General features: G+C 44.6%; 1 protein-coding gene across 1 annotated transcript; it reads left to right on the top strand.

Annotated features, from left to right (window-relative positions):
* The first annotated feature begins 8,405 nt into the window (after positions 1–8,405).
* Positions 8,406–117,124, top strand: CMTM8 (CKLF like MARVEL transmembrane domain containing 8). Its single transcript, XM_019422846.2, has 4 exons — positions 8,406–9,046; positions 104,562–104,735; positions 114,961–115,077; positions 116,669–117,124. The coding sequence occupies exons 1-4, from the start codon at positions 8,900–8,902 to the stop codon at positions 116,750–116,752; spliced, it is 522 nt and encodes a 173-aa protein (XP_019278391.1). The 5' UTR covers positions 8,406–8,899; the 3' UTR covers positions 116,753–117,124.
* The last annotated feature ends 4,772 nt before the right edge of the window (positions 117,125–121,896 follow it).

A 121,896-nucleotide genomic window follows, 5' to 3' on the forward strand; every position in this document is an offset into this window, starting at 1 on the left:
ATTGCATATACATGCATAAACACCACACACATGTATATACCCCTGAACCTCTCCGAGTCTCAGATAGAGGTGGGTATGATGTGACCTCAAGCTACATAAATGCTCATTGATAGAATTTCTCCATCCTCTTCTCCACACGCGGTTTAATAGATGTTTATTGACCAAATGGAGAAGGAGCAGAAGGGTCCACTGTTTTCTGCCCTGGAAGGCCAGGAGGGCTCAAACCCCTTCTAGCCACCTCTCTCAGCAAACACACTGGTCCAGTGCTTCCTGATGGGGCTTAGGGGGAGGGGATGCATCCGTGCTCCTGGAACTGCCTTCTCTGTCCCTTTATTCTTCGCTTCGGGAACTTGGATGGGCCCTTAAAAAGAGTTAAAATGTCTGCTCCTTGAGGAAACTGTCCCCAGGCCCCAGACTGACCGTGCTGCCATCCCTCTGTGCTTGCTGCCCCTGGGCCCACCCCTGGGCCTGGCCAGGATCCCACCCTGCTCACTCCCCCACTCCTGTGACGTATTCACTGAGGGAAGGGACGGTGTCCTACTGAACCGCGCAGTGCAGTTATGCATGGCATATCACGGGCAGTAGATAAATGTTTCCTGAGCCAAGAACACAGCTAAGAACTCTGTGCAGTCCATCCTTCTCACTGGGATCAAGGCCCCTAAAAAGACTTCTTTTCATTGACCTCACAGAATTACTTAAGGAGCTGAGCCAGTGACTGAAACAAAATAGGCCAATGATAGGTTAGTTACTATTTAGATATTATCATTATCTTCCAGGAACCGACTTTTCAATGAGCTGATGCTTAACATCCCTCTCTGTTTCCCAATCTTAACCTTGCTTGCCTTCAGAAAACCTACTTCTGCCGTCTGCACCATTGCATTTATTTCACATTTCACTCACCACTCTCCTTAGAGTTCCCTCCAGCCACTCTGCTCTTAGAGTCACCCTCTCTGCCTAAACTCTGCAGGCCCCAGCCCTTTACAGGACCTCCCAGAGGAAGCCGGAGGCCCGAGGGGGCCGGAGAGGGAGAAGGCCTTCTCCCCTTGCCTCAATCAGATCGCACCAACTGATGGTTCTCAGGTATGTTTTGTTCAGCCCACAAAGGTGGCCCGTGCAGTTTTGAAATAATGTACCTTAGCTGCCAATATTTAAAAATCAGGATTTCTGGGGTGCCTGGGTGGCTCAGTTGTTTAAGTGTCTGACTTCAGCTTAGGTCATGATCTCATAGTTGGTGGGTTTGAGCCCTGTACTGGGCTCTCTGCTGTCAGTGTGGAGGCGGCTTTGAATCCTCTGTCCTCCCCGCCCCCCCTCTGTCCCTCCCCCATTTGCTCGCTCTCTCTCTCTCTCAAAAATAAATCAGCATTTAAAAAATATATTGAAAAATCAAGACTTCTAACAATACGAGGCCCAAATTCTTACATGGCAACAATCAGGTGGAACCAAAACCCAGCTGGGCCCTTCAGAGCATTAGTGCTCATTTCTACCACAGACCCCACTACTCCCTATTGCATCCTCCACAACTGAGTTTGAATGCTGGGTGCTGGTTTTCTTGCATTTCCCAGATTCCCAAGTGTTTCGTTATGGGTGCAAGGAAAGTGAAATAGTTCCTGTGTGTTTTCAGTACTAAAGCAAAAAAATGAAAGTATAACCCAAGAGGTCATATAGTTCCAGAGAAATGGGAGTGAATGTACTCCTTTGTATGATTGAAGAACTTTTTACAAAGTTAATATTTAAACCCTAGTGTGTGTGGTTCAGAAGAATACAATTTAAGAAGCCATTCTGAAACAAATCGAGCCTGATTCACTTGTCTTACCTTATCTGCCTAATCCCAGAGGATTTAAGACCTCTGCTGGTATTGATAGAGCCCCTTGGAACCCAAACAAAGCCCAGACCCAGAGGTTCACTGGCAAATGGAGTTGGGCCCTATCTCCACCTCTTTTCAAACTGAAGACAGACCAGACTGACTGGTAGCTTTCGGGACCGGAATGGAACGTACATTTTGACTCCTCAGCCAAGTTCCTGGATTCCCTACAGGATGCATTAATAAGAGGAGGGGAGGGGCGCCTGGGTGGCTCAGCTGGTTGAATACATGACTTTTGATTTTGGCCGAGGTCATGATCCCAGGGTCGTGGATGGAGCCCCATATCAGGTCCCCCCCTTCTCTCTCTCCCCCTCTCTCTCTCCCTCTGCCCCTCTCCCCAGCTTGCACACAGGCACTCTCTCTCTCTCTAATTTAAATAAATAAATAAATAAAAAATAAATAAATAAAAAAGAAGAGGAGGGGAGGCAGGAAGTTGTAGGGTGGATAAACCACAAAATCAAACGTGTTTGGCAAATGTGGACTACAGCTGGAATTAGATAACTCTATTATTGTTTTCTTCAAGTTTTAATTTAAATTAATATACAGTGAGATAACTGTATTCTTTGTTTTAAGTTTATTTATTTATTTTGAGAGAGTTAGAGAGTGGGGGAGGGGAAGAGAAAAAGAGAGGGGGAGAGAGGGAGAAAGAATCGCAAGCAGGCTCCCTGGTGACAGCAGGGAGTCCGACTACTCAGGGTCAAACCCATGATCCGTGAGCTCATGACCTGAGCCAAAATCAAGAGCTGGACACTTGACTGACTGAGCCACGCAGGCGCCCCGAGGAAACTATTCTTAATCAGCCATAAATTAAAAACCATTTTTATCTTCTTAAGTTTTCTTTTTGAAATAATTTCAGACTAACAGAAAGTAAAGCAAATAAATGAATGAAGATTTCCTGTAAACTTTCACTCAGAGTCCCCAAATATTAACATTTTACATAACAAGAGTACTAGAATTAAAACCAATGATACAATGATGTTATCTACTATACAAAGTTTACTCAGATTTTACCAAATGTCTCGCTGATGGTCTTCTTCTGACCCAGGATCTGACCTAGGACGGCACCTGGGTGGCTCAGCCGGTTGAGTGTCAGACTCTTGATTTCGGCTCAGGTCATGATCTCGCGGTTTGTGGGTTCAAGCCCCCCATCGGGCTCTGTGTTTGCAGTGCAAAGCCTGCTTGGGATTCTCTCTTTTCCTCTCTCTCTGCCCCTCCTCTGCTCTTGTGTGCATTCTCTCTCCCAAAAATAAATAAACTTAGAAAAAGAAAGGAAAAGATCTGACCTAGGATTTCACACTGCATTTAGTTGTCAGGTCTCCTTAGTTTCTATCAGTATGGAACAGCCCCTCAGTGTTTCTTTGTCTTTCACGACCCTGACACTTAATTGCAAAATGTCTTTTAATTTTGGTCTATTCTTTCCTTGTGGTTAAATTCGGGTCATTCATTTTGGTAAGAGTATCACGAAAGAAAACATAGGCAATAAACTCTTGGACATCAGCCTTAGCAACATATTTATGGATATGTCTCCTCAGACATGGTAAACAAAACCAAAAGTAAACTACTGAGACTGTATCAGAATAAAAGGCTTCTGCACAGCAAAGGAAACCATCAATAAAACAGAAAGGCAACCTACTGAATGAGAAAAGATATTTGCAAATAATATATCTGATAAGGGATTAATAGCCAAAATATATAAAGAACTTATACAATACACATGCAAACACACACACACACACACACCAAGTAATTCGAATAAAAAATGGGCATAGACATGTCTGAATAGACATTTTTCCAAACAGCCAAAAGACACATGAAAAGATGCTCTACATCACTAATCGTCAGGGAAATGCAAATCAAAACCTCAATGAAATATTACCTCACACCAGTCAGAATGGCTAGTATCGAAAAGGCAAGAAATAACAACTGTTGGCCAGGGTGTGGAGAAAAGAGAAGCTTCACGTACTGTTGGTGGGGATACAAGTTGGTGCAACCACTGTGGAAAACATTATGGAAGTTCCCCAAAAATTTAAAATTAGAATTACCATACGATCCCATAATTCCACTAGTGGACATTTACGTAAAGAAAACAAAAACACTAACGGAGGATACATGCACCCCTGTGTTTATTGCAGCACTATTTGCAAGAGCCAAGACAAGGAAACAGCCCAAGTATCCATCAACAGATGAATGGATATGGAATATTACTCAGCCATAACAAAGAACAAAAATTTTGCTATTTGCCACAACATGATGGACCTGAGGTATTATGCTAAGTAAAATAAGTCAGACAGAGAAAGACAAATACCACATGATTTCACTCATTATGTGGAATTTATTTTATTTTTAAAAAAAAATTTTTTTTTTTAACATTTATTTATTTTTGAGACAGAGAGAGACAGAGCATGAACGGGGGAGGGGCAGAGAGAGAGGGAGACACAGAATCGGAAGCAGGCTCCAGGCTCTGAGCCATCAGCCCAGAGCCCGATGCGGGGCTCGAACTCACGGACCGCGAGATCGTGACCTGAGCCGAAGTCGGACGCTTGACCAACTGAGCCACCCAGGCGCCCCTCATTATGTGGAATTTAAAGAACAAAACAAAAGAACAAACAAAAAAGACCAGACCGTTAAATACAGAGAGCAACTTGCCAGAGAGGAGAAGGGCGCGAGGATGGGTGAAATAAGAGAGGGGAATGAAGAGGTACAGACTTCTAGTTACAAAATAAATAAGTCAGGAACATGAAAGGTACAGTAATAATACTGTAATAACATTGTATGATGACAGATGGTAACTACACTTACTGTGGTGAGCACTGAGTCAACGTATAGGATTGTCATATCACTATGCGGTACACATCCAACTATTAAAACACTGTATGTCAACTATCCTTTAACAATAATAAAAAAAAAAATGTACTTTATAAATGAGAACGGCCTTTATTCCTCCCTCAGGGAGCAGGTAGAAACCACAAGCTAGCCACTTACTTCATTAAATTACTGATGGGCCCTGGGCCTGCATGGAATGGCCTGGGCTCCATGGGCCATTGAGAGTTGTATGTCTCATAACTTGCTCGTTGGGTGATATGGCCTTATGGAAACCGTATCTTATATTCTATGTAAACCCTCTACCCTACTGCACCTCATGCAACTCCTTTATTCCATGCAGAGGTTGTCTTAAGATTCCTCTGTGTCTATCTGCACATGGTCTGCTCCTCCTGGCATTTCCGATATCACTTGGGCTATTCCTGTAGGCTGGGATGATGTACCACCTGTTTACCTCCTCCTCTAGTTTTAAAAATTATACACTTCCCACAAGTGCCCACTCGAAGCTTTGTTCCGCATGAAGTCTTTTATGGGAGGGTAGGGCCTACCTTTTCTTTCCTTGGTATTTTTCTGCACTTAAGAACAAACTTGGGTTTCAGTATTCACTCAATACCTCCTATGGTGGGGGGGAGGCCAAAAAGATTAATTCCTAGACCCTCAAGAAGTAGAAAAGAGAAGTGCGTAAAATTAATGAATTCTAAAGCAAAGAAGAACAAGCTTTACCGAGATCCAGAGGAAATCACAGAAAAGGTAGCATTTGACATGGGTCTTGGAAGATGCAGATTTTGAGCTATGGGTGAAGGTTTAAGAAGCTTTCTAGGCCGAGAGCAAAGCTGGTTATGGGCATAAAGTGGTCGCACCTACAGAGACATATGAAAAGGTATTTGGGGCTGGAATGGGAAGCCTTCTGGACTGGTTGGAAAGAGACAGGTTGAGCCACTGTACAGAGGCCCTTACGATGTGCACAGTGGGACACTAGCCCAGCTTTGAGCCTGGGATTTCAGGATAATAATTTTTGCAGGAAGAAGAAGGGGAGATTGGATAAGGATGTTACTGGAGGCAGGAATACCAATCAAGAGAGTTCCAGGCAGAAGATGAGCACCTGAACTTAGGCAGCAGTTGGAAAGGCGCAGCCCCTCTGTCAGCAACCAGTATACAATTGCTTCTTTGCAATTCCAGAATCTGAAAAGCTAAAAACTAATAGTTTGTTCTCAAGTTTGCAGAAAATGTATTTTATAGAAAACCTGACCTCCACCGATGTGATGCTATTTATGGTTGTTATTTATCCTACTTCACGGATTAAAAGATGGCCACAGTTCTTTCCCGCTTCTCCCATCCCCAGGAGGTATGTATATCCCCACTGTTTGAATCCAGGCTGCTCTTGTCACTGGCCTTGACCGATAGAATGTTCTGGAAATGATTCTGTGTAGCTCTCAAGGCTGGGCCTTGAGACACCTACAGCTTCCGCTTTTGCCCCTTTTGGAGTATACTCTTCTGGAAGACAGCTGCCATGCAGAAGTCCAACTACTCTGCACCTACCATGCTGTGAGGACACTTAGGTCTCCTGAAGGGAGAGAGGCTAGAGGATCACTGAAACGCCAGAATGGGAGGCAACAGAATGTCAGTGAAGCCATCTTGGACTTTCGAAGGCTGCCCATCTTGGACTTTCTGAAGCTCATCTTGGACTATGAGCTGAAAGCAGCTGAGTGAATGGCTAAGCAACACCACACGAGGCAGAAGAAACTGCCAGCCAAACCCTGCCCAAATTCCTGACCCACAGATTCATGAGCAAATAAGACGGTTGTTATTTTAAACCACTAATGTTTGGGGAGTGTTTACTACGTTGCAATAACCCAAACACACACTTATGTCATGCATGTATTTTTATTGCAGAAAATTACTGCATTTGATTAAAGTGCCTCTCTAGACCTCACCGAGGGTGTTATGTAGTATATGGCTGTGTATATTTTACCTTTAAAAAAATTTTTTTTTAAATGTTAATTTATTTTTGAGAGAGAGACAGAGCATGAGCAGGGAAGGGGCAGAGAGAGGGGGAGGCACAGAATCCGAAGCAGGCTCCAGTCTCTGAGCTGTCAGCACAGAGCCCAACGCGGGGCTCGAACTCACCAGCCGCGAGATCATTACCTGAGCCAAAGTCGGAGGCTCAACCCACTGAGCCACCCAGGCGCCCCTATTTTACCTTTTTAAGTTTAAAAAAATCTGAAGTTTGAAATCCACCTGGCCCCAAGAGGTTTTTTTTTTTTTTTTTGAGAAGGAACTGTCCTTTGTATTACAGAAATAGAGTTGTCTAGACTTCCTTCCTGTCTTCCTGCATTCACTAAATGTCATGCGTGATGTCGTAGATTGTTTCCCAGCCATTTCAGTCATGTACCTGATTTCCCTCAGCTGCATTGCCAGTTTCTCTGAACCAGTAGCTATCCAACTAAAGTACGCATCCGTCTCTTAGAGGACCCATTCAAACCCAACTTCTTGGGTTTTGTCCTCAGAGTTTCTGACTCAATGGGTCTAGGGTGGGACTTGAGAACTTGCATTTCTCACAAATTCCTAGGTGAGAGAACCATTGTTCTAGGGGAGAGTGCCTTATTTTTTGTTGCATTTACCCACGAGCGCAAGGTGCTTAGTAAATGCCCATGGCTGGAAGTTCTCCAAAGCTTCGTCTTTATAACTTAGCTTTTGAGCCTTAGCTTTTACTCCCTGAGGTCTTCCTGACTAGGCCCTAGACTCAAAAGAAATTCCTTGTTTTGTTATTAGATTTAGTTTTTGCTTTCTTCTCACCTGATAGGACCTGGTGAATAAAATGTCCCTTCTGACCTCTTGTTTAACCTGTCTTGGAGCAGATCGGAAGGAATGCCTTTCCTGTGACCTGGAAGCAATCCTCTATTTGTGACCAAATTATTCTTCCTTTCTTTTTGGTGGTTTCTGAATAAAATACGTTTCTTGCCAGCCTTTCACAAAACAGGAGGAGGGACCACTCAGAAGATGTGTTTGGCAAACATCTATCAAAGCCTGCATTTTACAGATGGTACCACTGAGGCCCAGAGAGGTGCAGCCACTGGCTCGTGGTCATAGAGCCGAGAAATGCAGGTGCCACGTCGCAGCTCAGGTCTAGCTCGACCCTGTAAAGGGGGCGCTCGCATCCCCTCCCCCATCCCAGGAAAGCACGCCCGTTTATCCTACACTTCGCTTTGCACAACCCACACTTTCCAAGCTTTTTTTTTTTTTTTTTTTTTAGACATTTCCTTCCGAGGGTGACGGGATGGTCACGCTGATTGGTCTTGACCAGGGACCCCAAACAACTAGCCGTCACCTAGACTCCACGGATCCCCGTAGAGCTCCTGCGAGCGCCTGGAAGCGTCTCGCCCTGCCCTCGAAGCCCAGCGATTAAGTCGGTTCCTCAAATTGTTCCCGACCGGAGGAGCAGGAAATAACACCGGCCTTTGGTGGCGGCCACAGCGGGCGGGGGAAAAGTTCAGGCCTCTCCCGGGCAGTCGCACAGGCCTCCCATCAATCTCGGGTCTAAGGTCCGGCCGGGCCCGGGTTCCGGCCGCTCTTTCTGGCACTCGAGTCACCACCCGACCTCCGGCCTCGGTCGTCGCCAGGGGCCCGGCTTTCCCCGGGGCCGCTCGGCCCCCGCGCGGCCGCCAGGTGGAAGAAGACAGGTCAGCGGCGCGGCGCGCGCCAGGGGGCGGGGCGTGGCGGGGGCCGGGACCCCCGCGCCCTCTCCTCCGCGCCGCCCGCCCGGCTGCCCGCCTCGCGGCCCCGGCCGCGACCGGCGCCCATCCGGCCGCGCGGTCCCCAGCAACAGGTGAAGAGGCCGCCGACCCGCGGCGCCTCTGCGGGGCGGTCCTTCTCCCTCCCGCCTCGCGCCCGCCCCTCTCCACGCCCCCTCCCCTCCTCCCGGCCTCCGCCGCGGCGCTCGGCGGCCCGGCGGTCTCCCCTGGCGCCGTCTCCTTCTCCTCCCGGGCCCCAGCGCAGCCCGAGAGCCCCGCGCCGCGGAGCGAGGGGCGCCGAGCGCTCGCACGACACGCGCCGCGGCGCCACCGGCCCCGGGGGGCGCCCCCCGGCGCGCCTCCCTCCTCGCGCCCGCCGCGCTCCCCTCCCCCGCCGCCGGCGGCCCCCGGGCTCCGGGCCGCGCGTCCGGCCCCCGACGCGCTGGGGGTCTCCGGGGAGGGGCCGGCCCCGCCGAGAGGCGCGGCGATGGAGGAGCCGCAGCGCGCCCGCTCGCATACCGTCACCACCACTGCCAGCTCCTTCGCCGAGAACTTCTCCACGAGCAGCAGCAGCTTCGCCTACGACCGGGAGTTCCTCCGCACCCTGCCCGGGCTCCTCATCGTGGCGGAGATCGTGAGTGCCGCGCGCGCCCGGGGGGCGGGGGAGGCGCCGGGGGGCCCGCGCGCGGTGCGTCCGCCGACCGCCTGCCCGGGACGCCCTTCGCGCGGGCTCGCCTTCTCCCCGGCGTGCGAAACGCGGGGACCACCGCTCTGAGCGAGGTCGGACCACCTTGCGCGCCTGAGCCGCGGGATGTCTGCTTGCTGGGTCCCGTCGGGGGTCGTGCCGGGTCTCGGGAGCAGGGCGCTCGGTGGGCGTTCGTTCGGTTTGGGTTCACGAGTGTCACGGACACCTGATGCCTTCCTTACCTGATCTCCAGGTGGATGGCCTCCTCCCTGAAAGCAAAGCCTTCCAGAACTCAGGGAGAGGAGAGGACTTTTTTCTTCGCCTACTTCTCTCCCCGGTGTTAAAATTGAGGTGAATTAAGAAACTTGTACCGAGAAAAATAAGAGGGCCTCGACCCCGTTGGGGACCGGAAGGTCTCCTGCAGGGTGCTGTGCACCTCCTGGGCTCAGCGCAGTCCTGGGGAGGAGGGCTGGCGTGCGCATTCTCCTCTTGACCGGACATGGAGGCTGAGAGGTCTAGTGATTTCTTCTAAGTCCCGGCCACTCCTTCTTGGCTGGAGGGAGCCCTGTTACCAGCTGGTGGTGGCCACTGTTTCACCATGTGCCGGGGCCTCCTCAAGACCTTTAGTTGGCCTTGTGCCCTCATGCAGGCCACACAGCAGCCCTATCCTGTGTGCAATTATTATCCTATTTTGCATGAGAAGAAATTGAGGCACAGAGAGGGGAAGTCCAGGGTGGGGATGTGTGTGTGTGTGTGTGGGGGGGGTGTCTGGACTGTGATTCAACCCTGGGCCTGGCACACCCCAGGGCCCTGCGCTTAACTGCCAAGGAGCATCCTTCCCAGCCGCCTACCCTTTCCACCCGATCTCACACCCATTCATTGGAAATGTGTGGAGTTGAAATCTAGCTTGTGTGGGTTTGGAGAATGGGAGCCATGGTGGTACAGAAGTGGCTGAAGACCCAGATGGTTTCTCTGAGAAGCCCCCGACAGAACCTGGGTACATCAGGTAGCTGACTCGCTCCTCCGGCGTCTCAGGCCCCGCCCCAGACGGACGGAATCGATGCCAATGCACGTAAAGTTTGCACAGTGTTGTCTGGGCTCATCCCCCAGCCAGTTCCCTTCGCTGGTATTGAGGACATCAGGAGACCCAATTAAAAAAAAACAAACAAAACAACAACGAAGGTATTGGAATCACCTTGCAGGGCCTGGCTTATAGGAATTCGGCAAATATTTGCTGTGTGCGTTAAGTAGTTGGCAACTTCCTTGCTCCAGCAGAGCAAACAGAAACTGAAGCCGGAGATGGGGGCTTCTACCTGGGGGTGGATTTGGACCCGGCACGAAGTAAAATGCCTCTTGTTTTTGACTGGTGATCCATATGCTCTGTGTTCCACGCTTTTTCGGAAAATAGCAAAGCGAAGGACACAATGCAAATGGCCCGTAGTCCTGCCAGTAGAAATAACCACTGTTGATATTTTGACATGTGTCTTTTAAAATTTCAATAAATTAAAAAAAAATTAAGGTTTTATTTTCTTTTTAAATTAAAAAAATTGTTTTAATGTTTATTTTTGAGAGAGAGAGAGAGAGAGAGAGAGAGCGAGCACGAGCGGGGGAGGGGCAGAGAAAGCCTGGGAGACACAGAATCTGAAGCAAGCTCCAGGTTCTGAGCTGTCAGCACAGAGCCGGACAGGGGGCTCAAACCCACGAATGGTGGGATCATAACCTGAGCCCAAGTTGGACGCTCAGCCGACTGAGCCACCCAGGCGCCCCTCAGTAAATGTTTTTAAAGATGGAAACACATGTAAGAAAAATTTCCCTTATCACTCCACTAGTTCAATTTTGATTTTTGACAACTGTGCACGTTTTAAGGAATAAAACAGTCTTAGAATTAGAAGTTTGCCCCACTATCTTCATACCTAGAGGTGCTCACTTTCAAATCTCTTAGAGCCCTAAATAACATATTTATAATGCTGTTCCTTGATTCCCCCCCCCCCCCATTGTAGGTGTTGTCTTTGTCTTTCGACTTCCCCCTCTGAGAGATGTGGCTCTAACACTCTCAGACCACCTCCTAGATATCCCATCCCACCCCCCTATTATACATATACTCTTTCTGTCTCCTACTATATTTTGGGTTAGATCAATACCCATTGTTGACCTTAGGACACCATAAACACTGTTCACAGCCCAGCCACCGAGCAGTCTGTGAGCACTTTTCTTTTCCTGCCCAATCTGTTTCCTTCTATTTTTCCATTTCTTCTTTCTCTAACTGTTTAATCACTAATTTTACCTTCATTGTCTAAATCTCTTATCAGGAGACTGGGAGACATCGGGATTCTATCAAGGTCATCTCATGGCCAAATCCTCTCTGGGAACCTCTGACCTCCTCCCACCTGTCCTGCTCATCTGGGCACAGCTGACATCATGGGATTTCCTGCAGTATCACCATGGGGAGTCTTTGTCTCCACTTCTCTCCCACACTGGGTCCCCTGCTTCTCCTGACCGCTGTCCTTCTCTGTTTTGCCTCACTTCTGGGGGGGGGGGGACCACACAGACTTTAGTAGTTTCCTTAGAAAGGATGCATGTATGAATCGAGATTTACATCTTTCAAAATGTCTTGATTTGAGGGGCACCTGGGTGGCTCAGGCTTTAAGCATCTGACTTCGGCTCGGCTCATGATCTCATGGTTCGTGAGTTCGAGCCCCACATCGGGCTCCCTGCTGTCAGCGCAGAGCCTGCTTTGGATCTATTCCCCTCTCTGTCCCTCCCCCGATTGTGCTCTCTCTCTTAAAAAAAAAAAAAAAAAAGTCTTGATTTGACTGTTACACATAATTAATAGTTTGACTGGTAAAGAATGTAAGATTGTAAATTGTTTTCCTTCAAAATTTTGAGTGTTCCTCCATTATCATTTAACTACTCTGATTCCTGTTTTCATAAATTTCTATTCCTCATCCTTTTTTTTCTTTCCTTTCTGGAAGCCTGTAGGACCTTTCTCCCAAGAGATCTATAAGATCCCAGCAATGTGCCTTCATCTGAGTCCATTTTCTTCCATTATACTGAGGACCTACCTGGTGTGTTCTCTCAATCAGGAAAACTCGTGTATGTGTGAGGGGATTTTTTAAAATTGTTTTTTACCTTTCCGTTTTGTTTTTTTTTCTGAAACTCCTTGTACACTTTTTTTTTTTCTATGCATGTATTTTCTTATAATCTTTCTCATGGGTTCATGATATGCTGTGTTCACTTGCCATACTGTAAATGCTTCTCAGGAACTTGGATCTCTGTTATCACACTGTTCTGTTGCAAGGAAATGTCTTTGATTTCCTCTGTTTTCTATTTTAAAACTAACATGTTCCTGGGTTTCACCAGTATAGGTAGTGCCATAGCACTCTTCCTTCTTTGTTCCTCTTCCCACATTTATCCAGTGATTTTCTCAAGGGAAGGTTCCTTTAAGTAGAATTGTGTGTCAAAGAGTACTCACATTTAAGAGTTTTGTTACATATTCTGAAATTCTCTTTCTGCAAAGTTCTGCTGGTTTAAATTACTATCAGTAGTGTGAGCCTATTAAACTAAAAATACTTTTTTAATACTCTCTGAAATAAAAAAGGTGAAGAACCACTTAAATGATATATGCTGATCTAAGGTACTTTTTTTTTGTTCATGTTGTAACGTCTAACTCAGGATGTGGCTTACTGTGGATGGTTTCTTGGAGGTAATGCCATATGGTACCACCGATTCTTTATGGAGGTAGCGGGAAGCAGCTCTCAAACTATTGGCCTTCCCAGCCCTGAGACTAAGATAGACGTGCCCCCAGAAAAATGTTACTTTCTGCCACGGAAAAAAAACAAATACTGAAACAAATAATTACTAAGATTACTTAGTGATTACTTCAAATTACTAAGAATTACTTAGATTCTGACTTCCCGCTGGAACCTAGGAGAAATGAAATAATAGAGAACAAAACACAGTGTTTCCTCAAATCTGTTGTCAAAATCGCTAGCCCTCGTTTTCCCACAGGAGTGAGTGGTGGTAGCTAACCTACTCAAACACTTTGGGCAGTGCCTATGTAACCTTCTGTTGAAACCAAATTGTGGCTGTTTCCTTCCGTTTAAAGTTTTACAACAAGCTAGAAGCAATCCAGTACTTGACCTGTGACTTGTCGGATGCTCTGATCTTATAACAATTACAAGTACTTGAAGAATTAACTCAGAAGCTGAGTTAATTGTACCCTTCCTGTTATTGGTGACTTCAGAATGAATTATAGCATCCGTGGAATAATGTTAGGTCACCTGTCATATACTTACGGTCATGAGCAGACTTAGGTGGGGAAAGATGAATAGTTTACTGAGAGCTGGAATCAAATTATTCTATCCTGTTGAGTTCTTATTAAAAAAAAGTGAGGGGCGCCTGGGTGGCTCAGTCGGTTGAGCGTCCGACTTCAGCTCAGGTCATGATCTCCCGCTCCGTGAGTTCAAGCCCCGCATCAGGCTCTGTGCTGACAGCTGGGAGCCTGGAGCCTGCTTCGGATTCTGTGTCTCCCTCTCTCTCTCGCCCTCCCCCCGTTCATGCTCTGTCTCTCTCTGTCTCAAAAATAAATAAATGTTTAAAAAAATGAAAAAAAAAGTGAACATAGTTTCCTTTTCAGAAAACAATGCCTAGTCTTTGTAGAAAAAATAGAAAAATGTAGGTAAGTAAAGAAAACCCCATGTAATTTTTTGCCCCCATGGTGGTTCTTAACAGGCATGGTACTACCCCATGCCTAGGATTTTTTTTTTTAATTTTGGTTATTATAATATTTGAAGCTTCTACTGTTGTTTAGTTTCCTGGGGGGTCAGGGTTGCTAAATGTCCTGACGTTCATGGGACAGTCCCCTACGATGAAGAGTTGCTTTACCAGTTGCCAACAGCACCACTGTTAAGGAACTTTGAGTGAACTACTATTTAATTTTTTTTTTAATGTTTATTCATTTTCGAGAGACAGAGACGAGTGCGAGTGGGGGAGGAGCAGAGAGAGAGGGAGACACAGAATCTGAAGCAGGCTCCAGGCTCTGAGCTGTCAGCACAGAGCCCGATGCAAAGCTCGAACTCCTGAACCGTGAGATCATGACCTGAGCCGAAGTCAGACACTTAACTGACAGAGCCCCCCAGGCACCCCTGAGTGAACCACCATTTAGCACTGAATAAACCATTCCAGAATTTTTCAAGTCGTTCTGTATTACTATTTATCTGTAATTTTTTAAATGCAGTCACTTGTAAACTATTTTGTTTACTGCTGTGGCCACCTGTGCTGGCTACCTCCCATTTGTCCCTCAGAGCCACTCTCCACCCCTCTCTGTTCTCCACCCTAAAGGCTGATTTCCACGGACTGTCTCGAGGGGCTCCCCTCTGATGTTTCACTGCAGTCATCCAGGGGTGGTACCCGCAGGAGGCTGTGGGGTGAGAGGAGAGCAGGCTCCGGGTATTCAGTCCCTGGGATTCCTAAGTGCTGGCTCTTAGCAGGTTGACCGTGTCCCTCCATGGAAGGCGGGCTGTCTGGCCACCCTTGCCACACAGCTATTTTCCCTGGCTCTGATCGCTGTTCACTCCCAGCTGCTTACTATTGCCAGGCACTGCGCTATCACTGTGGTTTTCCGGCACCCTGCTTTATAAATAATGCCTTTACTAAACTCCATTCAGATTACCCAATCTGAAAGTGCCCAGTGCCCTGCTGAGACCTGATAAATTACCTTTTCCTCATTAATAATTAATTTCTTATGACATTCTCTTTTTTTATGGGTCTATCTTATGACATTCTTTTTTTCTTTTCTTAATTTTTTTTTAACGTTTATTTCTTTTTGAGACAGAGAGAGCATGAACGGGGGAGGGTCATAGAGAGAGGGAGACACAGAATCCGAAACAGGCTCCAGGCTCTGAGCTGTCAGCACAAAGCCCGACACGGGGCTTGAACTCACGGACCGTGATATCCTGACCTGATATCAGGACGCTGAAGTCAGACGCTTAACCAACTGAGCCACCCAGGCGCCCCTCTTATGACATTCTTAATGGCCACATAGTATTCCATAAATGTCCAACTCCTACTATTCAGTTTGTTTCTTTCCTTTAAAACTGTGACAAACTTCCTTTATACTAACTCCTCCTGGTTGTTCTTTAATATTTTCTAAGGATGAGTACTTAGAACTGAATTAAAAGGTCTATGCATTTTCTTTAAAGTCGAGTTTTTTGAGGTATACGGTAAAATTCACCCTTTTTAGTGTAGAGTTCTATGAGTTTTAGCATATGCCTTTTTAAGAAGTGGCTTTATGGAGATATATCATAAAACTGACCCTTTTAAAGTATACAATGCAAGGATTTGTAGGATACTTACAGAGTTGTACAACTATTTTAGAACACTTTTGTTACCTCAGAAAGAAACCTATTAGCAGTTACTTCCTATTCGTCCCTTCTCTCACCCCTCAGTAACCACTAGTCTGCTTTCTGTCTACACTTGTCAACATTCTGTCTACTAAGCTACATTTGTCTCTTCTGGACACTTCATAAAAATGGCCCTATAATATGTGGCCCTTTCTGTCTGGTTTCTTTTACTTAGCATAATGTTTCCAGTGGTCCTCCATGCTTATAGTATGTATCAGGACTTCATTCCTTTTACTAACACATAATATTCCATTGTAGTATATATATATATATATATACGCATATATATACGTATATATACGTGTATATATATATATGTGTATATATATATACACGTATATATACGTATATATATATACGTATATATATAAGTGTATATATATATACATATATATACATATATATATATATATATACGTATATATATATATGATTTTGTTTATGCATCAACTGATGAACATCTGGGCTGCTTCCACATTTTGACTATTGCACATAATGCCGCTATGAGCCTTCGTGTACAAGTTTTTTTGGAGACGTATGTTTTCACTTCTCTTGGGCACTTATGTAGGATTGGAATGGCTGGGTCATATGGTAACTCTTTGTTTAATATTTTGAGGCACTGCTAGACTATTTCCAAAGTGGCTGCACTGCACTGCAATCCCACCAGCAATCTGAGTTCCAATTTCTCTACATCCTCATTAAGATTTTTTATTTTCTGTCTTTAACTCTGGCCATCCTACAGGGTGTGAAGTGGTATCTCATTGTGATTTTTGTTTGTATTTCTTTTTTTTTTTAATGTTTATTTATTGGGGGGGGGTGTTGAGAGAGAGAGAGAGAAAGAATCACAAGAAGGCTCCATGCTTAGTGCCAATCCCAGTGCGGGGCTCAATCCCACAAACCATGAGATCATGACCTGAGCTGAAACTAAGAGTCAGAGGCTCAACTGACTGAGCCACCCAGGTGCCCCTGGTTTGTAATTCTGTAATGACTAATGATGTTGAGTAGCTCTTCATATGCTTATTGGTCATTTGTATGCCTCCTTTGGAGAGATGTTTATTCAAATCCTTTGCCATTTAAAAAAAAGTTATTTTATTATTGAGTTGTAAGAGCTCTTTACATATTCTGGATACAAGTCTCTTATCAGATATATTATTTGCAAATATTTTTCTTCCATTCTGTGGGTTGTCTTACCACTTTATGTGATGGTGTCCTTTGAACTACAAAGATTCTTAATTTGATAAAGTCATACACACACACACACACACACACACACACACACACACACACACACTATGGCTTATGCTTTGGATATTGTATCTAAGAAGACTTTGCTTAATCCAAGGTCATGAAGATTTACTTTTGTTTTCTCCTAAAAGTTGAATAGTTTTTTCTTACCTTTGAGTCTGTGATGCATTTTGAGTTAATTTTTTTTCTTTTAAAGTTTATTTTTATTTTTATTTTTGAGAGAGAGAGAGAAAGAGAGCAAGCAAGCAAGCAAGGGAGGGGTAAATAGAGAGGGAGACAGAGAATTCCCAATCAGGTCCTGCATCGTCAGCATAGAGCCTCCTGTAGGGCTCAAACCCATGAACTATATGATTATGGCCTGAGCTGAAATCAACAGTTGGATGCTCGGGGCACCTGGGTGCCTCAGTCAGTTGAGCATCTGACTTTGGCTCAGGTCATGATCTCTCAGTTTGTGAGTTCAAGCCCCGTGTTGAGCTCTGTGCTGACAGCTCAGAGCCTGGAGCCTGCTTCAGATTCTGTGTCTCCCTCTCTCTCTGCCCTTCCCATGCTCCTGCTCTGTCTCTCTCTCTCTCTCTCTCTCTCTCTCTCAAAAATAAATAAACATTGAAAAAAAAAAAGAGTTGGGTGCTCAACCAGTTGAGCCACCCAGGTGCCTGGAGTTAATTTTTGTATATAGTGTGAGGCAGGGGTCTAAGTTGATTCTTTTCCATATGGATATCTAATTGTCCCAACACCATTTGTTGAAAAGACAGTTTTTCTCCCATTGAATTGTCTTGGCACCCTTGTCAAAAATCAAATGTAATATAAGGGTTTATTTCTGGATACTCAGTTCTATTTCATTGATCTCCATGTCCTTACAGCAATACCACACTGTATTGATTACTCTATCTTTGTAGAACATTTTGAAATCAGAAGTTGTGAGGATACCAAGTTTTTTCTTTTCTCAAAATTGTTTTTTGGCTATGAGTTCCTTGCATTTCTGTATGGATTTTAGTATCAGTTTGTCAATGTTTGCAAAAAGGGGTAGCTGACGTTTCAACATGCATTGTGTCAAATCTGTAGATCAATTTGGGGGGTATTGCCGTCTTAACAAAATTAAATTTTCCAATTCGTGAATGTAGGATGTCTTTCCATTTAATTAGGTTTTCTCTCATTTCGTTCACAAATGTCTTGTAGTTTTCAGGACACGTGTCTTATATTTCTTTTAATTTTATTCATATATTCAAATATACATTCAAATATTTTCAATATATTTCCAATATATTCAAATATTATTCAAATATTTTCTTCTTTTTGATGCTCTTGCAATGGAATTACTTTCTTAATTTCACTTTCAGACTGTTCATTGTGAGATCACAGAAATGCAATTGAGTTCTGTGTCCTTGACCTTGTATCCTACAATTTTGATGACCTCCTCTATTAGTTCTAATAGTTTTTTGTGGCTTGACATATGTGTATTTAAGACTTTTGATACAGCTGCCAAGTGGTGCAGAAAAGTGTACACAAGTTTACATTTCTTCTAGTGGTGTTTTAGTGTGCAACAGGGTTTGTTCCTGCAAATACTCAAACCTTCTTTTAATGTTTGCCAATTTTGTTGGACTGGGAGATACTCAAAATGATAAAAACTAGTTTGGCATGGACATCCCTACTCAGAACATCAGCTGATATTTAGGGGAGCCTTGGACATGTGAAAAAGAACAAATTGGTTTTTTGTCTTTTGTTTTTTAAGTTTATTTATTTTGAGAGAGAGAGAGTGCCTGTGGGGGAGGGGCAGAGAGAGAGGAAGAAAGAGACTCCCAAGCAATCGCAGGTGCTGAGCTGGATGTGGGGCTCCATCTCATGAACTGTGAAATCATGACCTCAGCCAAAATCAAGAGTTGGATGCTGAAAGGACTGAGCCACCCGGGTACCCCAGAACGAATTGTTTTTATTTGCATTTCCGTGATTATCAAAGTTGAATATTTTCAATATGCTCATTAGCCATTTATTTCTTCTTTTGGCAACTGCTTGCTTTTTCTTCATTTAAAACATGGGGCTCTTTCTGTCTTTAAAAAATGTTGTGATGATATAAAAGAGAGAGAAAACTGAAATGAAAATTACCTCCCAGGAGAGAAATAAGATTGGTTTGGGGAATGTGTTTGAATGGGATGTTTGCTTTGACTGTTTTGTCTTTTTATAAGTTTACATTTTTTTAGAATGAGAATATATTTATAAGTTAATGGAATTAAAGAAGCTTGCAGCAAAGGAATAAGTGTTCATTGTAAAGATAAACTTCAGATCATTTATGTATAGAATGAAAACTTAAAGTCTCTGCTGCCCCACATCTTTGACTCCCTCCCTCATCCACCCACCTGCCTTGGTGTACTTACCATTCACATTTCTCCCAGACCTTTTTCTGTATATGTCAGATACATAGTATGACCCACATATGTGGATGAACATATTACATATATTCCGCAGCTATTTTTTATCTACTAATATCTTGGGGCACTTGGGTAGCTTGGTTGGTTGAGTGTCCAACTCTTGATTTCGACTCAGGCTATGATCCCAGGGTTGTGGGATTAAGCCCTACATCAGGCTCCACGTTCAGCTCAGATTCTCTCTCTCTCTTCCTCTGCCCCTCTCCCCCATTTGTGCTCTCTCTCTCTCTCTCTCTCTAAAATAAAGAAAATAATATCTTGATATTTTTCTATGTTTCGTCTTTGTCGATTTGTAATTTTCCTATATACTATGGGTATTAATTTTTTCTGTCACTTGTTACATATCAATCATGCCATTTGTATCAAAATAAGTTTCTAATTCTCATGAAATCTAAACTGTTATCTTTATTTCGCCTTCTGGGGTTCACCTTGCTTGAACATGGCTTCCCTACCCCCAGGATTATACAAATATTTGAAGAAATTATAGGATAATTTTTTTAAGTGTTAACTGTATTTACCATCTTAAGCTCTAAGTTCTTTTTGTGTGTATAAGGTAAGAATGTGATTTCACTCTTTTTCCCCAAATGGATATGTAGTTGTCTTACCATTAATCATATCATATTCCCATATATGTGTAACTGTTTCTTGACCCTATTCTCTTCTATTTCTGAGTCAACTCCAAACCTTTTTAATTACTGTAAGCTTCATCATGCATTTTAATATCCAGTAGAGTAAGTCCTACAGATTTTTATGTTTCTTTGCTATTTTTGTATATTTCAACTAACACAAGTGATTTTCAGAATCGGTGTTTCTTAAACCCCATTACAACTTTGATTGAGTTGCATTAAATTTATAAGTTAATTTGATAATATAATTATGTAAATTAATATAATTAATTATAATTAGTGCTATAAGTTAATATGATATTGACTCTTATCACCTAGGAATATTGTGTCTCTCTATTTATTTGGGTCAGTTTATGCTTTTGAAGTCCTAAGGTTTTTTCCAATGAATCTTATGTATTATTAGAATTAAGAATTCTCAATTTTTTAAATTTGTTTTTTTATTTATATCCAAGTTAGTTAGCATATATGGAATTCTCAATTTTTTTACAGCTTATTTGTATATTTTGAGAGAGAGAGAGAGTGCATGCGAGAACATGAGTGGGGGTGGGGCAGAGAGCGAGGGAGAGAATCCGAAGCAGGCTCCTCGCTGTTAGCACAGAGCGCAATGTGGGACTCTATCTTATGAACTGCAAGATCATGACCTGAGCTGAAATCAAGAATCGGATGCTTAACTGACTGAGCCCCCCAGGCACCCTCGAATTCTCAATTTGTCAAAATTGAGATTTGTCAAAATGAATTGGATTTATCAATTTCTGATTATTTGTGGTTTTATAAGGAAGCTCTTATTTTTCTTATTTTAATCTTGTGTGTAACCATCTTATTTGAGGTACTAGTTCTAATAGTTTTATTTATTTTATAAGTAAATTGTAGTGGTATCTGTAAATAAGGGTTGTTTTTCTTTTCCTTTTTATACATATGTATATATATATATATATATATATATATTTTTTTTTTTTTTTTTTCCCATTATTGCATAGGTTGGGACTACCAGTATCTTGCCGAGTGATTGGGATGATATGAGTATCCTTGGCTAGCTCAAAACTTTCAGTGGGATGTTTCCAATGTACTAATTGTAGTACAGATTTAACTATAGGTCCTGATAGATATTCTTTGTTGAGTTAAGGGAAGTTTACTTGTACCTATTTTAATCAAGAATGATTGTTGAATTTAGAAGATAGGATTTGGGGTGAGGAGCGTTTATTGATGTGATCATCCAGGGTTTTGTTTCCCTTAATTTGCTAATGGGGTGAAATATATTAGGAAAACTATTGTTGAAGTGTTCCTGTGATCTTGGAATACATCTCTACTTAGTTATAATGTATTCCTTTAATAGTCTAGTATATTTTAAGACTTTTTTTATTCTTGAATTTAATTTGTTAATATTATATCTGAGAAGCTGTTTCTATGCTCATATGTAAGACCAACCTTTTTGATTCTTTTGCTGTGATATTTTGTCTACTTTTTTGGCTAACATTTGTTATGTTCTGGTCTCTTTATTTTATTTTTTTAAATGTTTATTTATTTATTTATTTATTTTTTAAACGTTTATTTATTATTGAGAGACAAAGACAGACAGAGCACGAGCAGGGGAGGGGCAGAGAGAGAGGGAGGCACAGAATCCGAAACAGGCTCCAGGCTCTGAGCTGTCAGCACAGAGCCCGACGTGGGGCTCGAACTCACAAACCGCGAGATCGTGACCTGAGCTGAAGTCAGACGCTTAACCGACTGAACCACCCAGGTGCCCAATGTTTATTTATTTTTGAGAGAGAGAGAGAGAGCAGGGGAGGGGCAGGGAGGGAGGGAGACACAGAATCCAAAGCAGGCTCCAGGCTCCGAGCTGTCAGCATACACCCCAGTGCGGGGCTCGAACTCAAGAACCTTGAGATCGTGACCCGAGCCGAAGTCGGACACTCAACTGGCTGAGTCGCCCAGGCACCCCAGCATCCAGTGCTTTTAATAAGAGACCTGATGGTCTGGTAGACCCTAGGCAGACCTGTTAGGTTCCTTGTCCATTTCCTGATTGTACATTCCCAGACTCAGCTGCAGTCCGGCCTTGCATGAAGTGACTTGCATGTTGTATTACCCAATGTAGAAAGATGTGGAATGTAGAAAGATGGCATTGGTGGTGTAGCAAGAAATTGTAGATGGAATGTTGTTTTATTGGGGTGAAATAGTTTGTGAAAGGTAGTTTTTCAACCATACGCAGTAATTAAAGTGGAGCTTCAGGTTGTTGTGGGTGGGAGTAAAAGAAGATGGTTAAACCCTTCCTTGGAGTTTCCTGACTACTGGTGAGGTCTCTCCCTGGGCAGACAGGATGCTGGTCCCCCAATCTGGGATTGATTGAGAAGACCTGAAGTCCCTCTTTCAGGACAGCTCTAGCCTAATGTCCCCTGGTGTTCCTGCTGAGAATATGTCCTTTGCAAATCTACTGCAGAATATAACATTTATAATATTTAAGTCAGAGGGCTTGTTTGCTGTAGGCTATAAACCCACTGCTCTGTGGGAATAATGTTCTCATTTCCTCTGAGGAACCAAATGGTGTTTTAAATCTCCCTAGAAGCTTTTGGAATTTTCTATCTTTAGAGATCCGTAGAGGTCATGTACTTTAACACTATGTGTCTAGAAAGGCATTCTTTATTCGTCCTCAGCCTTCATTGGACCCTATGTAACTAATATCCAAATTGATCTTCAGCACAGAGAAATTTTTTTTTTGTATTTCCTGCATCTGTTCTGTTTTCTCCTTCCAAAAAATCTTTATTCAGTCTAGAAGTTGCAGGAGAGATTAAACTGTCTTTGGTATCTTTTCAGTTTTTTTTCCCCCCAAACTTTTCTTCTCTTTGTTCTTTTGTAGAATTTTAGAGAAATAACATTTCCAGCCCAAGTTCAGATTTTTTGTTGAGTATGGGTTTTTTTGGCATATATAAACATGCATCTATCTATATATACACGCATCTATCTACCTATTAACATTTATTCATTTTAGAGAGACAGAGCATGAGTGGGGGAGGGGCAGAGAGAAAGGAAAACACAGAATCTGAAGCAGGCTCCAGGCTCTGAGCCGTCAGCACAGAGCCCAGAGCCCCATGTGGGGCCCGAACTCACGAACCCCAAGACCATGACCTGAGCTGAAGTCGGATGCTTAACCAACTGAGCCACCCAGGCGCCTCTTGGCTTTGATATGTTTAATTCCCAACAGTTTGTCTTTCTTTTTACTTTGTAGCCTGATCGCTTCTTCTTTTTATTGAATCATTTTAAGAAACTTTAGTATATTTAAACTTTGCTTGCAGAGAGACCACTTCTGCTTGTTGACTCTGTTGGCCCCTTACATGGCTGATTTCCTCCATCATCTGGTGATTCATGATTGTCTGTCTGTAATTGTAGATGAGATGAGATGGCTGAGAGTGTTTGCTCAGTGTGAGTGACAATGCCTGAACCCCTGGCAGTGAACACAGGTTTTCATCACATGACCTGTATCTAGTGGGTTTGGTTTTGTGTCGTTACCAGAGGAGGAGAAACATTGATCGGGCAAAGAGAGGATATCAGGAAAGAGTGTAGCTGCGTGGACTTTTCTCTGAGGTGTGCATGTAGCCTGTTGAAGCATCTGGCAGTCTTGAAACTTTGTCTTGAGGGCTATTTCCAGAAGTAACTGCTGGAGGAAATAGGGGAGAGGATGATTAACTTGGCAGCTTTCTTATTCTTTAAACTCATCCTTGGCAAATGACTCTAGACCTATTCCTTCTCCCACTTCTCTTGTTACCTCTAGTCTGGACTTTTCGGAGGGTCTGTTTGGAAGGTCACCTTTTCGATGGGTCCTCTTTTCCTTTTCAGAGCCAAAGGCTAGAAACTCCATTGTTTATCATCAGTTTTCCCACGTCCCTCCCAGGAATCCTGCACTGCTCTATCTAGACTGCCCCACCGCTGCTCTATTTACCTTTTCAGCACTACTCTGTATTTTTAGACAGCATAGAGCCTGACACGGAGCTCCAACTCACAAACCGTGAGATCGTGACCTGAGCCAAAGTCAGGCGCTTAACCGACTGTGTTACCCAGGTGCCCCTATAGGTATTTTTAACATACAGACGGAATATTGACCTTCTTTCTGTATTACAAATATTTTTCCCGACTATCATGCTGTAGTTTTATTAATGATGATTTTATTTATAAGAACCAAAGTTTATCCTCAAATCTATTCATCTTATTTTTCCTCACATTTAACATGCTTAGAAGTTTGTACCTCACTAACAAACTAAATATAATTAAGACATTAGTATTTAACCTATCATTTTCTGTGCTCACTTTGATGGTACATACACTAGCCTGTTTTCTTCTTTTAGTAATTCTTAATATTTAACCTTCATACTGAAATTTATTGTAGCAGAAGGTATAAATTTGAGCTCTTTGTTTTCAAATATCTACTCAGTTGTCCCAACATGATATATTACCAACTATTTTTCATTCACTAATGTGGATTGCTTAATTTGTTTCATTTACTTAATTCTTGTATCTTTTTGGGTTCAACTCTGTACTTTCTAGTCTATTCCAGTCTTTGTTCTCATGTTTTAACATGTTTTAGTTCTAGGATATATCTTAACATCTGATCAAGTAAACCACCCCAGACATAACTTATAGAATTTTGTTAAGTCATACACTGCTGTGTCCCCTCTCTTCTGTCAAATGGTATTGGCTTTTGATTGGCTTTTGATTGCATGGATTAATTTTGAGGCAAGGGATTCACATTACTTGAGTTCCTAAGAAGAAAACTCCTCAACCATCAAATTTGTGTTGGATATTTATTGTGTGCCAGAATCTGTGTCTGCCATTTAGAATATAGCGGTAAATGGTACCTTTCTATTTTTATTCAAACAGCTCATCAATGACAGGATGTAAGATATACAAAGAAAAATATGCTTAGGGAGATGCCAAAAGGTAGTTTAAAATTTCAGATTTTCAAATTTGAGCTGGAATTCAAAAGGCATTTATTCCTTGTAGGCCTTGGTCTGTTACTCATTTCACAAATCTAAAATTTAACAGATGCAAAGTATAGTTTCTTTTTTTGGCCAAGATTTATGACTAGAACTATTCCCAGAAAGGTAGCAGCACTTCTCCCTAGACGAATATTTTACCTGTAACTTTCATTTAAAACTAAGTGAATTTTCACGTTTATTATCTCGGTTGGTATTAAGTCAGCCCAGGTTTTGGGGAATCCCTTCCTTTATTGACATTCCTAGTTGGTCTGAGAAAACAGTTCCTAAGTTACACGTGAGTGGGCCCACCACACTCGTGGAGTGCAAGATGAAACAAACCTCCCCTGATTGCTTCTCCCTCGTCTGTACCCAGCCATCAGGTTCATGGTAACCTGTCCAGTAGAATCTCCCTTCTGTGGGAAAGCAGGATATCCATTGTCTTGGCCACAGTTCAGTTGCAGATGACAACATCCACGCTGGCTGGTTGAAGCAGCAAGATTTAACTGGCTTCCAAAAATTTTGGTAGGGCTGGAAGAGCAGGCTCTAAGCTAAGCTTCCAGCAAAACCTTTCTGAATCACACTGAGGAACTCCCCTATCATGGGCAGAAAGGCCACGAAGTAGGGTTTACTCTCAGCACTGCTGGATCCTGGGCCTCCACTGCTTCCAGTGCGACACATGGCCCAGATGTCTGCTCCAAATGTCCGTCGGTCTCTCAACACTAGGAAGCAAGGGATGGGACCCTGGGATTTCAGCACAGATGCCACAGACAGTCCACTCCTTGGTTGACTTTGCAATGGGAATACAGAAGCAGCCAAGGCATGTGTAGCCCCGTGATGTTGTCTTTTGCTTTCTAAGCCTCGGATGAGTGCGTCTGCCAAAGCTACATCGTGTGTGGAACCTGGGCTGTAGACTGGTTTCCAGCCTCTGGTGAGCGGGAAGGCGTGTGCTGCAAGGGGCACGAAGTGGAGCTGAGTGGATCCACGTGCCGTGCTTATCACGGCCACTTTCGTTGGACTCTACTAGGCTCATTGTGTTGGAAGTGAAAGACCTGTGATTTTTCATACTTCTAGGACACTCTAAGGGCTTACCCTTTTTCAATTTAGACGTGCATTCCATTTCTGGCTGTGTGACCTTGCACAACTGGCCTGATAGTTCCTGAACTTCCATCTCTAATAATGAGAAGGGTGATGATGACTTCATAATTAGCAGAAGAGAAAATGAGCTAAAATACATGTAAGCCCTGTCCCAGAGGTAAACACTAGTTTATTTCTTGGCTACGTATCGATTTCTTTCTTTCCTCTTTTCTCAGTAGATGCAGAGTATGTAGATTAATCCCACTTGGACAGGGCTGCATTGAGAATGAATGGCCTTGTCTTAGCTTCTAGGATTTTTTTGTGCACCCAGTGATGAGCATGAACGTAGAATTTAGCTTCTGTGGTATGTACTGAGGTTAGGGATACGATGATACTTCTAACTAAAGAAAGCTTAAGGCTACAGTAAGAACCACAAAGCCCTGCTTATTTTAACTTTTAACATGGTCAGTTCACTTAGACTGTGAAAGATTAGGAGAATGGCCTAGGCACAATTATGAACGATGCCAGCTTCGTAGGTGCAGTGGAAACATTTCATCAATTTATGTTCCTGTGTAAACGCTATTCAAAGAAGGTCTCAAAAGCTATGGGGTAGGTCAGCTTTCCGGAGGTCTGGGTTTAATGGCCTGTTTTGGAAAAACATGCTAAGTTCTAACCTTCTTATCTGGCCTTACGCTTTCCTTCATCTTTCCAAAACCTAATTATAAGTGGTGCCACTTTCTGGAGGGAAAATAATTCAGAGGAGAAAGACCTCTTTGTTGTTGATTTATAACCCACCTTGTTTCCAGAAGGGGCTTGATGTGGGACAGACATCTTTAAATTGAGGGTACAACAAGAATCTATACAATCTTTATCAGTCAAGGATTGGCAAACATCAAAGATCACTTTAGAAAGAAAAACTTTGTCTTAAGTACTTAACTGAGAGCAGACGTGAAGGGGCATTCTCGAACAAGATTCTTTAGACAGAGGAGTTGTGTTGCCTGACATCGTGTGACAGTCAAGAGGAGAAAATATCTAGGACTTGTCAGCAACTCTGCCTTCAAGTTTAGGGGAAAAAAAGGTCCATGTGCTTTGAGGCTCTGGCCTCCTTCTGGTGTCACAGACCCAGAAATTTCCTTAGAGATGGAGATGTTTAAGAAGAACCATAATCGCTGTATTTAATATTCTTTTTTTTTTGTTTTGTTTTTTGTTTTTTGTTTTTTTGTTTTTTTTGTTTTTTTTTTTTAATTTTTATTTTTTATTTTTTAATATATGAAATTTACTGTCAAATTGGTTTCCATATAACACCCAGTGCTCATCCCAAAAGGTGCCCTCCGTACCCATCACCCACCCTGCCCTCCCTCCCACCCTCCCCTCCCTCCCACCCCCCATCAACCCTCAGTTTGTTCTCAGTTTTTAACAGTCTCTTATGCTTTGGCTCTCTCCCACTCTAACCTCTTTTTTTTCCCCCTCCCCCTCCCCCATGGGTTTCTGTTATGTTTCTCAGGATCCACATAAGAGTGAAACCATATGGTATCTGTCTTTCTCTGCTGTATTTAATATTCTACTAGCTCATACTTTGGAAATAATGTCTCAGGTTCCTTTAACTGTGACATGAATCCTGAGTGGTTTTCCTATTCATTCACATTTCAAATCACGAGCTTATGTTCGCGCTGCCCTGGGAAGCTAATGTTGGATTTTTTATTTTTATTTTTTAACTTCCCTTTATGTGATTAAGTTGATTAGTGAAAGGTGGAAGACCAAAGCTCAGTTCACTAGGTCACTGGTTAGTACCAGCCTGGCTTAGCTGCTAGCCTGTGGCAAGGGAGCTCAGATGGGAGGTAGTATTTGGGTTTCCTTTCTCTTGGGGTACTTGAAAAGGTTGAGCCACAGTCATTCTATTGCTGACTTGCATGATTAAGACGTAGGGAAGTGTCTTCTGCAGACTTGTACCATGCCCCTGGAACTAAGATTCCTTAAAATTTTTTGTACGTGGGGCGCCTGGGTGGCTCAGTCGGTTAAGCAATGGACTCTTGACTTTTGCTCAGGTCATGATCTCACATGGCTCATGGGTTTGAGCCCTGAGTCAGGCTCTGAGCTGACCGTGCTGAGCCTGCTTGGGATTCTCTCTTTTCCTCTCTCTCTGCCCCTGCGTCACTCACTTGCTCGCTCTCTCTCTCTCTCTCTCTCTCTCAAGGTAAGTAAACATTTAAAAAACAAAACAAAACTTTTTTGTATGTGCATATTGTACTAAACTCATATACTATTTAAAGAATAATAAAACAAGTAACCATATGCCCACCATTCAGTTTAAGAAATAGAACTCTGCCATATCTTAGAGGCATCTTGTGTGCCCTGTCCACTTTCCCAGAGGTAACCCCTGTCCTGGCTTTGTATTCTATAAAGTTCAAAGTGTTACAGCCATTGTTTAGCCTTGACTCATTTTGAACTTTGCAGAATATAGAATCACATGATGCTTTCTTCTGTTATTACTTTTCTTCTGTTGCTACTTTCATTCATCATTGAGTGTTTTCCACGTTGACACATGTAGCTGCTCATTAACTTAAAATTGTCTTCCGGTATAGGAATGAACCATAATTTGCCCCATCGACATAGAAGGATGTTGATGGCCGCCAGGATTGCCATGTTTTGCAATGATTCAGTTTTCCTTTTTGTATTTCTTATCCTTTCTTTTTTTCCTTCTGCTTGTTTAGAAGTCACGGTCTGTCTATTCTTTAGTGGATTCCTTAGCTATCTTAACATGAATATTTAGGGGCGCCTGGGTGGCTCAGTCGGTTGAGTGTCCAACTTTGGGTCAGGTCACGAACTCACAGTTTGTGAGTTCGAGCCACACATCGGACTCGCTGCTGTCAGTGCAGAGCCCGCATTGGATCCTCTGTCCCCCTCTCTCTCTCTGCCCCTCCCCTGTTCACACACTCTCTCTCTCAAAAATAAAAACAAAACAAAAAACATGCGTACTTAGTCTGCTATCCAGGTTAAAATTAATGCCTATTTTTAACCTGCTTCTAAGCAAAAACAAAGACCTCAGAACTCTAATTCAGATGACATCTCTCACAATTTGTAATATTTTCTAGTCATTTAGCGCTGTACTCTTTTCTACCTACATGTTAGGCATTATAATTTTTGTATACCGTCAACAGTTTTGTTTTACCCACAACCCACACGGTTGCCTGGTATCCTTGCTCATTGTTTTTTCTTATATTTCAGGCCTACCATCTGTTTTTATTTTTATGAAAATCTTTTTTCTTCCTCATTCTTGAAAGATAATTACACAGATTATAGAATTCTAAGGTGTCCATTTTGTCTCCATTCATTAAAGGTGTTATTCTTTTGTTTTATTGGTTTCCATGGCTGCTACTGAAGTTGGCAAATTACAATTTGCCTTTCCTTTTTTATTTGGCTTCTTTTTCTTTTAAAATTGTCTTTGCCTTTTTATACAACAATCTCATTATATGTCTAAGGATTTCTTTTTATTTATCCTTGTGTTTAATAGAGATTCTTGGACCCAATTATACATCTTTCAACAATATTGGAAAATTTTCAGTCATTATCTTTGAAATGTTGGAAATATTGTCTTTCTCATGTTATTTCATTTTCTTCTAAAACTCTAATTAAATATGTATTAGATCCTTAGATTCTATCTTCTATGGCTTTCAAATTGATAACTTCCAACTCTGTGTTCCTGGCCTGCATTTTATTAATTATTATTATTATTATTATTTCCTCTATTTTAATAATTATTTTTTAGCTGTTTAATCCATACATTCAAATTTTAATTTCAATCCTTTACATTTCTAGAAGCTTTTTAACTTTTCCAGATCTACTGTGCTCTTTATATCCTAACTAGACTTAGACCCAACCCAAATGAGAGACTGAGTGTGTCCAAATTGAAAAGGATATTTTTTGCTCTCTACCCTTTGCCAAGTCTGAGATAGCTGTTATCTTGCTGTTCCCTCTGGACAGTGAGTTAATTCTTATCTGAAGGGATGTCCTTTAAGATTCCAGCTTTACGTAGGGTGGGGGTGGGAGGTTGTTTCCTGTTAAAATTTTCACCTTGTGTGGGCCCTTGGCTTTAATCATCTTCTGCCATCTTGCACCAAGATGGAAGCTCTGCAAAGGGTTTGAATGGCAGTTTCTTAAAGAAAATATACAGAGAAAATATGCCAGTAGGCACGTGAAAAGATGCACTTTCTCCTCAGTCTTTGGGGAAATGCAGATCCAAAGCACAGTGAGATATCTCTTCACACTCCGTAAGATGGCTTTAATTAAAAACACAATAATAAGGCCCGGTGAAGATGTGGAGGAATTAGAACCCACAGGTACTGCTGTTAGGATTGATAAACGGTCTCTGTGCTGACAGCTCAGAGCCTGGAGCCTGCAGCCTGCTTCGGATTCTGTATCTCCCTTTCTCTTTACTGCTTCCCCGCTCGAGCTCTGTCTCTTTCTGCCTCTCAAAAATAAAGAAACTTAATTAAATTAAAAAAAATGACTGATAAATGGTGTGGCTACTTTTGGAAAAAAAATTGGCAACTCTTCAAAAGGAAAAACAGTTATTATATGACCCAACAATTCCATGTCTAGGCATATACTCAAAATAATCTAATAAAGCAAGCTTCCATAGAAAAAATTGAACATGAATGTTTACAACAGCTTTAATCACAATAGCCAAAAGGTGGAAACAACCCTCATGTCCATCAACTGATGAACACTACCTGATAAAACCTAATATATTCATAGAGTAGATTATACATTTAGCAATAAAAAGGAATGAAGTATTGATACATGCTACAGCATAGATGACCGTTGAAAACATTATGCTGAGTGACAGAAGCCAGACACAGAAGGCCACATGTTGTAGGATTCCATGTATGTGAAGTGTCTAGTGTAGATAACTCCATAGAAGTAGAAAGTAGGTGAATGCTAACAGGGCCCGGCTTTGGAGGGGCGGGGGAAGGAATGATTGAGAGAGTGACTGCTAATGGGTATGGAGGTTCTTTTGGGGATGATGAAATGTGCTGATCTTAGATACTGGTGATGGTTGCCCGGCTTGGTGAGTATACTGAAACCCACTGAACTGTACATTTTGAACAGGTGAATTCTATGATATATAAATTAGATCTCAAAAAAGCTGTTAAAAAAAAAAAGATGGAAGCTCAAGGTCCCCATGAGGTTCAACAAACTGTCAGCATGAAAACTCCCTTTGGCATTCAACTGTTCCCCGGGATTCCCACTTTATTTCATTTTTGGCCTCTTACGGTTCTTTCTTTTCATGCCAGCTCAGCAACATGTTTAAAAATATTTAATGTTTTATCTATACTTGTTTCATTTGGGAGGATAACCAGCGTGTCATATCACTAGAAATTGAAGGCAGAATCCTTTAATTTAAAATTCTTTTTAGTAAAGACATTGAGCACCATTTATTTTTTTATTTTTTTATATTTGGGGGGGGGAGGGGCAGAGGGAGACAGAGGGAGAGAATCTTAAACAAGCTCCACACTGAGCATGGAACCCGTTTTGGGGCTCAATCTCACAACCTTGAGATCATGACCTGAGCCAAAATCAAAAGTTGGCAGCTTAACCGACTGAGCCACCCAGGCACCCCATAATTTTTTAATTTTAAAAAAGTTAAAGTTGCTAAGGAAATTGTAAGAACAGTACAATGAATTTCCTCCTCCGTTCACGGTGATTTCTCAAATGTAAATATACTACTTCATCCTCCCTCGCTGTCTATTTAATATTTTTGTGGAACCATTTCAGAGTAGGTTGCAGAATTCATGACCACAGATACCCCAGATATTTTGGCTTGTGTCTCCCAAGGACAAGAATATTTACCTATGGAACCATAGTATAACTGTCAAGTTCAACAAATGTACCCTTGATACTAAGACAGTTCACACTTCAGTTTTACCATTTGTCCCAATAATGCCCTTTATATTTATTCACTTTTTCCCTATCCAAGATATATTCCAGGGTCATGCATTGCATTTAGTGTCATGTCTCTTTAGTGTCTTTTAACCTAGAACAGTTCCTCAGTCTTCCTATCTTTCATAACTTTGACACTTTTGAAGAATCCAGGGGAGTTGTTTTGTGGACTGCTCCTTGAAGTGGGCCTGTCTGATGTTCCCACGTGAGTAGATTCAGGGTACATTGTCAGAAATACCACTGTAGTGATATGTGCCCTTCCTGGTGCAGTGTATCATGAGGCACGGGTCACTGTGGAGTCTCCTGATATTGTGGAGTCTCATCATTAGTAAATCTAATCTCTAACCTGAAGCCTTTTCTTAATGCTAAACATGGCGTATTTCTGAGCAGAAATGGCAGAATTTGGAGTCCAACAGATCAAGCTTTCAGTCTTGGCCTAGCAGCTATTAGCTCTGTGATCATAAACAAAATACATGACATTTTGAAGCCATCTGTAAAACGTGTCAAATAATACCAACTTCTTGAGACTATTGAAAAATTAAATTCAAATTCATGTAAGTTGTTTAGCATAGTGACTGGCACAGGAAGAACTCATAACTGTTGTTTGGGGGGAACTGATGTTACCCAGGTGTGATAGGGGCCTCCTTTTCCCTCAAGGGCATTGGTGAAACTACTCAGAATCTCAGTAAAGGAGCCTGAAGGCCTCCCATAGGCTTCCCTAATTCACAAAGAGCCAGTGTGCTCTTTGTCTTCTCTGCCTTCTCACCCACATCCCCTGACCCTGGCTATTCCCATTTTCAGCGTCCATAGGAAGCCCACTTACCCGAGTGTTGGGCTAGTTTCAGGCATTGACCAGTGATGGGCAAGAGGCTCTTGGCAAATGCAAGTGGACCTCCCACTCCGTTCTCCTCTCCCTCTTGTTTTGTCACCTTCCCTCCTGGATTACTCATCCTCCTTACCTCCAAATCCTTCTCCCTCTATTATGCAGGGAAACTCTCCAGTTTCTACCTCCAAATTTGTGTATCTCTCCCAGTGGGAACACCACAGAACAGAGGCTCTTCTCCCAACTGGACACCAGCCCCCTAGAGGGCAGATGGTGTCATGAGTAGGAACCTCTTTTCCTGGAACGTGATCTTTTTTTAGTCTGTTCATTGTGCTGCTTCTGCAACAGTAACTCCATGGTATTTGTCTTATCTTTAAATCAGCTTGCGAGGACAGTGCGCAGTTTGAACCTGTATGGTGAGTACCTTCAAGGAGACGCTGCCCTGCTGGAAATTAGAGCAATCAATTGCCTGTGGCTAGCCTTGGACGCCATGGACGTTTGCATAGGCATTTAAGCCTGAATTCCAGGGGAAGATGGGCTCAGCTGAAGTTGTATCACACAGGATTTTACTTTGTAGAAGTGAGTGTGAGCGAGGGCCCTGCAGAGTGATGATGCCACCTAGTTTATTTCCTTATAACCTGTCTCATCGATGGGTCCCACAAAATGAGCATTGGATGTTGCATCTTCCGCGTCTTATGCCACCACCCACTCCTTCTCCAGGGAGTGGTTTGTCTGGGTGAACTTGTTTGGTGAGGCTACCAGACCTTCTGTATGAAACTGAGGGATGTCTTTTTCACCTTTGATATTTTTTGCATCAGTGGGTGATATTTGCATGGTACTGTTGTCCATCCCTATCTCATGAGAAATTCCTTAATCTTGAAAAGGAGGGGGAAGCGAGAGACAGAAAGGGGCAGTGTTCAGCCTGGTAAAGGCCACTGGTATCCCGGGAGGCTGTGCAGTAGGCCACGGGCAGGTAAGACCTATGGTTGTTGCTGCTGCTGACTCACAGGCTTGGGGAGTCCATGCTCTAAGGAATGGAGCCACCTTGGAGACTGTATTTGAGGGTAATGAGGATTTGTGAGAACTCTCTTGTTTTGCCCAAGCTTGCAGGACTCTGAATATCTTGTCGTTGTTATCACCCTAAATTGTGTTGTTTTTTTCTAATAAAAGTCTTCGTTTCAGAGAAGCCTGTGAAACAGAAATGAGAATGGCCCCCAGACTGGTTTTGTTGGCCTGAATAGTGTTGAAAATCAGAATTAGTTGCCAATATGAAAAAGATATTTTAAGAAAACCTACATTTCCATGTTCTCTTGGAAAATGGACAAATGTACAGCATTGGACTCACTGTCCCTCTTGGCAATAATTCTTTGGAGCCAAGAAATGGCTGCCACCTGCATGTAAGAGTGTTGGTCAAGATGCACGTTTGACTGTTGTGACAAAGACCAAAGTAAGTGGCTTAAACAAGATAGGAGCTTGTTTTTCTCTCATTTGACAGTCAAAGTGCTAGTTGTCCAGGGCAGATAGAGTGGCTCCATAGCTCCAGAGTTCCAGCAGTTTCTGTCTTATTTTCTCTCTGTCTTCCACAGTGGGTTCTATCTCGTGGCCCCCGATGCCGCTTTGTTTCCCACCATCACGTCTGCTCAGTAGGAAGGGGAAGGGGAGGGTGCACCATTCAAGCCCCAACCTGGAAATTGTGTGTATCATTTCTTCTCCCATCCTGTTGACCAGAATGTCCTGGTGTGACCGCATTTGGCTGCAGATAAGGCTGGAGAAGCGTGGTCTCCATCTCAATGGCCACGCGAATGGCTAAAATCCAGTTCTCACTAAAGTAGTGAGTAGGCGAGAGTGGGTGTGTGGACAACTAGCGTTCTGTGCCGCCACAGACCAAGAGTCATTGCCATTCACTGCTTTAATCCTGATGTGTTTCATTCAGGGATGTTACCTGTTTGGTCCCTGTAAACAGTTGAGGTTCCATTCTTAGCTCTGCCTTGATGTTCTCATGCAACACACTTCTGTGTTTTTATACTCTCTGCTGTTTAGAATTCCCTTCCTTCTCTTTTGGGCCTGGCTAACTCCTCCTCAGGGCAACTTGCCCCTTCCTTCCCTTCCCAAATTGAGTTTTCTCTTTGTCTCATCCTAATACATAAATGCTGATTTCTACATTATACCTTTTAGTTTACGTACCTTTATATATTCAGTATACCAAGTGCCTGGCAAAACGCTTGGCACATCACAGACTAATGATCCCTACCATTTACTGGACTTTGGGGTTACTGTCCTAAATTTGGTCTCTTGTATCTGACCGGATGTGCTTCTTATCTCCCCAGCTGTATGCACAGGAATGCCAGGGCTCAGGCCTTCCAACATTTCTATGCTCTGTCTACCCTCATTCCCTCAGTGCTTTCCAGAATCATGGCTTTACACTCTCTATGTCCAGGACTCCCAGTTTCTACTTCCAGCCTGGACCTTTCCCCCGAATCCCAGATTTATAATTGCCGACACACCATCTCTCCTTGCGTGTCTCACAGGCAACTCAACCCCAAGTACCAATTTTGGGGAGATGCAGGGGACAGAGAAAACTGTAAAAGAACCTCTGAGAATGCAGTCAGTAAAATCCAGACTGTGTCATTAGGACAGTTTCTCCAAAAAACAAATTTTAAACTAAAAAAACAGAAAAGAGTAATGGAGGAGAAATGTATAGATTAAGAGAGACTTAAGAGACAAATGTCAATCGGTTGCAATATAGAGACCTTACCTATTTGGATGCTAATCCAAAGAAACAAATGATAAAAAAAATTATGAGACAATCCAGGGCTATATGAATATTAATAAGTTTCGATATTCAATAATTATTAATTTTTTTTAGCCGTGACAGTGGTGATTTGGTTGTGTTAGAAAAAAAAGTTCTGAAAAAATCTACCCAGAGTGTTATCAGTACTCATCACTTCCAGAATTTCCACCCTCAGCCAAACTAACATCCTCTCTTATTTTGACAATTGCTCTCTTTTTTTTTCAAGCTTATTTATTTTGAGAGAGGGATGGGGAGGAGGGGCAGAGAGAGAAAATCCCAAGCAGCCTTCGCGCAGTCAGCACAGAGCCCAATGTGGGGCTTGAACCCATGAACCATGAGATCATGACCTGAGCCGGATGCTCAGGAGTCAGATACTTAACCAGCTGAGCCACCCAGGTGCCCCGACAGTTGCCTCTTCACCGGCCTTTGATCCCCCAGTCTTGTTCTCAGCAGAGCAGCCAGAGACCCTACTAAGATGTATCACATTATGCCACTTCCTGCCTCGTTTGGAGTCAGAACCCAAGATTATTCAATCTGCAAACTCCCCTCCTGGGTCAGCCCCTCCAGCCACTGTGGCCTCCTGCAGTCTGCTTTACTTTTCGTGACATTTATATCACCATTGGATGATCCTATCTTTTTTTCCTGATACTCCCTTTAGAACGTGAGCCATGTGAGGGTAGGATCTGTATTGTCATGACTGTATCTCGAGGGCTTAAAAGAGCTCCTTGCTCATAATGGGCACTAAGTAAATGTTCGTTTAAGGAAAAAAAATTTTTTTTTGATGGGAAGAGGAGTGGAGGGCATTAGGAAAGAAGTATTTTTTTTTAATGTTTTTATTTATTTTTGAGACAGAGAGAGACAGAGCATGAATGGGGGAGGGGCAGAGAGAGAGGGAGGCACAGAATCGAAAGCAGGCTCCAGGCTCTGAGCCATCAGCCCAGAGCCCGACTCGGGGCTCGAACTCACAGACTGTGAGATCGTGACCTGAGCCGAAGTCGGACGCCTAACCGACTGAGCCACCCAGGCGCCCCAGGAAAGAAGTATTTTTACAAAGGCTCCTTGGAGCGAAGAGGCAATAATGAAAAAACAAAGCTGTACGTAGCCCAAACTATGAGGAAGCACGTGGTCATCTAGAACCTACTCTTGTCACTGTATTTTTCTTTGCTCTTTTCCCACCGTGGGACAATCTGTGTTGTTTTATCTATGACATCTAGTTGTCAAACGGGAAAATTGCTAATCGGCTCTCAGTGGCGAAAGGCCATTTGAAATTCTTTTTGGGCTGAACCACTGTCCCTTGAGCTCTTCGTGTGTGGCTAATACTCCACTAGTTGCAATGGGGGCCCACAGGAGGCGGCGTGCTCTGCCCTCTGGAGAAGTCGCAGACTTGCAGAGACAAGGCTCCCGCCCATACTGGGCGTATGCCAAATGAGCAGCGCACGGTAGGGCAGTTAGCTTCCTTTCCCATATGTGAGCCAGGGCATGAAGTAACTGGGCGGGGTGCCATCTTCCATGGGACATTCAGCATTTCAGGCTGGGCAGTTGACTTTTGTGCGGGACTGTCCCTTCCGGGGCAGGATATTCACCATTTATGGCTCCAAGGATTTTATCTCGACAGCAAAAACATTTTCAATATGTTTCGCACATGGGCACACATCTCCCCAACTTTGAAAGCTGAGATAGCAGAGGAGGAATAAGGAAGATACGAAGGCAATCCTTTTCAGAGACTCAAATACACCATTAGTTTGTGGCCAGAAAATGATGCTCTAGATATGTTTAGGTGCCTCTGGGATCTTTTCTGAAATTGTTTGTAATAATTTGTAATTACAGCCCACTTCTTTCCAAAAAGGGTGTGAAGGGGTGCCTGGGTGGCTCAGTCAGTTAAGCATCCGACTCTTGATTTCAGCTCAGGTCATGATCTCATGGTTCATGAGATCCAGCCCCGCGTAGGGCTCTGTGCTGACAGCTCAGAGCCTGCTTGGGATTCTCTCTCTCCCACTTTCTCTCTCTGCCCCTCCCCCACTCATGCTTGTTCTCTCTCTTAAAATAAATAAACCTAAAAAAAAAAATTAAAAAGGGTTTGAAGTGCTTTATGAGTACATGTAAACCCCCATTTAAATATACACTGAAATTTAACAAAACAGAAGTGGAAAAATAATCTAATTTGAGAGAACAGGAGGAAGGAGGTAAGTGAGCCCAAGGGCTAGGACAGGGCCTCTGGTGGGGGACCACATGCTGCCTGTCACACACTCTCTGGTGCACAGGCTGGGGGGATCTGTCCTTCTGTGGCCGCCATACTTTTTCTTATCATGCCTATTATTTTTTCCCCTTTAGTCCTCACGTTGTATTATTTTTTTTTAATTACGTTCTACACCCAACTTGGGGCTTGAACTCACGACCCCAAGATCAAGAGTTGTATGCTCCACCAACTGAGCCAGCCAGGCACCCCCACATTGTATTTTTTATTGAAAAATCTAAGTGACTGATTCTATGACATTATTTTAAAAGTGGAAATAAACAGTAGACATTCTAGATGCTTCGTGTCTGTCTTCAACACCAGCCTGTGATCTCAGCTCACAGAGGCCACGAACTGTGTCTATTCATCTTCGTACTCCAGTACCTGGAAGATAGGAGGAACTCGATAAATATTTTATTGAATAAATGAATGGTGTTACAGTTCTTCTTACTGGAAAGGAAGGAGCCAGTCAATTGAGGGAGAGTTTTTGTTTTGTTTTGTTTTGTTTTGTTTTGTTTTGTTTAATCCTGGGTCTGTTTTGAGAGTTCTCTCATGTGGGCAGTTATTTTTTTGTTTTAAGATTTTAGTTTTAAAGTAATCTCTACACCCAACGTGGGGCTCGAACTTACAACCCTGAGATGAAGCGTTGCATGCTCTACTGACTGATGCAGCCAGGCGCCCCTCATGTGAGCAGTTATGTCAGGAATGTCGAATGGTGTCCTGGGTCTTGTTCTCAAGAAAACGTGGGAGAAGCTTTTTAGGATTCATGTGACCTTTACTTGTAGAGGGGAAGTTGAAGGCCTGACACCGAAGGGCAGTTTGGTTTAACAGAGGAGAGTCTCCAGGGCCCCAGCTAACGCAGTCTAGGTGCATACCTTCTGGTCATCTGACCTGATCCAGGAAGGGAGCTTAGAACCCTTAGGGAGGGTGGAGAACAGTCCCTAAGTAAACTGCTTCCAGGGCAACAGTGTGTATACACTCTAGGTGGTTCTGTTTGAGGTTATGTAACATAGCGGAGAAGAGCAGGCACCTTGCATAGAATTCTATACAAACGTACACCCCCGTCCTCCTAAAAAAGGCTGTAGATGCAAAAGTGGGTGAAACCCGTAGATTCCGTAGACTCGTTAAGTATACTGTGCCTATATCAGTGTCTTCGTTTTGGCAAAGCGCTGTTGTTACGTAAGCCCCCACTGTTGGGAGAAGCCGGGCCATGGGTACAGAAGGCTTCTGTCCTATTTTTGCACCTTCTTATGAATCTGTGATTAATTCAAGATGAAACCTTTTTTAAAAAAAGCAGGGTCATTGGCAACAGAGCTGGATTCGGTGCCACAGTACCCCGTGCTGAGTGGTGACTCTTCTCTTAGCACGTACCAGGACTGGAAACTGCACATTTGCTCTTTGCCTCGGGAATACAAACTCCATGAAAGGGGAAAGGGATCCATTTTGTTCATTGCCAAATTCTCCAGTACCTAGCATGGGGCCTGGTGCCCATTTTTTTTGTACTCGAATGTTTGAGTGATTTAAACTCTCAGAGTGTTCTGTCCTTGTTACAGTGAGAACAATGCCACTTCCTCAGGACCTTGGGAGAATTAGAGGTATGTAGTGTTAGTAAAGCTCAGGGCCTGCTGGAGAGCAAATGCTCGACTCCAGAGGTCAGCAGACTTTCTGTAGTGGACCAGTCGGTGTATTAAGCTTTGCAGGCAGTATAGCCTTGACTGCCCCTACTCACCTCTGCCACTGTAGCACAAAAGCAGTCATAGATAACGTGTCAGTAGTGAATGTGGCCATGATCCAATGAAATCTTATTTGTGAACACTGAGACTTGAATTTCATATACTTTTCGGGGCGCCTGGGTAGCTCAGTCGGTTGAGCATCTGACTTCGACTCAGGTTATGATCTCCCTAGTTTGTGAGTTCTAGCCCCGTGTTGAGATCTCCACTGTCAGCACAGAGCCTGCTTTGGATCCTCTGTTCCCGCCCCCCCCCACCTCCTGCCCCCCGCTCACACTGTTTCTCTGTCTCTCTCAAAATAAATAATAAACTTTAAAAAAATAACTAAATGAATATCATACAGTTTTCAAATCATGAAGTATTCTTTTTTTTTTTCCCCAGCCATTTAAAAATATAAAAACCACCGTTAGCTTGTGAGCCATAAAAAACTAGGCAATGGGCGAAATCTGGCCTCCAGGTCCCAGTTTTCTTGGTATGGTAGGCATTGCCATTTGGGGCAAGTTTGTTCTCCATATTGCTGGCCACAGGTGCACACAAGCTGTGGAAACTAGGTCCTTTGGTGGCAAAGTTAATTTTCCCTCGCAAAAGGGGATCTGTGTAATGGATCATCTCTGGGCCGGGAGCAAGGCTGCCCCTGTGGCCTAAGTCAGCCCAGCCTGCATTGAACTCTGGAAGCTCCATTCTCCGTGTGAAGCTCCATTCTCCGTTGTTGAGTATTCCTCACATGAACTTGTCTTGTGGAAAGGTCAAATAGATTCGGGTTCAAACCCTGCCAGAACAACCCGTTCAGCTCCACGAGCTTGGGAAGGTCCCTCAGATCCTCTGAAACTCATCGGTCTCCATTTAAAAATCCGAATGGTGACGTAGAGTAGAGCCATGTTTGTGGCTGCTTCGTGTCTTTTATTTTGGGCCGGCTAACATCCATTAGGTTCTTTTTGGGCTAGCTAATATTGCTTAAGTTCCTTTTCTGTCTAAAGTACTTTTGCTCACCTAGTACATTAATAGGTTGCTCTGAGAACTGACACAAAACAATATATTAAGGACCTAACACTTAATCACCATTTCAATTGGGCACCTTCCGTAATATTTAAACCTAGATGAGGTAAAGGAGTATCTATCTAGAACAGAATGAGGTAAGATTGTCACACACACACACACACACACACACACACAGCTACTCAATTCACTCAATTTGAAGTTTTTCTTCAATTTTTTGTCTTTCTCAGAATTAGCCTGACACATACTCATATTTTTTTTCAGAGTTTTACTTAAACTTCTCAGATATTTTGTTCCTGAACAGGTTGGAGACCAATGTGATACCGTTTACTCTTAAAATCACGAAACACTTCAGCTGTTAATACTGTTAAATTATTACTAGCTGAATTATTTTCTTTGTGTTCAGATAAATTGTAGATAGATTGGGTGACGCCCCCTAGTAAAATTTTTCTTTTAATTTTTTTTTTTTTTTACATTTATTCATTTTTGAGAGACAGACACACAGCACAAGCAGGGGAGGGGCAGAGAGAGAGGGAGACACAGAATCCGAAGCAGGCTCCAGGCTCTGAGCTGTCAAGACAGAGCCCAACGCGGGGCTCAAACTCACAAACTGTGAGATCATGACCTGAGCCGAAGTCGGACGCATAACCGACTGAGCCACCCAGGCACCGCGCCCCCCCACCCCCCAGCAAAATTTTATATTTTGTCTTTGTGTATGCTAGGAATTACGATTTTCTGCCAATTCAGAATAAAGTTAATTTAGAACATTAGGGAAATAAAAGTTTAGTGGCATATATAAATGCCTCTTGGAAGGCTTTTAAAAGTTGATTAGATCAATAGAGTCAATACATTTTTTAAAATAATTTTTTAAATGTTTATTTTTCAGAGACAGAGAGAGAGGGAGGGAGAGAAGGAACTTGAGTCGGGGAGGGGCAGAGAGAGAGGTGGACGGAGGTTCCAAAGCAGGTTCCGTGCTGACAGCAGCTAGCCCGATGCAGGGCTCAAACTACGAACCATGAGATCATGACATGAGCCGAAGTCAGATGTTCAACTGACTGAGCCACTCAGGTGCCCATAAAGTTTTTTTAAGCCCCAGTGCAGGGTTTGAACTCATGACCCTGAGGTAAAGACCTGAGTTGAGATCAAGAGTTGGACACTTAACCAAATGGCCACCCAGGTGCCCCAAACCAGAGTAAATATTTTATTTTATTTTATTTTATTTTATTTTATTTTATTTTATTTTATTTATTTATCTATTTATTTATTTATTTTTTAACATTTATTTATTTTTGAGACAGAGAGAGACAGAACGGGGCATGAACGGGGAGGGTCAGAGAGAGAGGGAGACACAGAATCTGAAGCAGGCTCCAGGCTCCGAGCTGTCAGCACAGAGCCCAACGTGGGGCTCGAACTCACGGACCGTGAGATCATGACCTGAGCCGAGGTCGGCCGCTTAACCGACTGAGCCACCCAGGCGCCCCCAGAGTAAATATTTTAGAAAATTATTCATTCAAAAAAAATCCACATTATTTCACGTGTTCCCTCAACCTTACAGAGATGGCCAAAATGAAGCCTGTTGAGTCATACTTTGGTTGTGAGTGAAGATGTGAAAATTATCTGGAGGCTCTTGGTAGGAAAACCAGAGAATCTGAAAGTACACTCATATGCCAACTGATTCTCACAAAGCAGTAGTGTTCTGTGCTTGAGGTTTGTCAATGAAAGGGACAATCTATCCAGGGCTTTTAAACAATTTTTTAAGTTTATTTATTTTTGAGAGAGAGGCAGAGAGAGAATCCCAGGCAGCCTCCATATACCGTCAGCACAGAGCCTGACGGGGGGCTCGAACTCATGAGCCACGAGATCATGACCTGAGTCGAAATCAAGAGCGGGACATTCAACCAACTGAACTGCCCAGGTGCCCCCATGTAGGGCTTTTTAAAAGAAAGCATTTATGAAGGGGCACCTGGGTGGCTCGGTCAGTTAAGTGTTCGATTCTTGGTTTCAGCCCAGGTCATGATCTCACAGTTCATGAGATTGAGCCCCACGTCTGGCTTTGCACTCACAGCACAGAGCCTGCTTGGGATTTTCTCCCTTCCTCTCTCTCTGCTTCTCCCCTGCTTGCTCTCTCTCTCTCGCTCTCTCTCAAAATAAATAAACATTAAAAAAAGCATTTATGAAATCTTAACTCACATGATATATACTATTCACTTGACATGATGCGTTTTATTGTGGGTCATAAAACTAAGGTTCCAGAAGATTGGGTCACTTGCCAGATACCGCATGGCTAGCCCTGGGATCTGAACCCATGCAGCCAGACTGCAGAACCCATGATCTTTTTGCAACATCTATGTGTCCAGGAGTCTGCAAACATAGGATTATACGTAATAGATCCTTACCCTCAAGGGACTTAGAATTAGCTGAGGAACTGACTTTCATGCTTGAGGGTAACTAGATGAAAATACAGCTGTCATTTCTAAAGCCCTTTTTTCCAAACAGGCTATCTCATTAGAATTTCCTGCAACTATAAATCAACCGAGGGGCGCCTGGGTGGCTCAGTCGGTGGAGCGTCCAACTTCAGCTCAGGTCATGATCTCTCAGTCTGTGAGTTCGAGCCCCGCGTCGGGCTCTGTGCTGACCGCTCAGAGCCTGGAGCCTGTTTCAGATTCTGTGTCTCCCTCTCTCTGACCCTCCCCCGTTCATGCTCTGTCTTTCTCTTTCTGTCAAAAATAAATAAACATTAAAAAAATTTTTTTTTTTAATAAAAATAAATAAATCAACCGAGGCACATGCCATTAGCTTGTTTTCCTGGTGAGGAAACCAAAACTCAAAGAATTAGTGGCTGACCTAAGGTTATACCAGCAAGTGGCAAAACCAGAGTCCTGATCCTTTGTCTCTAGCGATCTCCTTCATACCAGAAGTCGCAAAATCATCTACAAACAGGGAGCAGGCAGGCAGCGTAAATGAGCAAAGCGGGCCAGTCATTGGGCTGCACGGAGCAGCGGGTTTGTGGAGAACCAGAGATTGTGCCTTCCGTCTTTGAGGCCCTGCCTCGTGGCTGCAGCTGATCGTTGCCAGGGAGGAGTGAAGGGCTCAATGGTCGCAGATCTTTTGATTTTCAGAGAAGCTGTAAGTCTGAATTTTTTTTAAGTTTATTTATCTTGAGAGAGAGCGTGCGGGAGCCGGGGAGAAGCAGAGAGAGGGAGAGAGAGATGTTTTAGCTGTTGTGATTAACGCTACTACGGACATGAATGTACGAATATCTCTTTGAGATCATGCTTTCAATTCTTTTGGGATTAAACCCAGAAGTGACATTGCTGGATCCTATGGTAGTTCTAGTTTTAATTTTTTGAGGAACCGCCTGCCATACTGTTTTCTACAGGGGCAGTACCATTTTTACATTCTCAGCCACAAATACAGTGGTTTGAGAATTTTTTTTTTAATTTTTTTAACGTTTATTTATTTTTGAGACAGGGGGAGACAGAGCACAAATGGGGGAGGGTCAGAGAGAGAGGGAGACACAGAATCTGAAACAGGCTCCAGGATCTGAGCTGTCAGCACAGAGCCCGACGCGGGGCTCGAACCCACGGACCACGAGATCATGGCCTGAGCCGAAGTCGGACGCTTAACCGACTGAGCCACCCAGGTGCCCCAGTGGTTTGAGAATTTTTAAGAGAAGGTTCGTAAGAAATAGTATATTAAAATTCAGACTTATGGGGGCTCCTGGTAGCTCCGTTGGTTAAGTGGCTGACTTTGGCTCAGGTCAAGGTCTCAGGTTTGTCAGATCGAGCCCCACATTGGGCTGTGCACTGGGATTCTCTCTCTCTCTCTGCCCCTCCCCTGCTCACGCATGCTCTCTCTCAAAACAAATAAATCAACATTAAAAAAAAAAGCGTTCTGGAGATGGATGGCCATGATGGCTTCACAACAATGTGAATGTATTTAATACTACTGAACTATACACTTAAAAATGGTTAAGGTGGTATATTTCATGTGGTGTGTCTTTTACTATAATTTTTTTAAATTGGGGAAAAAACACCACTATTGAAAAACACTATGTGTGCTAAACAGAATTGGCCATTGGTCCTCAAGTTTGAGAATTTGAAATTTGGTGGATACTCTGTGGCCTCTAAGACAAACTCTGATTGCTTTTCCCCAAATGAGTAGGAAGTGAGGTTCAGACAGCCATGGTGTCAGGGAAGGCTTCCGGAAAGAGGTGAGATCTGAAAGGAGGCTTTAAAGACAGATAGTAAAAAAGAGGAGAGTGGTCTTTCCAGGCTAGGAGGGGTAGTGTGAAAGGAGAGAGAATGTACAGTAAGTGCTGAGCACAATAGCGTGCAAAATATTAGCTGAAGTAACAACATCCCCAGTGATACCAATTATGCTCTCAATGGCATGTTAATAAGAAACCCAGTCTGATTGAAATGGGTGCATAAAAAATGTGGGACCAACCACCAAAAACCACCGGCAAATTGCATACCTAATGATGAAACTTAGAAGCATTCTGTTCTGAAATCAGGAACATAAGTATGTATGTCCATTATCACCATTTATATTCATCATAGTATTAGAGGCTCTCACCAGTGTGGCAGAACAAGAAAAAGAAATAACAAATATAAGGATTGAAAGGAAAGAAATCGAGCTGTCATGATTCATAGCCGATATTAATTGTCTACAGACAAAACCTACCAATGATGAGAATGACGGTGTTCAGCAAGGTTGCTCGACATGAGATCATAATACGGAATTCAATCCCGTTTCTGTATACAAGCAATAAACGGTTTGCAAATATGATTTTTAAAACTTACATATGACCTTTATGGAGCAAAACTATGAAACTTCATTGAAAGCTAAAGATGGAAAACTATACCATATACATGAATGAAAAACATTAATACTATAAAGATGGCAATTCTTTCCCAAATAAATACATTCAAAGTAATTATTATCCACGTCACAAAAATTTTGTGTGGGTAAGTATAAGGGTGTGTCACTTAAGCTGTTTCTAAAATGTGTTGCATGTGAAGCAGTCTGAAGCCAAATTTAGAGGACTTTGGTATAAGAATATGGAATTTAGATCTGATCTAAACACTAAATGGCAGTGTTTCTTTTTTTTTTAATTTGTTTGTTTTTTTTTTTTTTTTTTAATATATGAAATTTACTGTCAAATTGGTTTCCATACAACACCCAGTGCTCATCCCAAAAGGTTCCCTCCTCAATACCCATCACCCACCCTGCCCTCCCTCCCACCCTGCCCTCCCTCCCACCCCCCATCAACCCTCAGTTTGTTCTCAGTTTTTAACAGTCTCTTATGCTTTGGCTCTCTCCCACTCTAACCTCTTTTTTTTTTTTTTTTTTCCCTTCCCCTCCCCCATGGGTTTCTGTTATGTTTCTCAGGATCCACATAAGAGCAAAACCATATGGTATCTGTCTTTCTCTGTATGGCTTATTTCACTTAGCATCACACTCTCCAGTTCCATCCATGTTGCTACAAAAGGCCATATTTCATTTTTTCTCATTGCCACGTAGTATTCCATTGTGTATATAAACCACAATTTCTTTATCCATTCATCAGTTGATGGACATTTAGGCTCTTTCCATAATTTGGCTATTGTTGAGAGTGCCGCTATAAACATTGGGGTACAGGTGCCCCTATGCATCAGTACTCCTGTATCCCTTGGATAAATTCCTAGCAGTGCTATGGCTGGGTCATAGGGTAGGTCTATTTTTAATTTTCTGAGGAACCTCCACACTGCTTTCCAGAGCGGCTGCACCAATTTGCATTCCCACCAACAGTGCAAGAGGGTTCCTGTTTCTCCACATCCTCTCCAGCATCTATAGTCTCCTGATTTCTTCATTTTGGCCACTCTGACTGGCGTGAGGTGGTATCTGAGTGTGGTTTTGATTTGTATTTCCCTGATAAGGAGCGACGTTGAACATCTTTTCATGTGTAAATGGCAGTGTTTCTTAGGTCAGTTTGTATTTTCAGGGATTAAAAAAAAAATGTGTTATGTTAACATGATAAGCAAATTCTGAACATTCTGAATTTTCCCAAGGGCTTCCAGGTGACTTCAGGGTAGACTCTTGTGTTTGTAGTCACCTTGGTGCTAAGTTATAGTAGAATGTCATAGGCTCAGGAGAAGAGAACAAGCAGACTTGTGTAGGCCATGTGGGGTGACAGTCCAGTAAGAGGCTTGCAGCCACTAGAGAAAAGTGATCAAAAAGTTCTTATCACATAGGATATGTCAGATGATACTGGCATAGTGAACACAAAAGAACGAGTGTGACTGCTGTTAGCACCATATTTGAGTTGCAAATAGTGGTCCAGTTTCATGAAATCTTACTGCCTAATAATAACTAATGTTGATTCCAATTTCATTGGGTTTATGGTTTTGTGTTCTGTTTAACTTGCAAATTTGGCTTGGTTTCATCCTTGTGGAGGAACCGTAAGTAAGATGTGTACATTTGGTTCTTGCTCATAATGGCACTACATGGCTTAGCCATGACTGGAGGTTGTTTTGAGAATTATTTTCGCTTTTGGGGTGCCTGGGTGGCTCATTTGGTTAAGTGTCTGATGCTTGGTTTCGGCTCAGGTCATGATCTCACGGTTCGTGGGTCCGGGCCCTTCATTGGGCTCTATGCTGACAGTGCAGAGCCTGCTTGGGATTTTCTCTGTCTCCCTTTCTCTCTTTCTGCCCCTCCTGCTCTCGCTCTCTCTCTCTCTCTCTCAACATAAACTTAAAAAAATTATTTTCACTTTAAAGAGGCCCATACCACTATTCGAGATTGAGAAATACTAAAATAGGCTGAGCAGGACTGGGATATGATGTAGATTTCGTTTTTGTTTCTCTGCTGGCAATCTGCAGGATAGGTGGGAGGTGAGAGGCAGAGGTGAGTTTTGGGTAGAGAATAACATTCGTTGAAGGTCGACTGTTGACGGGGCTTTAAGCAGAACAATCCTGTGGGTTGATTTCCTAATTTTACCAAGAAAAAAAAAAAGACAAATGAGGAAACCGAGGCTTGGAAAAATTAAGTGACCAGAACTACAGAGCTAGAAGTGAAGCAAGTGGGATGTCCATTCTGACTGCATCCCTTTGCTACCAAATTATAATCCAGGGATGAATGATGGCCTTCCTGGGACAGTCACAGCTGCATCCAGAAAAAGGAATGAATCTGGAAACCTTGTATCTTGAATTTTCCTTTCCACCTAAAGGTCTGAGGTACCCAGCACCTGCCTAGAGTATGACGAGGTAAGCTAGTGACCCTGGCATTGGAAGGCCTGGTCCTCAAACTCTTCCCCTTAAACCACATTCCTCTCATGTGAGTTTACTTTTTAGAGGAGCAGGTGACCTCTGTCCCCACTCTGGGTACGGCTAGTAGAAGTTAGGTTCATGGCCTGTGTTACTGTGGTTTTTTATTTATTTTTTAATTTTTTTAAACGTTTATTTATTTTTGAGAGACAGAGTGTGAATGGGGGAGGAGCAGAGAGAGAAGGAGACACAGAATCCGAAGCAGGCTCCAGGCTCTGAGCTATCAACACAGAGCCTAATGCGGGGCTCGAACCCACGAACCGTGAGATCATGACCTGAGCTGAAGTTGGACGTTAAACCGACTGAGCCACCCAGGCGCCCCCTGTGTTACTGTCTTTTTTTTTTTTTTTTTTTTTTTTTAAATACTTCGTGATTGAACACAGGATGTAAACTTTTTCATGGAGGTTGGAAAAATAAGTTAAGGGAGATGCTACGTCCTTAAACCCTTCCGGTGATCTTTTGGTCTCATTATCTTCTATCCAGATTTATCTTGTGGTTTGATTTTTAACAGTCTGGTCTGGAAACAGAGACTGTTTCATGGCTTTCAAGGCGATTATTGGGCAAAATATTCAGAAAAATCTAAGCATTCCTGTGCTTGAGTTTGTGTGTGGTAGAAATGCCTGCTTCCCTCATTCAACCCACGTCACCTTGGGTTGTACCTCCTCCCTCCCCCATGGTGCAGGCCAGCTTGAAAGCGGGGCAGATTTTGAAGAGCCCATCAGCTCCTTGTATAGAGATGCCATATTGCACAGTTGAGAAGGCTGGGGGCTGCCTGTTTGTGAAGGACTTGGATCCCCAGCCCAGGCTCCTGACTCCCAGTCCGAAACCCTCATGTTGCTTATACATCACAACGTTGTGTTTCTTTTTTCTTAAACTTAATTTCTAAATAGCATATACTAGGTACTATGTCTGCATGGCTTAAAAGGCAAAAATTAGGAAAAGCTGCATAGATATCTTGTTGTTCCCCGCCACCCTCCCCCCCACTCCTGCCATTAACCCCATATCTTACATAGGACAACTTTGAGTTTCCTGTTTATCCTTCTGTTGTTCCCTTAGGCCAGAGTTTCTCTACCTCAGCACTACTGACATTCAGGGATGGGTAATTCTTTGTTGTGGGGGGCTGTCCTGTGCATGGGGGGGGTGGGTGGGTGCTTATCAGCGTCCCTGGCCTCTACACACCAGATGCTGATAGGCCCCTGCCACCCCCACCCCAAGCGGTGACAGTCACAAATGTCTCTAGACATTGCCAAATGCTCCCTGGGGAGCAAAATTGTTCTTGGTTCAAAACCACTGCTTTAGGCAAATAGATATACCTGAATATATATCTTTATTTTCCATCTCTTGTCCATTTAAAGGTAGCAGTCTATATTCAATTGGCCCTTGAACAACACGAGTTTAAACTGGGTGAGTCCACTTACACTCAGATTTTTTTCAATAAACACAGTACAGTACTGTCAATGTATTTTTTCTTCCTTATGATTTTCTTACCATTTTCTTTTTCTAGCTTACTTCACTGTAGGAATATAGTATACAATACATATAACATAGAAAATACATGTTAATTGGCTATATCAGTAAGGCTTCCGGTCAACAGTAGGCTATCAGCAGTTAAGTTTTGGGGGAGTCACAAGTTAGACATAGATTTTTGACCGTGTCGGGGGTCAGTGCCCTTAACCCCCACATTGTTCAAGGGTCAACTGTACACAGTTCCTCTTCCTGAGATACCTATCTATATTTATTACCTTTCCATGTAGAGATATCCTAGAGATCCCTGGATCAGTAGCTGGAGGTCATCCTGGCTTTGGCAGCTGCCTAGCATTCCATGGTGTGGAGGCGCCATAATTGAATCAACCAGTCCCCTCTTGTTGGGCGCTTCTTTCCGGTCTGCCGTTACTCAACTGTGCTCGGTTCTTCCTTGTGCAGGTGTACCTGTGGGATAGACACCCAGAAGCGGGGCTTCTGGATCAAGGGTAAATGCATCTCACCTTGGTAGCTGTTGGCAGATTTCCCCTTCACAAGGGCCATGACCTTAGATGTTCCCATCAGTGATGATTGGGAGGCCTGCTTCCCCATGGCCTCACCAGCCGTCCTACGAAGCCTTTGGATTTTTGCCAGTTGTAGGTGAGAGATGCCTCATGTTTCCTAATGGAGCAGTGTTGCATTTATTTTAATAGTCTTATTCATTCTGGGCAGGAGCTCAGTGAAACCCCGCCTTGTCTGCTTCCCCCTGAGGGGCAAGTACCCTATGCTGCTCTGTTTGGGGGGCCTCTATCCTTGCCATGCCCTCCACTAGGAATGTTTTCCTCCTTACTTTCAAAATTTTCACCGTTCTTTGACTTCCAAATGCCACCTCCTCTGAGAAACTTCCCGATTTTGCTTTATGCCCCACTTAGCGGTCCTTTCCTCCTCCTCCATTTTCCCTCTGGCTTTACTACAGCTGCCTTGTGCTGTCGCCCATCACAGGGTTGTCACGTTGCCCAGAGTCAGGTGGGAGTCCAAAGTTGGACGGCTCTGGTTTCGAATTCCAGCTTTGCCACTTACCGTCATAGGCCTTTGGTCCAAGTTCTTAACCTCTCTGAGCCTCACTTTCCTCACCTGTAATATGGGAACGATGCTTCCTTATAAGCCTGTGGAAAAGAGTGACCAGAGAACCCACGTGAAGTATGCAGTAGCATATGGGCATGTAATAAATGTCAGCTCCCTGAGAGCAGAGAATGTCTTCCGTATATTCCTGCACACAGTAAATAAAGGTATCGCATCTGTTCCTTAAAACAACAAAACTATAAGGGGATAGTAATTTATTCAACAAGTATTTGAGCACCTATTGCGTTTCAGGCATTGATCTCAGAACTGAGGATTGAGCAGTGAAAAGAGACAAAATCTCTACCTTTGTGGCTTACATTCAGTTGTGGTGACAAGCGATTAACAGAAGTGACTGACACCTAATCAGTATAGACACATCCATTTGATGACATTTCTATGGCACCATCCTTTTTGTTAACCGCTTCAAGAAGTATTCATTTTTGCGTTATGGCATGGTATGTTCCTTGGGGACAGGAATGATGACTGCTTTTTGAGGACCCTCCTTGGTGCCTTGTATGATGGAGGGAGCCCCTCCAAGGCGATGCCGTCCAGACTCCTTCTGGGGCCTGCCTGCTTTTACAGTCTGTTACCTGCCGGTTTGCCTGCTCCTGAGCCCTACACATGCTTTCACTCCACTGGACGGACCTCTAAGTTCTAGAATGCCCCTTGCTGTCTCATGTCTGCTTCTTTGTACATGCTGTTCCATTTGCCCTGAGTAGTTTCCTTGTCTGCTGCTTCTGGCCTGTATTCTTCGGGTCCCTGTTAGATGTCCCTTCCTTCAGGAAGCTGTCCTTGATCAAGGACCACCTCCCATCCCTGTCTGGGTCACATGCCTGGTTTCTGCTTTAGTAATGATCAGGACTTCCTTTTCATCAGACTTTGGCAGCCTTATTTTCAAATTGCCAGTTTGCTTGTCTCGATCTAATTGCTAAGCCCCCTGGGAGTAGGGACCTGCGTCTCTCTCATCTAATAGTGTGTCCACAGTGAGTACCTGATGGCGAGTGGTGGATGTACAGGTGGATAGTTGAAACATGCATACGTGTTCTAACTTGCCCAGTTCTAACACTAACGTGTTCCAACTTGCCCAGTTGGAACCTGTGTTCCTTTGTGGGAATCTCGTTTTCCTTTGCCACTCCCTGGAGATAGGCCATGCATATTCTGCTTCTGGCTCTATTACTGGTCTGATGACCCTTGAGAGATCACTTATTCTTTTGGAGCATTTATTAAATGACCTACTGGGGCTGCAGAGTTGCTTAGGTCTGAGGGCTCTGTTGATATCGTATCCTATGGGAATAGGGTTGCATGATGCACCGTGTTGCTTCAGATGTTCCTGCTGGATTTGAGGTTCCACAGGTCAGGCCCCTGACTTTTCCACCCAGGTTTTTCTCTGGAAGAGCAGTGCCGCATTCAAACACAGGGGGACATGGGGCGCCTGGGTGGCTCAGTTGATTGAGCATCCGACTCTTGATTTCAGCTCAGGTCATGATCCCAGAGTTGTGGGGTCAAGCCCCATGGCTGGCTCTGGTGCTAAGGGTGGAGCCTGCTTGAGATTCTCTCTCCTTCTCCATCTGCCCCTCTCCCCGGCTCCTGTGCTCGCTCGCTTGCTCTCTCTCTCTCCCTCTCGGATAAAACAAAACAAAACAAAACAATAACCAAACACGGGAGGACAGAAGGAGCACGTGTGTGCATGGGTGCGTTGATCCTGGGCCTAGCCAGTAGAGGGCGGGAGAGCAACCCACCATAATGTCCACATTTTAATTATTTTGTTAAGCCATCGTGAGCTTCCCTTTTCCACTCACCTCCTGTGTGTTTGCTCCCAAAGGATGGTTGTTTTCCTGGAAGATTTGTGGTCTAGCCACTGACCAGAGATGATAAACCCTCCTGTTATGTGTTCACGTAAGGAGATGATGCTGGGAGAATTGCTCCCTACTTTTGAAGAGGGATCACACCATTTCCTTGCTTTGAATTGACGCGGTCTACCTAAACCTGAACTAAGCCTTTCTCTTCTGTGAGCCAACATTTGTGACTGAAACTCACCTTGTGGAATGAATGGGGGCCTCCCGCAGAGAACGCCCCTGCTGGTGTCAGCCCCGTTCACTACTGGGGTGGATGTCCCAACCTGCTCTGTTGCAAACCCAGCGGTATCATCACAGCGTCTTGTGGGAAACGGTGATGCTGAAGGAGATCAACTTTTTCTGTGGTTCACCAGCCTTATCTGGAAGAACATTTAATTACCAGCTTGGCGTAGTCAAGGAAAAATAAAATTCTTAAACTCAGGGGGATTTGGCAATTTAAAATAAAGGGCTGTGTGGAGGAAAGTAAGATCTGTGTGTGGGAGGGATTTGGGGAAATCGTTTGGGTGCTAATTTAAGGACTCGGAGTGTTGGTTTATGAAGGAGCCCTGGATAAGAATAACATTTTAAAAGTCAAAGATGGTGAGAAACTCAAGGGCAAAGAGGTCTGGTTTGTGTCCTCCATCAGGGCTCATGGTCATTAGCCATGTGCATTGCTCATAGAATTCCAACAAAATCGTTATAATCTCCAAACTAACTACAGACTTTCTGTGGATATTGGAATATGTTAAATGTGAGAAATGCTATAGACATGTGACTTTACTTTTTGAAATCTTTCATTCTCCTAGAAATTCTCAGAATAAGAGCTCGTGGTGTGTTTCCAGGGAGACCCTAGGAAGGGATGTTCCTTACATTCAGCTTCTGCTTGTTAAATTAAAACAAGTCCGATTTCATATTTCATTTGTTCTCCTGTCATTCAGCCCCTCATCAGATGAGGTTCACATCTCAAAGAGTACTGTTTCCATAGAGAATATTCTGTGGGAAGTGAGAGAATGTCAAGGCACCATTTCTAAATGTAAACACTTCTTCTTTCTACCCCTCCTTTTTGAAGAAGAATTCAAAAGAGAGCATTGGTTTAAATCAATGAAAATATTGGCGTAGGTTCCCCTGTATTGTGTAAGCATGTTGGAATGCTAGACTTTTATCTGCTTGCCTCTCCCTACTCTGGAGATATGTTTCCCTTCTATAGGAGTCATCAACTCCAGGGGGAAAAGACATACATAAATCAGTAGGAAGGCATTTCTTTTTTTTTCTTTTTTTTCTTTTTTTTTTTTTAACGTTTTATTTATTTTTGAGACAGGGAGAGACAGAGCATGAACAGGGGAGGGTCAGAGGGAGGGAGACACAGAATCTGAAACAGGCTCCAGGATCTGAGCTGTCAGCACAGAGCCTGACGCGGGGTTCGAACTCACGGACCGCGAGATCATGACCTGAGCCGAAGTCGGCCGCTTAACCGACTGAGCCACCCAGGCGCCCCAGTAGAAAGGCATTTAAAAAAATTATCTGAATGTTGGAAATAAGGCAAAAAAAAATTACTTGAGTACCCTTTCAGTATCCTACTTCGACATTGTTTAACAAGTTCACAAAAGATCATCTGAGGTTCTAGGGCAGAAGTTAGCAATTTTTCTGTAAAGTGCCAAATAGTAAATATTTTAGGCTTTGCGGGCCATATGGTTTTTCTGGCAACTACTCAACTCCTCCATTGTATTGTGCAGGCAGCCATAGGTAACATAAGCAAATGCATGTGACTGTGTTCCAATAAAACTTTATTCATGGACATTGACATTGGATTTCATATGATTTTCATGTGTCACGAAATATTTTTTTTTAATTTTCAACTGTTTAAAAATACAAAAATCTGGGGTGCTTGGGTGGCTCCATCAGTCAAGTGTCTGACTTCAGTTCAGGTCATGATCTCATGATTGGTGAGTTCGAACCCCACATTGGGCTCTGTGCTGACAGCTCAGAGCCTGGAGCCTGCTTCAGATTCTGTGTCTTCCTCTCTCTCCTCTCCCCTCCCGCTCATGCTCTATCTCTGTCTCTCAAAAATGAGTGTTAAAAAAACGAATAAAAATTTAAAAAAATAAAAATATAAAAATCATTCTTCACTCACAGGGGCTGCTATGAAAACAGATGGCTGATATTAATACATTGCAAATGATTTTTGTCCAGTTGAGATGCAGATGATTTCTCCCAGGTAGAAGAGGACCGTCAAGGGTATTGCTTTATGTCCCGCAGCACATTAACTTAGTTTTGTATCAGTTTCCAATCTATTCCAACATTCATTTTTCCACAGGTTTTTTTCCTTTGAGCCAGTTTTGACATCCTGTTGATGCCCTCATCAGTGAGTTAAATAAATCTGTTATGTGCTTCTGTATATTCATATAAGAGTCAAATGTTTACCTTTTTGGAAATTATAGTTTGACAGCCACATATACAAAAAAAATGGGTAACATTTTGAACAAGATATAAACTTCAGTTCATTGATTTTTAGAACTAAGAACAGGCCAGTTCAATCAGTCATTCAATATAAGGGTAAAAGGTTTATACCTCATCTTCCGTCCTGCCAATTAAATACAGGAAGTAGCCAAGGGAGGGTGAAGGTAGATGAACGGGGGCAGACACACAGGGCGGGGTCCTCTTTTGTGCCCCCTTGGACTTGGTGGGGTTGTAGTGTTGCTACTCTAGGCAGAGTGGGGGCAATGCACTGGGGATGCTTGACATCTCATACAATTTTCCAGGCATGATTTTGGTTTCCAGTCAGGGCTTCTTATTCATAATGTTTTTAAAAAGAAGAAGAAAAGAAATTTTTTCTTTCAGAAAGCATTAATGTGAAGAAGCCAGGTGAGATCCCAGAGCACGTTGGATTGGGTGTCGAGGTTTGTAGTTTTGAGTCTGTGACCAACTATATGACATTGGGGATCACATGACTTTTGCATATGTAAAATGAACAGCTTGGATGCTGTAGTCATTACTATTTTTTCTGGTGATGAAATTTTATCATGAAAAGTGGACTCAGATTCCATTCGGTGGAAATGAGTGGTCGCTGATTCCTAATTTTTTTTTTCTTCTAAGTAAGAATAGTCCGTGTTCAGAATCTAGATTTACAGATTTGACTTCTTTTTTATAAAAGCTATAGAAGACTTCTGTTATAAAAAATAAAGTGGCCACATATAATAAAATAATACGTGAAAGGTAACCACTTTCAAGGTAATTCTCTACTTGGAACAAATAGTGGTGGAAAAGTACAGAATGGAATCGGCTGCCTTTGTTTGCTATTCGCATTATGGTGCCAAGTGCCTCTAACAAGATCATTCTGTTCCTCAGACTTTAGGATCACTTCCCTGTTCAAACTTGGTTTTAAGTCTGAGAGCAAAGATTTCCTTGGCTAAGGGAGGAAATGATGCAACAAAGCCCCAAAAGGCAAGTTGGCATCCTGACAAGTCAGCACGTTGGTGAAAGAGATGGAAATAGATGATAAGGAATCAGAGGCCCCTTTGAATTTAAAAGTACACTGTGGGTGCTTGAAATTCCACGGGTATTTCAAGCCCAGGTAAGAGATTATAGCAAATCTCAAAAGGCATTGGCTCTAGCCTTTTGGGGAGGTCAAAGATGTGTTGAGAAGTGAGGAAAACAGAGGTCCTATTCCTCATGAGCATGTGCGCATGTGCGCATGTGCGCACAACCTACAGACTCCTCCCCCTCCAGGTCCCACCATCCCACACCCACCCACCAAGTTTTTCCTTATCTTCAGGATCTTTTGAGACCCCGGAGACAAAGAGATTACTTGCTAAATTTGAACAAAGGGGCCAAAGCATTTGGTGTAGAAACTTATCTCTGAAGAAGGACCTGGTCTCAAAGTTTTCACACTCAAGTGGCCCTATTGAAATATTGAGCTGGTTTTTTTCTAACTCCGAGCCCTTGCAAACAACGGCATGCCTGATTGTGCAGCTTTCTCCTTTTTGCAGCAAACTGTTCTAGATGACTATTGTGTGAACTCTAGACTGAATGTCCAAATTGCACAAGTCCAGAATCCAAAATAAATAAGTTTAGGCTGTAAATAAGGTTTACTAAAGAAAATCTTTGTTATCTTCTTCTAAGTTGCAGATAGTTACTGCTTGCTGGAAATGCAGCCTTTCCTGGCAAGGTTTCTCCATATCCTCTTGAGAGCATTTGCGTTAACAAATTACAAAGATTACTTTAATCTTTGTTTGGGATTCATTTAGTGTGTGCATAAATCTTCAAGCCCATTATCATACCGATGAGAAATTTCTAGGATTTTTAAGAGCTCTGATTCATCAAAACTTACGATTTCAGCTCCTTCTTAATGTGACAACAGAGTCAAAACATATTAGATTGGATTCGGGGATTTTTTTTTTAATCTTAGGCTTTCAAACACTTAAAGTAACTCAGGTTACTTATCTTCAGATTTGAGGCAGAACATAATATTTGGTTCTTAATACCCTTTTCCCCTGTGTGATGCATCTCTGAAGCATTCTGGCTTGATTACATACTCATAGCAACAGATCTGTACCTAAAGATCTTCTCCGCCCCTCCCCCGCCCTCCGCCCACTTTAATTTTGTAAAATTTCAGATCTGTAGGAAAACTGAAGGAATGATTCATTCTCACATAAATTTTGTAGACTCCTTCGTTTACATTTGCAGTTAGCATTTTGCCACGTTTGCTCTATTTCCCTGTATGTGTGTGTCTGTTTATTTTTGTTGTTGTTCAACCACTATGAAGCAAGTTGCAGACAGGAGGCTTATTCCCTAAATCCTTCAGTTTCCATCTCCCAAGAACAAAGATGCTGTCTTATATCATTGCGATACATTCATCACACTGAAGGACTTTAGCATTGATGTAATGCTAGATAATGCAGCCCATATTCAGATTTCCCACAATGTCCCTTAACCCCCCCCCCCCCCCCCCCACTTTTTGTTCAAGGATCCAATCAGGATCAGTAAATTGCATTTGGTGGCCACATCTTCTAGTCCCCTTTAATCAGGGAAAGTCCCCAGTTTCTTGTGTTACAACGTTGACATTTAGAAGAGTCCAGGCGATTTTCTTCTAGAATGCTCCACAGCCTGGTTTGTCTGTTTCCTCATGAGGAGGTTCACATTGGACTGTTTGGGCAAAAAACAACCTGAGTGGTGCTGGACATTTCTGATCATATCACATTAGGAGGCACATGATAACAGGTTGTTCCCATACTGCTGTCACTAAGTTTGGTCACGTGGTTACAGGCGTATCTGCCAGATCTTGTAAAAGGGACCCATTCACTTGTAATAAGTCTGTGGGACCTCTTTTGAGGCCACATGAATGTAGTTGTTGCTAACAATCTTTCAGGGGATTTCGGCACCCAGTGACGATCTTAGCATTATTTTGATTTGTCGTGCCATAGGAGGAAAGTAAAAATATAAAGGAAGAGTGCCCAGTCAGATCTTTGTAGAACCATGCTTATTACTTCTTTATTTGTATAATTGCAAGATGTGAATGATGTGAGTGCTCTGCATTTTCCAGATTGTTACACTCAATCTATATGAACAAAAGAAGCGTAGTTTAGCTCTGTCTGCCCATAGAGAGACCTCCAAGGCAAATACTTGTCTGGAGTCAGTAGCCTACAGTGATTACTGACAGTCTGAATGAGGTTATTAAAATGCCTGATGTTTGCCCTGGTGGCACACACAAGACAAATGAGGCAGAATTCTTTTAGCTTGGTTACACATTGGTTTTCATGTTTTCGTTAATAGCATAGAGCAGAAATGTCTGCTTCAGTAGCCTCAGCCAGTTAACAGCCTATGCAGTGTAGTAGAAAAAAATGAGTGGCATATCTCAGGGACTTTAAGAGACAGATTTAAACTTTGTAAGTAAAAGGTTTAACTAAAACTTGCAAGAAATATTTGTGTGGATGAGAAAATTCATGTGAATTTTGTATTTCATCATTCCCCACAGGGGTAGTGGACTAAAACAACTTTGGGCTAGTGAGTGAGAACCATCTAAGAAGGAAACATGTTGGCAATCTGAGTCCTCCTTGGGAAGTACTATATATAAGATGATGTCATTTAAAAAAATGCTTTAATTTATCTTTGAGAGAGAGCAAGCGAGTGGGGGAGGGCCAGAGAAAGAGGGGGGCAGAGGATCCAAAGCGGGCTCTGTGCTGACAGCCTGACATGGGGCTCGAACTCACAAACTGTGGGATCATGACCTGAGCCGAAGTCGGACGTTTAACCAACTGAGCCACCCAGGCGCCCCTACAATGTTGTAATTGTAATAATCTTCAACATTATTTGTCTCAGACATGTTAAATGTTTCTACAGCGCTGTCTCAGAATTGTAGCGTCGTGTAGCCCAATCCTTAATGTCAGTGGTCCCCAACCAGGGAAGTGATTTTGACGGTCAGGGAACAGAGGGTGATGCCTAGAGACATTTTTGACTGTCACAACTGGGAGGGCACTGTTGGCATCTAGTGAGTAGAGGCCAGGGATGCTGCTAAACATCCTGTAGGACCCAGAACAATGCCCCTTCCACACACACACACCACTATCAGCAACAAAGAAATGCCAGGTGCAAAAGGTCAGTAGTGCGAGGCTTGAAAATGCTTTTCTTACAGGATGATAGAGTTCTATTATTTACAAGTGTTTGCAGTGCCTGTATAGGCACTGGATGTTCCAAGAAAATAAGAGTCTACACTCACAGCGAACATCTAGTTAGGAAGACAGACCTGTAGGCCATCACAGAATTGTGATAAATACACTTTCTTGTTCTTTTATAAGCTTTCTTAACTCTTTAAGAGAAAATGGTGCAGCAGGCTGTACACAGAAGCCTCATTTGGACTGGAGCTTACCAGATGAGCAGGCATTACTACGTGTGAAGTGTTGAGAAGTTGTATTCCTCGGTTCGCGGCATTATCAATGGCACACGTGAGGCCTCATGTCGTTTCCCCATTTATCCCCCCTTTCCCACCATACCTTTGGCATCTGTACTTATGGGTTAAATGCAAATCTTTAATTTTGCATGTTTTTTTAAATAAAATATGCACTGTTGACTTGTATGGCTATCTTCACACAAGTGCATTTGTATAAATGATCTCATTCCGTTTCTTTCCCAATTATCTCTATGCTGTTAAAGTTAATTCGTGTTGCTATGGACCCATCTATTCTGTTACTTCTAATCGCTGCATAGTAGTACTCCTTGGGGTATGTTTCAGGTAGTTACACTTTAATAAGCCACCCCCAACTTAGTGACTTAAAACAATAGTCATTCATTTTTCATGAGTCTCTGTCGGTTGAGTGGTTTGGCTGATCTGTGTCTGGTTCTGCTCATCTCAGCTGGTGTCACTCATTAATCTGTGGCCTGCTGGGGGCTGGATAATTTAAGAGGGCCTTGTACATTGTACATCAGGCTAGCCCAAGCTTGGGCACATGGTGGAAGGGAAGGGGTCCAAGAGAGGGAAGATTCACAAGGTCTGGACTTGGAACTTGTACACAGTCATTTCTATCATATTCTGTTGGCTAAAACAAGTCACAAGCCTGTCCTCGATTTGGAGTTTTGGGGGAAAGATTCTACCTCTTGATGGTACAGACCAAAATGTCACATTGCAAAGGGTGTGGTTATGGGGAGGGTCATTAGGGCCACTGATACACAGTCACCCAAAGCATGCATCTGCCACTTTTCACCTGTCCAGCCTTCCAGTGACACCTGTCCAAGTTGCCTCCAACCTGCATATTGGGATAAACATTCTTGTATATGTCACGGATGGACCTTATGGACTTCAATGAGAAGCTTGGGGATATATTCCCAAGAATAGGATTGCTGAGGCATTGTACACAACAAAGTTTGACCACACACTTTCTCCAAGATGCGTACTGTGGTCCTTCCTCCCACCAGCAGTGCTCAGGGCTCCTATATTCCCACACTGCAGCTGACTCCTAACACTGCCCAACTTTTAAATGTTGGCTGGCTTAATATGTATAAAGTGGTATCTTGTTGCCATGATTTGTTATGCATTTCTCTGGTTCCTGAGCTGGGACATCTCTTCATGTGCCTGTTAGCCTGCTGGCTTTTCCTGGGCAGAGATACTGAAGAGAGAAGCAGCGTGGGGCAAATGGTTACATCTGTCTGGTCTGGGCTGCAGGAACAGCAGGAGGGAAGGCTGGGGACTGAACGAGACTCCCTTGTCAACAGGTGGGGACTCTGCCCTGAGAGCGGCGGACGGCCTTCGGTTTTAGGCAAGGCCCTTGCATTTAGGTTCTCGTCATAGAGGAGTTCTCTTGACAACAGTATGAAGAATCAGAAGGGACAGATGCTGGATTATTAGGTGTTGGATGCACATGGAAGCTGGTTTAGCCAACTGAGAAATGACAAGGTGCTGAGGTAAGGCCATGGAAAAGAAGAGAACGGGTACAATCCACCCGACCTGGTAGCTGATCAGAAGAGGGAGGTAAGGGAAAAGCAGGAGTCTGGGATGTCTCGGTGGTTTCTGTCTTGGGTGGGAGGGGATGTGGTGTTGGCATGTGTTGTTGGGGAACGTGGGAGGACCCAGCATAGACCCTGGGGGAGAAGAGATGTCCTTTTGGGGTAACGTTAAGTTTAAAAGCCTATGGAGTGAGAAGCAAAGATGTCTAGAGAGCACATCCACACATGTGGATGTCCAGCTTGAGAGGAAGTTGAGGTTAAAAGTGAGGGAATGGAAATTACCAGACATTGGGAGCAGGCACCTGCTTAGGCACGGGTTCATCAGAGGCAATGGTTCTCAATCTTCCGCGTGCATCATAATCGCCTGCAAGATGGTTAAATCACACGCCACTGGATCCCACCTCCAGAGGCTCTAACTCAGTAGGTCTGGAGTGGAGCCAGGGTAAAAAGCTTCCAAGTGATGCTGCTGCTGCTGGTCTAGGGACCACAGTTTGGGAACAACCAATGCAGAGCAAGAGTACAAATGGAGAAAGGCCCTGGAGGCTCATGTTCAAACAACAGGCAACAAAAAACAAAGCAGCGAAGGAACCTGAGACGGTGTAAGCCCTTAGAAGGCAAGAGAATAGTGTTTTAACAAGGAATTGAGATGCAGTTTAAGGCCACTCGTTTTAGAAGCTCAGTTCAAAAGGAGAAAAGAGAAGGCACGAAGCATATTTTCCTTGCCTTATTACTTTTAGTGTTAGTAACATGATTTTAGGATGGAAGAGACCTAAGCATCTTTTTAGGATAGATTAAAAACCAGGTGAAGGGTCACTCCTGCCTCAGCAGGGTCACTCCACCCCACTGCTGTCTCTAAGTTGGCACGGGTGGGAGGGGGCCATCGGGCTAAATAAATGGTCCTGCCCCCTGCAGCATCAGAAAACGCAGAAGCAGCTTCGTGTCTGTAGATTGCCAGGCCCATTAGTGATATATTCTAAAGAAAAAAAAAACAAACCAAGCTGTGGAATAATATGTTGAGTTTTCTCCACAGGGAAGAACAAATGTATAAACTCTCCCTTCCCATCTCTTTGTGTATTTGCTTAAAGGAAAACAGATATATTTTCAAGAGAACTCTTTTATTTTTTTTAATTTTATTCATTCATTTTTGAGAGAGAGAGAGAGAGGGCGTGATAGCTTTTTAATCAACAATGGCTAGAGGTGAGTGGCACTCATCCAGGGACAGCCAAGGCCTGGGGACTGATGGCATTAGAAGGCTGGGAGGATTTAGGACGTCTGACTATTTCCTTGATAGGACCAGAGAGCCTTGTGTCCTGGGGAGAACTGTGTCTTGATCATATTCACTGAGCTGCTAATTTCTAGACAAACATCTTTAACCCACCGCCGGCTCACTGATATATCGAGTGGCTGCAAAGTGTTACCTGGGCCTGCCTTGGCTTCCCCTGGTGCTGCAGCAAGACCAGCTGATTTGAGTTTAATCTTGGAAAGGCTCATGCACGCCTGAGCTGAACACCAGTTTCTTCTCTTGCTCCCGTGCTGGACTCATGTGCCTGCAAAGTGTCCCAAACTTAGGGCATCCGGGATCTCATTTTTCCTCAAAGGCCAGCCCAGTGAGAGCCCAGTCATGCTTTTAGTAGTTCAGCTGTTTTACCTGAGACTTTGGTCCGTCAGGAAGTCCAGAGTGGATGTTCAAATGCTGTGCTAGCCTTGTCTGTGTGCCCTGAGCTTTGTGGCTTCCCAGCTCACAACAGGGACCGGGAGCTTTGCAGGTGACACCACGCCCACTGGGGGCTCTTTGTGTTCGAGGTGGGAGAATTTGTTTGCTCCCTTGGGCATTCTGATGACGGCGTTCAGTCTCCCTGGGCTGTGTTCGGTTGCCTCTGCTGTCTGCAGGATCACTGGAGACTCTCACAGCCGGTCATTACATTCCTAACTCAGTCTTTAAAAAGGAAAAGAGGAAGCAAACAAATGACATTCAAAACAGGACTAAACCAAAACAGAGCAGGAAATTCATCCACTCTCATTTTTACCACATAAGCTACATGTGTAGAAAGGAGTGCTGGAGTTACGGATGATTTTTAAAATTGTGTGGGGTTTTTTCCTGGATAACTCAAATATCTCAAGGCGAATACGTAGCTTTGAAAAAACCACAGCCGTACTCTTCTGTGGGGACGGGTTCGGGAGAGGGTGTCCTTGGGAGGAAGGGCCCGTCAGAATTCTGTCACAGCAGCGGTAAAGCAGAGGAATTTTGCGAGCACTGTTAGGCCGCAACTAGAATTGACAGTCTAGCTGTGTTTTTGCTCCAAGAAAAATTATACCTGAGCTGTGGATACACTGTCTGGAGTTGCTTGAGAAATCTCCCATCCAGGGGTGTCTGGGTGGCTCAGTCAGGTAAGCGTCTGACTCCTGATTTCTGCTCAGGTCATGATCTCACCGTTCATGAGATGGAGCCCCACATCGGACTCTGTGCTGGACAGAGTCCGCTTGGGATTCTCTCGCTCTTTCTCTCTCTCTCTCTGCCCCTCTCCTGCTCTCACATTCTCGCTCTCAAAATAAATAAACTTAAAAAGAAAAGAAAAGAAATGACCCATCCAGTAAATAACTTATTAAAAACAATAGATTTGAGAGGCACCTGGGTGGCTCAGTCGGTTGAGCATCCGACTTCAGCTCAGGTCATGGTCTCGCAGTTTGTGGGTTCGAGCCCCGCGTCGGGCTCTGTGCTAACAATCGGCTCAGAGCCTGGAGCCTGCTTCAGGTTCTGTATCTCTCTCTCTCTCTCTCTCCCCCTCTGCTGCTCATGCTCTGCCTCTCTCTGTCTCCCCAAAATAAATAAATGTTAAAAAAAATTAAAAACAAAAGATTTTATTTTTAAGTAATCTCTACACCCAACATGGGGCTCGAACTCACAACCCCAAGACCAAGAGTCACACGCTCCACCAACTGAGCCAGCCAGATGCCCCCGATAAATATCTTAGTAGGAGGCCTCGTCCTTGCCTACAAAGGGCACCAAAGGAAGAAACGAGTTTAATGAAAGTAGTTCAAACTTAGAAGTAGCCCTTTACCCCTTCTTTCCAGGGTTATTTTCCTGCAACATGAGGAAGAAATCATATTGCTGGGTGCAACACTGCAGTTGTGGGTTTCTCCTAAGAACCTGACAATCTCACTGTCAGGATTATGTGTTAGTAATCCTTTATCATCAGCTCTGGGCACAGGCCTCGAGGGGTGCCAGGGACCGGCTCTGCTTCTGAATGTGCAAACAAACCATTGAGGAAATACTCTGACTTGTTTTATAGGATTGGTTTGCATTCTTATAAGTATAAAGAATTTTAGAAACTTGGAAAATGTTACAGAAATTTAAAAAAATTTTTTTAAATGCCTATGCTAGTGTGCTTTTTATCCTGGACATTTTGTAGAGTATAGTCTTAATGTTTTAACAATTAATAAAGATTATGGTAAAGAAAATCTAAATACTCGGGCCTTTTTATCCACTGGTAAACAAATCAACAGTTGTCAGGGTGCCTGGGCGGCTCAATCGGTTAAGTATTTGACTTCAGCTCAGGTCATGATCTCACAGTTTGTGGGTTCAAGCCCCGTGTCAGGCTCTGTGCTGACAGCTCAGAGCCTGGAGCCTGCTTCGGATTCTGTATGTCCCTCTCTCTCTGCCGCTCCCCTGCTCATGCTCTGTCTCTCTCCGTCTCTCAACAGTAAATCAATGTTTAAAAATTAAAAAAAAAACAAAACAAAAAAACCAAATCTACAGTTGTAGCACAGCCATACAGCCGGATACGGCACAATAATATGAATTACTGGCATATGCAACAATACAGATGAAATTCAGGCTAACGTTGAATAAAAGAATCTAGACAAAGTAGAGTCCATACTGTATCTGGGGTTGGCAAAGCACAGCCTACAGGCCAGATTGGGTCCACCGCTGGTCTTGACAAAAACACTGAGAGGGACGGTGACATTTTTTTAGTGGTTGCGGAAAAAAATTAAAATAAAAATGCTATTTTGCGATATGTAAAAATTACATGAAATTCAAGCTTGCGTCTGTGAATCGAGTTTTACTGGAACACAGCCACGTCTCATTTGTGTGCTGTGTGTGGCTGCCTTTGTGCTCCTCGGGGACTGTGTGGCCTGCGGAGCCTAAAATAGTTACTGTCTGGCCCTTCGCAGAAAAAAGTTGTGCTGGCCCCCGTACTGTACGATTTTATCCATATGGAATTCAAATACAAATAAATCGATAGGACAGAAAACAGATCATCACAGGCTGCCAGGTGGTGGCAGGAGAGTTTAATTGTAAATGAGCACAAGGGAGTTTTGGGGGCGACAGAAATGTTCTGAATTTTGATTGTGGTGGTGGCTACACGGATGTATATACCTTTGGCAAAACTTATAAAGCCGTGTATTTAATTATTATTTTTAAAAATATGTATTTGTTTCTGGGAGGGTGCAAGCTGGAGAAGGGCAGAGAGAGGGGGACAGAGGGGATCGGAAGCGGGCTCAGTGCCGACAGCAGCGAGCCCGATGTGGGGCCTGAACTCATAGACCAGGAGATCATGACCTGAACCGAAGTCGGATGCTCAGCCTACTGAGCCACCCAGTGCTCTAAATGGGTGTCATTTATTGTATGTAAATTATACTTCAGTGAAGCTGTGAAAAAAAAATTTTTTGACTCTGAATCCTCCCACCTGCAAGGTAATTCAGCTTTTCTAAATTTTTAGTTCCTTCCTCTTTATACAGATGTATAAACATTTTCTGCAGTTGGGATGATAAGCTGTGTCATTTTTTTAACGTTTACTTATTTTTGAGCAGGAGAGGGGCAGAGAGAGAGGGGGACACAGAATCTGAAGCAGGCTCCAGGCTCCGAGCTGCCAGCACAGAGCCCGACGCGGGGCTCGAACTCATGGACCGTGAGATCATGACCTGAGCCGAAGTCGGACGCTTAACCGACTGAGCCACCCAGGTGCCCCAAGAGTATCATTTTAAAAAAAAAAAAATTTTTTTTTTTAACATTTATTTTTGAGACAGAGAGAGATAGAGCATGAACGGGGTGGGTCAGAGAGAAAGGGAGACACAGAATCTGAAACAGGGTCCAGGCTCCGAGCTGCCAGCACAGAGCCCAACATGGGGCTTGAACTCACGAACTGCGAGATCATGACCCGAGCCGAAGTCAGACGTTTAACCAACTGAGCCACCCGGGAGCCCCAAGAGTATCATTTAAAAAAAAAAAAAATTTTTTTTAATGTTTATTTTTGAGACAGAGAGAGATAGAGCATGAACAGGGTGGGTCAGAGAGAAAGGGAGACACAGAATCTGAAACAGGCTCCAGGCTCTGAGCATTCAGCTCGGAGCCCAACGTGGGGCTTGAACCCACGAACTGCGAGATCGTGACCTGAGCTGAAGTCGGACGTTTAACCGACTGAGCCACCCAGGCGCCCCAAGAGTATCATTTTTAAAGACATTTGTAGTATATTCATTCTTTTGTGTCCATTCCTGGTGGAATGGTGGAAGGAAGTTCTGGTGGAAGGAAGTTTGTCACCTTACTTGGGATGATGCTTTCAAAATGTGCTTCCTCAATTCAGATCCGCAGTTGTCCCCCATGGCACTTGGGCACCACACTCCAGTTTTGCTTTCTGATTGGAGAAGATTCAGGCAGAGAACAGGCATGTGGCCTTTGGGCCCTCGAAGCTGTTCCAGAACTTTCTGCTCAGCAGCCAGTCACCCGGGCTCCCAGCCTACCTGTGGCCCCCATGTCTGGTCTAACTCTTTCCCTCCACCCTCTAGGCCGTTTGGTTGAACTCACCCCTTGCTGTGTGCAGCTTAGCTACTCCAGACCTCCTCCTTCCCCACAGCACCTCCATCGCAGGCAGCTAGCTTTCCCTCCCTCAGTTCCAGCTGCCCCTCCCCACACTTTCCTAACCCAGTCCACCCTCGGTGACAGTGACATCTGTGTTGCAGCTTCCACCTCCCTCTTCCTCTCAGTGATGTGCTGTCCTGCCCTGCAGAGTGGTAACTGCCTGATGGAGTTGTGAAGACGAAACGGTCTTGCCCGTAGAAGAGCTTAGGACGGGGTGCCTGGCACACAGGGAGAACCCGGGGCACCACCACCATCAGCGGCACCGCTGTCGTGCCCCGCAAGCTGTTCCCGCCTCTGTCTTCTTCCGTCTGTACGCCCAGAAGCATTTCTATTCTTTTGGCTGGCTGGCATTTTTCACTTAAAATATCTGCCTCTTAGAGGGGAGATATATTTGACATCTGGGCTACAAGCTTAGTACAGTCCTGGCTTTTTCAGGTTTCTCGTTGTGTGTGTGTGTGTGTGTGTGTGTGTGTGTGTGTGTGTGTGTGTGTGTGCGTGTTCATTTCCTATTGATTCTATAACAAATTATGACAGACTTAGTGGCGTAAAGCAACACAGATTTATTCTCTTACAGTTCTGGAGGTCAGAAGTCCAAAATCAGTCTCACTGGGCTAACACCGAAGTGTTGGTGGGGCTGGTTCCTTCTGGTTCCTCGAAGGGAGAATCTGTGTGCTTGGCCCATGGCTTCTTCCTCCATCTTTACAGCCATTTCCAAATCTCTCTCTGACTCGGACTCCCCTGCCTCTGTTTTTCACTTGTAGGGACCCTTATGGACCATTGAGCCCATCTAATAATCCAGGATAACCTCCCTGTCCCAGAATTATTAATTTAATCATGCCCGCTGCGTAAGGTGACAGCCACAGGTCCTGGGGACTAGGATGTGGACATCTCTAGGAGGCCATTATTCTTTCTATCACAATGTCATTCCTTCTCCCACTTTGCCCTCTTCACTCGGTCTTTTAAAGCAGCGGTTGTCAAAGTACCGTGCATCCATGAGTCACACGTAAGTTGTTAAACGTAGCTTCTTGAGCACCCCCCACCATGCACCCAGAGATCCTGACCCAGGAGTTCTGGGATGGAGCCCAGGCACTTGCATTTTTTACAAACTCACCAAGAGATTTGGGTGCTGGTAGTCTAAGCATCACTTTTTAAAAGGAAGACCACTCAGCCTCAGAGATGCTCCCAAAGCTAGTTCCTGTAGAAGGTTCTACATGATTTATTTCTCATCTTGGAGGCTGGTACAGCTACAGTAGCAGCCAACCCAGAAAAGTAAAGCATTAATGCTTTGTTCTGCATCAGCAGAACCAGGGATGCAGAAAAAGGGGAGGAGTGGACTCAAGAAAATGGCACCTTTGTTATTCTATGGTTGTGCCAGGGTGAGAGGAAACACTGTGTATGGGGATGCCTGGGGAAGAAGGGGATGAGGGGGAGCACGTTGGGAGCACCTGACCCACAGTCCCTCTGTTAGGAGTTGAGGGATGGTTAGGATGTGTCTGAGAGGAGCCAACCCTTCACGGGCTGAGGGTGTGAAGTCAGGTCTGGCTCAGGGGGGACATGGGTAAGAGGAGTAAGGCAGGATTTTTTTTTTTTTTTTTTTTTTTTATCTACTTAGAGAACATGAGTGGGGAGGGACAGAGAGAGAGGGAGAGAGAGAATCTCCGTGCTGACAGCACGGAGCCTGACGTGGGCCTCGATCTCTGCGAACTGTAGAGATCATGACCTGAGCCGAAATCAAGAGTCGGGCGCCTAACTGACTGAGCCACCCAGGCGCCCAAGGACTTTTTTTCCTAATATGTCCATTTTCTTTTCTTTTTTTTTTTTTCCAACGTTTTTTATTTATTTTTGGGACAGAGAGAGAGACAGAGCATGAACGGGGGAGGGGCAGAGAGAGAGGGAGACACAGAATTGGAAGCAGGCTCCAGGCTCCGAGCCATCAGCCCAGAGCCTGACGCGGGGCTCGAACTCACGGACCACGAGATCGTGACCTGGCTGAAGTCGGACGCTTAACCGACTGCGCCACCCAGGCGCCCCGTCCATTTTCTTTCTTTCCGTTATCAGTAAGGAGGGAGACTTTTCTGGGGTGGGTCCAACTGAGGCATCGCTGATGGAGACATTGACAGCCTTTTTTACAGAGACCTTGAATTGTGTGTTCTCGTGAACGTAGCCTGACACTTTAGTAAGTGCTGGAAATCCCCATCGCAGCTCTCCTCTCCAGTTTCTCTGTTCGTGCTTCCTGACTTCTGAGTGCCGCTGTGAGTCTTTGGGGTCAGTCGTTCAGTGGTAAACTGAGTGCTGGGGGAAACACAGAGGTAGCTAAAGCACATTCCTTGTTTTCAAAACTTCACATTGCAGGGAAGAAGAGAAGTGGACAGTGACCCTGAAACACACGGCAGGGTGAGGATAGTGATGGAACAGAGGTGTACCTGTCCAGGTGCTCCAAGAGGACTCTGCACAGTGGGATCCCTGGCATGTTAGGTTTTGAATGAAAGGCATTCCATGGCCAAGTAAGTTTGGAAAAGGCCAGGTTAGACAAGGTCAGTTTTATTACCGTGAGCCCCTTTGGAGCCTTCAGTGTGCTACATCTCCAAGGGTTGGCTAGAATCCACCTTTCCCAAACGAATCTAACCATAAACCCTGTTTTCATGGAGTACCTTTAAGAACATACTTTGAAACATGACTTCAGGAGCAGGTGGCATATTTTTTGGTGGCTTGTGGTATTATTCCTACATTATCTGGAATTGATAACGTATACTCGATTCCTTTTAGGAAAGCCAAATGGCACCCTCTCTCTCTCTCTTTTTAATGAGTCAGTTGTATTTTGAGACTCTCCTGACATTCCTTGGAATAACTAGATATCCTCTGGAAAGTTAACAAAAGGAAATCGCTGAAATCTAAAGCTTCTATGATTCTACCTCTTTATTTGCTCAGGTCCATCGACTAGTTAAGCAGTTTTGATAACGTTTTGGCCACTGTCTTTGAAAAAAAAATTCCTCCAAGATTAACTCAGACTTTTCCAGATGCCCAGTGTTTACATGTTGGGTCTCAAGACTTGACAGATGGGCAGCTTTTTCAGAGCAACTTAGAAGACGGTTAACAGAAGGCATGACAAAAACGTGACCTTTATTGTGAGAAGGTTTGTGGCTAAATATGTAAGACCTTATGGAGACGTTGAATCATTTGTCGATCGCTGCACTACCCGAATATGAAATGAGAGCTGAATGTAAAAATGCTTCCTTGCTGGCTCTAGGGTTCTTTTTTCCAAGACAGCAGTGCATCGAGACTCAAATGTAGAAAAGGGAATGATGTTTGGGGATGAGGTGGGAAGGCAAGTGGAATGATTTGAGTTGAAAGCTAAATTTTTCGGTAAAGTTTTTTAGAAACCAATGGGTTATATGGCAAGAGAACTCCTCAGGGCTAACTTTCTTTTCTTTCTTTCTTTCTTTCTTTCTTTCTTTCTTTCTTTCTTTCTTTCTTTCTTTCTTTCTTTTTCCCCTAAGTCATAGAATATATGGACTGATGTGATTTTTTTTTTTAATGTGAATCATTTTCTTTTTTTTTTTTTTAATTTTTTTTTTTTAACGTTTATTTATTTTTGGGACAGAGAGAGACAGAACATGAACTGGGGAGGGGCAGAGAGAGAGGGAGACACAGAATCGGAAGGAGGCTCCAGGCTCTGAGCCATCAGCCCAGAGCCTGACGCGGGGCTCGAACTCACAGACCGTGAGATCGTGACCTGAGCTGAAGTCGGACGCTTAACCGACTGAGCCACCCAGGCGCCCCTATGTGAATCATTTTCCATTTATAAATATTTCAGGGCACGGCACTCAGATCAAATCCCTGACTGACTGTGAGCCCAGATTTGGAGGTCTCTTTGCCAATATGGTAGATGTTTTCCTGTGATAAGAAAACGCTTTTGTGTTTAATTTATCCCTAACAGTATAGGACAAGCCAGTGTTTGAAGATTGAATCCCAAACTTATGTATTACTGTAAGAGACCTGAATATTGGGAAGTGGCTTGGGACCTAAATTTGCACATTTTCTGAGTCTCTAGGGGGTTGTGCACAGAAAAGCCACAGAGGGAGAGGGTGAAGTGCATCTGACATCAGCTTGTCACTCCCAAGCTGTGTGATCTGGGACAGTTACTCGTGTGCAGGCTTCTTTCCTCATCTCAGTTGAGGTTGGTAATAGAATTGACCTCAAGGCCGTGTAATGATTAAGCTTAGAGCATTGCCTGGCCTTCAGGGGCTGCTTAGTAAATGTTAATTTATTTTTTATGCAAGTACTTAAAACACGGATTAAGCAGTAAGTATGGACAATTGTGATGACTTTTCTAAAGTAAATTCTTCATGTCCAACTTGGTCCGTCTTCCTTGAATACTGCTGTAGAGGAGAAGGCAAGCGATGGTCATAACTCTGTCCAGGGTTTATTTTTACATTCACCTATTATTGGTGGTAAAGCAAATAGAAGTAAATGAAAGTCTAACCTTTATGAACAGCCATTTAACAATAGCCATCACCAGGATTAAATGCAAATATTCTTTGACTCAGTAGTCCCACTTCTGTATACATTTGCCCACAGCACACCCGGACACCTACAAAATGGTATGTGTATGAGGTGATTCTTGGCAGCTGCAAAATGTGCACCAACAGGGAAGTTATCAGAGACACTGTGTACTCGGGAAGAGTATGTAGCAGTTGATTGGGAAACAAGGATGCATTCTAAGATCTTGGAACAGGTCTCCAAGATGCATTAAGTCAGGACAGCAAGGGGTGGGGAGTAGGGGAGCTAAGTATAATTTTGGAAAGGTACCCAGGAAACTGATAACAGCGCTTGCCTCAAGGGGTTAGGGAGGGAAAGGTGTAGCAAGAGAGGGACCCCAAAGGGTATTGGTGATAGCCTTCCCACTGTCTGATTTCTTACACTTTTCAGTTTCTGAGCCATGTCAGTATAATTGCCAGTTCGAAGAATTTAATCAGGAAGAATTTCAACCCCAGTCTTCCTCCTTTGATATCAAGGTGTCTGCAGCCAACAGTTGCCCTGTTGGTGATGCCAAGACCCTGGGAACTTCTCTCTGCATCTAGGAATATGTGGTTTTATTTTTACTTCTTTACGGGAAGTTTCAAACTGAGCATAATAAACTCCCACGTGGCCACTGCCCAGTTTCAGTAATTGCTAATTTATAGTCAATGTTGTTTCATCTCTATTCCTACCCGCTCTTCCTCCAGGAGGATTTTGAAGGGAATCCTAGATGACATTTCATCTGTAAATATTTTAGTCTGGAGCTCTAAAAGATAGGAATTTTCTTTCACTATTTTTTAAATACTACGTTTTAAAGTAGAATTTTTTTTAATTAAAAAAAATTTTTAATGTTTATTTTCTGAGAGAGAGAGAGAGAGAGAGAGAGAGAGAACGTGAGTGGGGGAGGGGTAGAGAGGGGGAGACACAGAATCAGAAGTAGGCTCCAGGCTCTGAGCTGTCAGCACAGAGCCCAATGCGGGGCTTGAACCCACAAACTGTGAGATAACGACCTGAGCCGAAGTCAGATGCTTAACCGACTGAGCCACCCAGGTGCCTCTTTATTTTTTTTTATTTTAGAGAGAGAGTGCACATGTGTGAGTGGGGGAGAGGGACGGAGGGGGGGGTGGGGGAGGAGGAGGGGAGAGGGAGAGAATCTTAAGCAGATTCCACAGCCCGCGTGAAGCCCGATGCAGGGCTGGATCCCACACCATGGGATCATGACATGAGCCAAGATCGAGAGTCAGACACCCAAATGACCGAGTCACCCAGGCGCCCCATGCTGGATTATTTTTTGAAGTATTAGTCCTCAGCCCATGCTTTTAAAGGTTTTATCACTTCATCACCTTGCTTTGCAGATGCTCTTTGGAGAGTGACTTTCAGCATTTCCTACATGTTAAGCTTGTCCTTCTCAGTTGACCAGCCCAGTGGCTTTCATCCTGTGAACATGTGGTTAACAATATTACCACTGGCACCAGCAATTCCAGTTTTCCACTTCCCACCCACTTTAAAAGCCTAATAAGGCTAAGAGGCCACAAAATATTCAGATATTTGTGCAAACTTGCTCTGCTGTGGAAGTAGGCATGACAGACAGAGCTGTCAAAACCACCCTAGGAAAAAAACAACCCTTGGTGGAAATATTGGTCTGTCAGCTGACGTCAGATGCTTAACGTTAAAGGCCTTTGGGGTTGCAATCAGTAATGTGCCAAAATTGAACTTGAAAGTTGAGGCCCATGTGTATTTCTTCATACAGTCCTGTTCTGCTCTGAGCAGCTGTGTAGGAGAGGGAGTATCTGGAAAGACTTCCGCTCCTTCTGACTAGAGATCCTGTATGTCTGTTATCTAAACATCTAACCTGACCCCCGCCGGGCCACACCCTCAGATCCTCAGCAGGCTTCCCTTATACATGCAAAATAGGACTAGATTTAAGAGAAACGAAGAGGGGCGCCTGGGTGGTTCCGTCGGTTAGCGGTTAAGCGTCTGACTTCGTCTCAGGTCATGATCTCGCAGTCCGTGGGTTCGAGCCCCGCGTCGGGCCCTGTGCTGACAGCTCAGAGCTTGGAGCCTGCTTCAGATTCTGTGTCTCCCTCTCTCTCTCTGCCCCTCTCCTGCTCAGGCTCTGTTTCTCTCTCTCTCTCAAAAATAAATAAAAGTTAAAAAAAAAAAAAAGAGAGAGAGAAATGAAGATATATGGTAACATACAAATTTTTGTACCTGAGGGTTTATAGCAGCATTATTCACAAGAGCCAAAAAAGGGAAGCAACCCAAGTGTTCATCAGCCGACAAATAGACAAAATGTAGTGTATCATACAGTGGAATGTTATCCAGACGTTGAAATACATGCCACTGATTCCTGCCACAACATTGCTGAACGTTGGCAGCATTATGCTAAGTGAAGGAAGCCAGACACAAAGGGCTGTGTGACGTATGATGCCACTTCCATGATCAAGTGCCCAGCAGAGGCAGAGCTGTAGCGATAGGCGAGTGGTTGCTTAGGGCAGCGGATGGCAGTAGTAGGGGAATGAAGAGTGGCCGTGGATGGGGAAGGGGTTTCTACAGTGTGCCGAAAATGTTCTCCAGTTGTGGTGATGGCTGTACAATTCTAAGGCACTAAAACCCATTCAGTCGTACCCTTTAAATGGGTGAATTTTATGATGTGTAAATTACATCTCAACAAAGCTGTTATTAAAAAAAAAAAATAGGGACGCCTGGGTGGCTCAGTCGGTTGAGCGTCCGACTTTGGCTCAGGTCACGATCTCACTGTCCGTGAGTTCGAGCCCCACGTCGGGCTCTGTGCTGACAGCTCAGAGCCTGGAGCCTGCTTTCGATTCTGTGTCTCCCTCTCTCTCTGACCCTCCCCCGTTCATGCTCTGTCTCTCTCTGTCTCAAAAATAAATAAACGTGGGGCGCCTGGGTGGTGCAGTCGGTTAAGCGTCCGACTTCAGCCAGGTCACGATCTCGTGGTCTGTGAGTTCGAGCCCCGGCGTCAGGCTCTGGGCTGATGGCTCGGAGCCTGGAGCCTGTTTCCCATTCTGTGTCTCCCTCTCTCTCTGCCCCTCCCCCGTTCATGCTCTGTCTCTCTCTGTCCCAAAAATAAATAAAAAACGTTGAAAAAAAAAATTAAAAAAAAAAAAAATAAACGTTAAAAAAAAATTAAAACAAATAAAATAAAATTTAAAAATTTAAAAAAATAGAATTGGATTAACTTACATTTCTTCAAGACGTACCTGATTCCCTTCCTTGGCATTTGTCTTTGTTTTTTCCTGGAGTCAGGGTGTGGTGCAGGCCCGGGGTGGAGGTGAGGGGGTGTGTGTGGTAGTTAAGATGAGGGAGGAAGGAGATGTTGTTTCCTTTCACCTTTGAAACTCTGTGTAAACTTAGTTTCTGTCCCCCCAAAAAATCACCTGGAAAACAGTAGTGACTTTCTTTGACTCCATCATCTTATTTTACTTCCAGTTCGTCATTTGGGGTAACTTCCTTCCTTCTCTACCCACCCCCACCCCTGCCAAACTTACTTTTTTTTTTTAAGTTTATTTATTTTGAGAGAGAGCGCATGAGCAGGGTAGGAACAGAGAGCAGGGAAGAGAGAGGCTCCGTTCTGTTAGTGCAGAGACCGATGGGGGGCTCGAACTCATGAACCATGAGATCGTGATCTGAGCCGAAATCAAGACTTTGATACTTAACTGACTGAGCCACCCAGGCGCCTCTCCCAACCCCCACCAAAATTATTTTAAAGCATCTTTGTGCTTCTTGGGCGACAATGGCTTTCCTTTTCTGGAGGTTTCATGCATTGGAAATTGCTTTGGGCTTCAAAAACCAGCACTGGTATCTGCTAAGGACAGGCCCTTTTACTTATATGGCCCAGCCGGAAGACAGAGTATAAAAATGCACATGTCAGAGGTGTAGTTTCCTGTTAGAGAAAGAGCCACGCCAGCATTGTTTCCCAGGAAAACGTGGCGCTATTTAAACAATATTGCAGACCTCAGTGAGACTCAGGTCAGACATCGGCTCGTCCACTTGAAAATCTGCTGAGAACAAAAGACCAGAGAGGGAAGAGAGAGAAAAACAGACAGCTAGCAAAAGCGTGCGTGTGCAATGTGAGTGTGCATGAGCGTGGACTGATGAAGGGGTGAAGGCCCCTCTCAGGAGCGTTGGGAGGAAGGAGAGGCAAGTCCTGACTTCTTCCCTGAAATGCTCCGGTGAGGAGGAATGTGCCTTCCTGGGTAGGGAGCCCCACCGCATTATCCCAAACCTGGTTTGCTATGAAGGGCAACTGTAATCTGCCAGATCAGGAGTCGGCAAACTACAGCCTGGGGGCCAAATCTGGCCTCTGCTGCCTGTTTTCAGAAGTTCTTGTTCAAACACAACCATGCCCATTTGTTTACACGTTGGCTGCTTTCAGGCCTCAACCACGGACATGAGTAATTGCAACTGTCTGTCCTGCAAAGCCTAAAATATTTACTATCTGGCCCCTTGCAGAATAAGTTTGCTGACCTCAGTGCTAAATGATGCACTTCTCTTCCTGTGGGGAAAAAGTGTTTATTCAAGGTACCTGGAACTTGAGCCTAATATGTATTTGAGAGAAAAAAACCTACAGGTGCCAGAGCTATTCAGCTAGCGGTTCAAGAACCCAAGTTAGCATGCAATCCGATTTAGATTATTCCAACATTACATACTAACTCTGTATTAATCAGATGGCTTCTTGTGTTTTTCTGCTTGGAGTGGTCAGGAAGGCAATTATTTGGTCCTCTTTCAAATATTCTTTAGTAGTGTGTGCATCACTTATTGGGAGCATTTGGAGTCAGTGAGGAGCTGGCCTGAAAATAATTTAAATTTTGCTTGGACCAAGTTTAGTATTTTCCCTATAAGAGTTCTAACCTCCTCATAGATAGGTAAGTCACTTCTCCCTCTTTTTGAGAGGAGAGAGAGGGAGACACAGAATTTCAACAGGCTCCACACTGTCAGCACAGAGCCTGATGCAGGGCTCACAAACCCTGAGGTCATGACCTGAGCCGAAGTCAGACATTTAACCGACTGAGCCACTCAACTGGCTGGGCCACTTTTAATGCTGTCCTGGTCATGAACACCTGTTGAGTTCTTTGCTCACAGAGTTTCTAAGAATTATCAGCCCTTCTCTTTCCATATCATGGCAGCAGCAATAGCCATGTTCACTCCTGGTGATATTTCACCCTCCACACCTGGCCCAGCCAGGCCACTGTTGTGTGGTTGAGGGGCAGGCACCTGACCCAAACTGGGTCACTCAGAGTGTTCTCTAAGAACTGAGACTGGAGACTGAGTTGCTGTAGTCTCTCCCTAAGAGGCTAGCGCCCTGGCATTGACCACATGGGCAACATTTTCCTTCCACGTGGCTGGGATACAAAGAAATCCAGAGACAGAAGCGGCGGAGGGGACATCTTGTGTTCCCCACAGCATCTTGGTAGATCTTGGTTCCTGCTTCTCCAAAGTAGATGTTTTGGGGGCTGGGCAGGGTTAGACCTCACGGAGAGCTTCATGCGCTCTTACCAAAGACATTGACCCAGGTGCCAGCCCTTTCCTACAGAAGCAAGGAGGCAGTGAGGTCCGGCATAATAGTTATCAAGTGGCCCAGGGATGTTCAAGCCAAGAGAAATTCAGATGGTCTGGTGGGAAGACTGTGGGGGGGGGAACCCCCCGGGGTGCACATCTGGCAGCTGCAGAGCTCCTGAGGCCAGCATGGCGCTTGGGGAGGGGGAGTAGCAAAAGGGACAGCCGGCGGCTGTCATGGGCCTCCTCTGGTAGCTTTCCACTGGTCACTTGTCTGTCAGGCCGCCTGTCCCCAGTTTGCTTCCTGGAGATGCATTCATGGATTTCCTGGACTCAGCTGCAGTGATGAAACAACCATTTCCACGTTTTCCCCGGATTCTCCATCTCTGTCTTAGGTAGTTTGTTTTCTCTCTGCGTAAAAAACGTATTTATAAGTTAACGTCAACATGGCCAGACTTTGACTCTCAAACTTGGTAACGTTTGCCCACAATGTAGGTCTGTGACTTTTATTCCTAATAGTGCTTGCACATAAATAGTTCCCTGTTGTTCCTGAACCAGAGACCAAGTCATCCCGCCCTTGTCGCCTAGAGACTGAGAGCTTTGGGACAAGAGCCCCTTTTGCACTTGAGCTTGTCTGGGACGGTGTCTGTTACCCAAGGAGTCTGGACAGCCAGATCCCTTTCTGGTTTTTTGAGCATAACTCAGAAGTGGCCAAAGATCTTATAAGTGAGTATGGCCTTTTGATGTTAGAAAATCAGGTGCAAATCCTCCACCTGTTGTTGGCTTTGGGCAAATTGCCAACTTTGCCTCTATTTCTCCGTTTTTAAAACGTGGACAAAATTGCCAACACTGTCAAGCTGTTGTCGCGATTGGCGGTGATCCTTAGGAATCCTTTCGTTCGTGATATGGACTCAGGGAGTGCTAGCTGTTTCTTTTTTTCTCCTCTACAATATGATGCAGGCCAAGGCCAAAGCTGACCAGCTCTGCTAGTTACTGACATCCCTGCAAAAACTTTGGTGGATGCAGCCACGAGTGGCCTTGAATCTGGAACGTGAATTTTGGGGATTTTTGGCAAACTTTGACTTGGATATGTCAGCCCCATGTTGCTCCCCTTCATTTCTATGTTGTTTACAATGATCAGGCTTTTAATTTTTCACCAGTGGTTTGCAATATAACCTATTGCACCATTAAGAACAATCAAAATGTGTCGTGGAGCCTGGGTGGCACAGCCAGCATCCGACTCTTGATCTCAGCTCAGATCTTGATCTCAGGGCTGTGAGTTCAAGCCCCATGTTGGGCTCTGTGCTGGGCATGAGACCTACTGAAAACAGTAATAACAATAAAAAAACCCAATAAAGTAAGGTGTCGGGAGTCTGGTTGTGAAGCTGTTTGCTTATAACGTAAAACCATTTTATATATATATATATTTATATTTATATATAAACAATATATTATTATATATATAATAACCTATTTGTTAACATTTTCTGCCTCCAGTGGACAAGCCACAGTTTACATAGTCCTCTCAGGCTTACGGGCTTGTTTTGGTGTGACCTTCTCTACATGGAACTGTGCCTCCCGCTTCTCTAAGACAGGTGAAGAAGGTAGCAGTCTCATTTTCCTCAGTTAGGGAATTATTACTGTTAAACTCATCTAAGGCAAAGGAGACTGGGGTCTCCCGCATCATCTTGCCCAGGAGGGAGTTTAGCGAACTGTTTAAAACGTCAGCTCCACTGGCACTGGCACCTTATTCTGGTTTTAATGGGAGCACTGACCTATGACCACCCCCGGGGATCCTTACACACCTATTTAAATTGTGAAATAGACCAAGGGGCGTTTAGGTATAACTAGTTGCAGGAGGAAAAAGAGGTTCCAATAATAATGCAGTGTTACTGGCAACCTTTAAAAAGCCCCCATGATCAGCTGTCCTTCAGAGAAAAGTCCGTGCTAAGCCATGGATAATATGTTTGCTCCTACAGTAGTGGAAGGAGCTTGTCTATTTTTGAACACTCAGCAGAAGAGAAATGTCACAGTAGGTATCTAAATTCACGAGTCTTGTTTCTATAAGCCTGTGTTTATTACATTTTTTCAACCAAAATATCCCAAACCTCTGAGAGTAAAGCTCATTCTCTCAGGGATCTGAGGATGAAGCTACCTGGGTAAAATTTGGGGGAGGGCGTTTTGTATTTGATATTTTTAATTCCTGTGAGCTTTTTCCTCTGCGATATTTCTGGCTTTGATTTTCAATTTCTGTCTTCGTCCATTTAGGCTGCTATAACAGAATACCATAGACCGGATTGTTTATAAACAACAGAAATTTCCCTCTCACAGTTCTGCACGAAGGCAGATTGGATGTCTAATGGGGACCTACTTCTTGGTTCATATTTGGCCATCTTTGTCGGCACAAGGAGAGAGTGAGCTTCCTAGGGTCTCTTTTATAAGGACGCTAATCCTGTTCATGAGGGTGTAGCCTAATCACCTTCCAGAGGCCCCACCTCCAAACACCGTCACACTGGGGATTAGGTGTGAACATAGGAATTTCAGAGGCACACAAACATCAGGTCTGTAGCAGGTGCTGAGTAGGGGTTTATCTGTGATAGTACCTCTTCCCCACCTCAGCCCCAAATCTTCGGATAAAACCGATGCTAAGGTAACATGGCTTCCTGTACTCCCAAAGGTCCTTTCCTTCCCAAAGATTAGTTGTGTGCTGTATGCTATTCCTTCTCATTCCTCAGGAGTCTCAGGAAAAGTCCCAAAGGACCAGCGGCCAACTGTAAAATACTGCATTGAGCATTTGAACCCACCAAGTGGAGGAGTATCACTTTCCCAGGAGGATGGCATCACCCAGGGTGGAGGCTCTTAGGGGGACCCATAAAATAAGCCAGCTTGGGACATCAGGCTTAGAACCCTCTCCCAAGAATGCACGTCTGCTGCCAAGATGCAAAGGCAGCCGGGAGAAGTGTAGAGACCAGCCGGCCAGCCCGATCTGCTGCTGTCTGCCCATCCGCCGGCCTTCTAGGCAACATGGCATTGAAACAAATCCTCCTGATGACTAGCCCACCCTCAGTCACGTGACTTTCTCCCATTGCCAAAGGAGATTTTGAAGATATGCCAACTCCGAAACGCTGATGCCAGAGATAGCTGTTTCCAAAAAATGCCGCTGGTTCCATCATGCCTGCCTGGTGAGTAAATTCTGAACTCCTTAGCCCGCCATTCCAAGGGTGGCCCAACCGCCCTCTCCCTCCACAACTCCTACTGCCGTCCCGAGCATTGCCAACCCTCTGGCCTTTTGCCCACATCCTTAAAGCATGTAGATGCCAAGTCCCAGCCTCACCCCTGCCTGGAGAGCAGCTACACCCGTTGAGGTCCTGGCCTTCCTGATGCCCTTAATCCTCTCTGAGCACCCGAGTTATTTATTGCTGCCCCTGAAGGAATCATTCAGCATTTCATGACATGACTGCACTTCTCTGGTCCTTACCATTGGCCTTGCTGCAGCAGGGTTTTCTGTTTGCTTTATCTCCCTGGCCACACTGAATGATCTCTCTTGTATGCACTGGCCGTGTGCAGTGCCTGTCTCTTTGGTTGTCCTGGTGTCCAGTAACCTTTGTGACCTCCATTCAGTTGCTGGAAGAATGAGAAATGGAGTTTTACACAGAGGTGCTATAAATAGATGCAATCCAAGAAAGTTTGAGTTTACGTGGAAACTAAATTAGAAAGTGATTATTCTCCCAAACAGGATTCTGTGCATCCTCTTGTGAATAAGCTTTTTAAATAAATTTTGATTTACAGCAACCTGATAACATCTTCTAGAAAAAAAAAGCTCTTAAAATATTGGGGCTCACCTGTATTTAAAACATAGCTGTTGGTGGGGCACCGGCGTGGCTCCATTGGTTGAGCCTGTGACATCGGCTCAGGTCATGATCTCGTGGTTCGTGGGTTTGAGCCCCACGTCAGGCTGTGTGCTGACAGCTCAGAGCCTGCAGCCTGCTTCAGATTCTAGGTCTCCCTCTGTCTCTGCCCTGCCCCACTCGTGCTCTGTCTCTGTCTCTTAAAAATGAATAAATGTTAAAAAAAAAAAAATTAAAACATAGCCATTGGTGCATAGGAGGGGATGCCAGGGTGGCTCAGTCAGTTAAGCATCCAACTCTTGACTGCAGCCCAGATCTCGATCTCGGGGTTGTGAATTCAAGCCCCTCATTGGACTATGCTCTGGGCATGGAGCCTACTTAAAAATAAATACAAATAAACAAAAAAACAAATAGATAAGTATTAGGAGGAAAACGTTGATGACCCTGCTATTTAAAGAGAAACTCTTGGGGTGCCTGGGTGGTGCAGTCGGTTAAGCATCCGACTTCGGCTCAGGTCATGATCTCATGGCTTATGGGTTCAAGCCCTGCATCATGCTCTGTGCTGACAACTCGGAACTTGGAGCCTGCTTCAGATTCTGTGTCTCCCTCTCTCTGCTGCCCCTCACCTGCTTGCGTGCACTCTCTCCCTCGCTCTCTCAAATATAACTAAACACTAAAAAAAACAAAATGCAAAGAAACTCTTACAACTCAATAATAAAAAGACAACCCAACTACTGAATGAGAAAAGGGCCTGAATAGATGTTTGTCCAAAGATAAACAAATGGCCAATAAGCACATGAAAGGATGTTCGGAGTCGTTAGCCATCAGGAAATGTAGATCAAAACCATGGTGAGATACCATTTCCTTCCCACTAAGATGCCTAGACTCAAAAACACAATGAGTGTTGGCAAGGATGTCCCTGCAGAGAAATGAGAAGCTTCACCTTACTGCCGGTAGGAACGTAAAGTGGTGCAGGCACTTTGGGAAACAGTCTTTCGTTACCTCAAAAGGTTAAATATGGAGTCATGTGACCCAGCAATTCCACCCCTAGGAAGGTGCCCAAGGGAATTGAAAACCTATATCCACATAAAACATGTACACACAAATATTCACAGCAGCATTATTCATAATAGCCAAAATGGAGAAACAACCAAAATGTCCATCAGCTGTCTGACAGATAGATAAACGAAATGTGGCATGTCCATACAGTGGGACGTTTTTCATGAATAAAAAGGAGTGAAGTATTGATACTTGCTGCAACATGGAAGAAGGTCCAGAACAGGCAAATTGATGGAGACGGACAGTAGATGGCTGCCTAGGACTGGGAGGCTGGGATGGAGTGTGGTTGAGGGGAAATGGGGAGTGACCGCCAGTGGGTACAGGATTTCTTTTTAGGAGGATGAAAATGATCTAAAATTGATTGTGGTGATATTTACACAACTCAGTGAATATACTATAGTCCATTGAATTGTATACATTTTTGTGTTTTATGTTATATGAATTATAGCTCAAAGCTGTTATTTTAAAAAAACTGAAAAAAGGAGAGTATATTCTCTACCCGACCAGATTGTCAGTTCAGTGCAAACACAAAATAGGCATTTTTAGATAAGGGACCTTATTAGGAAGCTGCCAACAGTAGCTTCCAGTAGCAGCCTGAATGCTGAATGCTTCGACTTACCTGATTATAAGGATGAGGTGAGGAAATGCTTAAAATGCAGATGCCCAGGCCTTCTTTAGAAATGCCCCTTTTAGGGGTGCCTGGGTGGCTCAGTCATTTAAGCGTCTGACTTCAGTTCTGGTCATGATCTTACAGCTCGTGAGTTTGAGCTGACAGCTCAGAGCCTGGAGCCTGCTTCATATCCTCCCTCTCTCTCTCTCTGTCTCTCTCTCTGTCTCTCTCTCTCTGCCCCTCCCCCACTGTGCTTTGTCTCTCTCTCAAAAATAAACAAACATAAAAAAAAAAGAAAGAAATGCCTCTTAAGCAGTCTGGGGTATACCCAGGGATCTGTATTTCTAACAAGTGCCCATAGTATCTCCCAACAAGTTACTGTACCAGGCATAGTTCCCGAGAGCTTTACAAATGCCAGCCCTTACTTTTCATGACCCTAAATATTATGCTTATAATGTTCTGTATTGGAAACATTCTTAAGCATTTGAAGCACCTTTACCAGAGTGTTAGGGTTAGTTTTCTCTGACTCATAAAAGAGCATGAATGATTTTTGTTTTCTTAATGTTTTTCTAGATTGTCCAAGTTTTCTACCATAATTATGCTGCTCATCTAATTGAAAACAAAGTTCTCGGGGTACCGGGGTGGCTCAGTCGGGTGAGCATCTGACTCTTGATTTCAGCTCAGGTCATGATCCCAGGGTCATGGGATCAAGCCCCACGTCAGGCTCCACACTGAGCCTGCTTGAGATTCTCTCTCCCTCTGCCCCTCTCCCCTGTTCATGGTCTCTCTCCTCTTGCACTTTCTCTAAGATAGATAGATAGATAGATAGATAGATAGATAGATAGATAGATAGAAACAAAGTTATCAAACTTGTATAGATAGTTGGAATGCACATGCTGAATGTGACAAATGACTACCCTGAGAAACCCTGATTAAATAATTGGGACTCACTGCGTGTCTGAGTCCCAACAGAGAGAAGCCAGGCCAGTATGTCATCAGGACAGTGTTGAAGCCAAAAGACCCAGCTGTCTGAGATGCTGTATGAGCCATCATTCCCTTTCCGGTTGGTGGCTCTTTTGGCTTCTGGAAGCAGAGCTGAGGCTTGTCTGAACTTCCAGATGCTGGCTAGAGAATGAAGCGCAGGGGAAGTGTGCTTTCTCACCTGGGGCTAGTGTCTGCGTGCCGGGGGACAGTGCCTCAGTCAAGTATCACACTGCCCTTCACCTTGAGAATTGGGTAATTCCGACCATCTTGGGGAGTCCCTCCTCAGCCCTTGACTAGCTTCTTGTTGGCAGTCCCTACTGAGACTGTGTGAGCCACGGGAGATAGAATTTGGTTGTCTCTAGTTGCCTCTGGAAGGTAATGTGGAGGTGAACCATTTGTCTGAGTGTGAAAAACTGCTGACTTGTTTTAGAAATTCATTAGCTGCCAAGGGGAATTTTATTTTTAAGGAGGTTGTCTTACTTTGATTTTTTTGATTGCCTGAAGGTTTTGGTTTTTCACTCTGGGAGTGAAGTTTGAATTGGAGACTCCCAGGCAAAATTGCCAAAATGATCCCATTGCATTTTTCTTAGTTATGAAATAGCAGAGTTGGCACATGAGGTGTTTTTGAAGGGCATCTGGAGGGTTCCATTCTGAACTACTAAATTGTATATACAGTGCCTAAGCCTCTCCTAGCCCTTAGTGTAGGTAGAAATTGCATTTTTTATATGGCAGGTCAAAAAGATTGAAGTGTGGAATGTATTGAAACTGCCTGGGCAATCTTCAGCAATATGACAAATCGGCCTCCTTCTCCATGAAGATTCTTTTCTATTATGGTAATAGGTGAACCTTTAGTCAATGAATATTGGAACCCATGAATACATACAGGTATTTCTGTGCTGTAAGGGTATGAGAGTCTTGCCATCGAGAAAGCAACACTTAATTGGTGCTTTCAAAGGATCAACAAAAGTGACAAACCCTTAGCTAGGCTAAGAAAAAAAGAGAAAAGACTCAAAGAAAACAATCAGAAATGAAAGAGGAGACATTAACACTGAAGTCACAAAAATGAAAAGGATCCAAGAGACTACTAGGACAATGATATGAATATACGTTCTAGGATAATCTAGAAAGGGATGTATTTCGAGAAACATGCAGCCTTCCAAGACTGAATCGTGAAGATTTTAAAAATCCAGACAGACCTATGATTAGCGAGATTAAATCAATGATCAAAAACCTCCCAAGAAAGATAAAGCCCAGGGCCAAATGGCTTAGCTGGAGAATTCTACCTCACATTCGAAGAGGAATTACTCCAATCCCCCGGCAGCCCCTGGCTATTGTGGAAGGGAGGGCTACGTCTGTCCTTAAGTGTCTGCCCACTCGAAGTAGGGCTCTGGTAAGTTGTGCATCTCCCATAGGAAGCAGACTGGCTTGCCTGGGGGAGAGGCTCTATGAAAATGTGGAGGTCAGACTCCCTTTGAGCCACAACTTGACATTCCTAAACTTGTTTCTAGGGGCCAGATGTTTACCTTTCTCCATATCTGCTGCTTGACTTAACTGCCCATGGCCATTGGACCCCACTGGGCCTGTGCATCTGCTGCTATTGGGGCGAAGGCTAACGGGGTAGCACAGGTGTGTTGACGATTACCCGATTCCAGTGTTTCCTGGACAGACCATCATGCTTTAGGGCCTCCTAAATTGTCTTCTGTTTGAAACAAAAAGGCCTGATAATCCGGACACCACAGAATTAAGAAGAGTGGACACAACAAAGGAGTATAGATTCCAAAGAGGCAAGCGTGTCTGCTAGGGCCCCTTCGGCTCCGTGGAAGCAGGGAGGCCTGCAGGCCAGGAGACCAGAACTCTCACTCGAAGATGAAGCATCTTCTGTCCTGCCCTCAGAGCCGGTTAAACATCCGGGGGTGAGTAGACCCCAGAGAAGAGCAGCCCAGACAGACAGCTAGAGAGCCTCCTGCCCAGAGTACAGTGGTCCTCCCACATGAGGGCTCAGCTCTTCACACCCTGCATCTTTGGTGGAGGGAAGCATTTCAGAGCCCTCCCTGTTTGATTTTTATTTCAGTTCTTTTGAGATGGACATTAAAGAGTGGCCGTGTGACTTCTGGTATTATACTGTTTACCACTGTGTCAGAACCTTTTGGTCTGATCTCCTCCTTCCCTGGTGCCTAAAGGTAGGACAGAGGTGGAGATGTCCCAGGGAGAAACAGGTTCACCCTGTGAGCCGTCCCCGCAGGGCACCTGTGATGAAGTGCGGTCAACACAAATCAAGGCTTGCACGCGTAAGATTTCTCCTTGACCGCCAGCGGAGCCGTGGACCTGTGGGCAGTGCTGGGAGGTTCTGTAGCAGAAAGCAGTCCTCGGACCTGGCTTTGAGCCATGGCTCTACTAGCTTTGTAGAATGTGGTTTTGGAGATGGCCGTTCACTGCTCTGAGCCCAGAGCCTGGATGGGGATTGTGATTATCTACGTCGTGTGGCTGTTGTGTGGCTTGAGTGGGAGGAGAGTGTGTAACTGGTAATACTTTAGGTCAGTGTGGTGCTCAGAGGCAAGACGTTAGTGTTGTTATAAGATCGAGTGTCTCCCACGGACAAGTGGCAGATGCTGTTTTACAGCATCCCATCCCCTCCCATCCTATTGCTTCTTTCCTATCAACCTTTCATCTCTTCTGTTCCTTAAGAGATATCCTTTGGCCTCTGCCTCCTTACCTTTTATACCCCCACACGTCACTAAAACAGAAGGGATCCAGCCTTCGCATAAATTTGCTGAAAGAAACAAGTTGGGCCGGGAGCCATGTTGGCATCTGACGGCAAAGGGTTCCATCCATCCAGGCCGCAGGGAAGGAGAGGCCTCGAATTATTGCCACTTCCCATCCCTCTGCTCCTGGGTGCCATCACCACACAGCTTGCTCTGGTTCCTTGAGCTATTTGGGTAGGACTGGCTGCTGCATTGCTTATTGGTGACCCAGGACAACCGACCAAATGCTTTTCACTGACTCATGAGAATCCTGAGGTTCCGGGTGTTCTTTATAGACCCGAAGATTGTTGATCGGGTCAGTGCCGTCCGAGATTCCTCTTGGGTCCCTGGGGCATGGGGCTTCAGGTGGAAGGGAGGGGTGGAAGGTGAGGCTTCTCAAACATGAGCGGCAGGGGGACTTGTGAAAACCCGTTGCTGGGCCCCTTCCCCACGAAGGCTGATTCAGCAGAGCGGGGTGGGCCTGAGTGTTGGCGTTTCTGGCAAGCTCCTGGGGATGCTGATCCTGCTGCTCTGGGACCACACACTTGGTGAAGAAGCAAGGCTGGAGGGCAGAGGTTGGCAAATGATAGCCTGGCAGCCAAATCCAGCCTGCTGCCTGTTTTATAAATACAGTTTTAGTGGTACGCACTTACTCCCATCCATTTGCATAATGTCTGTGGCCGCTTTCATGAAACAGTGGCAGAGTTGAGTAGTTGTGACAGAGACCATATGGCCCGAAAAGCCAAAAGTGTTTACTATGTGGTCCTTTACAGAAAAAGCCTACCAACTCCTGCTCTAGTCGTTCCTCTGCACCCTGATCCTGTTCTAATTATGGGCACAGACCCCTACCCCCCACCTTCTTTCACTAGCTAGGTGTGCTAGGACCCTTACTGTCAAATTGCCAGCTATGCTGAGCATTAGGTCATGTTTCCTGGGAGAAAAAACATGAGACCAGTAGTCACTGCTGTTCGCCTAGATCTTTGCAGATCACAAAACACCTTGAAACCCTGAGCAACCTAGCTAGTGCTGTACCCATCTCATGGGGTTACAAACCGAGGCCCGGAGGTGAAATGGCCTACCTCTCCTCTCACAGCAAGTTCGTGACAAACTTAGGTCTTCTGTCCATTCTGCCTACTACACTGCCTCTTGCGTATGAGCCCAAATTGGCCGAAACTTGGCGTATTAGTCATCTATTACCATGTAGCAAATCACCCCCAAACTTAGCTTCAAAGAACAGTAAACATTTATTATCGCTCACAGTTTCTGTAGGTCAGGAGTCCGAGAGCACCTTGGCCAGGTGGTGGTGGCTCAGGTGTTTTCCTGAGGCTCAGTCAGATGTCATCTGGGGCTGCGGTCATTGAAGGCTTGACTGAGCCTGGAGAATCCACTTACAAGATGGCTCACTCACCTGGCTGGCAAGGAGCTGCTGGCTGCTGATGGGTGGCCTCTGTTCCTCTCCATGTAGACCTCTCTGTAAGACTGCCTAAATGTCCCCACAACGTGACTGCTAACCAACTGACTTCCCCGGAGCACGATGTTGAGACAGCAGCAGGTAGGCTTTACGACGTAGCCTCCCAAGTCACATAGCATCATGTCTGCCATACTTTGTTCACCAGAAACAATTCACTACATTCAAGAGGATCCTACATTTGAGAGGCGTGTCAAGGAATCTGTGGACATATTTTAAAGCCAGCCCTGTATTTGCATTCTATTTCCTTCTGGGAATATTGGGGTCCCGAGGTGTTGTCTCAGGGCAGATCTAGTTGATCATAGACTGAAGTCCTAAGCAAAAGCAAGGTTAAGTCACAAATTCTTAGCAAGACCTAGGCCTGAAGCTTCGTTTTGCTCCGGAGTACCCAGGGGTTTCCTACAATCGTATTTGAGGAGGGGTCAAGGAGGGCCAGAGAGAGACACCCACTCTCATGGCGTATATGGAAAGTAGGATGAAAACCACATGGGTGAAACCCCAGCTGATTTGATATGCTCCTCCCATGTGCTGGCCTCCCCACTCCCACTGGAGAACTGGGTTTCTTATCCCATTCTTCCCGTTTCCACATTGGGAAAGAAGAGGCCCAAAGAGGCCAAGCTTCTTATTGGGGAATCAGCAGCGTCTGAGGCCCCTTGGTTTCGCTGGCCGATACTCCCCATAGTCCTTCCTATAGAATATTAAATACACTGCAGTAAAAATCTCATAGGGGTACACAAAGAAGGCCATGAACTTGTGGGATTAAATTTGCCCTTCCAAGTCTTTCTCTTAATTAATCCTTATCTCATTTGGCTGGCTACATTTCTTGTCAGATCTGTTTCTAGGCAATGTCTGGTTCAAGTGAGTGAATACCAGACCAAGTTTATTCTTCCACGTCCTGCCACCTCTGTGGAATGCGCTTTAAGTGTAGGAACTCATCCAGACAGATGGTAAACTCTGCTGTCTCCATGGAACAGGTATCAGAGGGCCTTAATCTTTCATAAGCGGTGTTTGGCCACCCTCTAGTGGATAAGTGGAGAAGGTCACATGCTTACTGAACAGAAGAGCTACATTATAATCCTGAAGGGGCGTGGAGAGGACTGCCGTAAAGATCCCTTTTTTTTTTTTTTAAATGTCTTTATTTATTTTTGAGACAGAGAGAAACAGAGCATGAGCAGGGGAGGGGCAGAGAGAGAGAGGGAGACACAGAATCTGAAGCAGGCTCCAGGCTCCGAGCTGTCAGCCCAGAGCCTGACGCGGGGCTCGGACTCACAGACTGTGAGATCATGACCTGAGTGACCTGAGCTGAAGTCGGACGCTTAACCGACTGAGCCACCCAGGCGCCCCGTAAAGATCCCTTTGACTGTATAAAGAAAATACTCGGCAGGTGTAGGCAGCAATCAGCCTGAGGATGATGGAATTCTTTGAGGTGCAGGGAAAGGGTACATGCTTTTATCCTATCACCTCCTCTGGCTCAAGGGATTAATAACCTGGTTTGTTTGAATCAATGCAGGAGCCAAAAATATTAAGTACATGTATATAGGTGCATGTGTGCGTGTTTCCTGGGCAGACAGTATGTGTGCTGGTCAACAGGAGTGGCTAAATGTTTTCTGTAAAAGGCCAGATAGCGAAGACTTTAGGTTTTGCAGCCGAAGGCCACATATAGTACTCTGCCACTGTAGCATGAAAACAGCCATAAATAATGTGTAGATTAATGAGCATGGCTGTGTTCAAGGGCTTTATATACAGGCAGCGGGCTGCATGTGGCCATAGTCCATAGTCGGAACACCCTGGTGAAGGAGAGTTGAACTGAATTGTGTTTGTCTCACACTGGACAGTACGTTCCTTGGGACAACAACAGCGTGCCTTGCCCACCTTTGGACCCTGAGCACCCGGCACTGTGTCTGACCCAAGATGGCTCTCATGTCAACCTCTGTAATGTATCAACTTTCTTCCTGGATTTCTTGGAATTCATTGAATTAAAAGCATACTCTCTGCATTGGGTGTTTGCACCATCAGAGAAAATAGGATTAGCTGCTATCCCTATTTTCTTTCTACTTGTCCCTGTTTTTTTTTTTTTTTTTTTAAGGCTTTTAAAATTTATTTTTGAGAGAGAGCACACAACGGGGGAAGGGCAGAGAGAGACGGGGACAGAGGATCCAAAGCAGGCTCCACCCTGACAGCAGGGAGCCCAATGCTCAACTGACTGGGCCACCCAGGTGCCCCTCTGCTTCTCCCTATTTAAAATGAACCAATGTGTCATCTGAGAGACTAATAGATAAAAAGTTTCCATGCCACCCTCAAGATGGCACCCCCTAGTGGCCCAGCCTTAGTGGGCAGCTGCTGGGAATCTTGTTTGCAGAACCAGGGATGGGTTTGTATCAAGGCATTTGCTCACTTTACCAGAACCTATTTCTGCCCAGAGACTTGGACCGGGGTGGGGGGGGGGGGGGTGGCGGTGGAGCTGGCTGGTGACATTCTAGGTAATGCTGCCTCCCTAACACAGAAAGAGCACAGCCTAAGAGCTAGCTTCTCTGTCTCCAACACCAGCCTTTTTAGCCCTGCATGTGGCTATTCCTCCTGGGCAGGTTTGTGGTTGGCCAAACCACTCTGTTTCTGCTGTTTTCACTCATGGTAGTAGCTGTCCTTTATAGAGTATATTGTCTCATCATGTGAAATACTGTTATCCCTATACTGCAGATGAAGAAACTGAGACACAGATAAGTTCAGTGATTTGGGCATGATACTGTTATTGTATAGCAAAATATTTAAAAGTTTGGACTGTTAGTTAACACACTGTGCCTCAATTTCCCCATAAAATGATAAAATGGTTGTGAGAAGCTATTTTAGTTATGTGGGTTAAATGAGGGAAGGCACGAGAAGCACTTCCTTACTCCATAATAGATACTACGCTATTGCTGTTACCTGGAGCTTGGGCATATAGTAGGTGCTCAATAAATCCTGGGTAACTAAATTAATTTGTCCCGTCACACAGCTGGTAAGACTTCAAAGCCTGACTCTTTCTGCCAAATCATATGGCCATGGCGTCGTATCATTTAACCAAATAGGAGCAGAGGACACGATAATGGTGACATTGAAGGTGTCCACACTGGGCAGAGAGGACAGAGCTTGAGGGTCAAACACCCCCAGTCCAGTCAGCCTGCCATCGTGTTGGTGTTATTGCTTACAGGAGAGCCCTCAAGCTCAAGCCACACATCCAGGGAGCTGGAAATAGATACGACTCCTTGGCTCCATGCAAGTGTAAAGATTTTGAACTACAGAGAAAGGCTGCTCTTACCTAAGAAAGGAAGAGGGGAGGTACTCCTGAGTCTTTGTAAACCTGCTAATATAATAATACTAGCATAATAGTAATAACAGACAGGCACCTAGCATTGTCGTGCGTGTGTTACTTAACTGTGTGGTCTTCCTACACCCTGCAAGGAAAGTCTCTATATCCTTGTGTCGATTTTACAGATAAGGAAACTGAGGCTCTGGTCAGTAATTTGCCCAGCAGCAGGGAGTGGAAGGCAGGCAGGCTGACTCCAGAGTGTGTGATTTCCTCACCAGGCACACTCTGCCTCTCAGTCTGAATTTCCATGAGTGGTAGCGTCACTCCAGACAGTGAGTGGGGAAGGAGAAGGAAGAAATCAAGGCCTTACAGTACAAAGTAAAGCATCACCAGACTGGAAGTCACAGCTGCGTGCTGATTCTGCTTTGACCGCTAACTAGCCTCGTGATTCTAAGCTTGTTGCTTCTGAGCATCTCCGGAACTTCTCGTCCAGCACTAACCTTCTTTGACCCTCAGACCACCTCAGAGTGAGCCTTGACTTTGAGAGAGGATGCTGTCTGGAGACTGATATCCATCCAGTGCTGGGCCATGAATCAGCTTCTTCCGGAACTGGACTTGCTGTTGATCTTCCCGTGTTAGGACAGAACCTCGGGAGATTCACAGCGCCAGGTGGGGTGTCGTCGCAGTGTCAGCATTCCCGCTACCGTGCAGATTTGGCCTGGTCGACTCCCATGCACTGATTGCATCTCAGACTTCCTCTGACCATCCATGCTTGGGTCCTTATGCCTTACATTTTCACATCAGCCTCATTCCTTTCATAGGACTCACACAGTTTATAGTTAAATACCCATCCGTGTACCTACTCTGAGGACAGCAAGGACATCTCCAGTAGCTGATATCCGGTGCCCCTTCATTGCAAGGAATAAGTATGTAAATGATTTAAAGCCCAGTGAGGTACATTAGAGGTGTGCTGAGCTCACGCCTGGAACAATGCCGTTCCCCTGGGCAAAGCCAGCTGGGAACAGCTGGTACCTTGCTCCTAGAGTAGCCTAGCGGATCGTCACGAGTCACCTGTCTGTCTTCCAGGCTGATGTACAGATGCAGTAAGCGATGCTCATGCCAGTCAATGCTAAAAGCAGAAATAAGTCCGCCAACCTGTTTGCCATAGCAATGTGGCATTTCCTGCCCCACCAACAGTGCCAGAGAAACTCCTGGCGCATAATAGATGCTCTGCGGAGGTTCGACTACATGAGACCCTTTAGCACCACCGTCAGGTAATTCTTCTGTAGCTGTCACAAAGTTCACAGGCTTCATAGACTTGACTTCACAGGAGAGGCCTCACAAGCAAACTTATTTTGTGTTTCAGTGTGATTTTTAGAAGTCTAAGGCATCCGATTTCTTTGTGTGGGGGCCATGTACATACAGGAGACAGAGAAACGCTGTTGCAGTCAGCTCATTGAGAGCCTCAACAGGTGACCATTGACAATTTCAATTAAAAAAAAAAGTTCTTCGGGACGCCTGGGTGGCTCAGTCGGTTAAGTGTCTGACTTCAGCTCAGGTCATGATCTTGCTGTTCGTGAGTTCAAGCCCAGCATCAGGCTCTGTGCTGACAGCTCAGAGCCTGGAGCCTGCTTCGGATTCTGTGTCTCCCTCTGTCTCTCTGCCCCTCCCCCACTCGAGCTCTGTTTCTGTCTCTGTTTCTCTCTCTCAAAAATAAGTAAACATTAAAAAAAAATTCTTCATAGAAAGGCACGTGTATCTGGTACCATTAAGAGTAGAGGCACACAGCCTCCTGCCAAAGCACAAGGCAGTAATTGAAACATTCAATGTTCATAATGACCCTGGGTCATCAAAAGGTTCAGCTATATTAGGAATACTGTACTTCATTTTAAAAGGGAGTTACAAAACATTCATTCAACTGAGCTCATTACCCTGTTGTTCATGAGGGAGGTTGGAGAAGAAACCTTAGTTCCCTAAAAAATAAAAGTCTTTAGCTTGATAAAGGGCACCCATCAACTGTCAACAACAGACCTCATACAAATGTAAACATGAAAATAAATAAAGTAGAATAGAATAAGGATGGTCACTGTCATGTGGTAGATGGTTCTGGAGATTCTAGTTAATGTGGCATAAGAAACACAAACAAGTCATATAAATATTGGAAAGCATCAAAACTGTTCTTGTGGGCATCATAGCCAGAAAATTCTAGGGAATCAGCTGAAATCAGTAGGGTGGTCAAATACCTGGAGAACTGAAAGGCTGATGACAAAAGGCGGTTCTCACCCCAATACCTCCTTACTCCGGGGTCTCCCTCCCAAGAGACAGAGGTCTCTACGTGGGACACCTCTGACTTTACTCACATCCACAGCCACAAATAATATGAGCGGTGCCACAATCTTATGTGTTAACTAGTAACCTTCTGTTACCATCGCCTTAGCTTGGGCTGCCATAACAATATACCATAAGCTGGGTAGCTTAAACTCATACTTTTGGATGACAACTGGAAGTCCAAGGTCAAGGTGCCAGCAGAGTTGGTGCTTGGTGGGACTTTTCTCCTTGAGTTGGAGACAGCTGCCTTCTTTTTCCTTTCTTTTCTTTTTCTTTCTTTCTTTCTTTCTTTCTTTCTTTCTTTCTTTCTTTCTTTCTTTCTTTTTACCACCAAATAGGTTGGTTTTTTTTAATAATAATTTCAGGAATAGAATTTAGTGATTCATCACTTACATGTAACTCCCAATGCTCATCCCAATAAGTGTCCTCCTTAATGCCCCTCATCCAACCCAACACCTTGCCAGCACCCCTCAGTTTGTTCTCTGTATTTAAGAGTCCCTTATGGTTTGTCTCCCTCTCTGTTTTTATCTTATTTTTGCTTCCCTTCCCTTATGTTCATCTGTTTTGTATCTTAAACTCCACATATGGGTGAAATTGTATGATATTTGTCTTTCTCTGATTTATTTCGCTTAGCATAATACACTCTAGTTCCATCCACATTGTTGCAAATGGCAAGATTTCATTCTTTTTTATCACTGAATAGTATTCCATTATATATATATATATATATATATACATACACACACACACACACACACACACACACACACACACACATATATGCCACATCTTCTTTATCCATTCATCCATCAATGGACATTTGGGCTCTTTCCATACTTGGCTGTTGCCTATAGTGTTGCTGTAAACATTGGGGTGCATGTGCCCCTTCGAATCAGCATACCTGTATCCTTTAGGTAAATACCTAGTAGTGCAATTGCTGAGTCATAGGGTAGTTCTATTTTTAACTTTTTGAGGAACCTCCGTACTGTTTTCCAGAGTGGCCGCACCAGCTTGCATTGCCACCAACAGTGCAAAAGAGATCCTCTTTCTCCGCATCCTCGCCAACATCTGCTGTTGCCTGAGTTGTTAACGTTAGCCATTCTGACGGGTGTGATGTGGTATCTCATTGCGGTTTTGATTTGTATTTCCCTGATGATGAGTGATGTTGAGCATCTTTTCATGTGTCTGTTAGCCATCTGGATGTCTTCTTTGGAAAAGTGTCTATTCATGTCTTTTGCCCATTTCTTCACTGGATTGTTTTTGGGGTGTTGAGTCTGTTAAGTTCTTTATAGATTTTGGATACTCCCCCTTTGATATGTCATTTGCAAATATCTTCTCCCATTCCCTCGGTTGCCTTTTAGTTTTGCCAGACAGCTGCCTTCTTGCCGTGTCTTCACGTCACTTTTCTTCAGTGCCTGTGCAGGGGTGGGGTGGGATGTGCTTTCTGGTATCTTGTAAGAGCACTAATCCCATCATGAGGGACCTGCCCTCATGACCTCACCTAAACCTAAGTACCTCCTAATGGCCCCATCTCCAAATACCATCCCATAGGGGGTTAGGGCTTCAACATATACATTGGCAGGTGGTGGGGGGCTTGGACACAATTCAGTCCGTAGCACCATCCCTGTTGCTTCTGTCCTCCATGTTATGATGCATTTAGGTTGATATTTAGTGTTCATTGTTATCTCTGTGCAAATATTATTTAGGGTGGAGGGTTGTAGTGAACACCTAACTACAGACAACTGTTGCAGTTTCTTTCTTTTGGTTTTTACTTAAGTTATTAACATAGTACAACTATTTTTATTTGCTTAGGGTTTTTTTTTTTTTTTTTGTAGCTAATTTGTCTCACATTTTTCCTGTATTAGCCTCTTAGTAAAGTTGCCCACAAGGGCTGTCACATCACATAGTCACAGGGTCATCTTTATCTTAGATGATAAAAATCATCGTGGGGCCTCCCTTCACTTTGGAATTCCCTTTACCTTTGTATTGGGCTGAATTTCTTGGATCCCTTATCTTCCTGTTTCTTGGTTTCCTCCCTCACTTTGGTAGAGCAAGTTTCCTAATAGCCTCACCAGGTTGAAAAGAAAGTAAAGTGACATAAAGCAGGTGGTGATAGCCTTTGTCGTGCCTGTCTTCTGAGTCACTGTCCCAGTCTGGCATGGAGCACCTGTCCTGTCTGATTTTCCCTCATCTTGGGGATTGCTCTCACCTCTCTCCTGTATAGCTTTCCTCTTAGTCTAGTCCATGTTTCCTTTTTAAGAGTTTCTACCCTCATTTTGGTGAATCACATCCAACATTGCATGTTTGGGGGGAGTGGAGGGAGGAATGTGTTCTTCTCATGCTCTTCATTGATAATTTTCCTGGGTAATTTTGGGGCTAGAAATCATTTTCCCAGGGTGCCTGGGTGGCTCAGTCGGTTAAGTGTTCGACTCTTGGTTTCAGCTCAGGTCATGATCTCATGGTTCATGAGTTTGAGCCCCGAGCCAGACTCTGCCCTGACAGTGCAGAGCTTGCTTGGGATTCTTTCTCCCTCCCTCTCTCGCTGCCCCTCCACCCCCAAAAATAAATAAACTAAAAAAAAAGAAATAATTATCTGATTTGAAGGCATTTGCCTGTCTTCTAACATCCTATTTCTTTTAGAAAAGCTTAAAAGCTATTCTTGTTTCTGATCTTGGGTAGGTGACTTGTTTGTTCTTTGGTCCTTTAAAAAAATCTTCTTGGGGCGCCTGGGTGGCTCAGTCGGTTAAGCGTCCGACTTCAGCTCAGGTCACGATTTTGCGGTCCGTGAGTTCAAGCCCCGCGTCGGGCTCTGTGCTGACTGCTCAGAGCCTGGAGCCTGTTTCAGATTCTGTGTCTCCCTCTCTCTCTGACCCTCCCCTGTTCATGCTCTGTCTCTCTCTGTCTCAAAAATAAATAAACGTTAAAAAAAATTTTTTTTAATAAAAAAAAATAAAAAAATCTTCTCTTTGTACCTGATGTGCTGAAATTTCATGATTTACCTTCCTCATTGGTATCTGTTTTCATCCATTGTGCTGGGTTCTCAGGGGAGCCCTTTTATGTGGAAATTCATGTCCTTAAATTCTGAGATTTCTTCAGTGATTCTGTGGTTGATATCTTTCCCTCCATTTTCTCTAGTTTGTATTCCTAAAACATATCATTCAGGTGGTTGACCTCCTGAACCTGTCCTCTAATTGCCCTCTATCCTGGTTTCTTTTTTTTTTTTTTTTTCCATCTTTTTGTTTCTTCACTATCTTTTCTAGAAGGTTTCTTCAATTTTATCATGTAACACTTTCACTGCATTTTTAAATTTCTGCTATCCTATTTGTAATTTCAAAGCTAATTTTGTTTCTGAAGGACTATTTGTGTCCTTTCTGTAACCTGTTTTTGGTTCACCTACTATAATGTCTTTTCTCCCTGAGGATACTGATTCTTTTTCTCCCTCTTCAAAGTTCCTTTCTTCCAGTTTGTTTTTTGGTCTCAGCTCTCTGCCCCATTATACAAGCTTTTTTTTTTCTTCCCCCATCACAGATCTGGTAACCTTGGTTGTCTGCCTATGTTTTAAGAGTACAAAGCTGTTGGGATGCTCGAAGCACGTAGGTGGGGCTTATCAACTTGGAACTTCATTGTGGGTTGACCTGGCCAAGCTGTGTGTTGGTGAATCCCCAAGGCCTTTTCTCTTGTGGGAGTGAAGGCTTGGCTGCCAGTACCCCCAAGAACCCATGGAAGGGAAAGGTTAGGGACTGGGAGGGTAGGGAAGTCTTCACATAGAAGAGTCATAGAAGTCTCTTGTTTTCAGGTCGTTACTCAAACCTTCAACTGTGCCCCTCAGTCCAAAGACCTCTGCCCCCCCCCCCCCTTTTTTAAACCTTCTTTAGAGTGGTTCTCAAACAGGGTGATTTTGCCTCCCAGGAACCAGTTGGCAATTTCTGGACACGTTTTCGATTATCAGTAAGAGGAAGAGGGAAAGCTTGGTGCTGGCATCTAGTAGATAGAGGCCAGGGATGCTGCTAAATATCCTGCTCAGGACAGCCCTCTGCAACAATGAATTGTTGGCCTCCTGTGTCAGTAGGACTGAGGTTGAGAATCCCTACGTAGAATAAACTTGCAGACCAATGACAAAGGTGGGGCATTCACCCAGTAGCTTAAAGTAGGACAGAAGGTTAGGACACAGCTACTTTCTTTCTCCCCCCAGCGCTCCCCCTCTTTTGTTACACAGTCTGTGCCCAATATGGGGCTCGAACTCATAACCACAATATCAACAGTCACATGCTCTATTGAGTGAACCAGCCAGGCACCTCCACCCCCCACTTTTTTAAAGTCATCTAGGACACAGCTACTTTCAAACAACTTTCCACAAATCCTCCTTACTTGAGCAACACCCCCCTTCTCTCCCAGTCCCCCTCCCAGAGGTGCCTGAGTCTTTTCAGACTTTGCAGTGAGCCTCATTGGTTCTTTACTTTCCCTGTCAACCAGCTTAGCATTCAGCTTTCTCATAGTGGCCAAGTCCATTATCCTTTATCCGTTCCAAGCTTCTAAAAATGTGTCGCTTTTGTCTCCTTTCCTATTCATCCCATTCTCGTGATAATTTTAGAATGGTTTTGGGAAGGAGCAAAATTAGATTCATGTGTTTGACTTGACATCTTTATCCAGAAGCCTAAAGTACGTGCTGAAGCTATGGTAGCTGGCACTCGAACGGCAGTCACAGAGACGGGTGGACTAAAATAAAGATTCCAGAAACCCACCCAGTATGTGAAAAATCACCAATAAGTGATTACGGATCAATTGACTATGTGTTAGAAAAAAATTAAAATTAGCCTTTACTCACCCCATATATGGAACTTAATTCTAGTTGGATTAAAGATCTGAACCTATATACAAACTGTAAAAAAATAGATGAGGGTTTTTTAATTTTAGAGAGAGAGCGTGTACATGTGCATGAGCAGGGGAGGGAGGGAGGGAGGGAGGGAGGGAGAGAGAGAGGGAGAGAGAGAGAGAGAGAGAGAATGAATCTCAGTCAGGCTCCACATTCAGCACACAGCCAGAGGAGGGCCTTGATCCCACAACCCTGGGATCATGATGTGGGCTGAAATCAGGAGAGGACACGCAACTGACAGAGCCATTCAGGCGCCCCTATAGGACAATATTTTTATAATCTTGTGTTGAAGACCTTCCTAAGCAGGTAAGAATAGAGGAAGGCTTAAATGGGGACCAAATAACTATGTAAAAGTTTGGGGTACCTGGATGTCTCAGTCAGTTAAGCGACCAACTCTTGATTTTGGCTCACATCATGATTGGACCTGCTTTGGATTCTCTCTCCCTTTCTGTCTGCCCCTCCATGGCTTGTGCGTGTGCTCTCTCTCTCTCTCTCAAAAATAAAAAGCATTGGGGTGCCTGGGTGGCTCAGTCAGTTTAACGTCCAACTTTAGCTCAGGTCATGATCTCACGGTACATGGGTTCAAGCCCCACATTGGGCTCTGTGCTGACAGCTTAGAGCCTGGAGCCTGCTTTGGATTCTGTGTCTCCCTCTCTCTCTGCTCCTCCCCTTCTCATGCTTTGTCTCTCTCACCTTCAAAAATAAATAAAAACATGAAAAAAATTTTTAATTAAAATAAATTAAAAAATAAAAATAAAAAGGATTAAAAAATTAACTATGTAAAAGTTTAAAACTTCCATATGACAAAAGACTCTGTTAAAAAAAGATAGTTAAAAAGCAAACCTGGATGGGGAAAATACTGCCACAGATATGATCGGTTACCATCCCTCGTATGTAGAGAACTTTACAAATCAGGAAGGAAGTGATGTTTTAAAAAACGTAGCAATAAATAAGGAAAGAACTCAAAGTGGCTAACAAGCATTTGAAAAGGTGTCGTGCCATCGTCACCACTGATCAGGAAAATGCAAACTACAACAGACAAGGGGAATACTATACACCAGTGGTTCTGAGCGTGTGGTCCCCGGACCCACAGCATCAGCACCACCTGGAAATTTGTAGAAATGCACATCTTCAGATCCCATTCTAGATCGACAGAAACAAACTCTGAGGGTGGGGTCCGTCCATCTGTGGTTTAATACTCCGGGCAGGTGATTCTGATGCTCACGGCCCAACTGTCAAAATTGGCCTAGATCGGTATGTTTGAGAACCACAGCCATGTAGCCAGGAGAATGAAGAAATGGCATTCGGTTGTCGTGCTTGAATCACACCATGCTGCGTGAAAGAAACCAGATGCAAGAGTACATACTGTGGGACTCCATGTATGTGGAGTCCAAAAACAAGCAACGCTAATCCAGAGTAATAGGAATCAGGAAGACGGTCAGTTACCCTCAGAGAAGGGAAGGAGTAAGTAGAAGTGAGGTTACAGCGTCCGGGACACTGGTCACATTCTATTTCTTGGTGCAGGTGCTGGTTACACAGGTTTGTTCCCGTTCGTGAAAATTCATCGTTCACTTCAGATTTGTACACTTTTCTCTATGCTGCATTTCAGTAAAGCAGGGAAAGGCAAAATGTGAGATCTCTTTCTTTTTTAATCGGGTTTGAAATATTTAAAGCGAGGGGCGCCTGGGTGGCTCAGTCGGTTAAGCAGCCGACTTCGGCTCAGGTCATGATCTCTCGGTCCGTGAGTTCGAGCCCCGCGTCGGGCTCTGTGCTGACAGCTCAGGAGCCCCGCGTCGGGCTCTGTGCTGACAGCTCAGAGCCTGGAGCCTGTTTCGGATTCTGTGTCTCCCTCTCTCTGACCCTCCCCTGTTCATGCTCTGTCTCTCACTGTCTCAAAAATAAATAAAATGTTAAAAAAATTTTTTTAAAAAATGAAATATTTAAAACGAGGGAACTTGGGGTTGAAGGGAAGACCATGCTTTAGTACAGTCAGTCCAAGCCTTGGATGAGTAATTGGGCAGTATCTCTAACACTTCGTATAGCCTAGAAATTTCACTTCTCAGAATCCATCCTGGAATTCAGGTATAAATTAAAAGAATGTTCCCTGGGCATTTTTATACAAGCATGAAGGAGAAAACTTAAATTTCTCTCAGTCGGGAACTGGTTACATGAATTATAGAAAACCGGGCAACTGTCAAAATTGGCCTAGATCCGTACGTAGTAACGTGAAAGGAGGTCCCGCATCGTATGTGTACTCAGAGAAGCAAGTTATAAGCACCGTGCACAGCGTGATTCATATTTTCAAGGGAGAAAGAAAAGGATATACTGGTGGTAGTTACAGATGCAAAGGAAAGAAGAAGGGTAGATTTAAAATTTTTATATTGGTTTCTCTTGAGAATTTACAGTTGGCGGATGGGGGTTGTTGCTTCTTTGTATATTTTATATAGCTGTGTTTATTTTTACCTGCATTTATCACTCCCGAATTTTGAGTCTTAGCTTTACCATTCAAAAAAGTCTTAGCCTAAAAAAATGCTCATCAGTGACAAAAACAAACACTGTTTTTATAGTCTAAGCAAATAAAGAGCTAGAGTTTGTTTTGAACGCACACATACACCCACACAGCAGGAGCTGAATAACATTTTTGTGGAGTGATTTTCATCAGTATCAGTTATAGTAAGAGACAAAAGGCTTGCTTTTTATTTCTGTTACCTAGGAAATTCACTTGGGTAGAATTCTTTTCTTGACAGGGGCATTCTTTTAACTGTGTTTGCTGGTGAGGTCATGGGTCAGGTACTCCTGCTCTTTGAGAGATGGCTCAGTTAACGACACTGTCCCTGTGTGTAAAAGATGACCACTGCTAGCACATTAGACAAAGCGTCTCTAGGCAGTGGACTCTGCTTTAATAATGAAAAACGTTTCACATTCAGAGCCAAGAGCTGTTAGCTGAGCCTGGTGAGCTGGACACGGGCTTCTACTGGAGACTCTTAAACCCTTGCACTCCCCTGGAAAGACACCTTAACCCTGTTTGCCATGCTTCTTTCACACACCGTAATGTTTCCTGGGTGCATCATCAACAAAGGGCTGTTCTGACCCTTTCAGTTGGAATCAAGAACGCCGTGATGTTATTTCAGGCACCACCACGCTGGATTACATCTACTACCTGTCTCACTGATCCATGAGTGTCACATATATGTGTGTAGATTACCTGTCGGTTATGCTGAATTCAGGCCCGAAATCCCATTAGTGTGAGGCTTCGCACTTTCCGGAATTCTGTCCCATTTTGTACATCACTTTCGATAAATTCTGCTGCCACAAATGTAAGCATAAAAACACATCTCCGTTAAGCATTGCTTTGGAATTCGTGTACAGTATCAACTAGATCAAAAGAACAGCGACTTTCAACTCTAAAGAAGGGAAACAGCAACATTTAGAGTCTGTCTAGTGCTCTCCAGCACAGCATCCAAACTGTACCAGAGAGGTGGGCTTCTCTCCATGAGCAGTGTAAAATGTCCCTTGGAAACCTATCTGAGGGCTTCGGTGTCTTTTTTTTTTTAATGTTTATTTTTGAGAGAGAGAGCTCTAGCAGGGGAGGGTAGAGAGAGAGGATCTGAAACGGGCTTCTTGCTGGCAGCAGGGAGCCAGATGCAGGGCTTGAACTCATGAACCGTGAGATCATGACCTGAGCCGGAGTCGGACGCGTAACTGACTTGGCCACCCAGGTGGCACATATGTGTCTCCCTTCTTAAAAAGGGGCCTGCACTCTTGTCCCTGCAGCGTCCCCTTCTAATCGCTATCTGGAGTCCCTGACCACCTCAGATTGCATGGGTTGAACAACTGAGGAACTGTTGTTCAGATCAGCCTGTTAACCTGTTCCTGTTTCATTGTTCCAGGTGAGGAAATGACACCCTAATGCACATCGTGTACCTTTCCAGAGACTCTGCATGTCTTTCCACTTTATCCTGGTCTAACCTGTGAAGTCTATTAACGTCCTAGCTGCTGCTGAAGTCTGTCTCGAATTCCCTCACTTGCATATTCACTGCCACCATCTCGGTCTTGAATATGTCATCTTTTCTCACTGAGACTATTGTGACAGTCTCTGAGCTTGTCTGCTTCTGAGTGCACGCGCACGTGAACACACACACACACACACACACACACACACACACACCCCTTTCCCCTCCATGTGTCCATTCTCCTCGATCGGCCAGAGTGGTATCACAACCAAACTAACATGAGTTCCCTCCTTGGTGAGGCATAGAAGGAACCACACCTGGTGGAGTTGTGGCACAAAGGAAACTTTATCTGCAACAAATGAGATCAAGGGGAATAACTTCAAAGCCTTGACTCCCAAGCAAGGTGAAAGGGTTCCTTTTATTTAGGGTTAGGATGAATATTTAGATAGGGGAGCCTTGTCATCGTATGTAGAGGCGGGCATAAGGCCACGCGTGCGCCTTAAGGAAACATGCCTGTACATAAATGAGGTGAGGCTTGCCCTCTGACTTGGAGACTGGGTGGAGGTTTAGTATTACAGTGAGGTAAAGGTAACTGTTGGTCATTCCCTGGGTCACTCCATGGTCTATCTGCACAGGCGTGAGTGGAGGTTAAGTGCAAACCTGTCTGTGAGTGGTCCGGCCACTTCCTGTTGCTTGAGGAGTAGTTTCAATTTCTGTCATGGGATGTTATGCCCGTCCGGTCTTTTGCCTGAGTTAAAAGATAAGCTAGAAAGAAGAGCTTAAGGAAAAATGAGGGATAGAGGTTGATAAGTACAAGCAGGTGAGGCAGTAAAGGTCAGGTTCTGGGTCTATAGCTGGCGACAGTATAAAGAACTTACGCCTGGGCCCATATAATCTGACCCTTCCCAACCTAACATTTTGCACCAGTGTCCTAACTTTCTATACTTTCTTTACAGGTTCTAGAAGGCAGCAAAGCCCTTCCCTGCTCCGGACGAAAGTTCTGTGCCTAGAACTCTGTCTTCCCATCTGTCTCTCTCGCTAGCTCTTACTGGGTCTGGAGGGTATTCTTCAGCATGGCCTTCCCTGACACTTCCCATGCCTGCAACAAGGTCATATCTGTTATACACCCTTACTACAGCCTTCATTTTCCTTCACAGCATTTGTCACAATTAGAATTATGCAGATACTTCCCCCCACGAGGCTTTAAGTTATGTACAGCAGGGTGTGTTCAGTAATGTGTGCCTGACCCCGTCCTTGGGGCCTGATAGCAGGAAACCTGGCAAAGTTTAGGTGCTCTCAAGGGTTAAACAAGTGAGTGAAAACCATCTTCCCAGCTTTGTGATTAAAGTCTCTCTAGTATTTTGTTCCCTACACCTTGAACACAGCTAAAGCAGAAATGAAATAATTTGTCCTGAGTCACACAGCAATCCAGAACTTGCAGCCAGAGCCTGCCTGGGCTCCTGATGCTGTCTCCTGGGGATATGGTTTGGATCTAACTTCTTCATGGCTTAGGAATAAAGTCCTGGTCCCTGGAAGGTACTGGAATGCGAGATGCATACTTTGTTGCTGCTTCCCTTTGTTCAGGGCTAAAGACGCCTGCAGTTTGGATCGGTTTCTTTTCCCTTGATGAAACCTGCCTCTAGTCCATGGGTGACATTCATTTGGCTTTGGCTTTGGTCTTGTTCATCAGCAGTGGTGAAGATTTGGATGGCTGTTACCGGAATAAATGCACAACTTTTCTGTGTCTTCCTCTCTCTCTGCTCCTCCCCTGTTCATGCTCTGTCTCTCTCTGTCTCAAAAATAAATAAACGTTAAAAAAAAAGGGGCACCTGGGTGGCTTGGTCGGTTAAGCGTCTGACTTCGGCTCAGGTCATGATCTCACGGTCCACGAGTTCGAGCCCCACGTCGGGCTCTGTGCTGACAGCTCAGAGTCTGGAGCCTGTTTCAGATTCTGTGTCTCCCTCTCTCTCTGCTCCTCCCCTGTTCATGCTCTGTCTCTCTCTGTCTCAAAAATAAATAAACGTTAAAAAAAATTTTTTTTTAAATAAAAAAAAATAAATGCACAACTTACATTAAAACGCTGAATGCCGGCATCTGCCCTGGGCCCTTGCTTGTTCTTCTTTTCAGAAGCTCTCTCAGGCCACGTGTTACTTGCCCTCTGCAAGGAAGAGGGGGAGGGGCGTGAGGGAAAGTGGGGGGCAGGGGGAGGCAGACAATAGTGGCCGTGGGGTATCCTCAGAGATTCATCCCTTGAGAGCGGATCAGTCCCAGTAGACCTCAAGTACACCTGCAGTCTTGTTTTCTTGACAAGTATCGGCCTGTGAGCAGATTCCAGCCACAGATGTGTGTGGTTTGTCCCCTCATGGCGTTTTAAAAATCATCATGAGTGCTAACATTTAAAAATCAAGATTATCGGGGTACTTGGGTGGCTCAGTTGGTTGAGTGTCCGACTTTGTCTCGGGGCACGATCTCTCAGTTTGTGAGTTCGAGCCCCACGTCGGGCTTGCTGCTGTCAACCTGTCAGCACAGAGCCTGCTTTGGATCCTCTGTCCCCCTCTCTCTGCCCCTCCCCTGCTAGCACTCTCCCAGGAATAAATAAATATTTAAAAATCAAGATCGTCATGTACAAACTTGAGTTGCTGTGTTTTCTTGGAGGAAAAAAGAAAGATCTAAGAAAACTGGTGCACCACAGGGGTACCTGGCTGGCCCAATCAGTGGAGCGTGTGACTCTTGATCTTGGGGTCGTGAGTTCAAGCCCCACACTGCGGGGGGGGGGGGGGGGTAGAGTTTACTTTTTAAAAAATTGGCCCTCAAACCAATTTGACAATAAATTGTACCTCTGGCATTTATGGGCACCTGAGTTTGCAACCCGTTTTATATTTGTTAGTTGTGTGTGGAAATATGAATAAAAGCTGCAATGGACACTTGATATAATTTTTTTTCCCTCTGTCTCTGCTTCTTTCTTTATTTTCTCCTTGTGTCTCCCTTTTCTTTTCCACTGCCTCTACCGTTTTGCAGGTTCTGGGACTGCTGGTATGGACACTTATCGCCGGAACCGAGTACTTCCGGGTCCCTGCTTTTGGCTGGGTCATGTTTGTAGCCGTGTTTTACTGGGTCCTCACCGTCTTCTTCCTCATCATCTACATAACAATGACCTACACCAGGATCCCGCAGGTGCCCTGGACAACAGTGGTAAGGAGGCCTGGGGTGTTGTTATTGTCCATTGCCCGCTATGCAGGTTGGAACTTAGTCCTTCTTTCCTCAATTCAGTTGTCTCCCTGCCGGCAAAGCAGAGGGCAAAGCCAGGGAGAACCCAACACAGCAGATAATCTTTATGTTATTCTATTGTCTCTAGGGTGATTATACCTGAGTGTGAAACTGGGCATATGGGAAAGTCCAGGAATTTCTTCTTTTTTTTTTTTTTTTTTTATTTTTGTTGTTGCTGTTGTTGTTAATGTTTATTTTTGAGAGAAAGAGAGACAGTGTGAGTGGGGGAGGGGCAGAGAGAGAGGGAGACACAGAATCCGAAGCAGGCTCCAGGCTCCGAGCTGTCAGCACAGAGCCCAACGCGGGGCTCAAACCCACGAACCATGAGATCGTGACCTGAGCCGAAGTCGGACGCTTAATCCACTGAGCCATCCTAGAACCCCCAGGAGTTTCTTTTAGGCAAAATAGCGGACCAGTTCTCAGAAGACTGAACGAAGAGAAGTTCAGTTCTTTATTAGTTCCCTGGAAAACAGGTACGTCAGGGCCCCAGCCTTGGCAGATCTCACTTTCTTGCACACAGAGCTCTTTGATGTTGGGATGCATAGCGTGTACAGGATTAGAATTAAAAATGAAACTACTGTTAGAATAAATAGATGTCCTAACATTTGGAAGCAAGTGTGGTCAAGGGGGATTGGAGGCTTGTCCTGGCTCCAGGCACCATGCTGGGTGCAGGATAATCTAAGGGGAACATACAGTCTGGGGTGAAATAGATAAGAAAATATACCTTAGTGTGCACTGGCACCATAACAAAATACTACAGACTGGTAGCTTTAAATGACAGAAATTTATTTCTCACACTTCTAGAGGCTGGAAGTCTAAAACCAGGCATCAGTATAGTTTGATGAGGTTTTGGAGTAGTGGTGGTTCAGAGCTGACAGCCAAGAAAAAATTCTTGAGATGTCTTTCATGCAAAAAAGGGTGAATTTTATTAAAGCACGGGGACAGGACCCGTGGGCAGAAAGAGCTGCACTGGGGTTGTGAAGAGTGACCAGTTATATACTATGGAACTGGGGGAGGTAAAGACAAAAGGGAAGCCTCCCAAAGGACTTTCATATGCTAACGAGGACTCCAAAGATCTAGGAGGACTGCTATTTTCAAACTAAGGTTGTATTCCCTCTAGTAAGACACTGACATTAGGATGGTCGGGGGCTCCTGGAGAAATGTTACCCACTGTATTTGCCTCAAGTATTTGTCAATGGACTGCAGGTTGCAAAGAAATTTAATTTTATCTGCTATTTCCTTCTTGCCTTTGTTCCCCACAACTATGGAGGGGAGGGGTGATATTAGGGACTCCAGGAAACTGAGTTTGTAAGGTTTCTGGAGATTAGATTATTGATAAGATTGCCTTTTTCTTGTAATTTACATCCATCTTGTAAACTGATGGAGACTCAGTCTTGCAAGACTGTGATCTCGATCAGTTAACCATTTGTTTTTCCCTTTTCTTTGTTTTTGGGTAGACAGGAGAGCCTGAGGAATGTCACACATAGCCTACCTGGAGGGCGGGGGGTGTGCTAGCTTGTGCTTTGCCCTCCGCTTGCCTTATGGTCCCTCATCATAGCTGGTCTCTGGTGAGAGCTTTCTTTCATCTCTTCTTATAAGGGAGCCGATGCCATTAGGAGGATCCCACCTTCATGACGTCATCTAACCCTAATTACCTCTCAAAGGCCTCATCTCCAGATGGCATCACTCTGTCAATTAGGGCTTCAACATGTGAACGTTGGGGGACATAGGCATTCAGGCCATAACATTCTGCCCCTGGCTCCCCCAAATCTTGCCCTTCTAACATGCAAAATACATGCATTCCATCTCAACATCCCCCAAAGTCTTAACTCATTCCAGCATCAACTGAAATCTAAGATCCAGAGTTTCACCTATAAATATCATCTAAATCAGATATGCTGAGATTGGAGGTAGAATTCACCCTGAGGCAGAATTCCTCTCCAGCTGGGAGCCTGTGAAACCAGACAAGTTATGGGTCCCACTGGTGGGACAGGCACAAGATAGACAGTCCCTTCCAAAAAGGAGAAACAGGGAAGAAGGAAGGAGTGGCAGGTCCCCAGGCAAGCCCAAAACTTACAAGGCAAATTCCATTGGATCTTAAGGCTCCAGAATAAGCCTCTTTGGTTCAGTGCTCTGACCTCCAGGCCCACTGGGGTGGCATCGTCACCCCCATACCTCCACAGGGTGGGCCTGCTCCTGAGGCACCAGGTGGAGATGTCCTGGCTCACACCAGGGAAGCAGCCCAACTCATTGCAACTGAGGAGCAACCAGCCTGTCCCCTGGGCCCGAAGATCTCTGAATGGCCTTTGGATGATTCATTCTTTGTTCTTGAAGATAGGTGCATATTCACAGCCAAATAGCTCTATCATTCTATCCTATAGAATCCGAGAAATTTGACAGAGCTCCTTTATTTTGTCCCATCTCCACCCACTTTCATTCAGACTGGCAGTGTTTCACGGGTATAATCCCTTACCTGTTTCTGACTTCTGCCTGTACAAAATTAGATCTGTGGTTTGCACCCATGATCTCTTTATCAAATGGTTGTTCGGCCACACCTCTGGTGTTCTCTTCAGAGCAAGCTTTCTTATTTTTTACAATATGGATTAAGCCAAGGATTTTCCAGACCATCAAGTTCTGCTTCTTTTTTGCTTAACGGTTTCTTTTTTTTGTAAGTTTATTTATTTCGAGAGAGAGAGAGAGAGCAGGGGAGGGGCGCAGAGAGAGGGAGAGAGCGAATCCCAAGGAGGCTCTGTGCTGCCAGTGCAGAGCCCGATGTGGAGCTCGATTCCACAAACTGTGAGATCATGTACCTGAGCCTAAATCAAGAGTCGGACACTTAACCAAATGAGCCACCCAGGCACCCCAACAATTTCTTCATTAATTCATCTGTTTCCGTTTGCATTTTACTACAAACAGAAGGAACCAAGCCTTGCCTTTCACACTTTGTTTTAAAAATCTCCTCATTTAAATATCCAGTTAATCCAGTTTTGTTGCTTGTAAGCTCTATCTTCCATGAAACAATAGAACCCAGTTCAGCAAAATTCTTTCCCACTTTATGACAAGGATCGCCTTTCCTCCAGTTTCCAAAAACGTGTTCCCCACGTGTGCATTGAGATCTCTCCACAGTGGCCTTCAACATGCACACTTTTACTAAGATTCTGTTTGTGATTATTTATGTATTCCCTAAGAAGATGGCACCTTTCTCTCTAGCTCTTCTCTTTTCTTTCTGAGCCCTCACCAGAATCCCCTTCAACATCCGTATTTCTAGTATGCTCCTCAAAACTCCCCAGCCGTTACTCATTATCCAGTTCCAAAGCCACTTTTACATTTTTAGGTATTTGTTATAGCATCAGTTCCACTCCAGGCTCCAAATCTGTCTACCCCACTCTCGATACAAAGTCTGTATTAGAGTGCTCTAGAGAAGCATAGGCAATAGGGTGTGTGTGTGTGTGTGTGTGTGTGTGTGTGTGTGTGTGTGCGCGTGCACACCCACATGAAGAGATTTATTAGAAGGAATTGGTTCACATGATTATGGAAACTGGGAAGTCCCAAGATCTGCTGTCAGCCAGCTGGACCCCTGACACACTGATGGTGTGGTTCCGGTCCGAGCCGGAAGGCCTGAGGACCAGGGAACCTGATGTTTCTGTTCAAGCCCAAAGGCAGGAAAAAAGACTGATGTCCCAGCTCAAGGCGGTCAGGCAGGAGCAGTTCTCTCTTACTCAGCCTTCTTGTTCGATTCAGGTCTTCAACTGATTGGATGAGGCCCACCCACATTAGAGAGGACAGTCTGCTTTACTCAGGCTGTAGATTTGAATGTTAATATCATCCAGAAGCCCTCATAGATAGACCCCGGATAATGTTTGACCAAATATCTGTGCACCTGTGGCCCAGTCAGGTTAACACAGAAAATCAACCCATCATGGCACCCTATGACATATAGCAAAGTGAAGGTATGTACAAAGTGTGATGGAAACTACCACCTCAGCTTGGGACAGCTGGGAACTCTTGAGAGAGGAGGCAGCATTTAGTGTCATCTTGAAGACTGATCACACACATCCTGAGGGGAGCTCAGAGATAAAAGGTGAGGTCCCCTTTGCCTTTGGAGAATTTATAATCTTTTTGGGGAGTTGGACTGGCTGCACGATTTAAAAAAAAACAAAAAAAAACCCAAGTGGTACCACACGTATATGTGTACAAAACAGGGCTCGGAGCGATACTATCTTTTTGTTTGCTTATTTTCAACCAGTGGATCAAAAAACTATCCAGTTCCAAATAAGTGACTGATAAGCCAGATTTGAAGCATCGTGTGTAAGTGTGGCGTAGACTGAAATAAAGCTAGCAGGCTTTAGCGGCCTCACTGCTCAAGTGGATCTGGCCTGGTTCTTTCTGGGAGCTGCTTTCAGAGTTAGCTAAGTTAACCCCCCCACACGCACACACACACACATACACAAATAACAGGTCTCATTTGATTGCAAGGAACACATTGGCGGACTCTTAACAGTCTCCCCAAATACGAACGTGAGGATTTTCCGTTATGATTCTCGGAAACGTGGGGCAGGCTCTGAAAGTAACTCCAGCCGAGGTGCCTGTAGCTGCCTGGGGCAGCCCACGCAGCCTGGTTGGAACTGGCGTCCTGCCTCGCTGGTTGGGCACCGGGAAGAAAGACTCATCTGGATGTGGGGAATCACAAAAGGTAGAAAGCACCTCGAAGTGACAGCCACGTGGGAATACAGGGAGAGGGCATCATTCAAGTGACCTGGAGGAACGGGAGGAATGCCGTTTGGGAGGACGATGGGTCTTAGAGGATGTCTTGAGGAAAGTACTTGTGAACTTGGAGGAAGAGGACTTGGGAACTGTAACGGGAGGGGCGCCTGGGTGGCGCAGTCGGTTAAGCGTCCGACTTCAGCCAGGTCACGATCTCACGGTCCGTGGGTTCGAGCCCCGCGTCAGGCTCTGGGCTGATGGCTCGGAGCCTGGAGCCTGTTTCCGATTCTGTGTCTCCCTCTCTCTCTGCCCCTCCCCCGTTCATGCTCTGTCTCTCTCTGTCCCAAAAATAAATAGAAAAAAAAAAAAAAAAACGTTGGAAACTGTAACGGGAGAGCCAATGGTTAAGATGCAAGAATGAGCAGTACCTTTAATTCCCCTTCTGCTGAGTCTCAATTCCTAGGCATGTTTTCTGTAGGTTCTTTTTCTTTAAATTTATTTTCTAGAATTTATTTATTTTGAAAGAGAGAGAAAGAGAGAGAGAGAGAGCACATAAGCAGAGGGGAGAATCCCAGGCAGGCTCAACACGGTCAGTGCAGAGACTGACGTGGGGCTCGAACTCACAAACCTTGAGATCATGACCTGAGCCGAAGTCGGATGCTTAATTGACTGAGCCACCCGGGCGCCCCTAGGCCAGATATGTTTAGAATCAGGATTTCCACCCCCTCAAATTTTAGAAAGATAAATAATCTGGTGCATTTACTGCGTAAGATCCTGAGTCTGGGGGCGGCACTGTAATCAGACATGTTAGCATTTCTGCATGAACACGTGCATTTTCCTGCAAAGAGGGGTAATAAAGACTGCATTGCCCCCATGTCAGTACAAGTCAGCTTTTGCTGCCAGATGACTTTTGGATTTACTTTTGGTTCTCAGAGCATTTGGGGAATCTGAGATTGCCAAGAAGGGATGAGCAGACCAGGCTTTCATCCACTGGGAACTTGGCTGGGAGACCAGCCCATGGGACATGACAAAAACCAGTCTCCTAGTTTTGCCTGTAGCTCTTTGCTTGATAAGGCATGAGCTTTGCATTGGAATTGACTCAATTGTAGGCATGTTTTCTGGGCCATATGAGTCACCCAGAGAGGCTGGGATGTGCTTTGTGACAAATCTGATTTGAGCTAAAACTTCAAAGCAATACCGTTTGTCCTCCTTGGGGCACTAAGCACCAGGACCTGCACAAATGCATTTTCTGAGGATTCATCCTCCACAGCTCATCCCCGTCGGCCTCGTTGCAAGCACTCTGAGCAGTACAGGGCAGCGGGCACAGCTTCCTTTTATAGGCAGTAGCGGCCACCATTCATGAAGCACCTACTGTGTGCCAGAGGTCAGGCTGGGTCCTTCATAGATGACATCATTTCACCTCACACTAACTGCAAACACGGAGTGGATGATTTCCATTTTGCAGGTGAAGAAATAGACACCGAAAGGGTTTTGATAGCCAGGGAATGGGAAGCAGGTCCCCTGCTGCCAACCACAGCCGTCAACCCTGGAATCTCCTTGGTGGCCAGGGTTCACAAATGCCCTGGTCCTAGCCTTTGGGAAATCGCTGGAGCTGAGAGGACCTTCCTCCTCTCCACTGTGAAGGGATGAGGAGTTCTCTCTCCGCAGTTAGGTTTGGTCAGTCGTGGACACCAGTGCTACACGGTGGAGGGCCAACAAGGAGGCCAGCTATTTGAGAGTTTTTATCTGTGTGCCTTTATTTGGGGGGGGGGGGGGGAGGACATTCTGTACCAAAGAGGGATCAAATTTCAGAAAAGAAGAGCCTCCCTCCACCTTCTCCCAAAACGGAGTAGTTGGGAAACTTTGGTAAGACACTGTATTTGTTCTGGGTTCCCTGCGGCCCGGGGATGCTTTGAGAACTGGCATTTGAGTTGGTGGGGGGCAGGGGGGGTGCTCTAGGGTCTTTTCAGCCTGAGCAGTCTCAGACTCGGGTCCTGCTTCTCTAGAGCAGTGCGACCTTGTGTTTCGATGAAGCTCAGTGATATTCCAGAGGCTACCGAAGCTGTGTGTTACCATCCACCACTTCTGTAGCCACACAGATCTCTGTTCTTTAACCTCTATAGCAATCTCAGATCCTGGGGCACCTGGGTGGCTCAGTCGTTTGAGTGTCTGACTTTGACTCAGGTCATGATCTCGCGGTCCATGAGTTTGAGCCCCACGTCGAGCTCTGTGCTGACAGTTTGGAGCCTGCAGCCTGCTTTGGATTCTGTCTTCCTCTCTTTCTGCTTCTCCCCTGCTCACCCTCTGTCTCTCTCTCAAAGTAATAAATAAACATAAAGAAAGGAAGGAAGGAAGGAAGGAAGGAAGGAAGGAAGGAAGGAAGGAAAAGAAAAAAACAATCTCAGATCCTGATTTCTTTGCCCTTCTTTTTTCTTTCCTCTCTCCACCTGTTTTCACTAGTTTCCCACTCCAGGCATCCCCCATACATATTTAATTTGGGAGTCCTAGAAAGATGGTGTGGGGGGAGGCGGGCAGGAGGAGTTTCCACACTGAGGTAGCAGGAATGGAGGCTGTGATTACCCAGCAGGGGGGAAGAAAGCCCTTCCCTGCTTCTCTCCAAGGGAAAGAGAGCCTTGGAAAAATGGATTGGGCCACACTTACTAAGGGACGGGGACACATATCCTCAGGGAGTCTTGTCACCACTCCGTCTCCGGCCCTTCACCCACCCAGCAGTGGGGACAAGGCCCAGGGCCACTGTCAGGGCAGTCCTGACCAGGCTGGCCTCTGCGAATGCTGTCTCTGTCATCTCTCCCCTTGTGTGGGGACTGGACATGCATGGGCACCCCCAAATACTTGTTTAAAGACATTCGTCACAGTAGCCATTTGTGACCCTGGGAAAACTAGGAACGTGAAATGCCCATCGATAGGGGAAAGTTAGATTCTAAGGTATTTGTGTTATGACAACAAATGAGGTCATCTGTTTGGACAGGCATGCAAAATTGCCCTTGGTATCTTTTTCAGTGAAGAAAAAAAAAACAACACCTCTAAGTTTACATAACTCTATGACTCCTTTTGTATAAAATTGGGTGTTTGTTTATATCCTAAAGGAAAAAGCTGAGGTGAAAAAAATAGACTGACTTTTTACTCCAGATTCTTCTATCCACACTGGATTTTGTTTGGTTACCATGAATATGCATTACTTTTAAATTTTTTTCTTAAGCATGTAAATGTTTCGAATGTAAGGCGTGACTAGTTTATTAAATAAAAATAAACTTAACCACTACCTGTGGAAAGGCCACAAAGTGAAAACTAAGGTCCCCCACTCCTCAGAGGTAATTACCTTTAGCTGTTTCAGTATTAAAAATATGTGGGGCGCCTGGGTGGCGCAGTCGGTTAAGCGTCCGACTTCAGCCAGGTCACGATCTCGCGGCCCGTGAGTTCGAGCCCCGCGTCAGGCTCTGGGCTGATGGCTCGGAGCCTGGAGCCTGTTTCCGATTCTGTGTCTCCCTCTCTCTCTGCCCCTCCCCCGTTCATGCTCTGTCTCTCTCTGTCCCAAAAATAAATAAAAAAAAAAAAAAAAAAAAAAAACGTTGAAAAAAAAAAATATGTATGAAGAGTCCTTTATTTGGCAGATAGCAAATGTATAAAACTCTGGAGGTAATGTGTAATTGAAAAAAAAAAACTTGGGGGAGGTGCCTAGGCAGCTCAGTCAGTTGAGCATCCGACTTTGGCTCAGGGCATGATCTCACGGTTTATGGGTTCGAGCCCTGCATCGGGCTCTGTGCTGACCGTGCAGAGCCTGCTTGGGATTCTCTCTCTCCCTCTCTCTGCCCCTCCTCCATTTGTGTTCTCTCTCTCTCTCTCTAAATTAATTAATTATAAAAACTTTTTGTAATGCACAAATGTGTTTCTGGACCCAGAAAAACCCCACAACCAGCAAACATAATGAGTCATCCAGGGAAATCACGTCTTCTTGGGGACACATTTCTATGCAGATGAGCACCAGGGGATACCCTGAATCCTGGACTACCCTTATCAATAAAGGTTAATCTCGTTAACCCAGCATAATATAAGTGTGGAGGAGGCAACAGGGATACACAACCCACCTCAGAATGCTAGGACCTGCATCTGGAAAATTCTACATGCCTTTCTTTCCCTAAGAAGAAAAAGATATTGCTTCCTCCCCTTGCCCCTATTTGTTCCTGTCTCTCTGAATTCCTGAGGGAGAGCTGTTAGACCACAGAGGATCTATTCCTTGAGAGCCACCTTCTTCCTACCTGTATAAAGCTTTGGTTTCTGCATCAGTTTTGCCCCACCCCACCCCCTCCTCTCACCCTTGTTCAGATAGGATCAGGTTTCGCACATTTCACATTTCGTATGATTTCCTAGAGTTTAAATATAGCTGAAAACCAAATACCTGCTTGGATTTACATATCTGTCTTCTCTAAGAATAGGAAAAAATAAGGTGAAGCCAAGGGAAAGATTAGTTCCCAAAGGGCTCTATTAACATGTATAATCTTCTTTTTAGTTTGAAGAACTTGTTGCTAGGGTTGAGGAGTTCACCTAAATGTCCCGCCCTGCTTAGAGCAGAGAAATGGATCAGCTCGCCTGCTTTGGGAAAGGCTGTCTCCCAGCTCTGGGTCAGGGACAGGTGCTGAAGGGCTGTACCTGCTGGGGCCATGGGCCAGGCAGATCTTGCTGGGGCCCCCAGCTACCTGCCTTCCTCAGCCAGTAGGTCACCATGGCTGAAATCTGGGTGAAGCAAGGATTAAGAGCAAATTGAGAGAGAGAGAAGTGGCTGAAGGGATGAGCAGGCAGCCCGAGTATCTTGGGGGACAGGTGAGGGGTGTCTGGTTGTATTGTATATAAGCTGGTGTTAAGCCCTCTCCTCCTAGAGGCCCTGAAGAGCTGCTTCGGGGGTGGGGGGCACCTGGGTAGCTCAGTCGGTTGAACATCTGACTCTTGATTTTGGCTCAGGTCATGGTCTCATGGTTCATGAGATTGAGCCCTGTATCGGGATCTGACAGCAAGGAGCCTGCTTGGGATTCTCTCTCTCTCCCTCTCTCTCTCTCTCTCTCTCTCCCTCTCTCCCTCTCTCCCTCTCTCCCTCTCTCCCTCTCTCCCTCTCTCCCTCTCTCCCTCTCCCTCTCTCCCTCTCTCCCTCTCCCTCTCTCCCTCTCTCCCTCTCTCCCTCTCCCTCTCCCTCTCCCTCTCCCTCTCCTCTCCCTCTATTTCTGCCTCTCCCCTGATTGCACACGCTTGTGTATTCTCTCTCTCTCTCTGTCCCCTTCAATAAAAAATAAACTTAAAAAAAAAAAAAAAGCCCTTCCCAAGCGTCCAGATGCACCCTTTCCACACCCGGCATGCGGTCCTGGCCACTTCTCAGGTCCAGAGGTGCCCAGACCTTCCACACTCCCTGACCACCCCACCCCTCTGTCTCTCCCAGGGTCTATGCTTTAATGGCAGTGCCTTCGTCTTATACCTCTCGGCCGCTGTGGTGGATGCCTCTTCTGTCTCCCCGGAGAGGGACAGCCACAACTTCAACAGCTGGGCAGCCTCATCGGTGAGTGAGCCCTTTCAACACCACCACCCCCCCCCCCCCCCCCCCACCAAACCTCCATGGTCAGGATCACGGTCTCCTCCTCCCACTGGGGCTGGAGATCCAGCAGGAGGCCCAAATTATCTGCAGGAGGGGGAAAGCACCACCCACAGTTGTGACACACTGGCCATTAGCTTGTGGTTTGAAAGCATTGAAAATTAGTGGGGCCTCCCGACGGCCTGAGGTGCACAGAGGCTAAAAAGACCCAGCTTGAGTGAAAGCCAGATAGTTTGGAACAGAATAAGTATTTGAGGGAGGAAAGCTATTTGTGGCCGTCTAAGAATAATTCTACTGACTACAGTTCAAGTGGGGAGACAGTTGCAAAACAATGAGCACACTATGATTCTTTTTTTTTTTTTTTTTTTTTTTGAGAAGTGGAGATGTTTGTTTATGCACTGGGAATGCGGAGGAAAGTACACAGTAACAGAGGTTCCTTCCAGAGACTGTGGCTGGGTGACGAGGGGAGCGGCCTGAGGGGCTTCTGCTTTGTGATATATATATATACACACACACACACGCTTCTGTATGGTTTGCATTTCTAAGCCATCGTGTGTATTGTTGCTCTGGTTGTAAAAACTAAATCTAGAAGTTTCTCTGAGATTGGCCTTAAAATATTCCATCCCCCAAAGAAGCCATTGGCAGGGGAGTGGGGGGCAGTTAGACAGGAATGCCAAAATGATAGTGTGAAGGCTGACTGATGATAATATAGCCATTCATTATATTCTTGTATTTATATTTGAAAATCTCTACTCAAACGTAGAGAGTGTGGTGTGCATGACATTAAAAATCACAAGCTTTGGGGCACCTGGGTGGCTCAGTCAGTTCAGTGTCCGACTCTTGGTGTCGGCTCAGGTCATGATCTCATGGTTTCGTGAGTTCAAGCCCCGCATCCAGCTCTGCACCGGCAGCGCAGAGCCTGCTTGGCATTCTCTGTCTCCTCCTTCTGCCCCTCCCCCACCAGCACTGTCTCTGTCTCTCTCAAACTAGATAAATAAACTTAAAAAAAAAAATCACACGCCGTAGCAGCACATGGCTCAAGCTATCCTACAGCAAGAATCCACCGGAACTGGGCAGTAGCTGCCCCTGCAGAGGGGCCTGCATTTTCCCTGCTCCCCATTCGTACCACGTGGGTTCATCGCTTCCTCCTACAAACTCGACTCCTTTATTTAACTGATCGTATGACAGTCTGAGGTTAAGCCCTGGTCTAAAATTGCCTGTACTAAATTAGGAATTGATGTGCTTTTCTCGGATGCCACCCCACCATAGTCAACCCAAAGTGAACAGCCTGTGGTTATTTGAGCAGAACTACAAGCTTTCCAGATATGTTTCAAAACAAAAAAAACAACCAAAAAAAAAAAAAAAAAAAAACCAAACAACCAGCATAGCCAGAGATCATTTCAGAAGGAAGGTAATTGAACCAATAAAGCAGTTTTAGATGAGGAAGCCTGGAGTTAAGGGATGCTGTGAGTGCCTGATTCAATGGAGGCGAAATGATAACTTTTGCTAATTAGAATGTGCCCTAAGCCCTCTTTCTATTATGCTTTGTTTCCTGTAGTTCTTCGCCTTTCTGGTCACCATCTGCTATGCTGGGAACACATATTTCAGTTTTATAGCTTGGAGATCCAGGACCATACAGTGATTGGCCATTTTGAGAATTAAAAGGGAGGGAGAAAACACGAAGAATCTCCTTGTAAAAACGAAAACAAAAAACCCGACAAACTGTAGGTATGATGTATATTTCCAGAGAATTGTATTTGACTAATGTTTTTATATACCTAGTTAAATTTGCTCGTGGCAGTTTGTTACAATTAAACTGGATACTTATCTGCAGCTTGCTGTAGCTTGTAACAAACTCTTCAATATCTTGCAATATCTTGCGGATGTCTTCACAGACCTTATTTTCTTAGACAATGTATAAATAGATAAATTGCTAATATCAAGACTGTGTCAAGTTTATCAACCTAACTTTTCAAATGCCAGAGTCTTTTCTGATTAAATGTTTCAAAATCCCCGGGTAAGGTGTCTGATTTGAGAAAGGAGACCTGTTACCACAGCCTGAGCTGGGGTGCTGTGGATGCATCTTCGCCCTCACGGACTGTCCAGTTGCAACATTGCCCAGAGACCCTTGTCCACAGCCACTGGACCAGGGTGGCAGGAGAGACCCATCTCCCCAAGCCCGGGGATCGTCAGTGGCCATGATTCTCATCTGCTAACCAGAGGGCCCAGAAAAAGCACCTAGTGAAACTCTGGCCTTGCAGTTCGTTAAGATGCTCACCCTACGTGGTGCTGCTGAGTGCACGGACTGATGTGCTTGCTGGTGGCATTTTTTCCTGACACGTATTAGAATTAGTGCATAACCATGAAAATAAGTACTTGCGTGTCCCTTAAGATACTCACTGACCGCAGGGACTCACGTACCCTACGTTGTGGAAAATACCTGACCAAAAGTTCTCCAGAACGACTACTTTGTGGCATCGTTGTTAGCTGTCTTCAGAGGGTGGAAAGAACCCCAGGCAGCAAGGCAGATGCGTGTTTAGAGGAAGTGTGTTCAGTTAGGATGGTTCTTGCTGGTAAGGCAGTGTGCCGTGGGTGATTTTTCAACACGAGCTTCTTTTGAAAAACAAAAAACCACAGAAGCGTTAATATGGTTGATGACAGTGAGCCGCGTTAGCTTGCGCACTCTGCGGACGTGACCCCCGGGGCCTCACTCTTCTGCTGTTGTTTAGCAGTACTGTTTGTTTCTGTTGTGAGTCGTCTGCTTATTTGGTCCGTCCTCCTGTTTACCTGTAAGTTCTGATCCAAGTTCTGTTTGCCTCTGTAGAGGAGAGGTGAGATTTCTTCAGTGTCCAACACCCACCACCGACCTTTGAAAGGAACAATGAAGAATGTTCCCGGGTTCTGGATCCAAAGAGCTAGTGGGGAGACGGGGACCGAGAATGAGGGGAGTGTAGGGGACAGGTGTGTGGGAGTGGGTGAGGGTTGGGGGTACCAGAGGCCACTCTGAGTCCGCCATCCAGCGAGCTGTGACAGTCGGATTTTAGCAACACAGACCCACAGGTGATCAGCGCTCAATCCTTGGGGTGCTGCATTCCTGGTCACCCGCAGGACAGCCTCCGACTCGCTGATTTTGCAAGAAAAGCTGAAATCACTAGTCAGAATGTGTTCCTCTCTGTCTCACACTCACAGAGGCATATTCATCCTCTGTGTACTGGGTGTTTTAAGTACTTGGTATTGCAACCAAAGCTCGACAAAAGGCAGAAAAACTAGAACTTCCAGATGCGTGTTTCAGGGAACTTCTGGAAACAGCCATCAAGAAAGAAGCCTGGGAGCGCCTGGGTGGTTCAGTCTGGTTAAGTGTCAGACTCTTGATCTCGGCTCAGTTCGTGAGTTCGAGTCCCACATCGGGCTCTGTGCTGACAGGATGGTTGCAGGGAGCCTGCTTGGGATTCTTGTGCCTTCTGTCTGCCCCTCCCCCCCCCCAAAATAAATAAATACACTTTTTAAAAAAGAAAGAAAGAAGTCTGTTTTATGTCCTCACCACCCACTGTGGTGTGTGTGTGTGTGTGTGTGTGTGTGTGTGTGTGTGTGTGTGTGTGAGATCTCTATCTATAATCATGGCCCCATTTATAGGAAGCAGCTTCTGGGGTGAAGAGTTCCATAACCCACTTTGGAAATATTCTCCGTAAAGACTACAGCTATAGGTCTTTCTTGAGCCAGCAGCCCCAATGAGATCTATTTCTAGAGAACAGTACTCATTTGTTTCCAGGCAGGAGTGCTTGTTGTCTTTATTTGTGGCTTTTCAGGAGCTTGACCCTTTGTGTCATCCTGAGAGTTTGCCCAAAAACAAACACAAAGCAAAACCAAGTATCTGTTTTTTTAACTGAAAGGAAATTCTTATTTCCTCTTTTGAATGCTGACTTTGTTCATGCACTTTTTAGTGCGGGTTTTGGGACAATACAATGATTCTCTGCTGTTCAGATGAAGCTATAAGTTTTTGAACGGCTTCCATTTTTCTCTTAAGAAAGAAAAGCCACATGCGATATAGCAAACATCATAAAAAGAATAGGTTTCTGAGGTTTGAAAAATATTATTACAAGGACAGGATACAGAGTGCTTAAACTATTCTCTGGCATAGGTGGCCACCAACCGCCCTCCCAAAAGCATCACGTCCTCTTTGATGGAGCTGGGTGGGTTTTGAGTTTGATGCATTTACCCACTTACGGCAAATCAGTGACATGCTTTAGGCAACCAGTCTCTCTCCATTGCAGTGTCCCAACTCATAGCCCCCAAGATACGTAGCCAACATTTGAGAACTACAAGAAAACCCAGAGACAAGAAGGTTCAATACCGTTTATTTTGATACATTTAAAAGTTGCTGCTTTCTTAGAAAAATCCCCCCAGGGTATCAGCACACAAAAGAGTTTAAATACATAAATACATAAAGTTATCTCTGCACAGAGCACAGATATTTGAAAGTACTAACTGAAGGGGCTCCTGGGTGGCTCAGTAGGTTGAGTGTCTGACTTCAGCTCAGGTCATGATCTCGTGGCCCGGGAGTTTGAGCCCCACATCGTGCTCTGTGCTGACAGATTCTGTGTCTCCCTCTCTCTCTGCCCCTCCCCGCCTTCTCTCCCTCAAAAATAAATACGCATTAGATTTTCTTTAAATACTCACTGAAGCTACAGCCTTGGGTAGAAAATCAATTAAGAGTTTGTATTTCTGTCCCCTAGACAATTATTATTTTAATTGAAAAGATGGATTTTTCACAGAAAAAAAAAAAAGTTGGGCATGTAAAGCCAGGGGCACAGGAGCAAACACATACCGTGTAAGATGACAAGTTAAGAAGCATTTGTTAACTTGGCCTTGCGTAGAAGTTCTGACCACGGGCTTCTGCCAAATGTGACTTGTAAGCAGATGGCAGTGAAGGAAGGTGACAGCTATGTCCATGGTGTTGAGAGCAACGAGGAAGATTGGAGTGAGTATGGTTACAAGTTAGGGGGTAGGTGAACTTAGGTGTTCCATCTAGAAGGTGTTTGAGGGAGAGTAAGGAAGGTGAGTGGCAAGAAAGTTGTTGGCCAGGGAGACATTGCATTTGGAACGTATGTGTTGGGAAAACTTGTGTGTCCATGGCAGACGGTTTTTTTTTTCCTAGAATATTCAGAATAATTCTAAGTCCAGGCTGCAGTGGACCTTGTGGCTGCCTGGCCCACACCTCTGGTTATCTGTCCTAGTTCTCCTCCTCTTGTTATCTGTCCCTCCTCTTGTTATCTGTCTTAGTTTTTATTCAGTAACCACCCACCCACTCATGCCCCAGCTTCCTGGGGGGAAGGGGGCTTTGCCTAAGCTGCTTCCACCCCCTGGCCACACCGATTGATTGGTTCAGGGATAGGCATGTGCCCCAGGGCTTGGCTGTTGTCAGAGTTCTGAGGAAGTAAGTAGGCGGGGAAATTGTTGGTAAATATCTTGTGACCACAAGGGGGAGCCAGTCATAGGACGAAGGTGATGGAAGGAAGAGCAAAGAGATGGAAAGAAACTTCCTGGTTACATCGTTGAGTCACTGAATCCTCTCAGCCCTGAATGCTGTCAAACTCTGGGCTTTGCAATGACATGAGCAATGACACTCACTTTGCCTAAACTAATTCCTATTACTTGGAACGGCACATATCCTAACCAATGCACAGGACATCCTGGAACGTGGCTTTCGAGCAAAGGCATAACACCTTGGTTCTGCTTTACTTTCTAATAGTCACCGCAAGGCCCTAAGTAGATGGTAATAGTGCTGCTGTAAGTCCACGTTAGTTCCAGTGCTTTTGAGCAACAGAAGGGTAGAAAAAGAAAGATTTGAGAGTCCACATGAGAGAGTGACTCAAGCCTTCCTGAAGCTATCGTTGAAGGATGGTGATAACATGAGGGTGCCTGCGTGGCTCAGTCGGCTGAGTGTCCAACCTCAGCTCAGGTCATGATCTCACAGTTTGTGAGTTCAAGCCACACGTCGGGCTCTGTGCTGACAGCTCCAGCCTGGAGCCTGCTTCCGATTCTGCGTCTACCTCTCTCTCTCCCCTTACCTTGATTGTGCTGTCTCTCAAAAATAAATGTAAGACATTTAAAAAATTGTTAAAAAAAAAAAAAAAAAAAGATGGTGATAACATGGAAAAGTCTTAGAAAGAGAAACAGCAGGGGGATGGGGACTCACAGAAATTTTCATGACCTGGCTTGGTCATGACCTTGCAGTAGGAAGGCTGCGTGTGAATGAAGTGTGAACAGCCTGGCCTCTGATCATTTTAACTTATAATGAGAACTCTACCTTTTGTCTGAAAGACAGTAGTCATCCATGAGAAATGGCTTCCCTCTTTGGAAGTAAGTTGGCCATTAGTACCGAAGAACACTGAGCTTCTGAGAGTGAGGATTAGGCCTCAACTCTTGACAGGAACAAGGTACATACTTTTCCAGTTAAAACCACAATGAGATGCTACATCACACCCTTCAGAAAGGCCCAATTTAAAAAGACTGATGGTACCAGGTGTTGACAAGGTCTCGGAGAATCTGGACTTCTCATTCATCGCTGGTGGGACTGTAAAATGGTACAATTATTTATAAAGTTAAACATACACATGTGATATGACCCAGCAATTCCATTCTTCGATATCTACCCAAGAGAAACATGTCCACAAAAAGACTTTTATGCAAGAATATGCACAGCTGGCTGCATTCATAATTGGCCCAAACTGGAAACAACCCACATGACTGTCAAACAGTGAATAAACAAACTATGGTATATTCTCA

Source organism: Panthera pardus, unplaced genomic scaffold (genome assembly GCF_024362965.1).
Source record: "Panthera pardus isolate Hobbes unplaced genomic scaffold, ASM2436296v1 HiC_scaffold_16, whole genome shotgun sequence".
Taxonomy (NCBI): Eukaryota; Metazoa; Chordata; class Mammalia; order Carnivora; family Felidae; genus Panthera; species Panthera pardus.

What these genes read in the sequence shown, in the direction of transcription:
- CMTM8 (XM_019422846.2), top strand. Translation starts at nt 8,900, where the DNA reads ATGGAGGAGCCGCAGCGCGCCCGCTCGCATACCGTCACCACCACTGCC. An exon ending in TCCTCATCGTGGCGGAGATC is followed by an intron (nt 9,047 to 104,561) that starts GTGAGTGCCGCG and finishes ACCGTTTTGCAG; the next exon opens with GTTCTGGGACTGCTGGTATG. An exon ending in AGGTGCCCTGGACAACAGTG is followed by an intron (nt 104,736 to 114,960) that starts GTAAGGAGGCCT and finishes TGTCTCTCCCAG; the next exon opens with GGTCTATGCTTTAATGGCAG.